The sequence below is a fragment of the Panthera pardus genome, unplaced genomic scaffold (assembly GCF_024362965.1).
Source record: "Panthera pardus isolate Hobbes unplaced genomic scaffold, ASM2436296v1 HiC_scaffold_6, whole genome shotgun sequence".
NCBI classification, from domain to species: domain Eukaryota; kingdom Metazoa; phylum Chordata; class Mammalia; order Carnivora; family Felidae; genus Panthera; species Panthera pardus.
The window spans coordinates 124,599,584-124,733,996 of NW_026526991.1; the positions used below are offsets into that span (position 1 = coordinate 124,599,584).

The following is a 134,413-nucleotide window of genomic DNA, read 5'->3' on the forward strand; positions in this document are numbered from 1 at the left end:
GCTATCAATATATAACAAGACTTCTGGTTAAACATCGTGTATGTTCATCTCTGAGCTGTCCTCCAATGTAACTGTAATAATGTAATGCAATTATATTGACCATTGTAATGACAATAGAGGATTTTTTAATAAAAGAAGCACAACCCTTCAAATAAGGAGAACAGAGAAGGGATGAAAGTGTAAAAAAAAAAAAAAAAGAGAGAGAGAGAAGAAAAACCTTGGAAAGATGAAAATGGATGAATGGATATTCATGTGTGTGTGTGTGTGTGTGTGTGTGTGTGTGTACTACTATTAAAAGTTTCTTGTATATTCTTCCAGAGAAATGCTGTGCATATATGTGTGTGTATGCGTATGTATACACATTTGTGCGTGTATTTATAGCTTATCTCTAGAAGAATATACAAGAAACTTCCAACAGTACTTGCCAGTGGCTGAAGGATGGGGGTTGGAGCATGGGGGGTGTGGGGGTTCCCCATCCTCTTGAATCTTTTAATTTGTGTACCCTATATATGCATTATCTATTCATTCATGATGGTGACGATAAATGTAACAAATACAGTGAAATACCTCATTTGTTGTTCTCAGTGCTGATATTTGCAATTCAGCTTGAAATCCTGAAGATCACACCCCACCCCAATGCCCCAGGGAATAGTCATCCTGGAGAAGGAGGAGTGGGTAGTGCTGGGAAACAAGCTGTTCTTGCGCCCCCGGCACTATGATCCCTTGCCCTGGGTCGCTGTTTCTGGAAATACTTCATGCTTTGCTGCTGGCGACTTGGAGTCATATTGACTCTCCCTTTGGTTTGAACCAGAATGCTACCTCATGGCCAGTTCCATTCCACCCTGATCTAGTCTACTTTTCATGACCTCTGCTCCCTCTTGCCCGGGGAGGGAGTTCAGACAGATAAAAGTCCTTGTTGTCCGTACTTCCTTTCCTTTTTCATTTCTTTCAAAGTCAGCTTACTGACTCAAGAGCCAGACTGCCCAGGCTTCATTTTCACCTCAGCCACTTGCTAGCTGTGTGACCTTCCACGACTTTCTTAAACTTTCTTTCTTTTTTTTGTTTTTAATATAATTTATTGTCAAATTGGCTAACATACAGAGTGTACCCTGTGCTCTTGGTTTGGGGGTAGTTTCGGTGGTTCATTGCTTCCACACAACACCCAGTGCTCATCCCAACAAGTGTCCTCCTCAATGCCCATCACCCATTTTCCCCTCTCACCCACCCCCCCATCAACCCTCAATTTGTTCTCTGTACTTAAGAGTCTCTTACAGTTTGCCTCCCTCCCTCTCTGTTTGTAACTATTTTTTCTCCTTTCCTTCCCTCATCGTCTTCTGTTAAGTTTCTCAAGTTCCGCGTATGAGTGAAAACATATGATATCTGTCTTTTTCCTAAACTTTCTATCAGTTTTCTGTGATGAGAGGATAAAAATAGAAAACTTGCCTTCATAGAGCTGTTGTGAGAATTTACCCGAATTAAATTAAATAACAATACAATCAATGACTTGTCCATGTCATATTGGAAGTCTCAATGAGCGTTAGGCGTTACATGTATATTTACATAGTGTCATACTCAGATATTTATTGAGCATGCCTACATCACTATATGCTGCTTATATAGTGATGAATGGAGCATGATCACTACCCACCATCACAGCTTGTTAGAGAAAAGCAAGCAGTCCAACAGAATGCAGCAGGAACGTCTATGAGAAAGGTATATACACTGTCTTCTATGGGAATCCCTTACCCCATGGTAGGCCATGAAAGGCAAGTTGACTTGAGCACTATAGTAAAATAGAGAAGTCCGTGTGAAATCAAGTGAAGCAGGGAGGTTAGAAATATCCTTGAACAAAATGATTATCACTGAGCACAAATTGCCATCCAGCTTCAGCTCTCAAGGATGCCTCTGGTGACATATAAATAAGACCTTCAAGGTGATGCCATAAGGAGTCACGGCTTATTCTGGCTTGTTAGCAGCAGACAGAAGCCTTCAAGCACTTCCTTGGTCTAAGCGGGTGGAAAGTTGCTTAATAGGTTAGAGTTTTAGTTTTGCAACATGAAAGAGTTTTAGTTATACAACAATGTGAATATACTTACTAGTGAACTATACCCATAAAAATGGTTACAATAGTACATTTTATGGTATGTGTTCTCTACCAAATTCTTAAAAATGAATGGAAGCATGCATTTAAAGCAATTCAACTGGGTAGAGGTGAAGGTACCCACTAATGTCTTCATATCTTCCTGCTGGCATCTATCCACTGCCCTAACTCAATGTTTGCCCAGCAAGGAAACTCCTCCCACCTGCAAAGTGCTCTTTCGATACACAAAAGAGAGGGGAAAACATTGAAGAGACTGCACACTGGAGGAACCTGGATGCTTTATAAATATACTTTATCTAGGCCCCATCCCTAGAGATTTGATTGAATTGGATTAGGGAAGGGGCAGGACATTGATACTTTTAAAAGCACCCCCCCCCCAAGTGATTTTCACAGTGACTCTAGAAAACTCTTTTTCTTTCACTTGGGCTTTGGGTTCCATAAAAGTGGATCCCAGGGAGGCTGTATTTGGTTGAGTATAGGTGACTCCCTGCTGACTCTTACACTTTCGTTCTCTCCTAGGTCCGTTCATGTACTCAACTGTACTGAAATCTTTCCCTCCGGTAACTTGTGCCTGATCTCTCTTCTCCTTCACCAGTCTTCTTGAAACTGCTCTTACCAAGGTCACAAATGACTCTTAAAGCTAAATCCAGCAGACAGCTTTCCACCCTTGTCTCGGTTGACAAATGGCAGCATTTGGTAGAGCCTACCCCTCACCCCCCTTCCTTCTTGAAGTGTGTCCTTTGATTGGCTTTCAGAATATTCTAGCAGAGTCCTCCCTCTCCTACTGCTTCTTTTGAGTTTCCTTATAGGTTTGTATCCTGCTCCCCAATGTTGATATTAACATGCCCCTGGATTCTGCCTGATGCCCTCTTTTATTATTTTAGTATTTAAATTCTTCCATTGATTCAATGGTGTTAACAAAGGTTATTGGGTACCATCATGAGGCAAGGACTACTGAAGGTCCCAGAAATTCATCAATGAATCAAATTAGATATTGGTTCCTGCTTTCATTACACTGGGGTAGAAATAAAAGGGAAATATTAAAGAATTAGGAGTGTTTTGGAAACAAGCAGGAGGCTGGGTTGAAGAACAACAGGATGGGAGCCTAGCTTAATGAAAATGACTTGAAGGATCGAATGGGTCTAACTCTTGAAGCTGGGAAGAAAGCACATTCCAAGTGGAGGGATTAGCAAAGTCCCTGAGGGAAGAGAGTTCTACTTTCTGACATGCTGAGAAAGGATTAGTAGGCTGGTGTGTGGGTGGTGAGCCTGTGGCAAGCCAGAGACAGATCATATGGGTCCTATCGGTCATGGCAAAAAGGTTGAGTAGCCTTCTAACTGTAATTAAAAGCTATTGAAAGGTATTGAGTTGTGGAGTGACATATGACCCACATTTTAATAAAGTCACTTGCTGCACATTGGAGGACAAATGGAGGACAACAGAAGCAGAAATATGGAGATCAGGTAGCAGGCTACTTTTGTATTTCAGGCAAGAGATAATGGTGGTTGGACTGGGGAGCAGCCATAGAAAGAGGGAGACATGGACGAGTCCAAGAGCTTATCTGGGGAGAATTGAATAGACATGGTGACAGATATAGAGCGTGAGTGAAAGAGACGAAGTAAGAATGGCTCCAAGTTGTCTAGACTGAATGACTGGATAGCTCATGTTGCCATTCACAAAATGGAGAACAGAGTAGTAACAGCATGGGGGGAAAGGCTGTGTTCTATTTGGGTAAATCCGAGGTATGTGTGAAATATTCAAGTAGACCAGTCAAGTAGACATGTTAAAAGTCCCAAGCACAAGTTAAGGCCAAAGATACAAATTTGAGATTTATTAGCATGAACATGCTATTTATTCATTCTCATGCTTACTTCTTTTTCCAGGATCTTATTTTTCTTTTCATTAAATGACTATTTATGAAAACAAAATCAATTACTCACCATACATTTCACAGAAGTCCTAACTAGAATGGGTTATAAATATAACACTATATCAAAAGGGAGGATCCACACTATATCACAAGTCAAGATCCACAAGAATTCTCTCTTTAGAGCTGATCAAGTTGAACCATGACCTAATAAATTAAGTCCATGATCAGCTTGGGATCACTTACACCTATGTTGACAGAGTTACTACCTTTTCCTGGCCTATAACATGATCTTTTTTTTATTTCAAAAAGAGGAGGAAGGTTTTTTTTATTATTATTATTAAATTTTTTTAATGTTCATTTATTTTTGAGAGAGAGACAGAGTGTGAGCAGGGCAAGGGCAGAGAGAGGGAGACACAGAATCTGAAGCAGACTCCAGTCTGGGAGCTGTCAGCACAGAGCCTGACACGGGGCTCAAACTCACAGACCGCGAGATCATGACCTGAACCGAAGTCAGACGCTTAACGGACAGAGCCACCCAGGCACCCCAAAGAGGAATAAGTTTTTAGTAATAAATTAATTTCAAAACAAATGTACTAAGCATCTGGCATTTCTCTCAAATTGCATCAAAATAATGCACAAAATAATACCTTATTTGGACTTAACAGAACAATGGAGAAGGAGAAATGTCCCCCAGATTTCCAAGCACACTTAATACAGAAGTAGTTCTTTGTGTAAATGTCCTTCCAATAATTCCTTCTTAATCTGTCTAAAGTCCATTAAGTACTTTGCTGGGTGTAGTGCTACTTGTAGCCTTTAAAGGTAAATATGGTAAAAGAGAAGTTAAAAGGGTCACAAAGGGTAGGATCTGCTTACCATTTGGAAGCTTTGTGACAACGAGCAAATATTGCCCAGTGGATCTGGGCTATCTTGAGTTTGTTGTTGGTATCTTTCGTATTTTTACAATCTGTCAAGACAGTACTGACTGTGGCCTCAACTCTAGATTTTTCTGTTATCAGTCATCAGTATAATATCTCAACCTCCTTCCTTCAAAACTGTAAGTTCATAACGCGCATGCGATTTGGGGTGTGGCCTTCAGCTGCCTGGTCAGCACGGATGGTGCCTTCATTTCTGACTCAGCTCTTCATGCCCTGATGCGATCACTGATGCCAGAGACATGAATCCTTAGGGGTGATGGGGTTGATCATCCCTGTGGCGGTTGTTTTGGCCTCAAAACATAGTTTTGGCTCTTGAGTTCATAGTTTACACAGTCGTCACTTTTCTCTTTGGCTTTTTACAGCATTTTACTACTGGATGCGTTACTATCAGATACAATGGAAACTGAAATACCATTAAGTGAAGAGAACAAAGTGAGAGCTAAAGAAAAACACCCCAAAAAACCCCCAGCACGATCACAGATGTTGATGGCTACCCAGGTATCCTTAGCGGTCCTTGAAGCACTACGTTGCCTTAGTCTTTTTGAGTGCCTTAGGGTCGGTGGTGGCGACTAAAGCAGCTTAGGTTGGCCCATCGCGAGAACTCTTGGAGGAAGAGTGACTGTGTTCTTTCCACCAAGAACATAGTCTCATTCTCCTTAGGCATTTTTTTTTTTTTTTCAACTTTTTTTTTTATTTATTTTTGGGACAGAGAGAGACAGAGCATGAACGGGGGAGGGGCAGAGAGAGAGGGAGACACAGAATCGGAAACAGGCTCCAGGCTCCGAGCCATCAGCCCAGAGCCTGACGCGGGGCTCGAACTCACAGACCGCGAGATCGTGACCTGGCTGAAGTCGGACGCTTAACCGACTGCGCCACCCAGGCGCCCCTCCTTAGGCATTTTTTAAAACATCTGTTCCTTTTTTTGTGTGTGTGTCTAGGTCCATGTGATATGTATTGGCAGAACTATCCTCTTAGCTAAATCATTTCTTACGAGAGAGAGAGAGAGAGAGAGAGAGAGCGAGTATTTTGTAAGCGTTTCTTTGATATCCTGAGGCTTGGCAACTGTGGAATATGTTCGGTTGAAGACAGTCCAAAAGGACGCAGCGGCTTGGATACTCGAAAGGTCAACTTCAGGAGGGGTTACCTGATGCCACCCTGGCCTCCCCAGACCTGTTCTCCTGCCTCCTCTCGGCCCTCATAGAAACCCCTGAGTGCTGAGATGTTGCTGTTGGTCGGGAAGGCGTTCTGACTTTTAAACAAGAACAGGGAGGAAGCGAAACAAGCACGATGACTGCACACATCTTGAGGGGGAGCTCGGAGGAAAGCTGTGGCTTCCGAAGTTCCAGTTGGCTGAGGCTCTCTGGAGATGATGCCAGATTCTCTGTTGCTTGGCAGGGGAGTCTCCGTCAGCTGCTCAGGCAGAGCCCGCAACTGGAGCTGCTTCCTTCTTTATGCCCTGCAAGCTTGGCCCAGGGGGTCCTCCCGGGGTGAGGAGTGGCCCTGTGGATGGTGGAGGCGGGAGTCCCGCCACCTCTGTGGGACACACGCCGCGCGTGCTGGAGCCAGACGGTTGTTTCTGGCAGGGCTGCGGTCCAGCTGGGGAGGCGGCCCACAGCAGAGTCACGGCCCCCGTGGGGTCCACAGGGTATGGAAACTTGACTCTTCTGACGAAAGCGACTCTTGCACAACCCGTGTCTAGTCACAGCCTATTGATACGCGGGAGCAAAGGCCCAGAGAGGAGTCTGGACGCTCCAAGGAAAAAAATCAAGACTTCTTATGGAGACCCAAGATCAACAACACGGAACGCATAGGGACTGTAGAGATTTTGCTCATCTCTTAATCCAGTATTTCCCGAAAGGAGTCAAATCTTGCCTGATGAACAAACTGCCATTTTCAGAGAAGTGGACGCCTGGAGACTATCAACCCCACATCCTTCCTTCTTCTCTGTTAGAAACTCCAAGTCTCCTCCTCTATCCCCATAGCTCAAGAGCCAGGACCTCTGGGTTTTGGAATTAACCCCTAGGGTGGCACATAGCAATCGGCCGAACACACTTCAGGACTATCTGGAATTCATCCGATTACATGCCATTGTGTCCAGCATGACAGGAACTTAACCGGTTTCCCTATCACCTTCATAGCCAAGAGTTTCTCTGATTTCCAGAAAATTGAGGGGAAAGAAGAGACAGAACCGTCTTTGAAATATTTCTTGCAATTTTTATCAAAGAAACTGATGAGGTTTCTTTTCCCTTTTAGTTCTCAAGGAGCTAAAGGTGAATTACAGAGCTATGATGGTCATAGCATCTGAAGATTTTTATTTACTTCCTTTTCTAACGTGAGCAAGCCCTGACCCATGACAACTGATCTTTCCATGAGCTGGGAGTCTCTATAGGGATAATTTTCAGTTATCACCCATAGCAAAGAGAAATGGTTCTTTTCACAAAGATCTAGGGTTCTGTCTAGGACCCCACAGTAGCTTTTCCCTTCCTTGAGCTTAGACTATAAGACTGGATAAGAGAGACAAATCATCAACTCATACATATTCATTAATGGTGATTGTGAAGGGGATGTAGGAATTGTAGAAGGGGATGCACTGGGGGCATGTCTTAGACCATTCGGGCTGCTCTAAGTTCTGGAGGCTGGGAGTCCAAGATCAAGTTGCCAGAAGATTCAGTGTTTGGTGAGAACATGTTTCCTGGTTCACAGACAGTCGTCTGCTTTCTATGTCCTCCCATGATGGAAGGGCCAGGGAGCTCTCTGGGGTCTCTCTTATAAGGGCACTAATTCCATTCACAAGAGTTCCACCTTCATCACCTAATCACCTCCCCGAGGCCCCCCCTCGCAATACCATCATATTGGGAATTTGGTCTCAACATACGAATCTGGGGAGATGGGACGCAGACATTCAGCAGAGGGCAGAGAGTATGAGGGAGTTTATGAAAGGTAGTGCAGAAACGTTTTAGCATCTAGAGTTCCCGGTTAATTAGCAGAGAGAATAGAAAAACTGCAGCTTCGGTGACCTCTCATGCTGTCGGGCTAGCCTGCTTCTACCTCCCGGATTATGTGAGATTTCTAACAGCTTTGAGGAAATGCCATGTCAATGCAAAATGATTCTGAAATAGAATGCTCCTCAAAATTGTAGCACGAGGGCATCAGAGTCCCTTGGGATTCTTGCCGAAATGCAGATGCCAGGACTCGGATCGAGCTCTATTTAATCAGAATCATAAGCATGGGCCCAAAGATATCTCTATTTTGAATCAACCCTCTAGGGGGGTTCTTAGGCCCATCAACGTTGAGAGCCCCCTGCCAAAACCCCACATCGGGAGCCAGCCCAGAGAGTCTTGAACTTTCTTGCCCTTAAAGAAGAAAAAGTTAAGTCTCCAGAAAAGGGAGCATGAGAGCTTTGTGGCATTCTCTAAAACTCCTAGAGAATTGCCTGTATATTGCGCTGTAATCAGACCCATGAGGAGAAAGCTGTGATAGGAAAGGTGTTTTCACTCAACCCACAGAGCGAGTTGAATGAGATCAATAATCGTTGCCAAAATCTAATCGTGCGGAGCCGCCATGAATAACGTTAATGTTTAAAAGCCCCCACAGCACGGCCAGGATCTCCGGCCAACTCAGGGGGCCTTTCCAATGTCAATGCCACCTTTTGATTAAAGCAACTGCCTGTCAGGGGGCCTTTCCAAATCCAAAACGTTATTTATAGAATGCTAAAGAAGTTCCAATACTCAAATATGTGTTGCACCAGTTTGCACAAAATCACCAGTGGAAGGAATCTCCTAAAACATTTTTATGATAATGTCTATTCAGGCTTGACCAAAAACAATGTTTTAAGGAAACTTTCTTATTTGACACTTGGACACAACATAAATCCTCTAAGAAAAACCAGAAGTATGAAAGGGCAAATGACAATATTACTATTTTTGGTGATATCTTCTTTTTGGTTAAAAAAATTATATTAAGGGCAGCCATTCTCCATCAGGAAATTCACCCACTGCCCTCTGCTAATTTTGAGAAATATGTGTTCATGCTCTCAAGAATTTTGACCTACTAGGGAATCCTGAAGAATAATGAACAGCTTCAGGGGCGCCTGGGTGGTTCTGTTAAGCGGCAGACGTCGGCTCAGGTCATGATCTCACAGTTCGTGAGTTCGAGCCCCGCATCGGGCTCTGTGCTGACAGCTTAGAGCCTGGAGCCTGCTTCGGATTCTGGGTCTCCCTCTCTCCCTGCTCCTCCCCCATTCATGCTCTGTGTCTCTCTCCTTCAAAAATAAATAAAAACATTAAAAAAAATTAAAGAATAACGAACAGCTTCAAACCTGAACTATTTAACACGATTGCTTCATTTATCCAGTTCATGAAGTCAGCTGGGGAGTTTTCGTTTGCCAAGGTCTTGTCAAGCTGCCAAAGCCTGAACACCACGCCCAGATGCTCGTCTCGTGGGTCTGAGACGAGGCCCAGCTGATTACAATGTGCAGCCAGGGTCGAGACGTCCATTTACAGCCAGCGCAGTAGGTTTTCCCTAAGACACCAGCGGAAAATAAATGCTCGCTAATATAGGTGACTTACATTCCTCACAATTCAAGCGTTTCTAAACTAAGGCAGGATTTTCCACCTCCAGTCTTGTTATGGAAACAAGCCAACTCTTCCAGGCCTCCCCGAGTTATCTGATCTAAGTCTCCACGAGTCTGTAAGCCTAATTCTTCCCGAGTCTACGACAGTAACTCTGAGTAAGAGGGAGTGTCATTTCTGAGGACCTCCTTAAGTTAGGCCACGTTACCTACGCAGCTTTGATTATGTGTGTTTAGGCAACGAACGAGTAAGACGTGTTGTCCCCTTGGTTAGGTCACCTGGGCCGAGCCTGACACATCAAGGGGCTGTGAATGCACATGAAGTAAGGCGAGGACCAGCCAGAAGACTGCCTGCTGTGAGTATTTGAGGGCGTGATCCCTAAATTCTAGTTCCTTCTCACATTCATCCCGCTTTACTCCGTATCTGCGACCAGTGGTTTCTCATCTCAGTGGTTTTGCTCAAGTTTTCCTCCGTCTGCCATCTGTTCCGACCTTCCCCCCTCCCTGCTGAGATGCTTTTTTCTCATCTTTTTGGGTTTTTTTTGAGAGAGAGAGGAAGAGGGCATCCGCATGTGCTTACCCAGGGGAGGGGCAAAGGGAGAGAGAGAGAATCTTAAGTAGGCTTCACACCCAGTGTGCACCCCAACCCAGGGCTCCATCTGACGACCCCAAGATCGTGACTTGAGCTGAAATCAAGAGCTGGATGCTTAACCAAACTGAGCCACCCATGCGTCCCTGCTCTTTTTTCTCGTCTTACCAGATTGCGTTCAGGTCTCCAGTCCAGTGACACGTCTCTCAGAAACTACTCCTGACATTCAGAATGGGTTCTCTAGTGAGGTTTTCAAATGAAGCCTAAGTTTGGGGGCCCTCACTGGCATGGTTCCCTGCCACGCCAGTGCACCAGGCCCTAGCAGCGTTTTCACACTGAGGTTGTGTTTCTAAAATAAGATGTGTAGAAGTAAGATATTCTAACCCTAATTATTTCAGACTCTCCACTTCAACTACACTTCCAAGGACCTCTTGTCTTGTGTCCAGGAGTGTGGGAGTGACCATGGGCATTTGGGGGAATCAGGGTAAAGGGACCTTGAGTTTGAGACACATTTGGTTGGTTTAATGGAATAATATATTTATGTGGTTGTCAGTATAGAAGTGTATCAGTCAGGGTTCAGCCAAAGAAAGACAGCCAGTGGGAAACGTTAAGATGAGAGATAATGGACGGACGGATGGATGGATGGATAGATAGAAGATAGGGAAACATCTACAGAGACAGAAGAATTGGCTTATGTAACTGCAGCAGACTGGCTAAGCAAGTGTGAAGGCCACAGGGCAGGCCATCAGTAAGGGAAGGACAGGAGCGAGCTGGAACCTCATGGGCCAAAGCTGTTTTCTAAAAGCAGGAGTTTGCGCCCACATCCTACCCCGGGGAAAGCCTAAGTCCAATTTTGAGACCATTTAACTGATTGAGTCAGGCCCGTACAACTGCAAGTCACCCGATTAGGGACTTTAATGACTTCTGCAAAATCCCTTCACAGAGCAGCTAGATCCATGTTTGATTCACTGAGTACTGTAACCAGTGAGGCCGCCGCGTCAAACAGCCGCCTCACAAACGGCTTCTAGGAACGGACCGACCATCCACTGTGCCCAGTCACCTTGCCTTGCCCGGAAGGTTGGAAACCAGAACTCATTCAGCAGCGTGAGCATGGCCCGGTGTACCCAGGACCCAATTCAGTGGATTTCGAGGAGAAACAATGTTTGAAATATTTGAAACCAGAAACCAGTCTGCAGAAATTCCTACAATTACCACAGGGCAAAAAATTGAAGTAGAATTTCATTTCTCATCAAAGCCAGATCAAAACTAAAATAATGCAGCATGTACAATATGAAAGAAAGCACTCTGCGGCTTTCCTTTTTTTCTCTTCTTTTGCCAGGAATGTGGTACACAGCTCTATCCAGTATACTATGTTACCTGTAACTTGGAAACACACTTCTGGAATATTCTCAAAGCAATCGAGAAATTCTTCTGTAGGTACTGGCAGACTGCACATTTGCATGTATAGAAAATATACCTTACCTTGTCGTTTTAAAATTTGTTAAAGGATTAGAATAGAATGAAAGTCAAACGAATGGAAACATGAAACAAAGCAAAGAATCAACCAATAGAGGGGCGCCTGGGTGGCTCAGTCGGTTAAGCGGCCGACTTCGGCTCAGGTCACGATCTCGCAGTCCGTGGGTTCGAGCCCCGCGTCGGGCTCTGTGCTGACAGCTCAGAGCCTGGAGCCTGTTTCAGATTCTGTGTCTCCCTCTCTCTCTGCCCCTCCCCTGTTCATGCTCTGTCTCTCTCTGTCTCAAAAATAAATAAACGTTAAAAAAAAAAAAAAAAGAATCAACCAATAGAAAATTGAAATCGAGAAGTATGAAAATTTCAAAATAAAACCAGTAGAAATTATTCTGACATCAGGATGGAAATATGAGCAAGAACATTTTCTGATTATTCCCAAAGCAATAATTTATTAACAGGAAGAGACTAATGTCAGGTTGAAGTAGTGAAGAGACTCTTAGGTTATATGGTAATTTAGTTAATGAAGAGAATGAAGAGAACTGAATCATATGAGCATATTAGAAAAAGATTTAAATTTTTAGCTGATTTGACACAAAATACCAACCTCCCCAAACCTTCATAATATGCCATTATAAAAAATGTCAACAAACTGATTAGTGATTATCATCAGATTCAAAGGTATTTATGACTACTTGTTGTGCACACGCACACACACACACACACACACAAAATAAATGCCCTGAAGTATTAGTGCTTGAATATAAATGAAATTCCAGAGGTTTTCCCATATTCGACTATAACCCTGAAGTTTATACTATATTATCAACAAGTTATATAAAGAAACCTCTTAAAACTATCAAAGAATTCTTTTAAATTCTGATCTATCATGCTGAAGACTTATCTTCTATTATCTTTCTATTCCTTACATAAAAAATATCACAAAACCATTGCCATATAAAGGGGTGTGATGGTTAATTTCATGTGTCCATTTGGCTGGGCCATGGTGCCCTGCTCAAACATTACTCTGGATGTTCCTATGAAGGAGTTTTGAATGAGATTAACATTGAAATCAGTGGACTTTAAGTAAAGCAGATTACCCTCCCTAGTGTGGGTGAGGCTTGTCTAATCAGTTGAAGGCCTTAATAGAACATAGACTGACCTTCCTTGAATGAGAAGAATTCTGCCAGCAGACTGCCTTTGGACTCAGACTGCAACTCTTCCCTGGGTCTTCAGCCTGCTGGCCTATCCAGTACATTTTGGACTTACCAGGCCTCCACAACTGCATGAGCCATTTTTCCTTAAACTTTCTCCATTTAGATAGATGATAGTTAAGTAGATAGATAGGTGATAGATGGATAGATAGATAGATATATAGATAGACAGGAATATCCTATTGGCTCTGTTTCTCTGGAAAACCCTGAAAAATACAATGGACAATAAAAAAAAAATGTTATAGGCTAAAATAAGTCCCCACTACCCCCACCAAATTCAAATGTTGAAGCCTTAACCCCTAAGACCTCAAAATATGACTGTATTTGGAGATAGGATCTTTAAGGAGGGTATGAAGTTAAAAATAAGGTCTTTATTGGGGCGCCTGGGTGGCCCAGTCAGTTAAGCATCCAACTTCAGCTCAGGTCTGGATCCTGTGGTTGGTCGGTTCCAGCCCGGCTTCAGGCTCTGCTGAACAACTCAGAGTCTGGATTCTGTGTCTCCCTCTCTCTCTGACCCTCCCTTGCTCACACTCTGTCTCTCTCTCTCTCAAATAAACATTAAAAACAATTTTTTTTAAATAAGGTATTTAAGGTGTGACCTAGTCCAATCTAGCTGGTATCTTTGTAAGAAGAGGTAGGACACACATAGAAACAGCAGGGACTCCTGCACGTAGAGGGCCAGCCATCTGCAAGCCAGAGAGAGAGGCATCAGAGAAAACCACCCCACCAGGACTGTGAACTTGGACTTCCTGCATCCAGAACTGTAAGCTGTAGGAACTCTGAAAGAAAACAAACTTCCACTGTTTAAACTACCAGTCTGTAGTACTTTCTCGGGGTAGATCCTAGAAAACAAACACAAAGTAGATCAGCAGTTAATTATTAAAACTAAAGTACAATTATCCTGAATTTATGATGTTCGTTGTACGTGCCGACTTTTAAAAATTTGTAATTTCTCATGACTTCTTTTCTCATTTTGAATGATTTTTCCCTTTTGTACTACTTTTTTGTATTATTTTTCTTCAGAAGTGCCCCTCCCCACCCAAGGTAACTCCTCAGGCCCACGAAACCTGGCTGTCACACTGCTGAAACCACGTCTGCGTCCGTCACTGTTCCATTAATATCTTCGGTGTATTTCAAATTGTCATTATGTGAGGGGTTGGATGTGCTACCTAACCTTGAAGTCATCATTTTGCAATATGTACATATATCAAGTTATTATGGTGTACATCTTAAACTTACACAATGTTATATGTCAACTATACCTCAATAAAGCTGAAAAAGTATCTTAGGCGTATTTCTAATAGCACATTCCCACATCGCTGTAAAATGATCTGTGTCTACACCTCCGTTTGTGAACAGGCACTGGTCCTGACCCAGATCTGAATCTCCAGGAGTTAGCTCAATGCCTAGCACATGTAATAGATGCTCCAGAAATATCTGCCAGATGAACGGGCAGATATTCAGACAGATGCACTAGGGAATACGGAAAAGTGAATTAAAAGTCTCCTGGTGTCTACAAATCTCAGCTTTAGTTTTAGAGTTCAAGTTACAGACTATTCACATGGTATGAGCTCAACTGGGGAAAACAATATCCTTAAGGATCTTCCACCTGCTGGATGCTGATGCAAACCTGAAGCAAGTGCAAAGCCATCGAGGAGAACACTTAACCATTTACCGCCAGATAGAATTTCTGGTTAAGATGCACAGCTCAACTATAATAATCAAAACCAAAACTGCATACAACTACTCTTCTCCCCCCTATATTTCTCTCCCCCACCCCCAAAATACCCTTGATAGTTTAGTATTGTGTTTGGATACATGCGTAGATACAAATGACCTAACAATTTATGTTTGAGGGGATAATGTGAGTGGGACGTATAAGGCTCAGCACTCTGCCAACTATGGAATATTTCTTGCAAAGGTAAGACATTTAAGTCTGAGATACATGTTTGAAGCCCAAATGTTTTCTGTGAAGATGCAGCTCTCAGTTATAATGAAAAGGACTTGTGTCAACAATTTTTAAATCATGCTCACTTAGGTATTCCTCCTTATTCAACATTTCTAATGCTCTCTTGTATCTTGAGAGATACAAATATGTGCATTAGGAAAGGGATATATATAAAGAGAGAATATGTAGTATATATATTAGGAATATATTAGTATATATATTAGAAATATATATAGCATTTCTATGCAGAGCATTATATATAGAGAATATATATTATATATTAGGGGAATATATATAGCATTCCTAATATATATACTAATATATACACACACTAACATATATAGCTTATATATGTACGTATATATATATATGTACTAACATATATAGCTTATATATGTACTATATATATATATATATATATATATTAGGAAAGGCATTTCTGTAGTACAGTTCACTACACACAGCTGTGACACTACAGCCATCATCTCCATTAGAACTTCTTCAAACTGAATATGGTTCATTCTCACAAGAAAGGAAAAGCAATTTGTTTTCTCGTGTTTCAGGGATCAAAGGGAATTGTTTGTGCTCAGCAACCTTTTCCACAATTGCCTCCCTCTCACTTCCTATTTCTTTCCACCTGTTACTCATCTGAGTTGGGGTATTAGAAAGTCCATCCTGTCCCTACCCAGTGTTCTGCTTCTTAATCTTTTTTGAACACAGACTTACCTGAAAATCTATTTTCTTCCCAGAAAAAAAAAAAAAAAAGAAGGCACAAACACAAATTGGTACAATGTTTTGCATGCAATTTTTTGGACGTTCATAGACCCCTTAATGGCATCCAAGGAGTCCCATCCAGAGACCCCAGGTAAGGAGCTCCCGCCCGTTGAGCAGTCCCTTGAGAAAGGCAAGGATGGGCTGATAGTGTAGTCCCTGTGTGAGATGCAAAACCTCCAGGTATTACACCATGTATGTGAAGCTTTATTTAGGAAAAAATTTTTTCTTTTCTTTTCTTTTTTCCTTTTTTAGAAAGAGAGAGAGAGAGAGAGAGAGAGAGAGAGAGTTTGTGTGTGTGTGTGTGTGTGCCAGGAAGGGGCAGATGGGGGGGGGGGAGGGAGAGAGAGAGAGAGATTGAGAATCCCAAGGAGGCTCCATACTCAGCATAGAGCCTGACATGGGGCTCGATCCAATGACCCTGGGATCATGACAGGAGCTGCAATCAAGAGTTGGATGCTCAACCAGCTGAGCCACCCAGGTGACCCTAAGGTAAAATTTTTAAAAGCAAAAAGGAATTATTAAAGTGACAAAAAGATATTTAGAGATCTGATTCTCAGTAACAGTGCCTTTGGTTGTGGAATTCTGAGTGGCATCAATGTTATAGATGAAGATCTGGGGAAATTATGTAAGTCACCATGAGAAAAAATTCATTTTGTACATAATGCTTTAGCAACACATCTTTTCCAAACAGATGGAGGGTCTAGTTTAAAGAATTTATCTAGTAATAAACTGTTTATTTTCAGAGGAAAGTCCAGTATAAAGAAAATAGATAAATAAGTCACGCTTAAAAGAAGATTTACATTTACCAAGATCACCAAAACACAAATATATTATAAATAGACCTTGTCTTTGATGTTTATTTCACATTATCTAAGTACACCCAGTTATGCAAATTTACATTTTTATTTCACATCTTTGCATTCCTGATATACATATAACAGGACAAAGAACACATTTGCAATATTCAGCCTTGAAAACCCTGCTAGGGGAAAACAGGTTCTCAGCTGCCTCATTCTTTCTGCACATGTACAAATGCAATTCTAAATAACTGATGTAAAAGTCAGGATTGGTAAAAGGAAAATGTGACTAAATTTTTATGCTACCTGAAACAACAAAGAACAAGTTACGTGTACTTGATTTTCGAAATGGTTTTCTAATTACCGAATTATAATTCAATAGGTAACATTTCTTTGGGAGCACCTTAAACTATTTTAGGAAGCTTAGATGTTTGGGGTTCTTCTAATCACTCTGTCACAGGCAGTCGACACTACCGACACACAAGTGAGGCTTAAATGTGTTGGCATTATGGTGTTGTGTGTTCACCTAACATATTTTTAGAAGTGGTCATCAATATCATTACCTCTCTTTCACGAAGATACCTTGCCAGACTAGAAAATGAGCGATTATTTCTTCAATTAGGCAAAGGAAAAGGACAGGCCAGTGCAATACAGTACTAATTGTAAAGGAGACAATCACATTGAATTAAAGAACCTTAACATTTTAGTATAATGTTATGAAATTCAAATATATCAAAATCACATTATGAGACTAGATGCCTGCATGTTCGTTCTGTTCGATGTTGCCCACGAGATCTTTTGTATCGCTAGTTCCTGGACTCAACCTACTGTTAAAATAGAGAGTGTTTTCAAAAGTGTTCTCTTGAGGTAAGTGCACACGTCTCTTCTTGTAGAAGAAATACGCAGCGAGGCCAGCACCTGTTACGATCAGGAGGACCACAATGACCACGACTCCTGCCATGTTAGAAGCTGGTTTGGAAGGGTCCATCTTCCTGGGGTCAGCTGGAAATAAACAAACTCATCAGGATAAAGATGGAGGGAGGCCAAAGGTAGAATGCTATGAAGAACAATACAACTTTCTTTTTGGAAAAACTAAACGAAGAATATATATTCTTTCATTTCAAATGTTCTTTGACATCTGTCAAAGAGAAATGCAGGACATGAACACAGGAGTCCAGGTAACATGAAGGATTATTTTAAACGTTAATATTAGTATTCGGTTGCAAGGATATTTCATCTCTTAGTTAATCAATGTTTTAAAATATTTATCAATATTTAAAATATTTAAAATATTTATCAATAATTTAAAATATTTAAAATATTTAAAAATATTTAAAATATTTATCGTTTGAAAATAACTGAAGGCTGATGACAAATACATCATACGAAGATACATAGACTAGCAATAATAATGATGATTTTTAAAAAGCAAGAAAAGGGGCACCTGGGTGGCTCAGTCGGTTGAGCGTCCGACTTCGGCTCAGGTCATGATCTCACGGTTTGTGAGTTCGAGCCCCGCATCAGGCTCTGTGCTGACTGCTCAGAGCCTGGAGCCTGCTTCGGATTCTGTGTCTCCCTCTCTCTCTGCCCCTCCCCTGCTCATGCTCTGTCTGTCTGTCTCTCTCTCTCAAAAATAAATAAACATTAAAAAAAATTAATAAACATTTAAAAAGCAAGAAAAAATAGGGAAAAGAGAAAATCAGAATAGTGGAAATTTGAAATCATGAGTATAATTAAACAAATAGCACCCGTAAGGTTAATAAGGAGGTGGCAGGCAAACCCTAAATCTCACTTTGAGTTTTTTTTAGCTGCTAACACAATAAGCGAAATAAATCAGTTGTCTATAAAATTGTAAAGAACCTTAATGTTCAGGTTGTCTATAAACTTAAAATTTAAAAGGTTGCTTTAAAAAAAAAATGAAAAAAAAAACCCACAAAGATTTGAGAGAAATTTCCCCCATGGGTTCCAAAAGGTAACTCTGCAACACAGCAATGTCTTCAATAATATCTATGGTAAAAACCCCGACCTGACTCCAAGGCCTGCTTTTCTAGAGCATCGTTCAAGGAAGGCTGATGACATAATGACAAAGGTTAATGTAACCCCAAGCAATTCTACTGAGAGTACCGGAGGGGGGGGGGGGTGTGGGAAGGGATTATCATGGTTGTTAAAACAAGCAAACTGTATTGATACATTACTAATACAGATCTTAAAATTTCATAATGAATGGTCTTACCTTTTGTGGTAATTAATGCATGAGTAGGTTCAGCATCAACAACTGTTTGTGAAATAAGAAATCAATTAAATACTTATAAAAACCCATAATAATTGCATGTAGATAATGAGTATTATTTGGCTCACAGATACATGGAGTCCTCCATATTTTGTTCATGGTGATATGATATGATGCGATATGATAGGATACGATATAGATGTATCGTATAGATACATGTATGTATAGATAGGATACAATATATATACGATATACGATATAGGACAGATGATAGAGGCTACAAGACTTATGGGTATGAATGTATGTATATACGTATGTATGTATGTATGTATCTATCTATCTATATATATACATACTATATCAGCATCCTACAGCTGTAGGGAGAGTTTGAATACAATGGAAATCACTGAAAATACGATCCAGTGAGTTGCATTTGAGCCACTGATACTGACCCTCAAAATCTATCCAGTCTATCCAATAATCATGTATTCTTGGCTAGATCTTTTGAAATTGGCCCACTGAAGCCTAAGGTACCACACGGCGTGTTGGAATGAAAAGTAAACTAAGATTTCAACACTGCACCAAAGAGTGTGGTGTCTCAGAACAGAGTTTTAAAAGACTGAGGAACTACCTAATTCCAAAATAACAAGATCTATTGGGGAGAGAGTGTTAATTTACCTAATTCATTTATTTAAATAGATTCCCTAATTAATTTTATCTCTTCGGAAGGATGTTATATAAAGTGGACTGGCGTGAAAATATTAAAGTTTAGGTAGTACCACGTCGTGGGCATATCACACCATTAATTCCCCCAAACTGTGTCTTCACAGGGTCTGCCACTTAATCTCAGAAGGAGATTTCATTGGTCTTCCACGATTTATTCTATAACAAATTCTGAGAACTCTCTGGAACTTTGACCCCATCCCCTTGGTGGGGATGACTTTGTCAACTGGCTCTCCAAACCGCTTACAACTGGACAGTCCCTCTGTGTGGGTATCCCATTAGAAATGCACTGATATACCAACATCATTATGTCAGCTGAGCAAGCTACTCTCTGCTCACTCAGAGCTGCGGATAGCTGAGCACCAGGGCAGAGTGGGTTTTTCACTTACACTGGGGTAGGGCTTGCAAGGGACGTAAAATCACATTATAATCCCACACATGACATCTTGACATTTAAAAGAAATGATGGCCTGTGAATATATGGGCCACAAGGAACATTCTTACTTACTTTTTGGTCTTTTACAAATATACCCCTTGTAGGAAGAACAGTGAATATTATTCCAAAATCCAGAAGCTGCGGATAAAGCTACACAATCATTTCGTTCACCAGAAGGATCTCCTGTGTTCCAGTTGACAAAGGAAACTGGATTGTTGTTTATCCACATCCACATTCCTGGTTGTCAAATTAAGTCAATAAAAACAGAAGTTAAAAATCACCTTTGGGTTTTTTTTGTTGTTTTTTTCGAATAGGCTTCAATGCAGGGAGTGCAACCCGGGGCTTGAACTCACAACCCTGAGATCAAGACCTGAGCTGAGATCAAAAGTCAGACGCTTAACCAACTGGGTCACTTACGCAGCCCCCCAAATCACCCATCTTAAAATAAATTCTACCTATTCGTGCAAAATTTCTACCCATATTATTTTAAACTATAATCAATAGTTGTTTACAACCAGACTTTTAGTTTGCAAGATTATAATGACCAATTATTATAGGGAAAAAAACCTGAAAAGAATATGTCTCTTATACAGCTTTCATTGAACATTTATTCCTAATTAGTACAAATACGTATACTTATCCTCCCCTAATTTTTTTCTGAAGATAGAAAATGCTTTTTAAAGCTTCTTAAATTAACTTAGCTACAGAAAACACTCTTTTAATTGGCAGCTTCCAAGATAGCATACATAATACGTGAGTCATTTAAAATTTCAGTTCTTATCGTAAGTGAAAATATGAGTTTGAATTTTCAAATTCTTCACCAATTAATCATTATTTAAGGCAAGACTTTCTGGAGCTGAAAACTTGTTTTGCAAACACCACCGTGAAATATCTGTAATTATCATGCCGCAAAAATTACCTTCGACATTTCTGAACAATCCTATCCAAAAATTGGTTTTGCTTTGAAGTGGCTCAACTCGATATGACAGAAAACTTGACTCAGCAGCACTTTCAATGGAAACCAAAGAAGAGCCTGCAACGTAGAAACACACACACACACAATGATGGAACTATAGCTAAGCAGATAAAATATTTTTGTAATGACAGTATTGATCTTAGAAGTAATAAAAATCACCCCGACTTCTCCACTTAAGGGACAGAATTTCAAAGAACGGACATTTGACTTCTAAGAATTTCAGTTTCCATTCTGCAAATATGATGGTTTAAGCATCATGTGCGTTACAAACACCGAATGAGTTGCTGAAGGACATGAGAAGATGAGTAAGACAATGCGTCTTTTCTCTTTTTTTGAAAACTCTACTTTAATGTTTCAGGGGCACATCAAGCTCAACGTGTGCAAAACAAAACTCATAAAATCCTTGCCTAGAAATCTTATTCCTCCTTAACTGTTTCCATGTCGGTACGTAGCGTCATCATCTTCCCATTTGCTCGAGCCTGAACCTGAGAATCACTCTTGGCTTCCACCCTTTCTAACACCAATGCCTAATCTTATTGATTTTACTCTTTGTCAGTCATGTCTGTCTGCTGTTAGTCCATAACTGGAGGCCTGTATCTCTCTCTCTCTCTCTCTTTCTCTCTCTCTCCTTCGCCCATTTTGCCCAACCTTCTACCTCCCTCCCCTCTGGCAGCCATCAGTTTGTTCTCTGTATTGATAATTCTGATTCTGCTATTTGTTTACTTCTTCTTTTTTTTTTTTTATCCCATTTCTGCATAGGATAATATGGTATTTATCTTTCTTTAATTATTTTACTTGGCAAAATGCCCTCTAGGTCCATCCATGTTGTCTCAAAAAAAGCACAATCTCATCCTTCTTATGGCTGTGAAATATTCCACTGTGTGTGTGTGTATGTGTGTGTGTGTGTACCACATTCTCCTTATCCACTCATCTACTGGACACTTCCACATCTTGATTATTATAAATAATGCTGCAAACAACATAAGGGTGCATATATCTTTTTGAGGTAGTGTTTTTGTTTTCCCTGGGTAAATACCCAATAGTGGAATTATTGGCTGATATGGCACTTCTATTTTTAATTTTTTAAGTAATTTCCATACTGTTATCCATAGTGGCTGTAGCTATTTGCATTCCCACCAACGGCACGTGCGGGTTCCTTTTCCTCTACATCTTTGCCAACACTTGTTATTTCTTTTCTTTTTGATTTTGGTCATTCTGACAGGTTTTGGCCATTCGCCATGTCATTATGGTTTTGATTTTTATTTCCACAATGATGAGTGACGTTGAGCATCTTTTCATGTGTTGCTGGCCATCTGCATGTCTTCTTTGGAAAAAATGTCTATTCAGGTTTTCATAGAGTGTGTCTCAACAAGGTTATGGTTCAGGAGACATTATAGACAGATAGACGGATGCATTAGAAGAGAAAATAAGTACGATATGTAACTGACATGTCAAACCGAAGACTTGTTTTAGGTGAAACAACCAAAGGGGAACATGGAAAAATAGAATTCAAGCTGTAAGAAGCATAGGATTTCAAGTAGAAAGAATAGAAAATCATTCCAAGAAGAGAAGGAATAAGAGAAAAGACAGGGAGGGAAGCATAGTGCTTACTCAGGAACATGGCGCACAGATACACGGACTCTCCCATGTTTGGTTTGTGGTGAGAGGAGTTAGACAAAGGATGGATGGATGGATAGATTTATCTACTGCGAGGAGCCTAGAGTGCTAATAGATGGCTCCGTTTGGCCAGACTAATCTGACCCACAGGTGAAAAAAGACTTGGGTTGGGCCTCACTGCAGATGGCAAGAGATTGGTATTTAGGGTAGTGATAAAGAACACTTGGGTTTTTTTTCAGGCAGCAGAATGATGCAGTGCCCTAGAGGAGTAGTGATCCTCTAGGTACGGGATTGTAGAAAGTAAAATGAGATAGGAAACTGACAGACTGGTTAGATTACTATGGCACCAACACCTTACACTACATTAGGGTTGATTCAGCGTCAGCATTAGAGTTTATAGTAAAATACTATAGCTTTCTAATAATAACCACTAATATATTTTAAGTACTCCATGCCAGACATTTTGCTTTGTGCTTTACCAGTATGATCTCCCTAAACTTTTACAACAACCGTATCAAATGAGCACTACCCCCTCTTTATAGATAAGGAACCAAAAGTACAGAAGGTAAGTAATTTGTCAAGATCCCGAAGATAGGAGAGGGTAGGGTCATGGCATGATCCAGGCCTTCTGGATCTCAAAAACCTACACTTAGCCGTGTGCCTGCATCCCATGTTACTGGGTCCTGGATTATCCCCTTGATTAGTGTTTTTATTTCACAGTCACATATTCCATGGTTTAATATATTTCAGGGATGATAACCGTTTTGAAATATTTATGACATATTTTGGTAAGTGAAAGTCATTCATTTTATTTACAGGAAAACTCAGTCCTCTAAAATTGGAAACAAACTTTCTCCATCTTCATTGCAATTTTAAAATCTAATTATTTATGTATTTATGTATGTATGTATTTATTTTTAAACACTTAATTTTTGAGAGAGAGAGAGAGAGAGAGAGAGAGAGAGAGAGAGACAGTAAGTATCCACGGCAATCCTCTACAAAAGCAGTAAGAACACTGACAAATTTTGGAACCCTAAAGATTAATAAACAGCATGTAACAATCCAGCAATACTTATCTTAAAAAATTCAGTTTTTGTGTTAAGAGTGAGCTTCATGATGTTTTAACTTGCTCTAATTTCACTGCATTACCCTCAGCTCTCTGTTTACCTTAAAAACGACAGCTCCCAAATCACAGTGAAAACTAACAGCCTAGAAACCACTAGAATAATCAGAATGGCGGTGGAGCTCTTGCGAAGTCCCACTTCAAAGAATTTCCATTATTTTATCTCTCTGACAGTTCCCTGGAAAGTCTGAGTTGCAAAGCTTTGGCTTTATTTGCCCCAATTCAGAGCTCTTCCAAATGTAAACGGTCTTGTCTCTGAAGGTGTTCATGCAATTATCTAACATCACAGGTGCCTGAGGCAGGGATAACAGTTGAATAAAAAAGAATAACAAAACAGCAGCAACAACAACAACAAGAGCTTAAAAGGAAAAATGGGAATAAGATGTCCATAGTGAGCTCCAAAAAGCTTTGATCCATTCTTGAGAATCGACAAGGCCACAGACATGCACTGGGGCGTGTACATGTGCATATTTATAAAAAATCTGAGAGATTTCTAAGCTCTCACTCTGGCTAACCTTGAGGATCTGCAAGAAGGAAGTGAGCACTAAGGCAGAGTTGTTGGGGGTTTTTGTTTGTTTTAGAGACAGAGTGTGCTGAGTTGGGGAGAGGGGCGGAGGGAGAGAAAATCCTTAGCAGGTTTCATGGTGAGTGACACAGGAGTCCATCCCATGACCCTGGGATCATGACTCAAGCCAAAATCAAGAGTCGGATGCTCAACCAAATAAGCCACCCAGGCGCCCCACTAAGGAAGAGTTGTCAACTATTGTATGAGTGTGGAAGCTGTCATTAGCTGACCCCTTGAACTAACTAAGCAGTAACTACCATGATGACACATGAAAAAGAATATAAACTTTACAAAAATAGTTAAGGAAAATCACTGAACAAGAAAAAAAAAAACCAGCAAAAACAACACACTCTGTGGAATGGAAAGAATCTTATTTCCAGAGTTGTACATCATATTATTTAAAATGTCTAATTTTCAACAAAAAACATCACAGGAAATGCAAAAAAAAAAAAAAAAACAAAACAAAAAACAAACAAACAAAACAAGAAAGTATGGCCCATACGCAAGACAAGGAGTAAATACCAACTGTTCCTGAGAAAGTCACACCTTCGACTTACCAAAGACCAAATCATCTATGTTAAAGAACTAAAGGAAAACATGGCTAAAGTATGAAAAAAGAGTATGAGATACGTCTCACTAAGTAGAGGATATCAAGAGAGAGATACAAATTATTTCTTAAAATTCTGGAGTTGAAAATTATAATGATTGAAAGGAAAAATTCACTAGAGTAGCTTAACAGGAGATTTGATTAAGCAAAAGAAGTAACCACAAAAACATGAAAATAGGTAAGTTGAAATTATCGCATCTGAATAATGGAGGAAAAATAAGAAAAATTTACAGAGCCTCAGAGATTTGTGGGACGTCACCAATTAGATCAAAATATACATAATGGATGTCCAAGAAGGAAAATAAAGAGAAATGGGCAAAAAGAATACTTGAAGGAATAATGGCCCCCAAAAATCTGAAATTTGATGAAAAACATTAACGTATGCATCTAGCAAGCTCCACATCTATCTGAGCTCCAAGTAAGATAACCGCAAGGAAATCCACATCCCCGAGAAACTGTCAAAAGATAGAGATTCTTAAAATCAACAAGAGAGAAGTGACTCATCATGTACAAGAGATCCTCCCGAGAATCGACAGTGATTTCTCAACAGAAACCATGGAGGTCAGAAGGCAATGCACGACACTCTAGATAACTCAGAATGACAATCCTAACAATTTAGAATATTAGAGCAGGACGCCTGGGTAGCTCGGTCAGTTAAGCGTCTGATGCTTGATTTCAGCTCAGGTCACCATCTCGTGGTTGTGGGATCAAGCCCCACATTGGCCTCCATGCTAAGCTGTCTGCCCCTCCCCTCTCTTTCTCAAAATAAATAAATAAACATACATTAAAAAAAAAACTACAGAACAAAAGAATACTAGGGCAGAAAGTGAGAAAGACTTATTCAGCAAATGATTGTTTTTCTACTGTAATTCTTTAAAATTTTGAGGCTGTAATGTTATAAATTACATTGGGGACGCGTGATGTGGACCATCCTGTCACAATAGAAATTAACAAGAAGAATAAGCCGGTGTGTTTACATTCCACAGGATTTTAATGTACAGTGTTTTTTAAGTACATGGTAATCCGGACTAGGTGATTATGACATTTTTCTTAACAGTAAACGTGGCACCTACCCATTCGGAGACATTCCAGAGAAGCCTGGCCCCAGTTTCTCGTGTATGAAGATTCGATATAGTAGCAGTGACCATGGAAGGGAATCCATGCTGTGTGCTCAGACTCTGGGCACCTGCCAGGCAGTTGTGGAGGTTCGGTGGCAGGGATTTCTGTTAATAAAAAGACATTTAAAACAAAGCGAAGCATTAGGTTTCTCTACTATGTAGAATAAAAGATTAGCAGCTCAGGAAAATTTCATCACCCATCACCATTTTTTTAAAAAGTTCTAACGGTAATCATTTGGATCCGCCATTTTTGTTATTGGGTGTTCTTTTTAGTGTATCTTTTTCTTTTCTTCATTTTAAATGTATTTCAGTAGACGCTACTCTGGTAGAATAGAAATCAATTGCCATCATAATGAAGAATGCAGATCTATAAATATTTACGAAGGTGTTAAGTTCCTAAAAAAAGTTATCAAAAAATAATTTGCAAAGGGAGTCCCCCTTCACTGTATTCTAGGAAAATTATCACCTTCATATCACTGACTCTCATTAATTGATATGTAGTCTGATAAAATTATATTGATACAGATGTGCTGTCAACATAAAAACCAGTCATAATTGCCTGACAAATCTGACATCACATAATCTCAAAAATAAAAATTCAAAAGTTTATAAAGTGCAAATAAACTCTAGCCATGAAGAAAATTTTCTGTCCCCATTATTTGGATCTATGTATATTTGCTTATTATCAAGTTAGTCTTCTGTTATGTGAAGGAAGATGTTTTATTATCTTGTTCTTTAAAGCTATTTTTTTAAGGTTTATTTCTTTACTTTGAGAGAGACAGACACAGTGAGAGTCAGGGAGGGGCAAAAAGAGAGAGGAGAGAGAGGGAGAGAGAATCCCAAGCAGGCTCCACACGGCCAGCGCAGAGCCCAATGCGGGGCTTGAACCCATGAAGCCTTGGGATCATGACCTGAGCCACATCCAAGAGCCAATGCTTAGCCAACTGAGCCAGCCAGGTGCCCCTTATTATTTTATTAAGTTAACCAGGAGACATTGCTGTTTAATAATGTCAAAAGTCATGTGTATTCACTTATTGAGGAAATTTCAAATCCCTTGATTGTTTTTGTGTATTCAATTACCATCCGATCTTTTGCAGAGAAAATAAAAACTTTCATTGCAATATGCTGTCTTCCAGGAGCCATCGAGATCCATGTAAACACATGCTGATTTCAGTCTGGGCTCATCAGCAGCCCAGTTAGTGTACCTTATCCTCCATTTATCAGTCCAAGCGTACTCATTATTGGTCTGCAAAGACGAAAACAACAATTAACGTGCAGTCTTGCTTCATTTAGAAAAGACCGAAAGAACCAAGTGAGAAGTAAAAGTATATTTTAGACTGTGATTTGACAATCTTCAACATTTGGTAATAAATCGTTTCTACCAACTGCAATTCAGTAGAGAGAGCCCTTTCTTTTAGAGGGACTCTTGGAGTTCCCCATAAATACATCCTTGAAAGCTAATTTGAAAAACACTGACTTAAAAACCTATGTCTTATTCTATGAAACGTTTTATTTGCAGGTTTTCAGGGTGAAATACAAATTTTGTCTTCAGGACCAATAAAATATTTATTACATCAACACTAAAATGACAATAAAACTAAGTAATTTTCATTGAATTTGTAGACCTTGGAAGAAACACTAATCTCTTCTAATCGCCTCAATGTTCAGCTGTTGAAAAAGCACACGTGACAAATGACTTAGGCAAGATCCGACAGATAACACAGGAGCCTAGGTGCCACGCTTTCCAGGAAGATGGTCTTTCAGCTATAACAAATACTTCTGGGTATTTTTTAAAAAGCAGATTGTTCTTTTCAACTTGCACACTTAACTTCTTACTGAATTTAGTGGAACAAAATTTATGATCACATGTAAATTAATTAACCACATCAAAAACAGTCCTTATCAATAATATCCTTTGACCAGTCTAAAAGATCTGACAGGTAATGTCTAACAACAGATGATATATATAATATTAATGAAATAAATGAATTCTGAAACCGAACCATGGGTCCCATTTTAACTGCATTATTTAATTTCCCAAGCCAATTACCAAAGATTTAATGACAAAATCAAAACCATGTATTACCTCAAGTTGGAATTTTGTAGTATTCTACCACATTTAATCAAATAATGCTTACGTTGTCCTTAATTCTATAGATGTAAGGAATATAATAGTACCGTTTTCGTTATAAATGTCGGTATAGTGGAAAAGCTACTTAATCTTTCTAAAAATAATAAAACCTTATGTTAAACTCATGAAAGAATTGTGACCCTGTGCGTAAGAAGGGAATGAGTGAACTAACAAGCAAATTAATTACTAAAAAACAGAGTCAACACAGACATAAAAATGTCTTGCCTAAGTTTACTCACAGAAATCAGCATGGAACTACTTACTTTTAAGTATTCACTTCCCTACTTAGGAAATACTCTTCGCATGAAGTGTGTATTTTGATCTCTGTAGCACAGCATTAGGAAATCTATAAAATCTGATGCCAACCTACTTTCCAGTTTTATCTCTTTCCGTCCATTTCTCTCTTCCTGGTACTCCCTTCCTTATGTTCCACCGTCCCAGGCCACGTCAAAAAAAGTCCGCTTTCTCAGAGAAAACTGCTTGGCCCTCTCCCCTGACTCGACTGATCCCTTTTCTCTCTTGCAGCACTGTTAGATACCTCTCTTTAACATTCTGGTTTTGTCTCCTAGTAACGTGTTGACATTTCTATTTCTTCTACTAGGAAGTTTGCTGGTTGACTAGCTAAATGGATGAAGATAGACGGATCACAGGGGCACCTGGGTGGCTCAGTCGGGTGAGCATCTGACTTCGGCTCAGGTCATGATCTCATAGTTCGTGGGTTCGAGCTCCGCATCGGGCTCTGTGCTGATGGCTCAGAGCCTGGAGCCTGCTTCAGATTCTATGTCTCCCTCTCTCTCTGCCCCTCCCCCACTTGTGCTCTGTATCTCTCTCTCTTTCTCTCTCTCTCTCTCTCTCTCTCAAAAATAAACATTAAAAAAAAAAAGACAGATGCATCAGAGGGCATCAGGGAAGACTCATTTTAGGAATATTTTAGCAACTCCATCACCACTCTTAGTTCTGTGTCCCCCACCCCAATTCTCTGCCACTGGCAACCTGCGTTTTTCTATTATGGAATAAAAGAAACGACTGCAGTGACGTTCTTCGCACAGGGACAGAAGCTTCACAACTTCAGGACTCACAACTCTAGAATGACTGGCCACAAAAAAAAAAAAAAAAAAAACGTATCCTCATTACCCAGGAACCATGCCCCTGATCGGCTTTCTTGATTCCCATGGTAGAGCTGTAATTGTGACACTCTAGAGAGAAATAAGTTAATACCTGAGAGTGTTGAGCTGCAGAATCTAATTTTAATATTCAAAAGCAGTGTGAAAGTTAATCTAAGTTATGTAAATTTAATTTGATCTCTGACATATATCACTAGCTTGCTAGATCCCTGAAGGCACTGGATCCTTAAAAGATGAGGTCTAGTTTATGTTAGTATCATTCACATTGCCCAGCACAGTGTCTTACATTTAATGAGTGCTCAGCAGAATGAACAGAAAGAGAATCCTGTTTCATCACAATTTATAAATCGTGTCGAGTTGCGCATGTTTCCAGCATCTTACCAAGTTACTGTTCAGGGCGATCCACACGGGCTCGTTAACTTTTTGTATTTGCATAAATGCAAATGCATTACTATAGGGGTCCAGAATGCTAGCAATAAGGGAAGTGTGGAGCTTGCAATAATTTTCCGCCTCTTGCCACTGTAACTTTAATTTCATGAGTGAATAGTTACTTTCACCATATTTAATAAAGCCATCTGTTGGAATTGTTGTTGGAGAACTAGGCAAGGAAGAGTCTGGAAGAAAAAGATTATCTTTCATTAGCATTACCAATAAGCATCATTTAGAGTGTCAATGATATACTGTATCTACTACCATATCTCATTCCATTATAAAAACAATCAGAATAGCACCAATCCAAACCATCAGGTGTTAAAAATATTTCCTAAGCCATTTCACACCAAAAACCAAAGCTCTGATTTTTAATCAGTATGCCTGGTTAACTTAAATAATTTCCAAACTGCATCCAGATCATTAATATAGATATGTAATCAAGTTTCTAAATTAAAAAAAAAAAAGGCTCGTAAATTCAACGATATGTAGAATCTGAGCAGAAGAAATGACACAGTTTAATCCCATAAATTAAAGAGCCTATCTATTGTCCTGTCATTACTAATTTTTACTTTACCATCTTGGTCAAATTTCAAGGTCACCAACAGTCTTCCTTCCCCTCCTCCATCTGTCCCACCCTATCCATGAATTTGCATCTATTTGTGTCTATTTGGCTCCACCTGTTAGTAAGGCACCTTCAAGAGACTGATTTAAGTTCTGGCACGAAGCCAGATACTAGTCCCGGGTTCATTTAACCCCTATCACACCATCATGCTTCATCCCCACTGATGATTGCCTACGCCCTTCACCCAGGCACCCCCACGCCTTGACCAAACTGTCTCAGTGGCTGGAGTTCTTCTAAGCCACAGTCACTCTGGCTTTCTGAAGCTTTTTCCTCAGTCTTCCAGCATGGATTTCTAAATGTTGTTGTTGTTTTTAATGTTTATTTATTTTTGAGACAGAAGGAGAGAGCAGGAGAGAGGCAGAGAGAGAGGGAGACGGAGAATCCCAAGCAGGCTCTGAGCTGTAGGCACAGAGCCGGACAGAGGGCTCAACCCTATGAACCATGAGATAACGACCTGAGCCAAAATCGAGAGTCAGATGCTTAACTGACTGAGCCACCCAGGGGCCCTTCCAGCATGGATTTCTAATTGCTGTTGTAGGCCAACCTACCTTTGTGCCACTTACTGTATAGACCCCCCCCAAAGAGCTTCTTTCTGTGTCCCTTAACAGATGCCCTAGAGTTAGAGGTTAGCAAATGTCAGCCTGTTGTCTGTTTCTGTGGCCCAGGAGCTAAGAATGGCTTTTAAATGGCTGACAAATTAAAAAAAAAAAAAAAAAATCCAAGAATAATATTTTGTGACATGTAAACATTATACGAAATTCAGATTTGGATCCACAAATAAAGTTTTATTGGAACGCAGTTATGTTCATTTGTTTACATGTTGTTTATGATCGCCCAATATCATGGCGGAATGCTAGCAACAGAGAATGTATATTTACAGCCTAAAATATTTACAACCTGTCTCTTTCCAGAAAGCAAAAATTTGTCAACCCCTGGCCTAGGGTTCTAGATGTCCTTGCCTGCCAATTTTGTCTTGGCTAAATCTCAGATGTGTTCCGCTGTGTACCAACCTAATCCACCATCTGTCTTGTCCCGTCGCTATACAAATGCCGAACGTTCTTTTGATTACGCCTGGTATGGTGACAACTTTGTATCAGCAAGGGCCGTTTCCCCTTTCTTCTGCTGTTGCTGCCACCTTGTGTTGGTAAAAGAATATCCTTAAACCAAGCGACCCAGGCCAGCACCCTCCAATGGTACAGCCAGTAGAGACTGAACAATCTTACGGTTTCCCAACCTGGGGAGGTTTGGGTTTGTCTTCACAGCACCAGAAAATTGTAGGACCACTAAAAGTGGCAAATGAGGCTCGAGGGCAGGCTGAAAAAAACCGTTTCGTGGCAGACTGTATGCAGCTAGGAAACAGCTCATCTGTCCAACTTGCTTATGAAAACAGTCATAAAACAATTATAAGGGAAAACTAAAATATTGAGAGGTTATTTTTAGGTGGTTGGGCTGTGGGGAATTTTTTTCCCTTCTTTTTGCCTTTCTGCATTTTCTAAATGTCAACAAAGAACAGGTGCTATGTGTTTTTTAAAACAGTGGGTTTTGGCTCATATATATGAATATACATATGCATAAAAACATGACTCTATATGTGAATAGGATTATAAATATTATCTATTTTTTAATAGGTTTTTATTGGGGGCAAATAGTCTATCACTTATGCTTGTAAGAAGAAGAAAAAGATTGTTAAAAAGCTTGTAAACCGTCATTCACTCCTGGAAGGACAGTCCCTCCTTTCCTCGACACACAGATGCTTATAAGAAGAAAAAGATTGTTAAAAAGCTTGTAAACCGTCATTCACTCCTGGAAGGACAGTCCCTCCTTTCCTCGACACACAGATGCTTATAAGAAGAAAAAGATTGTTAAAAAGCTTGTAAACCGTCATTCACTCCTGGAAGGACAGTCCCTCCTTTCCTCGACACACAGACACAGATCGCATGTTTGGCTTTTCTCGTGGCCCAAGATTCTGGTGCCATAAGACACAGCGGAGAGAGAAAAGCTCCTGAATTAATGAACGCTTAGGATTCCCGTGGTACTTGCCAGTCATCTGAAAATATCTTAAGTGATTTTCACTCATTGCCATGAGCTGGTCTGAGTTCCCTGATCCCCCAGAAAGTGTGGAAAAATCCATTTGATGTAGGAGAACGAACACCTTCTAATTCAAACTCTAAGAATTGTTCTTAGGAGGATAGCAGCCCACGCTATCCCCTCCCTCATCTCTCAACCACCTTGCATTGTTGGTCCTCTTTCTGTGGAGCTAGATAATTGTATTCTTGTTTCACTGGAAACAGCCATAAAGTGCATACAACCATCATCCTGATTCTCAGTACATATGTACATTTTCCGTTTTATTTTCATTAAATGATAGTAGGGCTTCCTAGGATAAACAATGACATGCAAAGCAGATATCTACATTTTTAGGGGCTCCTGGGTGGCTCAGTTCGTAATGAATTAACTCTTGATCTTGGGGGTGTGAGTTTGAGCCCCACGTTCGGTGTAGAGATTCCTTAAAAATTACAGCTTTAAAAAGAGAGAGATCTATGTTTCTTTTAAAGTTTCTTTTATTTATTTTGAGAATGAGAGAGAGAGCGCACGTGAGAGTAAGCAAGCATGAGCAGCGGTGGGACGGAGAGAAAAAGGGAGAGAGAATCCCAAGCAGACTGTGTGCTTTCAGTGCAGAGCCTGACATGGGGCTCAATCTCATGAACCATGAAATCATGACCTGAGAGCCAAGAGTCAGCCACTTAACCAAGTAAGCCACCCAGGCACCTTGAGATATACATTTTTTTAAATTTTTTTTTAACGTTTATTTATTTTTGAGATAGAGAGAGACAGAGCATGAACGGGGGAGGGGCAGAGAGAGAGGGAGACACAGAATCTGAAACAGGCTCCAGGCTCTGAGCTGTCAGCACAGAGCCCGACGCGGGGCTTGAACTCACAGACCGCAAGATCATGACCTGAGCCGAAGTCGTATGCTTAACCGACTGAGCCACCCAGGCACCCCGAGATCTACATTTTTAAAGGCAGAGAATATAGAACCAAGGAGGCATATATGATATTCTGTGTCAATGGTTCTCAAATTATGCAAGCACGACTGAGGTATGCTTACCGTGACATTTTTAAAAAGGTACAGGGAGGCAAATACCCTAAAGTTCTAACGAAGTTTGAGAAAGTTCCAACTCCAAGTGTAATCTGCATAAAACTTTTCAGATGGATGAAGGGGCACACTCATGAATAGTTTATAGAAAACGCCACCCTTTTCATCTGTCACGGGCATCCATGGATTGAGGTGAGAAACAAACCTGTCAAGGTGCCATTCTTTAAATAAATTTTAAATAAATTTATTTATTTATTTATTATAAATTTATTTATTCTTTAAATAAAATTTTATGTTTTTAGAGCAGTCTAGTGTTCACAGTAAAATTGAGAAGAAGGTTCTCAATTTTAATATTTTCAAGGTTTAATATTTTATAAGAAATATTAAATAACCCCAGCTCTCATGGGCAGGCGAGGTTTGGTAGAACTTACCAGGAAGTGTTTGGCATATGTAGCCCCGCCTACTGTCACACGTGTCATCCATCCATTTTCCTGCATCCCTTGATTTCCCACCAATAATAACAACACAGTCAGCCTGTACATTTATGGAGAAAGGGGGAAAAAAAGGAGTGTGAAGCAGTAATTGTTAAATCAATTCATTAATGAGCCAAAAAAATCCATTATTCCTAACCTCCAAATTTAATCATCCTATTTTTTAATATATTTTTTGATGTTTCATTATTTATTTTGGGGGGGGGGGGGAAGGACAGAGACAGGGGAGACACAGAATCCAAAGCAGCTCCAGGCTCTGAGCCATCAGCACAGAGCCCGATGCGGGGCTCGAACCCACAAGCCGTGAGATCATGACCTGAGCTGAAGTCAGATGCTTAACCGACTGAGCCACCCAGGCACCCCTTCATCACCCTATTTCATTTACAGTATGTTCAATTGCTCCTTACTTTCCATGCACCTGCTTGCACTTTCTACCTGGATCTCTCACAGTGAACTCTTGCTATTTTTAATTAACAACCCGGTAGATTAGGGTAAGTTTAGAGACAGGTCTGAGAAATTTTGCTATCAGAAATTCTATTAATCTCTATCAAAATTTAGCAACCAAATGTTAGGAGAATACAATATCTTCTCCACATAAATTCCCCTGATTCAACCCCCAGAATAGGTGTCCTGCTGTTAAAGGGAAATAAGTATAATCTATATTTTTCATTTGCTAATTTAATTTATAAAAGCATCATTATGGATTCAGAACAAATTGCCGGGGTAGAGCTAGAAAGTTTCACATCTTATTTGCGATCTTACAGGGAAGTACGCCAGGCTGGAAAGAGTTCTCTATTCTGTGTTGTGGATATGTTTGCACTATCTAGCTTCCCATAGGATGGTCTATGAGCCAAAGCAAGTCATAAAGTCATGAAATCTGCACCTGCCAAAGTTTTCATCCCATGTCAGATGAAGATTTTGACTTATCACATGTTGGGCTTCTTGAATCTGTCAGTTCGAATAATGAGCTTCAACTCCCAGGAACTCCCTGTCCGACACATAGATGGGCCATCATTATCATCCCCATCTTCCTCCTTAGCTCTTCTTATCTTTGTTACCCTGGCTTACAGCCTGTGCTCTGCTCCAGAAAGCCTGGACACAGCAAGCATGTTTCCGCCACAAAATGCACACGAAGAGTTCTCTCCCACCCTCTCGATCACACTGTATTTAATCCTCTCAAGTTCCTGAAATTGTAACAACACAGTCTGTGTGTTTTGATTCCATTTTCGTGCAATCGACTTTATATTTTGCGCTCAGAAAACGTCTAGAAACAAATTCGACGAAAGATGAACAGTGTTTTTTCCTGGGTGGTGAGATTACAAATTTTGTTTTTGTTGTTTCTGCTTGTCTTTAGGTTCCCAAGACAAAAAAAGAAACTTGGGCCGTAATGATTTTTGTGTGTGTGTGTGCTTTACACAAAATTCACCTCTCATCCAGAAACTGTTCCCAGCAAATCCCCTATCACTCTATTCTGCTTCATCTTCTTCAGTAAGTTTTTAGCCCTCATGTATGTAAATGAAGATTCAAGGAATTTCTGCACAGAAAATCACTAGGTACCGTACACAGAGCTACCAAATTAATAATCACAAACATACCATTTTGATCAGATCATGTTTCTCCTCTAACCTTTTCTTGCTGCCTGTCTGACAAAGCCAAACTCATTCCTGGGGCATTTAAATTTCTCTAAATTCTGCTTTCAACATTTTAAAGTTTTCTCCTACTTTTTTTCTGTATAAAAGCCCTGCTCTACTGGAGCTATTTACTCCTGCCCAAACCCACGTGGTGCCTTTTTCTTGAAGAGTTAACTTGCTTCACTCACTTAGCATGGCCTTCCCCAACCCTCACCTAACTTCTGGATCATTGTCTCAAACCTCTTAAGGAAAAGAGCCCTCACTGATTCTTTCTCATGCTCTTTCTCTGCATCAAATGAAAGTCTCCCTATGTAAGTGTTTACTGATTAGATCACTCCGTCCCATAGTAAGTTCTTTCCTGCTAACTACACAGGGCTTTATAAGGGATCCTGACATTATACACTTGCATTCCTTACTATCTTCTTTCCCATATAAGACTTGTGGTCTAAGGGGCACCTGGGTGGCTCAGTCAGTTAAGCATCTGACTTCGGCTCAGGTCATGATCTCACGGTTCGTGGTTGGAGCCCCGCGTCGGGCTCTGTGCTGACAGCTCAGAGCCTGGAGCCTGCTTCGGATTCTGGGTCTCCCGTGCTTTCTGCCCCTCCCCCACTCGTGATCTGTCTCTGTCCCTCAAAAATGAAATGTTAAAAAAAATTTAAAAAAAAAAGACTTGAGGTCTAACATAAGTGTAAGCTTCTTTAAGGTAAGAAAAAAGTCTTTTGTTCATGTTTTTCTCAATGCCTAGTGTGCTGTTTAATACTGACCAGTTGACTATTCAGTGATACAAGATTAAAAGCACTAAAATAAAGAAACAATCATCTGTCTCTTAGGTTAACGTACAAGAGCACCCAGGGCACTGTTTGGCACATAGCAAGCACTCTACAAATGGCAGCTCAGTCATGATAATGATGAGGATGGGATCTTTAGTAGTAGTAGGTCCTGGGCATAAACCCTCAACACTACAAGCATCAAGAATTTACAAGCAGCTGGTACAAATAAAGTTGACAACTCTGGGCTCAAGTGCACATCATGACTACAACAGAGACCCAGAGTGGGGCCGGCTTGGCCATCCCTTGGGATCCCCACCAGCTGCCCCACGAGCTGAAGAGTTCTGAATTGAATTTATACTCCTTCTCTCAAGGCTGGCTCAGTCTGAAACACTTAAAAACTGCAAGAATGAACCAGATCAGGGAGAACTCTGGTAGACTGTCAAAGAAGACTCATCACTAATATGATGAAGCAGGCTGACGGTATACGGAGAGGTGACCTGAAACGGATATTTACATCTTCGTAGGACAGACTGCTCCTTCTCCCACCAGGGTAACCTTTCCCCCAGTTTGTATAATGAACTCCTCGACCATCCGTCCACAGGAACGTGTGCTCTGAATTCACATCATTCAGCCCAGTCCAGGCATTAAACTTGGAGTCCTTCATGTGATAGGTGAGAAATGCTGAAAGAAAAGTTGCACAAGATACTTTAAAACCTGGGGGAAAATACTCAACATATGGAAAGTATTCAAAATACAGAATTTTAAAATACTGAATCCATGATTAACATCTTTATTATTTAAAAGTACTTACCATGAAAACAAACACAGTCTAACCTTAAAATCACTTTATCATTTCAGTTTTGTACTTTGGCAAGTTTTGCGTCATACGGGTCTAGGTTCTTCTCCGGGCCAGGGCAGATAGCTGTCCGGTCTGTGCCCCGCCCAATGGCAGTGAGGAAAGGGTGGCTCAAGCCCATCCCATGCACTGCTTTCCATTTCATACACCCCGATCTGGGGGTGACTGCCTGCCTTCTGCAGGAAGAGGTATTGTTTCTAATTCATACACAGTCATCTTATGAGTTATCGGGTGTCGTGATTTTTTTAAATAAGATGATCTAATTATAATAACTAGGGGGCAAAGAGAGCTCTTAATCCAGAAAATTTCTGAAAATGAAAACTACTTGTCAAAACGAGAAGCGTTAGGCTGTCAAATTCTTGCTACTTTGGGTTTCCGAGCCCAAAGAGCTACCCAATTGAAACTCCTTCTGGGCAGCAACTGCTAGGGGTCAGGGGCCATCCAGTAAGTGTGCTTGGACCCAGGTGGGTAACTGAATGCTAAGCACTCACGTCATTAGGAGAGAAGATCTAGAACAATTCAGAGAACGAAGAACAAATGTGGCCTTTTGCTTCTTTGCCAATTCTGTGGCAGTGAGAGAGGATGGGGGCAAATATTCAGAAGCTGGAAAAGGCTGAAAGGCACAGGTGCCCCAACCCCTGTCCACTTGCCCTTCCTCACGCCTCCCACACCGCGCGGCCACCTTCCACAGCTAGCAACCTCCCCAGCCAGGAGTCGTGGTTGCCCAGGTGGATGAACACCGACTCTCCAGAACAATTTCCACACCCTTACGCTCGAACACGACTCCTGAATGCAAAGAGGATACTGACTGACTGTGCACTGGGGTTTTACTAAAAAATGCAAAATAGAGAGAAGCCCAAAGAGACACAATGATCTGTTTATTCATGAACAAGTAATTCCATGGAAGGGCTACTACTCCATGGTTATTCTGCCGAGTAGCAGAGGCAGTGAGTACTCAGCTCAGAGATTTTTGCTTATTTCTCAACTAAAGGTAAAAAAAAAAATAAATTTTTTTTTCTTCCAACATTTTTCAGAGAGAGAAGAGAGCATGGCAAGGTATTTACTTTGGTTTTATTTTATTTCCTAAACAAGATCATAACCTTTCCCAACCCCAACTTGAAATAATGTGGAAAAGAACTAACTACCTGCCAGTGTTTTAGCCCTGACTTCTTTTTCTGCCAACAACCACAAATAAGAATTCAACAACGTGTGCTTGCTTTGCCAGGAATAATGTTATTTTATCTGAAAATTGTTTCCTTCTGCACGTCTCTATTACCCAGGTTCTAATTCTGTTATGCCAGGAATCAGCACTTTGTGGTTAAGAGAAGAAGTCAATTATTGTGTTTCTCCGCCGGGTAGCTAAGCCCAAAATGTGGTAGGCCGGTTAGAGAAATATGAATATTATATTCTTAAAATGTTTTTATTGTGTGCTATGGTTTGACCCTTTTCTTTCCGTGTCTGGAAAGTTGCTGCACTTGACAAAGGTTCTCAGCGAAACCCTGGTTGATTTATCGTATAATATGATAATATGTTCCAAGAGAGCACACGGCAGCCTTTATGGAATAAGGTAAACATTTGAGAGAGTGCCATTTGGGTTCCTGTGTCTTTCTTCTTTCTTATATTTTCTGAGATGTACCATGATTTTGGAAGTCAAAGGATTTCAGAACCAAGAGGGAACTTAGAAATTATCTAGTGCCTCATCTCCCCCTTAACAACCCACATAAATTCATTCATACAAACATTTATTAAACATCTTTCATGCTATGTACCAGTCAATATGTACACTATATGCTAGAGTCTATAGGATCCAAATAAGAACTTTCCAATGTAAGCATTTTCACAGTCCTTTAGAGAATTCACAAAGCAGCCCATTTAATTAGTTCCTTTTTTTTTTTAATGTTCATTTATTTTTGAGAGACAGAGCGAGCAGGGGAGGGACAGAGGATCCGAAGCAGTGTGCCCAATGTGGGGCTCGAACCCACGAACCTTGAGATCATGACCCAAGCCAAAGTCTGACACTCAACCGACGAAGCCACCCAGATGCCCCTAATCCGTTCTAATTCTTAGAATGGCCTCCCAATTTTGAGCCTAGGCCTATTTCTTTATAGTTGCCATTCATTGGTGTTAAATCTTCCTTCCAGAAGCACACGCGTCCATATCCTGTCTTTTTCAGGCTGTGAAAGATGAAGGTCTTTCAAACATGGCTCACTTGCTGCCTGCGGTGGCTTCCAAATTCTCCAGCCATTTGGTTTCTTCATCTGGCTGGCCTGTCAGTGGCCAGCATCCTCCTTAAAGTGGTGGCTCACTTATTTAACTTAGCATCTATTTCAGGTAAGGTGGCCATGAAGAGACCATGCGAAAGTAGTCAACTGTCTTTCTCTTGTCAACAGTATAGTAAGTTTTAACAATCCGCTCTATGGATATGATGCGTTTTTCCCTTCATTGTTCTTCAAAGCAGTTGTTCATCCTTATGTTTTATTAAAAATTTTTTCTCAATTTGTTCAAAGTTCATATCTAAAAATTAGTTTTAGGGCATTTTAAAATGTTTTCTATTGATGTTTATTTACTTATTTAAAAAAATTTTTTAAGGTTTATTCATTTTTCAGAGACAGAGAGACAGAGCGTGAGCAGGGGAGGAGCAGAGAGAGAGGGAGACAGAATCTGAATTCAGACAGGCCTGGAGCCTGCTTCAGACTCTGTGTCTCCCTCTCTCTGCCCCTCCCCTGCCCGCACTCTGTCTCTCTCTGTCTCAAAAATAAATAAACGTTGGGGCGCCTGGGTGGCTCAGTCGGTTAGGCATGCTACTTCAGCTCAGGTCATGATCTCACTGTCTGTGGGTTCAGGCCCCACATCGGGCTCTGTGCTGACAGCTCGGAGCCTGGAGCCTGTTTTGGATTCTGTCTCCCTCTCTCTCTGTCTCTGAAAAATGAATAAATCTTAAAAAATTTTTTTAAAATAAATAAATAAGTAAATAAACATCAATAAAAAAACATTATAATTTTCCATTTACTGCTCTAGGGGTAGTTCTAAGAGTGAAAGTAGAGACTAGTTCTAGGAGTGAACTCTCTAGGAGTTAATTTTAACAATTTTCCATTTCACTCCTAGAACTACTCTCTACTTTGGCTCTTTGGGGAACAAACTGGCTTGGTGGAAAAAGAATAGCGTCTAAGTGGGAATAGCCAGTTTGATTCCCAACCCTCCTGCTTACCAGCAGACTGCCTGAACACCAATCACAAACGGGCTGATGATAACCTACTTCACAGAGTTGTCATTAACAATGAAAAGGGACTTTTTTTGTTTTTAATTTGAGAGAGAGAGAGAGAGCATGCATGAGAGCAGGGGAGAGGGGCAGAGGAAGAAAGAAAGAAAGGGAATCTTAAGCAGGCTCCATGGTTAGTGTGCAGCCTGATCCGGGTCTCAACCCCACAACCCTGGGATCACGACCTGAGCTAAAATCAAGAGTCAGAGGCTCAACCGACTGAGCCACCCAGGTGCCCCAAAAGGGACTTTCTATGTTAAATGCCCAGCAGGCTCCCTACAACTGAAAAATAGTTCTCCATATGTGTTTGGGTTTTCTCCCCTGCCTCGTCAAAAACCAAAATATCATTTACTATCATCAGCGGGAAAAGGTTACATACTGAAGCGCATCACTGATTGTACAATGGTCTGCATACCTTGTTCTTTGTCATTGCGGATCGATACCAGATTTCCCCCAAATCCTATGCAAGCTTTTCGTGCCTCTTGCCAATTTTTTCTTTCTTCTTCAACAAATCCAAAGATTTTGAAACACTTGGAGGGAAGACAAAAATAGGGCCTAAGTCAAGATAATAGTGTTTGCCCTAAAGAAATTTAAATTATTCATGCAGATCGACGCTAAATATAAATTTTCTCATCACCCAACAGAGATCCAGAAGGTTAAGTTAGTTTCGTCACCCACGGACTTCCTTTGCAAAGTGTTTTTTCTTCCTTGTAACAAAGGGCACATCTATCTGGATCCTTCAAGCATACTCTCAATTTCCACAGGGAATTTGACACAGGAACCTTCATCTATTCTTGCCTAAAATTTTCTCAAGGGACTAGGTAAGCGGAAGTTAACTTTCAGCTGAAAAGTTTGCACTGACACTCTCCACATCGATCGATGCCAAGACTACCGCTAATTGTTTTAGTACCTTGTTATTGTAAAAATTCCAGCCTTCCTTACAACCTCCCGGGACTGCAGGCACGGTAGGAATGACCGTGGCATTGATGCTGCTGTTGTGCCGCTGGCAAATGAAGGCATTTGGATAACCACAATTAATGTCATTCCAAAACCCTGGCAGAGGACAAAATAGCTAAATTAGATTTACATATTTGCATTTAAAAACACTCTTTTTTTTTTTTTTTTTATATACACATTGTACCTTGCTTTTATTACTTAACAATATATCTTGGAGATTTGTTCCATATTTGTACATACAGAAATTTCTCATTCCTTTTTTGGTTGTATATTATTTCATCACTATTAGCTGTCTGTGATTTACTTAAATTCTCTACTGATGGAAATTTAGATTGCTGTGAAACTTTTGCCGCTACAAATAATTCTGCAGTATACATAAAAACACTCTTTTTTAAATAAAATGCCTTATGTTTTGTAAGGATTCTCAGAAATGGCTTAGATTACAACACCATTTTTACACAAGTAACTAGAAAGATCTATGCCGTACCCTTTTGTTCTTTCACTTAAACTAACAATAGTTCGGCTTTATTTTATTTTATTTTGTTGTTTTATTTTAGAGAGAGAGAGCACAAGCAGGAGAGAGGGGCAGAGGGAGAAAGAGAGACAAAGAATCTTAAGCAGGCTACCCGCTCAGCATGGAGCCTGATGTGGGGCTTGATCCCACAACCCTGGGATCGTGACCTGTGCCAAAATCAAGAGTCACACACTTAAATGACTGAGCCACTCAGGCGTCCCGATAATAGTTCAACTTTATGGAGAGCTTCCTACGAGCCCAGAATAAACTTGATGTTGCAGATACATTATCTAAACAGCCATTAACAGCTAAAGATAATAATCTAATCGTATCTAAACTTATAGATACCAAGCATTTGTTTAGTGGTTTAGAAATATCATATCTTTAATTCTCTCAACAACACACAAGTTCTGGTCACTATTCTCATTTTACAGACAAAGATGTGGAGAGAGATAATGGAGACAGATAAACCCTCTGGATATTCTGCTCAAATCAAAACATAAAAAAAAAAAAAACGTTTCCTAAAATAAGTGACAAGATAGTGTCCTTTATTAGAGCACATGGGAAGCACACATTCTCCTCGCCAACTAAGCCAACATTCTCCTCGCCAACTAAGCCAACTAACAGTTACGCCGCTGAGACTTAAAGTATTTCTTCTGCTTTTCTTGCCTGACGTAAGGGCACAACTTGCTACTTTTAGGCTAGGGATGTAGCAAAAGGCACATCGCACCATGGGGCAGATTCAAGACGGTGTTTATGTTGTCTACCTGAATTTGAATACATGGTCACACAATTTTCATCGTCGTTTGCAAAATTCGGTTCACCTGTGGCCCAAGACACATAATCCACTTTGCTTCCGTCCATCCAACTGAAAGAGAAAATTCAGGCCCTTAGCAATAATAATCCAAACATCGGGATAACTGGTTACAGCCTAGCGTGAGGGAACACCTGAGTCAGTGAAGATGCACAGAGCACAGGATTGGAAGCAAACAGAAGAGAGGATTCTAGAAAGACTAGCAGAAAAACTCTGAGGAGCCGGTGATTCCCGGGCCATTGTGCTCCTCTGCAGCAACCCAGGGCTTTCGACAGTCTGTCTTCTTTTCCCTTGCTGGAAGAAGCTACCTTTAGTCTTGAAGCGAGAGAGGAAATGGAGATCCCAGTTGCTCTGGAAGCAGCCAGAAGCAAACATCTCTCGCAGTGCTGATTAGACAGGATTCCCACAAAAGAAAACCACCCATAGAGAGAGACGGAGCATTGAGACTTTCTCGGTAAGGCCCATTCTGTGATTTTTGTGTTTATTCTAGGTTTCTCCCAGGGTATGCAGGCCAATGCTTATTTTATATAAATTACAGAAATTCAGAGACTGTTAGCTGGGAAGAGAGCAAGAGATCATCGAATCCGACCCTCTCATTTTAGAGATGATTAAAACGGATGCTTGTCCAGGGGCACCTGGGTGGCTCAGTCGGTTAAGCGTCCGACTTCGGCTCAGGTCATGATCTCATAGTTTGTGAGTTCGAGCCCTGCATCGGGCTCTGTGCTGACAGCTTGGAGCCTGGAGCCTGCTTCTGATTCTGTGTCTCCTTTTCTCTCTGCCCCTCTCCCACTTGTGCTCTATCTATGTCTCTCAAAATATAAATAAATGTAAAAAAATAAATAAATAAAACAAAAACGGGGGCTTGTCCAAAGAAGCATCAAACATTTCTGATCTTTAAAATTAAGGAGTGTGAGTTTGGGTCTCTATTTACTCAAAAATGGCAATAAGGGTCAAGCGGAACATATGTGGCTAACACGTCTGCACACGAGCCAGGAAGACATATCTGTTCTTCAGACTTAGGAGAACATGTGTATTCATGAACAAGGAAAGAAACCCCAAAAATGTGCTAATTTCCTCCCTCTCGGAGCTTTTCCTGGCCCCTGTATCTAATGGAAAACAGTACAGTCATTCCTTTGAAACGAAAGCATTTCATGCAGTTGAAAGGGTATTTCAAAGTAGGGCTGTTAAAGCAGTGAGTGGGGCGACATAGAAGGGCGGTTTAATTCTGTGCACCACGGATGGTCCAAGTGGGAATCATAATTTTAACGGTAAAGTCGGTATTCATATACGCAGCATGTATCTCCTTAGCAGGTGACTTACTAACATGGGATGACATCCTAAAACAAAAATAGGTGGAGTTTTGCAAGATTAAATCAGACTTTGAATTGTTTACTTGAGAATTATGATGCTCAAAATATTTAACTGGATTTTAAGAAATTCTTTTGCTTTCTTTTTAAGACGCTTTTTAGATTGAGAGCTCAGCAGGATATTTTTTATAGATATATATACATCTTTATTTTTTATTTTTTTTAATGTACGAAATTTATTGTCAAATTGGTTTCCATACAACACCCGGTGCTCACCCAAAATATGCCCTCTTCAGCCCATCACCTACTCAGCAGGATTTTTAAAAATGCGTTCAGCAAAGCCGAAGTCTCAAAATAACTGTGAGATGTTTATCAGATCCTCCTCTGAAGCAAAGTTGTCTTTATTTTGATGTACTTACATAAACTTTTTATCCAAGCTGATCAATAAGCCAATAAAATATGCTGGTTGTGCATCATTCCTGTTTACCTAAAAGATGGAAGTTGACATATAGTTCAATCCATACTTACGTAATAAGAAAATTCTTAAACAAAACCTACTTAGTAATGAGGCAGCCCATTTGGGTTGCTTTCTAAGGAGGGATTCATGCAGAAATTTTGTGGTATATTCAAAGTTACGTTTTTCATAGAAACAGAAAGAAAAATATTGGGGCACTTGGCTGCCTCAGCCAGAAGAGCATGTGACTGACTCTTGATCTTGGGGTCCTGAGTTTGCACCCCAAATTGGGGGTAGAGATTACTTCAATAAACTTTTCTAGTTTTTTTTTCACTTAAAAAAATTTTTTTAATGTTTATTTCTTTTTAAGAGACAGAGAGAGCATGAGCAGGGGAGGGAGGGGCAGAGAAAGAGGGAGACACAGAATCCAAAGCAGGCTCCAGGCTCTGAGCTGTCAGCACAGGGCCCAGCATGGGGCTTGAACCCATGAACTGTGAGATCATGACACTAGCCAAAGTTGGACACCGAATGAGCCACCCAGGCATCCTTTAAATTAACTTTTTAAAAAAAAAAAGAAAAAAGAAAGGGGTGCCTGCGTGGCTCAGTCAGTTGAGCGTCCAACTTTGGCTTAGGTCATGATCTCGCAGTTCATGGGTTTGAGCCCCACATCGGGCTCTGTGCTGACAGCTCAGAGCCTAGAGCCTGCTTCAGATTCTGTGTCCCCCTCCCTCTCTCTCTGCCCCACCCCTCCTTGTGCTCTGTGTCTCTCTGTCATTCAAACATGAATAAACATTAAAAATTTTTTTAAAAAAGAAAAAGAAAAATATGCATACTATATATGAACCTGAATTTATAAAGCAAATACCTTCAGTCATTTTCTGCAATAGCAAATGCCTATAGTAATTAGGTTGTTGGAGATACTCTTTAAAACAAAGTAACCATGTGGTACTTTGCATCTAAGGAAAGACTTTGTCCACATATATATTTATTTGTGCAATATTAGGAAATGTCCTAAAAAGTTCAAACCAAAATATATCCACAAAGATAAAGATAGGTCAGACTACACTGGAATAGCTTTGTAAGCAAAGGATTTTTTATTCTTTCATTATATTCAACTTATTTTTATGAGGTCATTCATTTCTGTTATGGCCACCACCCACCTCTCCTCTGGCATTCATGTCTTCCCCTGACCTGAGAAACTTGACATTTAGCCCCTCATTTGAAATTGCACCACAGGGTACCAGTAGTGGATATTATCTTTGCTTATCACACGTCACTGTTTCATTCTGAAATTAATCGTATTCTTACATATTTCCATAGAAACTTCTTTTTACTTTCACTCTGAATAGAAACAAGATCACCGAAGTTCCTCCTGCAAAATGCTCGGGCGTTGTCCATGGTCTCCTTTTCTTTGCTAAAGTAATACTGGTAGTCTTTGTAGATAACCCACCCATCTTCGGTGACTGGCGGATCTGAAAAAGGAACAGAAAAGGGTGATGAATTTTCCCTCGACAAATTCAAGAATCTCGTACGTGTGCTGCACCAAAGTAAAAAGGGCAGAGTAGCTTTGTCAGAGGTATCAGCAAGTCTGAGAGCCCAGAATAAGCAGGATATTTATGCCCAACACAGACTGAATTACCTAAGGGCAGAGATCCACTCTGCACCAGATCTGGAACTCTATCTTCTCCATTAAGTCCTATGTATCATCATTGGGTAAAAGAACTCCCAGGGCTACTTTCATCAAAGGGATCACATAGCAAACAACTTACATACCTGGACCTATGATGTTCTGAGTTCAATAAGTGAAAGCTGTGAGAAATCAGTTGCATTCTTATACACCAATAATGAAGCAACAGAAAGAGAAATCAAGGAATCGATCCCATTTACAGTTGCACCAAAACACATAAAATACCTAGGAACAAATCTACCCAAAGAAGTGAAAAATCTTGATTAAAATCATGGTTGATCATGATTAAATTCAGGGTCTTGAGATGGAGCCATTATCCTAGATTATCTGGGTGGGCCCTAATGTGATCGCAAGTATCCTTAAAGAGGGAGATCTGACTACAGAAGAAGAAAGCCATGTGACAAAAGAAGCAAGATTGCTACATTGCTGGTTTTTCAGGGTGCAGGAGGGGGGACACAATCTAACTTCGAGGGATGCCGTTCTAGAAGTTGGTAAAGACAAGGAATCAGATTCTCCCCTAGAACCATGGGAGGAAGCATGGCCTTGCCAATTTTGGCCCAGTGAAACTGAGCTCCTATTTCTGACCTCCAGACCTGTAAGGGGGAATAAATGTACTTTGCTTGAAGCCACCAACTTTGTGGTAATTTGTTACAGCAGCCCTGAGGACCTAATAGAGTACCAAAGAGAAAACCTGGGCCCTTGGGTTGGATTCAAGAGCCCTTGAGCCAGCATATTAAAATACTTTGCTTTTGTGCCTATGAGCATTTGTCTGGAGGAAAGGATCCATACTCCCACAAGGTTCTCAGAGCTATTAAGAACTCTGTTCTTCCTGGGTGAAGGAAAGGAAAGGAAAGACCAAAAAAGGCTATCAGTGTGGAGATCACGAAATGAGGAAACACCTACTGTCTTGAGGAGCTGGTGTTGGCTCAGGTTTTGGGGTTTGTCCTGGAAAACAAAAGAAAACCAGATTATAAAGTGTGCGTGAACTTCCTCAATCATATCTCCTTCTAATTTTCCTATTTTTGTGGGTCAAAACAGTTTAAAATGTAGCTCTTCCTTCTCTCCCTCTCTTCTACTCCTCAATTGCCCTAGCATGTTGTAGAGGAGGAGAATGAAGGCTAAGAGAATTAGTACAGTAATAGCTACTAGAAATTGGAAGACACTTTTCAGACCCAACAAATAGTGTCATCAAAAGGGAAGAAAGGAACACGAGTTTTAGAATCAGAAAACCTAGTTTCAAACCAAACTGGGGTTTAAATTGCCTACCTTCAACTCTGTCAACTGCTAAAAGGAGTTAGTAGTATGTGTAAAGAGGTAGAATAAATTATGTGCATTATTGGTATGTAGAAGATATTTAATAAATGTTAGGGTGACAGTTACACATCTTATAATGAGCTGTGGACTTACTTAAAATTTCATTATTTGAAACCATTAAAGATACACTATTTACTTATAAAATGTTTTTTTCCCAAAGAATATTATGTTTATTAAATGTATCTTATCCTAAAAGTTAAATGAAATATTTTTCTTTCCAAGGAGTTAATGATATATCTGGACTTTGTTGGAATCTGATAAAAGGAATCAGGTTACCCAGCTTTTGGCTTAATGTCGTTAACATCTGGAAGAACAGAGTTACTAATAACACGTAAGGAAACTTACGTAGTCATTGGTAGCTAGGAGACTTCTAAAGAAAAACTGGCCACTCTTTATTCCTCTACTCGGAAAACTTTGAAAGCACTCATCTATGCAGGAGTGAGGAAAACAAGCAGACAGCACGAGAGCAACCCAGGGTCTCTAGCAGTGGAGTTGGGACAGTAGCCGAGGTTCTCCAACAGCAGAGGGCAATGTGGTTCCACAAACTGTTTTAAAATGAGGAAGATTATGTATATTGTGGTTCAAGGGAAGGTCTGTTTGTTCCTTTATCTTAACAGAAGAACCTGGATCCTCTGACCTCAATGCCTGACTTGGATATGTGGAACTTTCTGAGTCCCAGATCGTGACTTAAAGTATGAACTGATACTTTTTGACAATCATAAACATAGTGGCTATAATAGCATCAGGGCCTCAAAATGGTGTTTGTTCTCTGTGTTGAATATTTATTTAAGAAATCAACATTTAGAATATTCAGACATTGGGAAACTTTTACCTACCGGATGGCTAACATAGGTCAGAGGGTGAATATACCAAAGAAGAAACAGCATGTGCATTACTCTACTTACAGAGTAGAACGCCCACCCACTCCCACCCCTGTAGAACCTGAGCCAGAATCACAGCTCGTGGGAACTATTTTAGAGGACGTGACTGTCATCCAGGATTCCCGGGTGGCCTTTTGATCTTCTGTTCCTTTGGAACATTTATCTGTGCTCAGTGACTTCATTCTTATCCTGTGAAATGATGGCCCCTGCCAGTTCCCTTATTTGGTTATTTTGTCTGTTTGGTTCTGCTAATAAAAGGAAAACACTGGGATATCAGGAGGTTAGTTCTCCAGTGTGAGACAGAATAGAGGACAGGTTACCATACCTTTTTGTATCTGGCAAATCCAGTTGTTAAGATGTTCACAGTTAATATCATTCCAGGACATACCAGAGTCACCTTTCAACTCACCACAGTATTCAACATTTTGATAATTATTAGGTTCTCCATAAGCCCAATTTTCATATGAAACCTATGTCAGAAACATTACATCGCAATCATTAATTACGTAAGTCATTTAAATCAGGCCATTGACAATCATTTATCTAAACGAAAGAAAGGGAAGGTATATTAACATTTTTTAATCCATCCACTTTTTTTGCAATAGCTTTGTTTTGAAAGCAAGGTTTATGAAAATGGATTGGAAAGAAATAGCTTTCACTACATGGAAACTTTCAAAGCTGAATAGAATATGCTATTATTATAACATTTTCTTTGGTCTTATAGATAGAATGGATCCAGGGCCTTGAAAGTGGGATTTCTATATAGAAAAAAAACAGCAAAAAAGCTCCACTTGTCAGTATTGGGTGTTCCTAAATCTCTAACCCATTCTTAAGTGGTAATATTTCAGTGTGACGTTGGAAACTTTCTCTTTACAGGTAGGATAGAGAAATATAATTAGTTTTTATAATAAAAGAAAAAGACTTACGAAATGCCGTTAACAAAGCTACATAACTCCGCCTAAAAGAACAGTGGAAATAAATGGAGGGCTGGGTGTAGAACCCCTTGCAGGTTTCAGTGTAGAATCATACCCAACAGTTTTAGGCTAAGCATTTTCCAGAAATATCAATATGAAATCCAAGTGTCAGTGGAGCTGTCAAAGAAATCACCTTACTCAAGTGCCTTGAAAAGTTGCTGATGGGTTATAAGAGGAGGTAGAACTGAAATTACACAAAATCACTTCCTTGGATGACCAGACCACTAAATACTGCCAACACGTGTCACAGCCTCACACTTCCCCATTCTTAGGAATGGGGAAGGCTGACAAGGCCCAATGGTTATTAATGGATTCTCAAAAATTGTTTCCAGATCTCTTGCTCTATAAGAAGCTATAAAACACTCAACTTTTTATATGAAGTTTTAAATTTTAATTCCAGTATAGTTAACATACAGTGTTATATTTGTTTCGGGTATACAATATAGTGACTCAACAATTCTATACATTATTCAGTGCTCATCATGGTAAGTGCACTCTTAATCCCCTTCACCTATTTCACCCACCTCCCTCCCCTCTAGAAACCATCAGTTTGTTCTCTATAGTTAAGAGTCCATTTCTTGATTTGCCTCTCTCTTTTTTCCTTTGCTCATTTGTTTTGTTTCTTGAATTCCACATATGAATGAAATCATATGATATTTGTCTTTCTCTGACTGACTTATTTCAGCCAGAATTATATTCTCTAGCTCCATTCATGTTGTTACAGAGGGCAAGATTTCATTCGTTTTTATGGCTGAATAATATTCTGGAATTTTATGGCTGAATAAACATAAATGTTGATGGGCACTTGGGCTGCTTCCATAGTTTAGCTACTGTAAATAATGCTGCAATAAACAGGGGTACAGGCACACCTATGAATTAGTGTTTTTGTGTTTTGGGGTTAAATACCCAGTAGTGCAATTACTGAATTATATGGTAGTTCTATTTTTAAGTTTCTTAAAAAATATTTATTTTTTGGGAGAGCACAAGCCATGGGGGGGCAGAGAGAGGGGGACAGAGAATCCAAAGCAGGCTCTGTGCTGACGGGAGGGAGCCTGATGTGGGGCTCAAACTAAAAAAATGCAAGATCATGACCTGAGCCAAAGTCTGACACTCAACTGACTGAGCCACCCAGGTACCCCTATTTTTAGCTTTTTGAGGATCGTCCATACTGTTTTCCACAGTGGCTGTATCAGTTTGCATTCCTACCAACAGTGCACAAGGGTTCCTTTTTCTCTGCATCCTCACCAACACTTGTTTAAAACTCGATTTCTGGGGCACTTGGGTGGCTCAGTTGGTTGAGTGTCTGACTTTTGACTCTGGCTCAGGTCATAATCCCAGGGTCATGAGATCAGACCCCATATCAGGCTCCATGCTCAGCTTGCTTAAGATTCTCTGTCTTTCTCCCCCTGCCCCTCTCCCCCACCCATGCTCTCACTAAAAAATACAAATAAAATAAAAATTTAAAAACACCAAACTTTTAAGAAGTTTAACTACTTGCACACCAATTTTGCATGATAGAATGAAAGCATTATTTTATTCAAGCTACCTAAATGAGTTTTCTAAAAATTTTTTTTAATCCAGCCAGTTATGCTTATACCTTGGGTGAACAGAACTAAATTAGGGCAGGGGCAGAATAATGATCCTAGAATTGGATTTATTTTTGCATAGAAAAATGTTACTAGCTATCATAAAAGCACGTTTCACCAAAAACTTGGATTAAGCCAAAGGGTAACATCAAAATAAATACATGATAAAGTGAGAAAACAATGTATCAAATCAAATTACTCACAGGAGAACCGTCACTCCAAACAAAGCCCTCTGAAGGACTTCCATACGTAAGTCCCAACCAAAACAGTTCATGGTACGTCCCGGTAGCCCTGCAATTTACAAGACATAAAGAGAGCTCATACTATTGGATGAAACAAGTCTGGTTACTTAACGAGATTTCTATGGTTACCTAATGAGACAAATATGAGAGCTAATCAAATTTGAAAGTTGTCTTTGAAACCTAAATTAGTACACAGGTAAAAAGATTCAAGGACTATAAGCAGTATGCAACTGTGTGTTTTGGTACAGCCCATGAATATCCTCAAAAGGAGCCACCACTTGAGAACATATCATTATAAAGCACTGCAAGAAAGTCATTCATTTATTCACTTAATAACATGTATGGAATGTCTTGTACTTTTCTAGAGTAATTCATCACAGGATTTATATGGATAAAATTAAAGCATTCGTAAGTGAAACTAGATAAAAAAAAAGGTCCTATGGATTTGGGATATAATACAGCCACTCAAGGTAGCATTATGAGTCAACAATTTCAGAAATGTAAGACTTTTCTCAACATCAGAGCATCAAATAGGTAAAAGGAATATTATATACAAAAGACACTTACGCTATCAATCGCCATATTGCTTGCTGTTCCTCTTTATTATTGATACTAGCTAGATCACCACCCAGAGCTTTACAAAAATCTCGAGATTCAAACCATGTTTTCTTCTCGTGTTTTCCTTTTGCAAACAGCTAAAGATGATACAGTTTCAGAAGTTATTTTATACTTCATAGCTTATCAAATCAAGAGAAATAATTATTTACTTTTGATGAGATTTCATTTTATAGAAAGACACTGCTATGGTGTAAAACAATGTAATTCTCTTGGTTGAAAATCAGTGTAGGAGTAAGTATTTGGGTAACAAAACATGTGGGGTGGTTTTGTTGAGAAAACCTTAGAAAATAAAAATACTTCATAGCACAGAAGAAATTAGATTAAAGTCTTAGAAGTTTGATGCGTTTGGCAGAATTAATTTGGTTAGATGGGAAAAGTAGCATTGAAATGAGAAAGAAAAAAAAAACACTTTTGATACAGGAAAAGTAAGGAAGGAAAACTTCAGAAAACAAAAATTGTGGCATAGTTTGCTATCCTGCCTAGCTTGAACAAACACCTGACAGTCTCAATATTTCATTGCCGGTGTCTTTTACAATGGCCTTGTCTTTTTTTCCTTACAGCTGCATTAAATTTTAATAGATTATATGAGTTAGGGAATATCTTGTATTATCCAGAGGGCTACAGTGAAATGGAATTCCAGACTAAGAAATACCTGTCAGTATGCAAATAGTATAGGAGTCCGTTGTATCCATCAACTTTTATAATTTTCATTCACTATTTCTCATGAGTCATGCTCCCCACCATTACAGGCTTGTGGGAAATGGGGTTGGCTTCCAATGGACTAGGGCTGCCCAGCCATCACCAAGCAACCCAAGGCAATCTTCACCTTGACCCTAACTTGAGCTCTCTGGACAAAAGTGCCTTGAGCAAGCTTCCACATCATTAACTCCCAAGACTCTGTGGGCACTGCAACCTGCTAGACTATGATATAAGACTTCGTTTTCTTAAATAAATTTACTATCACCTGAATTTTATTAATAGGTCCCACATCTTAATATGTACAAAGACGGTCTATATATTTCCAAACAAACCTACGTAAGCACCTCTAAAACTATATAATTTTCTAACGAAGCACATATTTCAATGTGTTGAATATCCACCAGGATAGCATCTCTACCAGAACCCTCATTCACTTCCCAGCTCTGGAGAATTCTGCCACTTCTCGCAAAATCCTGCTACAAATCTCCATAGCCTACCACCCCCAGGTGAATGGCTGCGTATAGGATGAGCCTGGCCTGTGTGCAGTAAACCAAAAGTTTCCAGATGCAACAATGAACACCCGATTTGCTTTGTATTAGTCCTCAATTAACCCATTTCCAAAATCCTCTCTTGTCTTGGCCCAATGCATCCCCTTCTATGTAAATTATGCATTTAGCCCTGACCTGCTAATCAGGATTGAACAAGTATTTAGCAATCTCCACTGCCAGTAGTGGGAATGACTAACCCAACTACCCACACCCCTTGAGTTACAGAAGACTAAACAGCCTCATTCTGATACACATTAGTAATTCAAGTTTTCCCTCAGCCTTACCTAACTGTCTTACAAGGCACACCATGGCCACATGCGACCAAAGGGTCTGAATAAAAGAGGTCCTGGGAGTGGGACGCTAAAGAACAATATCATTAAGGGGTAGAAAGGCACATTTCTGTATGTGACCAAATCTAACTTTCTCAAGAAAGGATATGACTTACAAGAGTGAAAAAAAAAAAAAAAAAAAAAAGACCCAAATGCATAATTCACTGAGGTTTTTGTCTGTTTGTTTTGGTCAACTTGACTGCATAAGGAGAAAATGGACCGTGTGAACTTGGAAGGAATAAAATGAAAGCAGGATATCAACTCCTCATTTAAAGGACACTGAACAGCCACGTGCCCCTACTTAGTAATGCTCTCATCGCCCATCGGGCATAACAACCGGGGGAGGGGGGGCTAAGTCACAACGATGGAGCATCACCTCCTAGATGACCATTTGGCATTAATGTAGACTCATTTATCAGTGCAATTACCTAAGAGCTTGGGCTCTGAGACCAGGGCAAAATGGGACGTGATGGGATAGCATGAGGGGAAACAGACATTTTCATGAAAAGTGCAAGCTCAGAGAAGGGCAAGGCAGCCTGGGGGGGACAGTGGGAGGGTGACGAAGCAGAGCACGTGAAGAAAGCTGCTGTGAGTCGTGTTTGCAGCTCTAAATGCAACCAGTCATTAGCATGTACCCGAGGAGAGCTTTTGAAAACACAGAAGCCCAGCTCCCCTTCCAGATTCAGAGAATTAGACTTTCTACAGGTAGAGCCTGAGCACTGCGGTTTGGGGTTCCGTTTTAATTCCTCGCGTGACTTTTGAGGCTGAAACACAGTCCACGTTCTTTCTTAGCTTAGCGGATGACAGTCACCTTGAAACACAAGCTCGTTTTACTGCTGGCGCCCCATTCCTCCGGACATTTGGGTTCGGGAGTTGTCGTGGGCTCTGGAGGGCGAGTCACTCCCTCAGCCCAGTGTTTGCACACAAATTTTGCTTTCTCTTCGCATCTCAAAACATCCCACAAGCCCCCTGCAACTCCAGTTCTCATGGCGACACATCCTGCTTTTCGCCCTGTATTCAATACATAAAGGAAAATTCACTTAGCAGGAGCTACGGACGGCCGGCGCCGCGCGCAGGTCAAACCCGAGGGTCACCCAGGGCCATACACTCCTCAGGTGAAGAGAAAATATAGAGGAGAAATTACGGCCGCATTTGGCAACTCCTTTCTACTATTTTGAACTGTTGGTGACCTTTTATTTGTGTGGTCAAAATCCCTAACAGAATTACGAGCTCAGACGTCAGGGTTTTGATAGCATTTCGTGTTTCTAACATCGGGCAGGGTGCCCCCCACATAGGTACTTAATGATACAATAATTTTAGTAGAACAAAATGTACCATAATGGCAAAAACAGGGGGTTCATGGGGTTTTTTTTTCTTTTTTTAAGAAAACATTTGTAAGAGTCCCCTCCTCCGCCCCACAGGCCTTGGAGGTCTCTCAGGACAGAAATTCATCACACACTTCAAAGGGAGACACAAGTGAGCTAGAGATTTTTGTTATTCGTTGAATACTCAACTACCCTTGAACTTGCTTCCTTATCTTACTAGGCAAATATCACCACCTACTTTACAGAGTAGTGATGAGTGCCAGCTTTCAAGGATAAAAAAAGCATAGACAATGGGGACTATAATCAGCTTAATGCTTTATAAATCTGTTTTACAGGTGTGATTATTTCCAAATAGTAATTCATTTTTAAAGAACTTTGAAAATAGTAGGAGTCTTTGCTGGAGTGAGATGTTCTCTTATTGTTCTTTTAACGGACATTAAGCGTCTAGAGAGAAATCTCAAAGTTCTGGGGAGGCGCATCTTTTTCAAAACATTTTCTCTAAGATCTCTGATTCCCTATGGCTCTGATTTCATTTATTTTTATTCCCTAGGGACATTCCAGGATTAAGCTTTCAGGGTCCCACTGCTGAAGGAGCAACACGAGGAAAATTAAAGAGTAGGGCCTAGAAGTAAAAATTACCATTACCACTCCGACCGATACTTAACAACAACAACAACAACAACAAAAGTGTATGGTCAGCTCTTATTCTCCTGCCCAGTTAATTTAAAAATAAACTGGAATCGTTGGGGCTCCTGGGTAGCTCAGTCAGTTAAGCATCTGACTTCAGCTCAGGTCATGATCTCCCATTCATGAGCTTGAGCCCCGCATCAGGCTTTGTGCTGACAGCTCGGAGCCTGGAGCCTGCTTCGGATTCTGTGTCTCCCTCTCTCTGCTCCTTCCCCCACCTGCACTCTCTCTCTCAAAAATAAATGAAGATTACAAAAAAAAAAAGTTTTTTTTTAATAAAAATAAACTGAAACGTATTGTTTTCAGAACATTCAAGAACTCACCAAGAATCACACTATCCAAATTACTGTCCTATTTTCCTTATTTGTCAATAATTTGAGAATACAAATTAAAAGAACTTCTGAAGATCAGGATTTATTAAGCCACGTAGTAAATCCAGGTGCTTGAGCGAACAGTCTTGCTTTAGCGTTTAGCCCAGATACAACAAAACATTGGGCATGAGGCATTTCTGCGCGGTGTCATGCCCCTGAAACATACTAATATTTCCACTCATCTCTGCAAGGCCAAATTTTAAATCTCTTTAATATAGTTTTAAGTTTACAAACATAAGTTAACTGTCTGGAACGTTTGTGGTTATTTAGGATTTCATAAATATTTTTCAAACAGAGCAATACCAGACAACTACTGGTTTTACCTTCCCTGTCTTCTTAGACGACTGTGAACTAATTAGAAATTTTAGGGGCGCCTGGGTGGCTCAGTCAGTTAAGCGTCTGACTTCAGCTCAGGTCATGATCTCACGGTCAGTGAGTTCGAGCCCTGTGTCGGGCTCTGCGCCGACAACTCAGAGCCTGGAGCCTGTTTCAGATTCTGTGTCTCCCTCTCTCTCTGATCCTCCCCCGTTCATGCTCTGTCTCTCTTGGTCTCAAAAATAAATAAACGTTAAAAAAAATTTTTTTTAAGAAAATTTTAAGAAAGAAAGAAAAAGCAAAAGAGAATGAAATACAAAATGTCGCAAACACAACTAATCTACGTAGTATATTTGGAAAGGTACGTGGAGGGCTAATAGGCTTTGCCCCATGGACTTGTAGGGTGAATGAAATCCTCACCTCCAAGCAATGCTCATACCTGGCATATCTGAATTCCAGTGGGTGAACTGAACCTTTTCCTCAATGGTCCATTGAAAGGTGCCTTTGTTTTGTACATCTGAAAGTCCTGTCCAAAAATATCTTTCAGGCCTCAATCCAACCAAACTAGTTAGAAACGCTTGTTCATATCTTAAAAGAAAAAAAATAACTAAAATTTAGAAATGTGAATTTTTCCAAACAGCAACACGAAAAGCATGTCAATTACATGTGTGAGCTATGATTTAGTTGGTACTTCAAACATACTGTGTTTTAAGTTATATGCCATTTAAATTATGCAAATTTCTACTAAGGAAATGAGGGGGGACTATCATGGAGCTGAGTGAATAAAATCAAATATACTCAAATCATTTCTGTCCACTCCTCACCAGCCCCTCGGCCCCTCCTCAAAATCTAAGAGAATTCTGCAAAGGCAAAGGAGAAAACTATAGCATTCTCAGATACACTGTTTAAAAAAGTAGTCCACTTTCCAACTATTTCAAATGCCCGACACAGTTCTTGGGTAAGTAAATCCCGAGGTCGTAACGTTATCAAAGATGACACAGACAGAAAAATCTGTGTGGATTACCCCTCAAATTTTATTCTCTTCCCTCAGGTCTGAAACAGAAGAGAAAACTATTGAGGAATACGGAGAAGCAGAGATTCGATCTGTAGAAAGAAGTAGGAGAAGAATCACAATTTCCAAAGGTTTTCTTTGGATCTCATCTCTTTGGCATCATCCAATGACCCAATTTGGTTCGTAAAGCAACCAAAGTTGATCTTAACAGATAAAACATTAAATAATGAGGCAGCAATGTAGGCAAAAATTTTTCTTTGGAGCAAAAGAGAAGTGAAAAAAGTGGTGTTCACAGTTTCCAGGATAACGGAATGTTTACTTCTCACAATTGAATAATTTCATTCTCACAACTGTACAAAGAAAAAATGTTTAAAGTCCTAAACCCAATTTCTCCCAAAAGTCTAGAAACAAAATTTAAGCACAGAGTTACTGAGCTCCCGAATAGAAATGTAGACAATACAAAGGAAAACAAACCTAAAATATAGGGAAATTTCTGCTCCAATAAACCAAAAGATCAATAAACCAACTCATCAATTGATTAGTCAGGATCAATGTGCACTCAGTGAATATCAGAACAGTAGCATTCTTTACCTTTTATCAGGTGTGCCTTAAGAAGCAATGAATAAAACTTATTGTATTAAAACCATGTCTTGACCTTTTTATAACAAATCAAATGCACATTTTTAAATTTCGTGGGGCGCCTGAGTGGCTCAGTAGGTTGAGCGTCCCACTTCGGCTCAGGTCATGACCTTACGGTTTGTGAGTTCGAGCCCTGCATCAGGCACTGTGCTGACAGCTCGGAGCCTGTAGCCTGCTTCGGATTCTGTGTCTCCCCCTCTCTCTACCCCTCCTCCTCTCATGCTCTGTTTCTCTCTCTTTCCCTCTCAAAAATAAGTAAACATTAAAAGAAAATTCTTTAAGTTTCTTCTGTGTCTAATCCAGTGCTTTGTGAAGATTAAGGGAAAAATAAATAAGAACTAAAACCTCAAAGATGTTTGGTACTCTAGAGGTCAAAAGTTATATAAAATCCTCTACATTCATGTGATTTTTCTGGACCTATCGGTCTAGCAAAACTAGCAAAGAAAAGAAAAGAAAATGAACAGAAAAATGTAAATGAATAATAAAATATTCAGTGAATCTCTCTACCCTTTTTTTGGTGGAGACAGTGGTAAAGATAGAAAGTGGCATTTTTGAACCAATAAATTTTACTTTTTCTGCTTTAAAAAATTTGGTATATACTAGATCAGAAAAAAAGTTAGGCCCATAAATTATGTTTGCTAGAACATTACTTTTCTGAAATGAAATTATATGATTCATATAATAACATAATGAACGTTTGTTACTGAATATTGCTTTCAAGTTCTAAAAGGAGCAAAATATTTTATAGCACTTACAATGAAGAATCCAAATTAGGATATGATTTTCAATGCTACTCCTTCTGCAAATCATACCTCAAGATCAAATGTAATTGACAGAAATTTAGAGCATGGGGATTCTTAGGCTTCTGTGAAACCATTTCATTATTTGACATGCATTAAAATAGAATTAAAATAGTTGCATACCTGTCTTCAACAGTTGTTAAGTAAGCCTTCTCATTTATGCAGGTTTGGTTTGCTTCTGCAAATGTTGAAAGTGTGTGTCCAATCAAATAGCAGTAGAAGCCGTGTCTTTTCCAGCCCTATTAATGTTATCAAGCAGATTATCATGGATATTTATTCAATAATATTATTTTAATAATTCCTCTATCATGAAATGTAAATTGCTAAATAACAGAGGTATCTGAAGAACACAAATCTGAAAAGTTTGAAATGCAATGACGATTACTCATGTGAATAAGAAAACAGTAGAATGTTGTTTGTCATATGACAAATTAGGACGCAAAACTGGGGACAGGGCATTCATTCTCTCCGTTTCTGACACCTCTTCTAACAAAAGCGATGTGTGAAGTGCTCACTGGGGAAACGGAACAGAATGCCTAAGATTTCAGTATTAGAATGAGTAACCACAGGAAATAATTGGCAGAGTAGCAAGCTCATTTGCCCACTGACGTCAAAAGTAGATGATGACTATGAAACTGTATCATCTGGTCCTGGGAGAATACTTATCAAACTTCTGGCAGCACCATTTGGCATGGTTCCTCTCCCATCCTTAAAACACACAGAAATGCTACATAAAAGCATTATAATAGGGGCACCTGGGTGGCTCAGTGGGTTAAGCGGCCCAACTCTTGATTTGGGCTCAGGTCGCAATCTCACGGTTTGTGAGACTGAGCCCCGCTTCCAGCTCTGTGCTGACAGCATGGAGCCTGCATGGGATTCTCTCTCTCTCTCTCTCTCTCTCTCTCTCTCTCTCTCTTGCTCTCGCTCTCTCTCCCCCACCCTGTGCCTCTCTCAAAAATAAATAAATAAACTTAAAAGATAACAATAAAGAAAAAATTCCATACTTGAGCTCAAGAGAAAGAAGAGGTTGTCTCCAGTTACTGAAAATACATCGAAAACTAAAACCTAGAATGGGAAATACTCAAGCTGAGACTGTAGTTGCCCCATTGTGCACGAACCTCAGATTATGGTACTAGGGGAGGGGTACTAATCTCCATACAAATGAGCACATCAGCTCACTTGAGGCAGGGGAATGGAACTGAAGTCCTTACATGAATATGGTACCCACTAATGGGAGCCCCTCCGAAAAAGGAGAGCGAAAAACTCTACTCACAGAACCGAGAAATGACAGTTTCTTATCATCTGCCTGGGGTTCTAGGTGCAGGGAGAAAAGTTCTTCTGTTAAAAATAAATACCAATTCTGTGCCAGGGATGGCTGCTGGTCCCAACTTGATGCTGTTCACATCGTATTAGCACCCGCAGCCACAAACATAAAATAAATATCAGTCTACGAAAGGAGAGACTCCTAGACACTCAGAGAAGTCAAATGCAGAAACACACACTAGAACTATTTCTACAACACAGGTAATGTGAGGCTAAGACATTTGAGGCTTAGGTTGGGGATGGGACGGGGACTGGTTGAATCAAAAATTACAAACCACGTGAGGCTCACGTTCAAGGAAAGTCAGTAATTGCCTTTCTGGGAAAAAAAAAAACATAAAAATAAGCATGCTTCAGATGATTTAACAAAAGAAGACAAAGGAAGAAGCAGAATCAATAATTAAAGAACAACATGTTATGAACAAAGAACAAGAGGATGTGAACACACAACAGAATTTGTAGAAAAGAAAACCATGAAGTTAAAAACTCAATGGCCAAATAAAATATAGAAATGCAGTTTTGGAAAGATTAGTCAACTGAATGAATGTAGCAGAGTAAGGAGCACATGAAAAGACATTTAAAGAACACGGACAGAAAACACAAAATAGAATGAGAAGGTTGAAAATCAAAGTAAGAAATGTTTCAGAATCACAAAATAAAATTAATGACTGAGAATCTTCAAGATTTTAATTTTTTTAAATGTTTTTACTTATTTGTGAAGGAGAGACAGAGACAGAGCATGAGCGGGGGAGGAGCAGAGAGAGAGGAAGACACAGAATCTCAAACAGGCTCCAGGCTCTAAGCTTTCAGCACAGAGCCCAATGCAGGGCTCCAACCCACAAACCGTGAGATCATGACCTGAGCCAAAGCTGGATGCTCAACGGACTGAGCCACCAGGCGCCCCATATAATTAAAATTTTTTTTTAACATTTATTCACTTTTGAGAGACAGAGAGAGACAGAACGTGAGCGGTGGAGGGGCTGAGAGGGAGGGAGACACCGAATCCAAAGGAGACTCCAGGCTCTGAGCTGTCAGCACAGAGGCTGACGCAGGGCTCGAGCCCACGAACCGCGAGATCATGACCGGAGCCAAAGTCGGACGGTCAACCGACTGAGCCACCCAGGTGCCCCAATAATTTTCAAGATTTAAAAAGAAAGATACATTCTGAAAATGAAGAAGCACACTGAGTACCAAAGAGAAGAAAATTAACCCAAAGCTCAACATATTGTACTAAAAGCCTGCAGAATGGCAAAGACAATGAGTAGATCTTAAAATCAATCAGAGAGAAAATACAAGTAGCCACTTTTTAAAAAGAAGAGTTAGGGACGTGTAGGTGGCTGAGTCGGTTAAGCATCCCAGCTCTTGGGGCGCATGGATAGCTCAGTTGGTTAAGTGTCTGACTTTCAGTTTCCGCTCAGGTCATAATCTCACTGTTCTGTGAGTTCAATCCCCACATCAGGCTCCTCACTGACAGTGCAGAGCCTGCTTGAGATTCTCTCTCTCTCTCCTGCTCACACTTCTCTGTCTTTCTCAAAAATAAGTAAATAAACATTAGAAAAAAATTTTTTTAAAAAGCATCCCAACTCTTGATTTTTGCTCAGGTCATTATCTCACTGTTCATGAGTTCCAGCCCCATGTTGGGCTCTGTGCTGACAGTGTGGAGCATGCTTGGAGTTCTCTCTCTCTCCCTCTCTCTCTGCCCCACCTCCTTCACTCTGTCTCTCTCTAAAATAAATAAGTAAACTTTTTTTTTAAAGTACGGGTGCCTGGGTGGCTCAGTCGGTTAAGGGTCCGACTTCAGTTCAGGTCATGATCTTGTAGTTCGTGGGTTCGAACCCCTCACTGGGCTTTGTGCTGACAGATGGGATCCTGGAGCAGCTTCAAATTCTATGTCTCCCTCTCTCTCTGCTCCTCCCCCACTTGTGTTCTGTCTGTCTGTCTCTCTCAAAACTGAATAAACATTAACAATTTTTTTTAAAAGAAGGATAAAAAGAAGAATTAGTCTAATAACAGGGGAATTCCAGTGGCAAAAATAAAGGCCAGGAGAAAACGAAACAATATGTACACAGCACTGAGGCGCCTGAGCGGTTCAGTCAGTTAAGCATTTGACTCTTGATCTCAGCTCAGGTCACGAGTTCCAACCCTATGTTGGGCTCCATGCTGGGTGTGAAGCCTACTTTAAAATATATCATATCATATCACACACACACACACACACACACACACACACACACACGCACATACATACAGATAGCATTTTAAAACAACCTACCTAAATTATTACGCAAGGTAAGGGTGGATCAAGACATTTTCAGATAAAGACAGAGAGTTTTCCACTCCGAAATCACCAGTGAAGGAATCACTAAAAGTTTTACTTTGTCAAGGAAGAATTTTAAATCAGGAGGAATAAGAGAGCTGAAAGTCTACACTGAGCAAAGGAACCAATAAATGTGTGTGTGAATCCAGGTCTAAATGCCTGTGCAAACAGCAAAGATAACTAATTGCAGGTGGGAAGTTAAAGAATGGGAAATTAACGAGATGTGTGGTTTAAGCAAAATAAGTCAGTGGGAGAAAGATCAGTATCCTATGACTTCACTCATATGTGGAACTTAAGAAACAAAACAGATGAACATAGGGCAAAGGAAGGGAAAATAAGATCAAAACAGAGAGGGAGGCAAACCATAAGAGACTCTTAAATCCAGAGAACAAACTGAGGCTTGCTGGAGGGGAGGTGGGGGGAGAGGCTACATGGATGATGGGCATTAAGGGAGGCACTTGTTGGGATGAGCACTGGGTATTATATGTAGGGGATGAATCACTAAATTCTACTCCTGAAACCATTATTGCACTGTATGTTAACTGACTTGGATTGAAATAAAATTTTAAAAAAATACTCTAAAAAAATAATCATAAAATAAAATTAGAGATAGACTTTAAAAATAGAGGTTTATCAGTATTACATATTTAATTCTTACAAGAATCCTGTGAGATAAATAAACCTTAATGTCCCTATTTGAAACAAAACAAAACAAAAAAACAGAAGATGTGCAGTTTAGTTAATATATTGTATCCATGTAATTACCTAGCTGTGATACTATAGGCCTCACACGAGAAGTTCTCACCAAAGGTGGGGGAGTGGATGGCACAGGGGAATCCTCTGTACTCTCTTTCTCAATTTTTTGACAGTCTAACATGATTTCCAAGTTAAAAAAAAATGTTTTAATGTTTAGGTGGAATAATAAACTTCATTTTGTTCAGGAAGCAGAGAGATGTTGATTAACTTCAAGTTAGACATGCATGTTAAAAACATAAGGTTAACCACTGAAAAAAAAAAAAAAAAGAAATAGAATAATTCCCAAACCTGTAGAGGAGGAAAATGGGATAAAAATATTCCAGAGAACTAGTGGAATGCAGGAAAAGACAAACAAGATAGAAAGAAAACAGAACAGTAAATGAAATAAAGCTCAAAATGGTAAAACAAATACAAATATATAAATGTGCAAAAAAAATCCACACTCACATTTGCCGGTAAAAAGCCAAGAGTTCCTCAAATGAGATAAAAAATAAAAATGCAGATATATTTTTACAAGAGACATTCGATGACATACAACTATTAAAAGCTAACAGGCATTTCTAGGGAAATGCCAAGCAAAAGATAGCTTCTGTGGCAATTAATTTAAAATTGACTTTCTGGTCAAAAAAAGGATTAGTATGAATAAGGAAAATAATTACACTATCAAGGACTGACGCATCAGGAAGATATAATGCAGTTCAAAGCATATAAAACAAACATTGACAGAACTGTAAAGAGAATATTTTGTCAAGGAGACAAAATACTAGGAATGCAGAACATCTGAATTATACAAATCGTTAAAGTTTATCTAGTCACCATATAAAGATCCCTGAACCGAACAATCAAAGATCATTCTGTTCAAGCACACGCTGAATATTTACAAAATCTGACTATTAACTAGACCATAAAGAAAGTCTTGGCAAGTAAAAACAACCAAAACTGTATATAATCACAATGCAGTGAAATTAAAATCAATAGTTTCTAATTATTGAGAAACTAAAAATCAAACAAAATCCCCATCACAACCACCAAAACCACACACACACACACACACACACACACACACACACTCTCTCTCTCTCTCTCTCTCTCTCTCTCTCTCTCCCTCTCTCTCTCTCTTCTAAATAATTCGAGGATAAAATAAATCTTAATGGAAATAAAAAATATTTGGAAGTGAATCACAATGAAAGCACTAGATAACAAAACTTCATTTGGTTGGTCCACAGTTTTAAATTCACCTTTTATTTCTGCAAATATTTAAACACACATTCATAGTCGGTTAAGCGCCTGACTCTTGATTTTGGCTCAGGTTATGATCTCATGGTTCATGGGAGGAAGTCCCGTGTCAGCACAGAGCCTGCTTGGGATTCTCTCTCCTTCTCTCTGCCCCTGCCCCCACCCCTGTCTGTCTGTCTCTCTCTCTCTCTCTCGCTCTCAAAATAAATAAATACACATTAAAAGAAAAACACATTCGCTGGAATGTCATGTCCATTAATTCCACCATCTAAAGCACCCAGTAGTAGATTTTATAATTTTGGGTTTCAAACTCATCTGAGAGATTCCTGGAAAAGGGAACTTCTGTGTACAGAGTCTTTACATTTGCCTCTGTCCGACATCCAGGAATATCAGCGACTCAGGACCACTTTGCACTAGATTTCCCACAAAGGTAGCAACAAAGTGAAAAATGAACCTGAAATCAGGCCTGTGGTTTTGAATTCTCCAAAAGATCACGTCATCGCGTGCCCAGGCCCAGACCAAAAAAGAAATAAAAAAAATTTTTAAGTCTTGTTATCTTTCTTTACCGGTGAGTGGATTTTTTTTCCTAGTCTTCCTAGCTCTCTGAAGAAGTCATGCCTACAGAAGGTATTTTTAAACTGGCCAAATTATTTAACGTCTCTGGGCTTTAGTTTTCCCTTCTAATTAGGAGCATAGCATTTATCCTTTAAGGTCATTGGTGGCATAATAACCACACTCAACAAACAAACACTTGTGGATATTTTTTTTAATATTTCATATTACTACCCTAATGATTAAATTGGATTTTATCACATGTTGTAGATATGACAATGACTGGGCTATGTATATGTATACATATATACATACATAAACTATATATATATGTTACATATATATACATACATATACATACATATATATACACATATATATACATATATATACATACATATATGTATACATATATAAACTTTAATTGTATAGAAGTCATGAAATTTAAGGACTATTTATTATTTCTAGAAAATTACAATAATACACACATAAACACATATGCCTATGATTAGGCAAAGGATACATAAGTGCATTGGTAGAAAAACCAGTGGTCTAAGTGTAGAGACCTGGGGTCAGGATGCTGGGGTTCTAGCCTTGCTTCGGTACCCTAAGAAAGTCCAAGCTTCTCTGGGCTGAATTTCCAGAATGTAAAAATTAAAGGGAGGATTTTGATCACAAAAATCCTTGATGTCTCTAACAGTCTCTGATTTTCTGTATCTGCTCAATGTTTCTTTTTTCTTAAATTTGTTAATGTTTATTTACTTTTGAGACCAGAGAGGAAAGACACAGAATCTGATGTCGGTTCCAGGCTCTGAGCTGTCAGCACAGAGCCCAACACGGGGCTCGAACTCACCAATGATGAGATCGTGACCCGAGCCCAAATCAGACGATTTACTGACTGAGCCACCCAGGTGCCCCTGCTCAATGTTTCCTTCTAGTTTATTTGGACAGTACTGAATTGTGTTTCATGAACTCTCAGCTTTCTGGTGTTTGTTATAAGACGATCTGATCACAACATGACATGCTTGGAAAGAAAATTGGTTTCTACTTTATTTTTATCCAAGAGAAGTGAGAAAGGAAGAAAAGAGGAAGATGAGCAATTCAGCAGTTAAACAGGAAAATGAGAACCCAACAAACACCCTGTCTTCTGTAGTTTCTTTATGTGTTTAGAAACTGTTTCACAGAGGCCATTTGCTTCAACCTCAAAGAACTAGAAGAGTTACAGGGAGGTAGAATGCCAAGTGCGATACAGGTGAGGGGGATGGGCAGTAAGATGGCGAAGCTTTATCCACTTTAACTGATGGCTGACGGCTACTACCAACTCATCGGATCTCTCCCCTCCCAATGCAGCCATCTACTGCGAAGTATCCCCGTCAGACGTAGCCTTCTCAAAAATATTATAAATGGAGAAAAATGACAGGAGAGTTGGCTATCTGAAATTCATGGTTATCTTCTGGAAATGTTCCTACCACCTATGGGATCATCGACCACCAATAATACCTCAGTGACCCTTCTTTCCAGGACCTTAACCCATCTGACTCTCATTACCCTCACGAGGTTCCACGGGTGTGTGGTTTTATTCTCTGTTCTAGCTCCCCCATTTGGGGGTGGGAGAATTCCCCTGACGTTCTGAATCACATGCACCCATATTAACTGTAGAGGGCACCTGAAGAAGACTTCAGGGAGAACAAATACCAAATACTACTAACAAACAGTTGAACATTTAAAAAGTTAGAACATCTGACTACCTATGACAATGATACAACACATTCCCAGGCAAAAGTAAAGCCAAGATATCACAGAATATTTGCTGGTCTGAAATGATTGCATATGTTTTATACTCACTTTCCGGCAGCCTCTTTCTCCTTCTACTGTTCCTGAAGGTTGGGTTTGAGATTTCATCTTACAGATGTAGTCAAGAGGCCGCTCACAAGCCCTATCCACCCAGTACCCGTCCTACGGAAAGCAAAGGGAAAAAAAAATGAATGATTATCAGCTGTTTCACTCTGAGGCCATTTTCTTGTAATGGTGTCTCAGGAAAGGAAAACGAAGATTCGAGGTTCTTAAGAGAAAAATGGCATCTGTGAAAAGGAAAGGTGAATTGACATTTTATAAGTAAACAGCAAATTTGACTCCGGCTGCAAAGACGTGAAAAGCTATTGGGGCCCCAATATGTTTTGATACTATGGCTATCCATGCCACTGTGTAGAAGGATCTAGAGAGAAACTAAAAATGCTTGTAAGCCCCTAAGTGATTATGCCAACAGAAGGTCTACATGCAGCCTCTCCCATCAGCTGTTTTCAAGTTAACCAAGTACAGAGAAAGCCTTCCAGAAAAACTCCCTCACCCAACACACCAAACTTGAAAACACACCTTGAAACCAGTCATCTCTCCTCCCTTTTCCAATTTGTACTGAGGAGTGTCCTCCCGGGTCTATGACTCTGCCCTCCAGCCTGCTTCAGATTCCACCTTCTCCCCCTTCCTCAACGACTGCACATCAAAATGACCTCTCCTCTCCTTCAGTCTCCTACAGACTCCTTCTGTATTGTCTGCCTCTGGTTCCTCATTTCTCACTCAGTTGCAACCTACTGCCATCTGGTCCTCAATCTTCAGCCAGAGTGAGAGCTATACATTGAAAAGTTGGTTTAGCCACTCCTCAGCTAAGGCATGTTTTCTCAGTCTCAACACTCGCCAGCTTTCCTACCTGTCCGTCCACCTCTAACTCCGTGCTTTCAGCCATATTGTCCTTCAGTTCTTTATAAGAAGGATGTTTTCTGGTTTCCTCTTCCCAGGACACACTTCTGCCTACCCTTTCAATAGTTTATACCTGCTCTTTTCTTAAGCTTTCAATTAATCACAATGAGGGGCACCTGGGTGGTTCAGTTGGTTGAGCATCTGACTGCGGCTCAGGTCACGATCTCATAGTTCGTGAATTTGAGCCCTGCATGGGGCTGTATGTGACAGGTCACAGCCTGAAGCCTGCTTTGGATTCTCTGTCTCCCTCTCTGTCTGCCCCTCCCCTGCTCGGACTCTGTCTCTCTCTCTCTCTCAAAAGTAAATAAACATTAAAAAAAAAACAATCACAACAAAAACAACCACAATGATGAAACAGCAGCTAATACTTATTGAACAACTGGTTTGGGGCAGTCACGGTACTTGTTATACACATTAACCCATTCAATCCTTACACTCACTGTTAAGCTGGGTACAATTAGTATGCCCTTTTCATGAATGAGAAAATAAGCCAGGCATCCAGACCCAGCCTCTTAACCACCGTGTTCGTCATCCATTAATAAAAGATAACCTGATGATATTCTTCTGTCACTAAACTCCTATTTAGGCCGTGGAAGCAATCTTTTCGTATTTGACATCTCCACGTAACCTAAAAGAGCAAACGTAGCTCTCCAGGTACAGAGGGCAGACGGTGAAACCCAGAAGAGATCTAAGTGCATCTGCTCAGAGCAACCAGTCAAAAGTTGAACCAAAGCTCTAATGTGATCAGTCAAGTTGTAAGAATTGCCATTTAGAACCCAGCACAGGAACAAGACGAATATGTTGGTTACTGGTTAATTTCACCCCTGCACCAAATGTTTCTATCTGCTGCTTTTCTCTTCCCCTTGAAAATTTGACTTCGCCAAACAATAGAAACACAGATAGATCACCTAGACTAGAAGCAACCTAAACAATAATAATATGTAATAAGCGAGGCAGAATGGAACATACCCTGTGGCTTTTGCTAGGCATCAGCAAATAAAGTTGCCTTACCTTGCCTTTCATTACAACGCAATCTTCCTGCCTGTTGTTTTCATGGCTTGGTTCCCCCCGCAGCCATTTAGTAAATGTTACCGGGGTGCCATCGCTCCACTCAAAATACATTTGGATCTTGATGTCATTTAAGCCAATCCATAACTCATCATCTGGCTCTAAAGAGGAAGAAAAACATGAAATCAATGTACACATGTTTTCTTTCCTAAAATCAGGAGGTTATCGGGAAAGGAAGGCTCCCTGCTTTATTAACAAAAGTTCGACTCCCTTAAGATTATAACAGATAAAAGACCATTCTCTTGAGTGTTAATCTGACGTGTCAACTACACTTTATGTTGTCAATATTAGTTTCATTGAGCAACGTATTCTTTACATTGTGAAGGCAACTGTATTCTTTTATTGTACAAGTGTAACTTGTATCTCCTGGGAGTTGCTAAAATGAGGCTGAGGTTGGTCCATCATTACCCCCTGTTTTGTGAAGCTACTCTTTTGTTATAAATAACTTTCCATACAAACTGTACTCATTGTGTTGGAAATATGACAGCTTACTTATACATTGCTCTATTTGACTATCATTAAATCTCATGAATGTTTTAAAGTACTATTAAAAACCACTTCTAGTTTACTTACTATGTTATTATTAAGAACATTCCAGATATTAAAGCTTAATAACTGTACTAGGAGTGAGAAAATATATAAATGAAGGAGTTGAGCTGTCTCTCCCGACATTTAGGACTTATTTATTGGTCTATAAATATAAATGAATCTGTAATCATGTTCACCATAAAATACCAGACAAACTCAACTAAGTAACAAATAAACGTTAAAACAAAAATAACCAGGTACAGATACAAAATATCATCATTTTGTTTTAAAGTTCTATGAAGAACATTATTGACCTTATCTGTAGTTATAATTCCAAAAATATTATAACTAAAATTGAACAAAATGTAAGGCCTAAGTCTTCATGCCTAGAAACATATGTTTGCAAATTTAAAAAAATTAATGAATATTTAATTTGTTCTACTGGAAATTTCATCATGAATGCTTGACTTTCGGCCTTTAAATGGCAAAAATAAAATTACTTGCCAAAGGACTATAAAGATGATGTTGTAGTAGAAAATGAGAAAAATGCCACACTAAATAGGAATCTCCCTAAATGGTTTAATCTCTTCCTCCTAAACGTTGTCTCCCAACTTGCTTTTGGAGAAGTCACTGATTGGCCCATTGCCAGCCCCAGCAGATGTTTCCAGCACCTTGAGGCATGAATGACGGTGCCAGGATGAAACCCTTTTCCTTTCACTTAATTTGGCAGCTCATGATCTTTTGGGCAGCAAATGTAGGCTTCAAAATGACCTCATATGCCCTTTCAGGATTTAGGTTCAAAGCTAATAAAAACCTAAACTCTCCCCTCGCCCCCGCAATAAGTAAATAAAATAAAAATAAAACCCGAAACTCCCAAGGCCCACAGTTAAAATAAAGTGTTAAGAGTTCCCTATAACATTTTTTCTTACTACATTGTGCACCCCCATCTAGCTTTTGTAATTCCTAAACACAGCCTACACTCTATAAAAATATATAATACACAAGCGGAAAAAGTCGTTAAACCAATTGTTATGAGTCTGTTAGGGAAGCTGTCTTAGTTGATGTAGTCATAACCTAGGTGCGCAAGTCCCAATTTCTCCACTCTATTTCCACAATCAGTATAAAAAATATCCAAAAAAAAAGATAATTATCTCAACTAGCTAGAAAAATTTTTCTAGGCTTTTGATCCAGAAATAATAATTTTACAACTTTTCTTTACCTTTATCCATATTATTTTCACTGTTTTAAATAAAGAAGTCTTATCCATGACAAAAAAGGGAAGGTTTCCCTAGTAAAAATTTATTAATTCCTCTTCTGAATTGAAAATCAACCTCTGGGGCGCCTGGGTGGCTCAGTCAGTTGAGCTTCTGACTTCGGCTTAGGTCATGATCTCACAGTTTGTGAGTTTGAGCCCCGCGTCAGGCTCTGTGCTGACAGCTCAGAACATGGAGCCTGCTTCAGAGTCTGTGTCTCCCTCTCTGTCTCTGACCCTCCCCCGTTCATGCTCTGTCTCTCTCTGTCTCAAAAATAAATAAACATTAAAAAAAATAAATTTTAAGAAAAGCAACCTTTGCCAGAGGCAGTTCAAGATGGCAGCACGGAAGGATCCTGAACTAACGTCCTCCCATGCAGACAACAAATCTATAGCTACATATGGAACAATTCCCTCTGAAAGGAGCCTGAGAACCAGCTGAACAACTACAGTACAACAAAAACTGAAATACGGGTAGGAGAAACAGAGACCTCGTCTTGCCAAAAACTCCACCAGGGTGTAGCCACCCACCATCAGGAGGGTCTCACAAATATGGAACTTCTCCTCAGGGAGTAATGGGTTTGTGTCTCACACCAGGCACCCCCCACTCTCAGGATGTGTGCTGGAGAGATAATCCCCCCAAATGTCTGGCTTTGAAAACCAATGGGGCTTAAATCCAAGAGAACCATAGGGCTGTAGGGAACAGAGAATCCACTCATGAAGATGTCACATGTGGACTTACTCACCCCAGGGCCCGGGGAAAAAGTAGAGCCTAGACCACTTGCAAAGGAGATTCACTTGATAATCTTAAAACTTCTGCCAGAGGGGCAAAAGCCTGTTGGAACTCTCTCCAGAGAAAGATGTTGATAGGCACCGTTTTACCTTCCTCCTCTACCTTGCTTGAGCCGCACTGGTTGCCACCATTTTTGCCCTATCAATCTGATCCACTATTGCCCACCCCACCACACTGATGCTGCAGCCCTTCCAGAGGCAGGGGCAAGGGCCCCATGCCCCATGCCACTACTGCAGCCCCAGAAACAGCAGGTACCATTCTGCTTCCTCACAGCATTTCCATGCACAGCCAGCACAAAGGATGCCCGTTGAATCTTGGGCTCCGGTAGCCAGGAGGGACTGTACGTCTGGGCCCCATAAGTCTGAAACAATTGCAAGAACAGTTCAAGAAATGAGTAATGAGCAGAGCAAAGTTAAATGGTAAGGATGATGCCCACACAGGGCCACCACTTTAAGACTGAGAGAGATTACTGTCTCAGAGAGGGACAAACAAAATGAAGAAACAGAGGGGGCGCCTGGGTGGCTCAGTCGGTTGAGCATCCGCCTTGGGGCTCAGGTCATGATCTCGCAGTCCGTGAGTTCAAGTCCTGCATCAGGCTCTGTGCTGACGGCTTGGAGCCTGGAACATGCTTCAGATTCTGTGTCCCCCTTCTTTCTCTCCCCGTCCCCCACTTATGCTCCGTCTCACTTTGTCTCTCAAAAATAAATAAATTAAAAAAAGTTTTTTTAAACCAGAGGAATATATTCCAAATAATTAAACAAAGAAAAAAGAAACAAGATAAAACCCAAGAAAAAAACTTAAAGAAATGGAGATAAGTAATTTACACATACACAACATTCCATCCAAAAACAGCAGAATATGCATTCTCTTTAAGTACACAAGGAACACTCTTCAAGAAAGACCACATGCTAGACCACAAAATAAGTGTCAATAAATATACGAAGATAGTATGAAACCAGAGATCAACTACAAAAAGAAAACTAAACATCTAACTTTATACCTAACGGAACTAGAAAAAGAAAAAATAAAACCCAAAGTTAGTAGAAAGAATGAAATTAAAAAGATCAAAACAAAAATAAATGAAAGAGAGACTAAAAAGATAACAAAAAAGATCAATGAAATTAATAGCTGGTTCTTTGAAAAGATAAACAAAACTGACAAACCTTTAGCTAGACTCAATCATATAAAAGGAGAGAAGGTGCAAATAAATAAAAATGGAAATGAAAGAGAAGAAATTACAACTGATAGCAAAGAAATACAAAGTATCATAAGATACTACTATGTGCAATTATATTCCCACAAATTGGACAAACTAGAAGAACTTGATAAACTCCTAGATATATACAATCTTCCAAGACTTGATCATAAAGAAATACAAAATCTGAACAGACCAATTAATAGTAAGGAGAAGTAATCAGTAATCAACTCCCCCCCCCTCAAAAAAAAAGTTTAGGGTCAGATGACTTCACCAATGAATTCTACCAAACATTCAAAGAAAACTTAAAGCCTATTTTTCTCAACTTTTCCAAAAAATTGAACAGGAAGGAAAGCTCCAAAACTCATTTTATGAGTGTAATATTGCCTCAATACCAAAAGCAGACAAAGATAACACACACACACACACACACACACACACACACACACACACAAAATTATAGGCCAATATCCCTCATGAACATAGATGAAAAAATCCTCAATAAAATGTAGCAAACAGAATTCAACAATGCATTAAAAGGATCATGACCTTTGAGATTTATTCCAGGGATGCAGGGATGGTTCAATATCTGAGAATCAATTAATGTGATGCACTACACTAACAAAATGAAAATACAAATCATGTCATCATCTCAAGGGAGGCAGAAAAAGCAGTTGACAAAATTCAACATCCATTTATGATAAAATCTCTCAGCCAATTGGGTATAGACAGAATGTACAGTAACATAATAAAGGCATATATTGTGAGCCCACAGCTAACATACTGAATGTGAAAAGCTAAAAGTTTTTCCCTTAAGAACAGGAAAAAGACAAGGATGGCACTTTTGCCACTTTTATTCAACATACTATTGGAAGTCCTAGCCAAAGCAATTAGGTAAGAATAAAAAATAAAAGGCATCTAAATTAGAAAGGAATAAGTAAAACTATCAGGATTTGTGATGACATGATTTTACAGACAACCCCAAAGACTCCACCAAAAGAAAAAAATGTTAAAACGAATAAATTGAATAAAGTTGCAGGATACAAATAAATTTAATAAAAAATCTGTTGCCTTTTTATACACTAACAATGAACTATAAGAAAGAGAAATTAAGAAGACAACCTCATTTTCAATTTCATCAGAAAGAATAAAATACCGGGGAATAATTTAACCAAGAAGGTAAAAGAAAATTCTAAGACACAAATGAGAGAAATTGAAGAAGACACAAATAAAAAGATAGTCCATGCTCATGGATTGGAGAAAGGACAGTCTCTTCAGTAAATGTTGTTAGGAAAACTGGAAGCCACTTACAAAAGAATGAAACAGGGCCACTATCTTATACCATACACAAAAATTAATTCAAAATAAAGACTTACATATAAGTCTGGAAACCATAAAACTCCTAGAAGAAAATGTTAGCAGTAAGCTCTTTGACAATGCTCTTGGTAATACTCTTTTGGCTCTGACTCCAAAGGCAATGGCAACAAAAGCAAAAATAAACAAATGGGACATCAAACTAAAAAGTTTCTGCACAGCACAGGAAATTATCAACAAAATGAAAAAGCAACCATACTGAATGGAAAAAGACATTTGAAAATCACATATTCATTAATGGTTTATATATAAACTATATAAAGAATTCATACAGTTCAATAACAGAAAAACAATCTGATTTTAAAATAGGCAGAGGATCTGAATAGAAATTTTTCCAAAAAATACATATAGATGGCCAACAGACACGTAATAAAAGATGCTCAAAATCACCAACCATCAGGGAAATGCAAATTAAAGCCATATGAGATATTACCTGACACCTACCACAATGACTATTCTCACAAGGACAAGAATAACGAGTGTCTGCGAGGATGTGGGGAGAAGGGAACCCTCATGCACTCTTAGTGGGAAAGTAAATTGTTGCAGCCACTGTGGAAAACAGTATGGAGGTTCTTCAACAAATTAAAAGTAGGACTACCAGATGATACAGCAGTTTCACTTCTGGGTATTTAAAAAAAAAAAATCACAAACACTAACTCAAAAAGATATATGCACCCCCATGTTCATTGCAGCACTATCTACAATAGCCACGATATAGAAATGCCTAGGTGTCTATCAATGGATGAATAAAGAAGATATGGTATATATATATATATATATATATATATATATATATATATATATATGTTCCATTGCATGTACACACACACACACACACACACACGCACACACTCAAATACTATTAAAGCCATAAAAAAAGAATAAAAACTTTCTAGGGGCACCTGGGTGGCTCAGTCGGTTAAACATCTGACTCTTGATTTCGGCTCAGGTCATGATCTCACAGTTCATGACATCGAGCGCTCCTTCGGGCTCTGCGTTGACAGGGCAGAGCCTACTTGAAATTCTTATTCTCTATCTCTCTCTGCACCCTCTTCCTCTCTCTCAAAAGTAAATAAAATAAATATTCAAAAATTTGTTTCAAAAAAAGAATAAAATCTTCCCATTTACGACAACAGACAACATGGATGGACCTTGAGGGCATTATGCTAAGTGAAATAAATCAGACACAGACAAATACCATTTGCTCTCACGTATATGTAAATTTAAGAAGCAAAACAAATGAGGGGCACCAGGGCGGCTCAGTTGGTTGAGCTTCGGACTTTGGCTCGGGTCATGATCTCATGGCTAGTGAGTTCGAGCCCCACATTGTGCTCTGTGCTGACAGCTCAGGGCCTGGAACCTGCTTCCGATTCTGTGTCTCCTTCTCTCTGCCCCTCCCCCTCTTGCGCTCTGTCACTCTTTCTCTCCAAAGTAAATAAGCATTTTAAAAAGACTTGTTTTTTAAAATAAAAAACAAAACAAACGTACGGACAAAACAAAGCTCAGATACAGAGAATAGATTTGTGGTTGCCAGAAGTAAAGGCAGGGGGTTGGGGGGAGATGGGTGAGGGCACCAAGAGGTTCAAACTTCCAGTTATGAATTCAAAAATCACGGAAGTGTAATGCACAGCACGGTGACCAGAGTCAATGCAGGTAACCAGGTTTAGTGCAGTGATCATGATGCAATGAACACACATGTGCAATCAAGGTTGTACACCTGAAACTGATAAAAAGTATGTCAATTATGCTTCAATAAGAAACGAATAAATAAGTAAATAAATAGAAGCAACCTTTGCCACCAGCTTCGCTACATAACTATAGCAATAAACATATCAGCTTCTGCTATTACTGCATCATGTTATAGAAAGTAGAGCACAATTTGCTCTTTGGGCCTATGGCCTCTTAACGAAGCTGTTTTTCACGGATTCATTTGTAACACTTTATCACCTGCTATACGTATCATGACTTGTAGGTCGTGATATTATTCAGACCTATCAGTCTTGATCCCATTATTACCGTCTAGTCTGATTTCTCCAGAAGGAGTAAATATAAAATCGAGAAATGGCGTCCAGGCGGCAGCAGGCTACCATCAGGGCCTAGGAACATATGCGCAGGGGAAAGAATCCCATCTGGCACCGGTGTAGGAGTCCTAGTGCTTTGGGGTCTTTGCAGTCTCTCTCTGGGACGACTTTACCAATTCCTGTCTATTTGTCAACTGTTTGGTCTTTTCCCCTCGCCACGGACTCCTATCAACGTTCAGGCTCTACGTGTCAGGAAGCAGCCCTCACCATCGTCACCAGCCATTTCCTCTTGTTTTGCTGGCTGGAAATGGACAGCTGCAGCTATTTAGAAGTCCCACGGGTGGAAGCAGAAAATGATAAACATTTAATCAGCAGGTATCGCCGAACGCCCGTTATCGTTAGGTTCCTCCCCGCCCGCCGCCCCTTCACGGTGAGTGTTCCCAGCTCCTTCTCCCCAGTGTTTTGTTTGTTGGTTTGTTTGTTGACAGAACCAGTTTTTGAAAGCTTTGCAATATTTTGTTTAGTACATGTTCTATATAATCTTTAAATTACATCCCTAACAAGGGAGGCATAAATTTCTTTAAAAGATTTAGGCCAACACCCAACCACCCCAATAAAATATCCTGGTTGTTTTGTTTTGTTTTTTTGCTGCTCAACACTGTGACAGCACTAGCTAGGTTAACAAAGAAAATAAAGGCACCTGGGTGGCTCAGTGGGTTGAGAGTTCGACTCTTGATTTCAACTCAGATCATGATCTCACAGTTGGTGGGTTCCAGCCCTGCATCGGGCTCCGCACTGGTGGTGCGGAGCCTGCTTGGAGTTCTTTCTCTCTCCCCTCTCTCGCTCTGCCTCTCCCCTGCTTGCTCTCTCTTTTCCTCAAAATAAATACATAGACTTAAAAAAAAAAGGAAAATCCAGAGTATGAGATTTAGAGATGTTTCTGCTGAGAGAAAACATGGGCACTAAGAAAGAAAATACAGGGGCTCCTGGGTGGCTCAGTCGGTTAAAGCATCCAATTTCAGCTCAGGTCACGATCTCACCGTTCCTGAGTTCAAGCCCCATGTCACGCTCTGTGCCAACAGCTCAGAGCTTGGAGCCTGCTTCTGATTCTGTGTCTCCTCTCTCTCTGCCCCCCTACCACTCATGCTCTGTCTCTCTCTCTCTCTCTCTCTCCAAAATAAAATAAACATTTAAAAAAGAGAGAGAAAGATCTTTTAAAAAAGGAAGAAAATACATATACACAAATACTTCCAATAAATATTATTGACAAATTTAAGGTAGGCTGCTCTGAATCCGGATTATACAGGGAAAAACAATATTTTTTAAACTACCTATTAACTGATTACATATCAAAAGAAAAATAAGTCAAATTCTCTTTTTGTGATACAAACTCTTTAAATTTCTAAACAATGTTTTACTTTCATGCAGGATTAATATTTGTTGTATTAAATAATCTAACTATTAATTTTAAATCACTAAGTTTAACATTTATGATTAAATTTTCTAGTGATGGGAGGAGAGCGGGAGGAGCCAAACATATTACAGATTTAAAGGTTCTCACCATATCCCAGCTGGGAGAAGATAAAGTCAAATTCCTCGATGCTGTGGATACTGGCTAGATCACCACCTTCCTTCCTACATGCAGTCAAGGCATCTCTTTGGATTTTCTTCTCCTCTCTGTAAATCTTGTAGCAGTGGCCTGCATATGGCCACCACTGGCTTGGACAGTTAGTGGGCACATCACTTTCTAGAGAAAAAAGAGTTTGGAAAACATTTAAGAGGGAAGGTTGTTCTCGTTATAACAAAATTTTCCATCATTCTATATAAAAAAACAGTTCATAGTTATAAGCAACTAAAGGTAATATTTGTTTTTCATCTTTGGCATACATATTCACAAAAGATAAACCAGGTTGGGTTTGCTTTTCAACTAAAAACTATACGAATCCATCTTTCATTTTAAAATAAAACTACAGGTACCTGAGTGGCTCAGTCGGTTAATTGTATGACCTCGGGGCAAGGATCTCATGATTCGTGGGATCGAGCCCCACACCAGGCTTTGCACTGACAGCTCAGAGCCTGCTTCAGATTCTCTGTCTCCTCCTCTCTCTGACTCTCCCCTACTCACACTGTCTCACTCTCTCTCAAAAATAAACATTTAAAAAATAATAATAAAATAAAATAAAGCTACATGTGAAAACTCTTTTTTTAAAAAAATTATACCTACAAAGCCACACTAAGATGCAACAGATCGTCGCATTTTATCGTCAGCAAACCTGTACTAAGCACGTTATGTAAATGTTGGAGGCACAAAAGATTTGACATACAATACATTCCTTAAAAGATTTCAATTTACTTTGATTTTGTGGACACTAGGGAGCCAATCATTCCTCAGAAGAAGGGCAATACTCAGAAAACAAGCACAAAAACTGGGTTAAAATGGGGAATAGAACGGGTGGGGGCAGAAGGGCCAACAACGAGCCACAGAGACCAACCACAGCAGCATGAGCTGGCCACCTGTGCCTCTGCCCCAGCCCATTGCCTCTGGCTTGCTCCCACAAGGTGGCATGTGATCCTGTGGTGATCACAGGGAATTCGATTCAGAAGTCTTTCAGGCAACACCTGAGTTTGCCACAAGTTGTGTGACCTTGGGCAAGTCACATCACATGAACCAAAGTAACCATATATAACATAACCATATTAACCATACTAATATTAAACTACCCATCCTCACTGTGTTCTTCTGAACTACAAAGCATCTGAGATAACGTTCCTATAAACTGCAAATACCACACAATTATTATTTAAGTCAATAGGTCATAGTGGCCAACATCCTAATTATTACTACTAATAGTTACGGCCAAATTTCATAAATCTTGATTTCGCATTGCAAAAAAATGTACTGTAATAGTCATGAGCTGGGGAAAGTGAAGGGAAAGATGCGTGGGGCAGAGACTCATATTATTCATCCTTGTATGCCCTAGAACCGGCATGGGCCTGCCATATGGCAGCGGTGATGAATGCGGGTCAAGAAAAAGAGCGGAAGATATATGTGCTACACGGCAGCTTCGCGTTACCGTTTACAGAAACGATTTCAAACTGCAGTTTAGCAATGCACCTTGCTTACAGAGGGACCGTATTACCAAATGAACGTTAATTAGTATATGTGTTTGGTAGTACATGTTCTCAGATGTGCTGCCTTAGTAAATGTTCAATACAGTGAATGTTTGTTATTCATTTCATGAATCCCTTAAAGCCATTTTTCCTTAAAGACTGGGACTGTCTGCCACATCTTTGTTTGAGTCCAGGATTCGGTTTACAGTAGTCATTTAAGTAAACGGTCACCCACGATGACTGCATCACTGTAACAGTAAAAAATGCACATACTTAAAAATTCTAGCCCCTCAGTACAATTGAGATATTGCACACTGTCACGTTGCAAAAAAAAAAAAAAAAACCAGAAAGAAAAGAAAAGGAAAGGAAAGGAAGGAAGGAAGGAAGGAAGGGAAAGAGAAAGAAAGAAAGAAAGAGAAAGAAAGAAAGAAAGAAAGAGAAAGAAATAAAGAAAGAAGGAAAGAAAGAAAGAAAGAAAGAAAGAGAAGAAAAAAAAGAAAGAAAGAAAGAAAGAAAAAGAAAGAAAGAAAGAAAGAAAGAAAGAAAGAAAGAAAGAAAGAAAGAACAAACTTAGTATAACTCTGGAGCCCTCTGGTGGGATATTTTGATTTTGCTACCTAGGAAGCTGAAAATGCAGCAAATGCTGAGGACCTCAAAAACTGAACGGATAACCTTAAAAAATATCTTAAAACATGAGGATAACCAATGAAAAGGAGTTCCATGGGACAGCCACAAAAGATCACCCGTTCCTGTAGAGCAACACCGTCCAACAGAGATATAATGTAAGCCACAAATGAGAGCCACATACATAGTTTTAGATTTGCTAGTAGCCACGTTAAATAAAAGCAAATAGAAATGGGTAAATTTAATGTTAATAATATATTTTATTTAACGCAAAATATTTTCATGTCAACATGTGATCAATAAAAAATAAATAATGAGATATTTTATGTTTTCACATGCTAAGTCTTGGAAATGCAGTATGTATTTTACACTTAGGGCACATCTCAATTCAAACTAGCCAGGCTTCATGCTCTCAATGGCCACTTGTGGTTAAGTGGCTACCGAATGGGGCAGTTCAGGTTTAGAGACCCAGGATTTGTGAATAAACAGGGTAGCATTGGAAGGACCAACAAGGTACAAGGTAGAACTCTTGCCCAAGAGGGTCACCAATCATGGGTACTGTGTCATTTTCTTTTTTTTTAATGTTTATTTATTTTTGAGACAGAGAGAGACAGAGCATGAATGGGGGAGGGGCAGAGAGAGAGGGAGACACAGAATCGGAAGCAGGCTCCAGGCTCTGAGCCATCAGCCCAGAGCCCAACACGGGGCTCGAACTCACGGACCACGAGATCGTGACCTGAGCTGAAGTCAGACGCTCAACCGACTGAGCCACCCAGGCGCCCCTGTACTGTGTCATTTTCACTCTCATATGCTTTTCCAAGCTCTGGTTTATTTGAATTTATAGATAAGACAGAACGATTAACCCAGGAAATACAGAGAAATTCAAAAACCAATGTCAAGGGGCGCCTGGGTGGCTCAGTCGGTTAAGCGCCCGACTTCGGCTCAGGTCATGATCTCACGGTCCGTGAGTTTGAGCCCCACATAGGGCTCTGTGCTGACAGCTCAGAGCCTGGAGCCCGTTTCAGATTCTGTGTCTCCCTCTCTCTCTGCCCCTCCCCTGTTCATGCTCTGTCTCTCTCTGTCTCAAAAATAAATAAACGTTAAAAAAAAACACAAAAAACCAATGTCAAAGTGAACGTTAGCAGGTGAAACAAGGCAGGTATTGTAGAGAGATAAGAATAACTTACTGAAGTCTTGACAGTATGAATGAATTTTCACAGAAAGAACAGGTATTAATATTTCCCCTTACAGATGAGGAACCTACAACGGGGGAGTTAAGAACAAGGCTAAATTCCAGAATTCTGCTTCCTGTACCAGGGAAGCTATAAAACAACTATTCTCCTCTTCCCCAAAGTGGCAATTCCAAATCTTCTGAAGAACTGTATGAGCTTTTCCAAGAAGAAAGAATCATACTATTTCTCCTATGGGAGGAAGAGAGGATATGAAGTACAAAGGCGACTGAGGTCTCCTGGACAATGCCTGCAGTCAAAATGGTGCCTCTGTAAATATCAAACCCAAGAACCATGACCCTTATCTGGAGATCTTGACCATATCTGTATCTATTAAAATTGCAAACACACCCACTCTCTGATCCAGCAACACCACTGTGAGGAATGATCACATGCACGAAATGGCACGTGTAAAAAGTCAGTCAGTCTAAGATTGTTTGTAATAATAAAAAGTTGGAAGTAAATTGAAGGTCCATTAATAGGTGACTGGTGAAAAAGTCTACATGGTCTCTCTCTGCAATGGCTATGGTGCAGCCATAGAAACAAAGAGGCTATTTATGTATCATATGGAAAGATGTCCAAAATTTTTAAGTGAAAAAAAGTCGAGAATATATGTACAGTATGCTTCCATTTGCATAAAACAGAAAAAAATAATTATCAGCATATTTTTTATATATTTATTGAGTAACCAGGTGAGGATAAACACCCAGAAACAGCTCTTTACCAGGGAGGAGAAATGGGTGTTAGAGGTAAGAGGTGGAAGGAAAATACTATTATTTTCTATCATTTTGTGCCTTTTGACTTTACAGCCAGGCAATGAAATTGATTTTACAAGTCCAGGAGAAAAGTCAAGAATGCCACACTGTCCAGTTTCTCCAGAAGAATCCATCCAGCCATACATCCAGCCATACAGCCCTTTAGAGCATTAAGTGTCCCTGCAAAAACAGCTTATAGTGAAAAAAGTGTAGATTGTTTGCTTTTCGTCAAGGCAAAAATGCCTTAGTAATTTAATTCTTCTATAAAAGTATAAGAGAGAGCATAATTGGATTCTTTTCCCAGAGTCTATCCTAAATGTAAAAGTAAGTTAGTACTTTTGGGATGTTTTATCCCATTTCTGTGAAGACTTCCATTTGAGATGCTAAACTTACAGCATTAGAGCCTATATGGAGCCTTAAACAGTGAGAATATAATAAAAACATCCCTTTCAGATATTTATGTCCTCTCTTGGATTCCAGTTTTGTCACATGTGCAAGTTTTATATATCCTCTTAATATCCTTTTCCTCATCTAGAATGTGTGAATAATCATGCCTACCTCACAGGGCTGCTGTGAGGACAGAATTCTGATTGCTGTTCTTTCAAAGGCTTTGTGCATGCCTGAACACCACAGCACACTCCGGAAATGTTACTGCCCATCACCAGTAACCAACAAAAAGAAATTCTGTAGGAACATCATTATATTTACTCCATAAATTATCAACAAACCCTCTCATTTCACGCAGTTATGTAAGCTATGATTTTCTTCTTTCAGTGATAATATTTTATACACTTCAGATCAAATGGATCACTCACCAGAGGGAATCACAAAAGAATTCAAAGTTGTGTTGCCTTTTTTGCAAATATAGCCTAGCTTCTGAACACATTCCAGATTTTCCCATTTAGCATTTTTCCCAGGATTTAATGACACACAGCTTTTTCCAGGTTCTGTTGATGGACTTCCTTTGGGGAAAAGGAAAAAATCACAGTGGGATTATCATAGGTAATACAAGTAAATAGCCCCCCAAAACCTCACGTCTTCATCCTTGGGATTTAATGGATCTCCATTCTGTTATCTGCCGCAAATTCACCAAGAAAGCTTTTACTGACTGACTGCAGAGCAAAAGACATGTTGCGTGTCTATTTCTTTACTTGTTGTTGGACCATTTCGATGTCTAAAATGTTGATTATACACGCTTGCTTCTCTGAAATAACTTCCCCCTCCCCCCCCCCCCCCGCCACCAGAATTTCAACAAGAAAAGCTAGGGCTTATAATCCTGAACAGCCTTCACACTGGGTTTGGTTATGTATAACAGAGAGGTACTGAACAAAATACAAGAGACGTGATGCTCTAAAGCAGCCATATTTAAAAAAGGTGGACACCTACCAAACAGCTAAGTAAGGCTAACTGTGAAGAGCAAACTAGAGAATTTCTGAACACGGGAAAAATTTCCCCAACTAGGGAGAGGAGACAGAGAGGACGACAGTGAAGAGGAGAAAGACAAGAGGAGGAAAGCTTGGGAAGCAACATGACACAGGAAATGCCAATCAAGTAAACGCGAAACTAAGATTGTTCCTCAAGATTTTCAACCCAGTCTACCGAAGAGTTTTAACTGCTAACCCCTCATCCCCTATCTTACTGAAAACTGATAAAAGAACCAGATAAAGTCAACGTCGGGAAGGCAACGGATACAGGCAATGATACCCACATCTCTCATGCGTTTTTGCTCGTTCATGTAGGATTTTAAAACCAGTACTCTGAAAACTAGTTCTGTCTCACACCTGAAGCCAAGGTGATGAGCCACAATTTATTAATGACTCTGCTTTGTGACCTGCCACATGTATATAACCCAGACCTGGACCTCACTTTCCCTTCCTGCAAAATGAGAATCACATCACCTGCTCCGTAAAGCTTTTGTCAGAAATTTTTAGAAGTAGTGAAATAGCACACAAAGCAAACCACTGTTAGTGATAAGGACTTTAACACAGCAATTAATTGTCTGTAAATGGCTACCATGGTTATGTGTTGCTTGATCAAAATTTTATGCAATGACCATTGCTGATATTCCACAAGGTTTCTAATTTTAGTTGGAAGAAACTCTCCTATTATTTCAGAAGGTGATTTGATCTTGTGCCTACTACTTCCCAGGAATTTGGTTTAATTTCTTTCCCTTTATCATTAATATTCCAGTTTCATCGCTCACTTTCACTGAAGTTATACCCCCTCTTTTCTCACTGAACTCTGGGAATGCAAGTGCAATGCAAATTAAATATTACAGTCATCACTCCAAAACTGTAAGGTAAATAAAGAGACTTGCCCGACATACAATAACTAAGCAACAAAGAGTAAACTCTATTTCCTGAAAAAAAAAAAAGATCATTATTGATTGATCTGATTGAGCCCAACTGCCATTCTCCCATTTAATTGGACTTTAATCCTCACCCACAAAACTGACATCTGATATTGCCTTACAATGTTGATTTCCCATGTTGTAGAGGCAAATAGAGATGACTCTAGCGACAGTCCCGTAACTATGCATGGAAGGAACGCACTGGAAATGGAATTTCAGAGTTAAAAGCAAATCAATTTAAACCAATGATTAGTTGGTTAGTTCTGAGCATTTTCTGTCCTCCAAAAAATTAGAACGCTGTTAAAGTCTTGATCATCACCCAAGTGTGTTTGTGTGTGTGTGTGTGTGTGTGCGCACGTGTGTGTGTGTTTAACAATTAAACTACAAATTGCCAACAAAAGTGCTAATAATTATTGTGCTAGTGTAGAATATCATCATCTGTGGCTGAAATATTGTTTTAATCCAACTCTATTAGATTAACAACAGGAGAAAATGATGTTAATGTAGACCTTAAGATCATTATGACAATGACAGATATATTGCAAATATCTCAAGGCTCACAGTGAGAAATTGTCCAGCCCCAAATAATTTATATTTGCTTAATTTCATACTTTTTGTGTGTATAAATATAAATACATATAAAATCTTTCAATACACTATATAGCATGACATAGTATATATATCTCATAAGTATACATTTTATACATATGCACTTTCAATTGGAACGCTGTAAAATTCAAAAATTTGATTTTGAATATAATACCTAGCAAATCAAGTATACTCAGAAAATATATACTTTCACAGAATCCTGTATTGATTTGTGTGATTATCCTCTCAGACAAATCCCTATCCTGGGAAGCAGGTATAACCTTAAGGTTTTAGTATCCACAAATCACGTTGGCAGATTTCAAAGCAACATGAGAAATGGTCTAAATTTGGTAAAGTCTCGCAATTCCTTTCTTTGAGCTCTATATGTGAGATGAAGAAGATCTCCATGGTATCCAGATAAATTGAATTTAGATGAGTTTATCCACAGGCAAGCTGAACTCTACCTGGTAACCAGTTCAAATACCGGAATGGACTCCCACCACTCCACTGCCAGCCACTGTTGAAACTCAGGCTGTTAAGTCCAATCCAGAGTCCGGAAGTCAAGGAACTGGTTAATCCTATAGAATAAAAGCAAAAACAAAAACCAGACTGACATTTGGAAAAGACAATGAAATCAAATGCACAATTAAGCAGCTGACTCAAAATGTATTTGAAGGAAGTAATAAAAAACCATGCCTAACATTTCTCCTTTGATTCTCCTAACAACCTGAGGTAAGCACAACTACTGTCTCCATTGGCAGATACAGAAATGGAGGTGAGAGTGTAAGATTCTTAGTAAGATCTATTAAGATACCTGCCGAACTTCTAGCCCAGATCTGACCAGGCTTCAACCCACCGTCTTGAATACGCCTATACGCCAGTATGAACGTGCTTTTCATTTCTCTAGCATCAAACATTAACATTTTTACTTCATTTTAGAGCACAAAGTTTATTTTGGATAAAATTCAGAGTTTTCTACCATAGAAATGTTTTTTTAATGTTTATTTAGTTTTTAGAGAAAGAGAGAGACAGTGTGAGCAGGGGAGGGGCAGAGAGAGAAGGAGACATGGAATCCAATTCAGGCTCCAGGCTCTGAACTGTCAGCACAGAGCCAGGCGCAAGGCTTGAACTCACGGACCATGAGATCTCGACCTGAGCTGGAAGTCGAATGCTCAACCAACTGAGCCAACCAGGCTCCCCTCTACCATAAAAATGTTTAATAAACATTTCAATTTACCAGTCTCATAAATTATTACCCAGTCTTACATTCCAGGACATATTCTAAGAATTTTATTTCATGACATTTTTAAAACTCACTTTTTCTTTTCATTCAGATTTTGCTTAAATTCTAAGCACAAAATCTTTGGCTAACAGGAACAACGCTTTGTTTAGGCACTTCATAAATCATAATTACATTGCTTCGAACTCTGTGCCAGGCCTGATCTGGGATTAAAAAAACAAGCCACAAGGACCTCAGCCCTCCAGGGTCAAATACTCTCATCTGTTACTACCCGAACGTTTTTAAAAACCACAGTTCTCTGTTCTGTCTATATTCCTTTTAGTTCATTGAAGAGTTCATCAAACACAAAACTGTCCTTTGTCTTTAATAAAATACCAAACTCAGGTGGGTATTTTTGTCAATGGTGAGAATTACCACTTACTCTATTTAGAGCGCTGTACTTGTTCATTTAATCCTCACAAACCATGATAGTGTCTCATGACACCAAAGCCCAGACTCTCTAGTTCTGATGTAACCAGCTGAGCTCTCTGACAGTTGCTACCATTTTCCCCAATTTTTCATTAGCTTAATATAGGCACACATTCGTGTGACCAATTCAAGTGAATGGAAGTTACAACGACTCAGTGGCAAATAATCATATCTCACATTTATTACACCTACTTCCATGAGAGTGCAAATGGCTGTCTTAGAGGTCATGTGACCTGAACATTGCACTCAGTTGACTTAGCATCTGGCAGAGAGGTACTTGCAAAGGGAGGTGAAAATACCCACTTGAGGACATCGATTCGGTTGTGATTAGGTGGACTGGGGCTTAACAAACCGAACTGAATTCAATACTGGAGTTACTTATTGAAAAGTAAACCCTATTGGGTGATTTCTTTAAATAAATAAGAAAATAACAGTGGGATGAAATTAAACTCTGGAATGTAAAAATCAGTGAAGATTAATGCAGATTCACTCATTTATATCAAGCGTTCTGAAAACAAAGTTTGAGTTAGCACAGCTCTTGTATGCTGGTACTTTATGTACCTTGGGAGGTATCTAGCCCAATTCCTTCATTTTACAGAGGAAGAATGTAGAGACGGAGAGATTAAGACACGCGGGGAGGATTAGTGGATCAGGATTGGAACCTAGGGTTCAGTGTGGTTTCTCCAGTGGATTCAATTCCTGTTTAAATTAAACTTACCTGTGAGTTACTACCCCTTCTAGATATATTACCCTTTCTAGATAACTCTAAATGTTAGGACACCTTTAAATACACAATAATGACCTAGACAGATATTTCTGATACGTGTCCTTCCCTCCCAAACAACAGCCCGTGCCACAACTCACTCTCGTCACCTGCGAAGACTCAACTTTTGGTTCCCCAAAGTTGAGATCTTACCAAAAACTAGAAATGTTTACTGTAAACTATACCAAGAAGATGACATTATCAAAAGGGGAAGTCTTTATATTTCTTTAGTCTTAAATCTCTGGGATGAGTGGCACCAAATATGACTGCTTTCACTTAAAACATAATAATAAAGCAATAAAAATTTACTCATATTAAATCAATTTTATAATTAGTCATCTTATCAATGGCCTCCTTTTAGTTTAGTAATTATGTTTTGTGTATAGTAAAAATACAGTTATTAAAACTATTTTGAGTACCATATGATTGCTTAGAGCACTTTAGGGTAAGTTAAAGAAACCAACTAAAAAATAGTGTCCTACCTCATTTACACAACAGGTAACTTATAATGTGTCAAGAGGAAATACTCGTCCACCAGACTGTGCCTTAGAAATGTCCTTCTAGGGTTGGATACTACATTATATGTTAATGATCACTCCATGAAACACTATTGAACCCTGAATGGCTTTTTTCATACATCACTTAAAATTGCAGTGACTTGAATAATAAATCTGTCTGTACCTACAGAGGCGAATGCTAGAGGAAATGATGCCAAAAGTAGCATTTCACAAATGTTAAAGACAGCTATTTCCCGAAGTCAAATCCCCTGGCATTGTAAACAATTTATTAGTTAAGAATATAAGCATATGTAACTTTTCAAAACTGTAAAGAATTCACTGCCTATAGGAAAAATTAAAGTAGATTTTCATCTGACATTGCTGTGTTTGGCATACTGAGAAAAGGTGATAGCTTCTTCAGGGAATTATCTATCCTCTGACGTCCCGCACATGCTCTAGGTACTGGTAGGCTTATTTTCAAGAGCGAAATTAATAAATACCTCTCAAACCAGGGCCTAACATGTAACAAGTGCCCAATAACTGTAAGCTGTCTGACTATTGTTATTGCTCCTTATTGAATCAGGATCGGCAAGAAGTGTGTTCAGAAACAAAATTCAAATTTTGTGTTAAGTAGGTCACTTAAAGAAGATGGTCGTCATCCACAGATTTCTTTCTCGAATGTGCTTTTGTAATTTCATAGAGAGACCAAGGCTTTGCTAGCGATACTACACAGAGGATCACTTCCGCACGCTGAACGTTTCAATTCTTGATTTTTCTGCACACTAGTCTGAAACGGTTATACGCCTGCTTCTGCGCTTAGGTATAATAGATGATGTGTTCGTGTCCGGTGTTACACTTTGTTTTCATCTTTTCTGTATCATGGTCCAGTACTTTTTCCAGCCAGCCCCCAAAACAATCAGGGTAATGAGCCAGCTTTCAGTTCCTACATCTTATTTCGGTTCTGTAAATCTTAACCCTGCACATATGTGGTTAGAACTCTGGTTCGGGCACTGAGGATTACATAGCGTCCCAGCATTTTGGGGGTAGAGACGGAAGTGAGGATATAATGCAACATGTGTGGGTGATGTAAGAAGGTGCCACCGGGCAGAGCGGTAAACCCTGCAGGCAAAGGGAAATCAGACTGTTAGTTTAGGTTAAGTTCACTGAAACAGGGAGCTGTTCACACCTAAATTAGGGTTCTCTGTAGTGCTTCGGGGATGACCAGATCCTTGCTCACTTTGTGAGAAGGACCCGGGCAGAGTGAAATGGAAAGACAGTACCTGGTTCCAATGCAACTATTTTCTGAACAGGAGGCACTGGGCAAGTTTCAACCTTCTCCCCCCTAGTCTGTTATTTCATCTATAAAGCGGAGACAATAATATTCATTTAGGAGGTAGGCGTGAGGTTTAGAAACAAAGCCCAGCGTCTGGCACACAGGAGCCGATCCATAAATGACAGCTAATTGGATCTGAGCGTCATAAAAATGACTTGGATGGTTTTGTTTTGTTTTGAATGTTTATTTACTTTTGAGAGAGACAGAGACAGAATGCAAGTGGGTTAGAGGCAGAGAGAGCGAGCGAGACACAGACTTGGAGGCAGGTTCCAGGCTCTGAGCCGCCAGCAGAGAGCCCGAAGCGGGGCTCGAACCCACAAACCGTGAGATCATGACCTGAGCTGAAGTTGGCCGCTCAACCGACTGAGCCACCCAGGCGCCCCTACTTAGACTGTTTTTTAAAAAAAAAAAAATTATATTTACTGCTCACAATCCTCACATAGAATAAGCCTTAAGAGTGTAACTATTTGTGGGTATTTTTGTTTTGTTTTGTTTAGTTTTTAGTGACCTGTTGCCCCAAATAGATCACAGTCCTTCACTCACACCATTGTTTTCCAGATTCTTCCCCCAATACATCCCAGTAAATCCTGAATGTCATGAATATCTTCCCTCCAGAAAACAAAATGCTGTTTATTTCATGAACTCCCCTTCAGACTCTTTCCCCCCAATCCATGATATTTTTGACTTAAAGAAAAGCAGGAAATACTCCAAATTTCATTGGAGAAGTCATTCTTATCCAGGTTTCAGTTAAAATTTGCTGACTAAAATTCCGGAGGCTTGGATAAGATTCAAACAAGTATCTGAGGTGAACTGAGCCTCTGAATCTCTTCAGGCTTGTTGGCTCTCCTGAGGGACACAATAATAGCTCTGGCTGATTAGGAAAGCATTTCCTGCCGCAGCTGCTGTCCCTCCCGCCAGCATTACCCCTTTCCTCTAGGCAGCTGGGGAAGGCAGTGAAACAGTAACCTGTGTTCAGTCCCTTGGCTTCCAGAAAGCCAAAAATCCAGTAAAACTCGGATGAGTCAAGATAATACAACCCACAGATTCCCCTAAAAAAAAAAAAAAAAAGCCAATTGAAACCATTTCAACCTCTTTGTAAAGTTTTTATTTTAATTCCAGAATACCTCACCCAATTTTCCTCACAAGTGCCTTCCTTAATCCCATCACCCGTTTCACCCATCCCCCACCCGCCTCCCCTCGGGTAACCATCATCATTGTGTTCTCCATGGTTAAGAGTCTCTTTCTTTGGTTTCTCTCTCTCTCTTTTCCCCTTTGCTCTTTTGTTTTGTTTCTTAAGTTCCACATACAAGTTCAATCACACGGTATTTGTCTTTCTCTCACTGACTCAGAAACCATTTCAACTCTGAGAGAGTTCTTCTCTCACCCACGCCAGTGTGCACAGATAACACCAGCGTTGTCTTCAATCATCCCTTCTCTCCCTGGATCATCTACGTGAAATTAGTTGTGTCTCTTTCTGGGCTTTCTGTCCTTAATTTTATGCATGGTTGTAAGTATTAATCACTCTGATACTATGTCCCAACACTGGGAAGGCCCCCCAAACCAACACAAGACCGAATAACTGAGCAGACTGAGGCACGATTCCTTCTCTGAGCTTATGAATACGCAGCGAGGTCAGATTGCTTTTCTGTTGTCAGTCTCGTGAACATGCCCCAGAATCAGCTGGACGGTTGATAATATGCCGATTCCTGGGCCCCACCTACTGATCCAGCATCTCTGGAGTTTGTGCCCACACGTCTTTGTTGTACCAAAGTTCCCCGGTGATTTAAGCAAGTTCACATTTAGGAACCACCGAACTTACTGTTTCCTTGCCGTAAGCTGACCGCCCATCCAAGCACGAGGCTGGATTTCTAGATAATTATTTTTTGTGTGTGCTGCACCATCATTTGTCAGTCACCAGACATTCATTGAGACTCTCTTCCTTGGAAGGTTCTGTGTGAATCTCTTGGGGGTTTGGGGGTCATAAATAATCATGAGACATTCCTCATATCAGCCATTTGCTCATATAATCCATTCTCCACATAGCATTCAGTTTGCTTTCTTCGTGGCACTTCTGTGGCACGTGTATTTATCTGTTGTTTATGTCTGTTTTCCCCACTGGACTTTAAGCTCCACGTAGAGAGGACATGACTGGCTTCGATCACCATTGTGTCCCTATGACCTAGCATAATACCTCACACACAGATACCAGCCCCCTTGTTGAATAAATGAATGAAAAATAACAAATAAATGTATTTCTAATCTTGTAGGGGAAGTGGGACATATAGGTAAGTAGCTATTATAAAAGCAGTAAACAGGGGCACCGGGGTGGCTCAGTTGGTTAAGCGTCCAACTCTTGGTATGGGCTCAGGTCATGATCTCACAGTTTGTGGGTATGAGCCCCGAGTTGGGCTCTGAGGTGACAACACGGAGCCTGCTGGGATTCTCTCTCTCCCTCTCTCTCTTTCTCTGCACCTCCCCGATGCGTGTGCACATGCTCGCTCTCTCACTCTCTCAAAATAAGTGAACAAGGGAAATGCAGATGGAAATGGATAAGATTGCATTTCAGCTGTATGAAATTTTGGCAATTCCAGGTATGAGAAATGGCATGAGATTTAAAGATGTGGTGGTGAGAAAGTACGAGATAAAGATGAGAAACCCAGGGGTTCCTGGGTGGCTAAGTCGGTTAAAGCATCCCACTTCGGCTCAGGTCAGGATCTCACAGTTCATGAGTTCGAGCCCCGTGTCAGGCTCTGTGCTGTCAGCTCAGAGCCTGGAGCCTGCTTCAGATTCTGTGTTTCCCTCTCTGTCTGCCCCTCCCTGCTCCCACCCTGTCTCTCTCTCAAAAATAAATAAACAATAAAAAAAAAAAAAACTTAAAAAAAAAAAAAAGATGAGAAACCCAAACCCTTCTGTCGAGACTGCAAAACGCATCTGTCAGGGGGCAGATGACAGCCTTTGAATGCCAGGCAAAGGTGTTTTGTTAATTACTTGGTAGAAAATAAGAAGTCACTAAGGGCTTTTCGAACACAGGAGTCATAGGCTCAGGGATATATTAATCTGGTAGCAGAGAAAGGGGGACCTGGAGGGAGGGGATTCTGGAACAGGGGATTGAGGATGCTTATCCTCCCCACTCCTTTCTGCTCCTAATCTCTCTCTGTTCCCCAAGTGTGGGTCTCAGAAGCTAGAACAAATACTTTCATCTCAAGCAAACATTGGCTCTTTTCATCTTCATAATCCTACAAGAACAAATGCTTCAAAAGCAAACACCTTGAGGAAAGAATGCCAATAAAGCCTGAAAACCAGTACGGTCAGGGAGTTTGAGAGACAGGAAGCAAAAAGGACGCAGGGTTTCAGAGCGGCTCTTGACTGGTCCCTGCTTGTGGCGGGAGCGTGTACTTCATTTTATCCTTTTGAATGCCATGATGCTGACAGAAAACCTTGGGCTTCAGGTTGGACCTGGAACACTTGACCAGCATAGCAGCCCTACTGTGTCCAAGAACATCCCCTAGCGACGGAGACGTCTTCTACTCTGAACCCAGATTAACTCTCGGAATCCTCAACGCAGGTTCTAGAGAGACTGTCGCAACGGATGGAAGCGGGTTGGCTGAGGAGACAAAAGCCATTTGCCATCCCAGGGGCCAGTGGGTCATACCCTGGGATGGCACCTGTTCAGGACTGACTCCCTCATGATGTCCGTCTGTAATCCCCTATGCTGGCTGCTCTTAGGCTCCAGCGGATAGAAGTGGAACCATCATGATCTTACTTACAACTTCCTTTTCTTCTCCTGCCATTACCTGTCAGGTACGTCTGCTCGTGGATTTCCGTGATACTCAAGAGCTCGGCACTTTGTTGTTGGCAGCTCCTCCTTGCCTGATGCCAAGTTAAAGCCGATTTGGAGTTTATCTGGTAGGAAATGCCAGTCAACGGGTCTTTGTTCCATAAGCTTTCACTGCCCTCAACTGTAAAAGAAGTCAAATGGAATTGGCTGTATTAGGCGGAGAAAAGACTTTCAGGGAACAATGTTTTGTACACAATTCTAATAGTAGCATTATTTCCTGCAGCTTATTTCTTTTCCTTTCTTTCCTTTTCCTCAAAGTGTCTATGAGATTTTCTTCACTCCCTTAATGAAAAGGGGAGTTTTCAAAAGATGAGCCACATCCAATTGTTGTCATATGCCTAAGCAAGGAAAGAGAGGCATCATCTCCCTACTTGTCCGTCAGGAGGTTTGGGATCAGGTGAGTTGGGGAGTGGGGCAATTGCAAATACTAAGCAAGAATAGAGATGCCGGCCCGCGCTCCTTAATCTAGAAAAAAACATATAAGGAAAAGAGAAAATATATGTCTCCTCTCAGCAAGTGGATATTCTGCCTGCACGTCCTAGTTGGGTCTTTTTAGACCAAAGTCACAGGCATTAGAAGGCAAAGTCATGGATGCCACCGCCAGGCTGACCTGGACGTGCATTCAGGCAATGTCACCTCACTAGTGGTTTGTCCTTAAATTGCAAACCCCTCAAGTCTCATTTTCCTATTTCTAGGATATATTAAATAGAGGCAGCTCCAGGCAATAACAGATGCAGATTGTTAATTTTTCTTCCTTCAGGGCAAAAAATAATACTTGTAGCTTATTTTTTCCTTTGTTATTTTATGATCCCCAATATACTCTATAAACTTAGTTATACCTTATGAAAGGTCAATAGTAGAGATAAATATTGTTTACAAGTGTGTTACATATAAGATGTTGGGGAAATTAGTCAACAAATGAAATATTTCTGTGTGCTTCATGTTATGAAACTTTCCCTCTTGTCTTTTTAATAATACAAATTTCTACCTACAAATCATAGGAAGTAATAATTTCTTCACTTGTTTGTAAGAAAGAGAAGGAATTATGTAACTTCTCAAATTTTCTAAGAGGTGTTCAACCTGCCACAACGTCGGCCAGTCTCCAATAAGCGTGTAGCCCTATGCTGCCATGTGACAAGGAAGTGACCTTTTTCATACGCATACCACAGAATGTGACATGAAGCTTGGGGTTCCTTTGCACACCAAAGAGGAAGAAAAATATATCAAAATTCCATTCAGGCAACAACACAGAAATTTCTAAGAAGCTTTCATTATGAAATTATTATATATTTAGATAAAAATAAATTGGAGGGGCGCCTGATTGGCTCAGTCGGTTGAGTGTCCGACTCTTGATTTTGACTCAGGTCATGATCTTGGAGTTTATAGGCTCGAGCCCCGCACTGGGCTCTGCGTTGACAATGTAGAGCCTGCTTGGGATTCTCTCTCTCTCTCTCTCTCTCTCTCTCTTTCTCTCTCTCAAAAATAAGTAAGGAAGGAAGTAAATAAATACACTTTAAAAAGATACATAAAATAAAATAAATTTGAATTGGTGACGTTAAATTTAAATGATCACGTAGTTCCATATCCAAATGGAGTCTTGTCCACGTAAGTGAGACCATTCGAATCAGACTGGTTTGGAGTTCATCTGAAGATGGAGATGTTTTATACCCCTATTTTTAGAAATTTGGAGGCCTCATACGGTAGAAAATGTGAGACATCCAAAGAAAGTGGGGGGGGGGTTATTTTCATGTCTGGGGATATACATAACCAAAAAAGGGAATGCAGTATGACTCTTCATTTAAAAGAAAGTATGTTTGGCTCTTGAGGTCAAGGAATTGAAATCTATTTCTCACTGCTTGCATAGGTTTCCTGACACTACATCCCCCCTCACGTTCAAATTCCCGCAGTGAACCAGCACAAGTGATGCAGCAAGCTCAAGTTGCAAGCTACGGAGGACTGAGAGAAAGGGTCTTTTCCTTTTCCGGTTCTCACGATGTTTTAAAATAGATGTCTAAACAGAAGGGAAACACTGTAATAAACAATGCGATGGACAAGGAAGAAGAGCACATATGAAAGTGTCACGAGGTCAAAAGCCAGTACCTCATCTTCCTGTATTAAACCTTAACCTTAAGGTTTAAATTAAGGCTAACCTAAAATCAAATGTTCTTTTGAAAGGAACGCAAAGCAATGAAAATGAAGTAGACTGGGAAATTGCAAAGCCCTTTAAGAAAGGCATGGGATGCCTAAAATGTGCTTTACGGGTTGAATGCGTGTTGAAATCAGACACTTTCATTTCCTAGAGTTATCTTATTTTTACATTGAACAAGAAAAAAGATGTATGCATAGGTTTTGAAGGCATAAATTACAAGGACGCGAGAGAATACTCAGGACTCCCATCCAACACACACCTATCCCAAGGTTGTGAGGGTTTTGTGGGGTTTTTTTCACGTGTGTGTGATTAGTGATTAACCATCTGTCTTCCATTTAACGATTGATTAAATCATACATACAGCTAACAACTCCTCCATCAATACCACTTAAGTCCAAGATGCTGTAGTCAGACCTGGGAAATCCACATCCCCAAGAGACTCCATGATAACAGATTTAGAAAATACCATTCCTACTAAGTAAAGGTGAGAGACGCTCCTTACCTTTGGAAAACAAGTCTTGCTTTATCTTAGGGGAAAAAATAGCTCGATTCAGATGAAAACACTTCTAATACAGAGATCAGACATCTATAAACCTTTCATGGGAATCAAACCTCTAAAGTGGTTCTAAGAGACGTGAATGCAGTTACTTCCCCCCCAAGAAAAGGAGAGCAGTGTCACTCTGAATGGGAAGCCTGTGAGTTTTTGTCGATATTCACCCAGGACATAGGGACTGCACCCAGTAGAGGATTATGATAATATCCGAGGCTGAGAAATCACATTCATTTTAAGTGGGATTGTGTATCGAGAGAGATAAGCAAGTATTTTTCTTAGAATTCTGGCTTTAACTTGAGAAACTACAATATTTTTTTGTGAATTACTTCCCCATATTGCTCAGAATAATGCTATCGTTGGGTGGGTGCATGGTCCCCAAACTTCAGCTGTAAGCAATGCTCTTGCAGCTGACGTGGGCTTACGGCCATGCCAGGCTGCTAGTGTACCCAGATTCTACCCCGGATCCCACCCCTTTGCAGGCCAGCAGGAGGAAGAGTTCTGGGTAACAGCATAGAATGGGAGCTACTGCGACCCAGAAAGCCTGAAGGAGCAAGGGGGGCAGGGAGTAAGACATTTAGGGAGTAAAAAGGAAGGGGGTAGCTAGCAGAAGAGACAGGAGGTGGGATGAAAGGGAAAGTGGAGGGGCGCTTGGGTGGCTCAGTCGGTTAAGCGTCCGACTTCAGCTCAGGTCACGATCTTGCGGTCTGCGAGTTTGAGCCCCGCGACCGGCTCTGGGCTGATGGCTCAGAGCCTGGAGCCTGCTTCCGATTCTGTGTCTCCCTCTCTCTCCGCCCCTCCCCCGTTCATGCTGTGTCTCTCTCTGTCTCAAAAATAAATAAACGTTAAAAAAAAAAAAAAGGAAAAGTGGAGCAAAGAACCCCTCCCTCACTGGCTCCATCAGCCCCAGCCCCGCCTCCCCATTTGAGGCCCCTCCCCCATCCCACCTAAACCTGTTCCCCTGTTTCTTTACAGATTCTTGAGTATGGAAAGACTACCCAGGACTCATGTTCTGGCTGCTTCCCATCAATATCATGCAAAGCCACTTGTTTTTGTATTCTTGCGATAATACTTAGGTTTTCATTTTAAAAAATCCTTCGAGCATGAAAATAATCCTCTTCCATTTGATTCATAGCTATGTTGAATTAAATGATACTCTTTTTAAATGAAATTAAAGTTACTGTCATTACTATTCATTACTATCATTTTCACAGAACGGAGACACAAAAGTGAGGAGCCCCTCACATGTCTCCGTCTCCACCAGACGACATGCTCATGGCATTAAGTTTTATTTTGGGGCTATCATTTAATAAAGGCAAATCCCTGGGAGGGCAGTTTTAAGTAGACATTGCAACGTGTACAGTATAATTTGCCCTAAAGTCTTAGCAAATAACCTACAGGAACAGGAGAAGGTGAAGGAAAGAAGCAGTTGGTGGAAATAAAGCGATCATGTGATGCAGCCCAGGGCTGAGAGTCAGAAGATCTGTGTTCTGGTCTTCAGCCAATATGGATCACTTTCTCCATTATAAAACGGGGACAATGACACCCGTACAGGGGTGTGGTGGAGGGTGACGAGATAATAAGTGGGAAAGAACTTTGGAAGGGAAAACGTTCTCAACAAACGCAACATGTGCTCGTTACGCTGACGTGGGAAATGTGTCAAATTTTCTTGGTGGGAACGTTACTTACATTTCAATGGACAATATCCAAATAGCTTGTCTGTGTCATAATCTGGGGTGGTTCCACACCAGAGCCATCCATCTGATCGCCCAGCGCTCGTGCAATCTGCATACCACTTGTTTTCAAACTTGAATGGAAATGCACAGGTTGCCCCATTGGCATTGCCCAGCAGCGTGTACATGTCTAGAAGAGACATATCGACGTGCACTTAGAATGTCAGTCAATCTTCTCAAGGTTGACTTTCCGATAAGAAGGATGCCGAAAGAGGATCACACCTGAGGTCCCCACCCAGGGAATCCCTTTTTCTTTCCCTTCTGTCTCTACCCCAGTCTTTTTCTGAGTACACACAGCAGTCTCTATCAGGAACAATTCTAGGACCGCTTCATTTCCACTGTCTTTTAGGACAGATTTGCCTCCTGCCTCACATGAGGCAAAAGTAGTCAGCTATACTGACACCTGCTTGGATTTCTGCATTTCCTCCAAAACAGGGAAGAGCCCATCCTTCCTCTTGCTTGGAATCACAGAATTATTGAGTCTCTAGATTAAAAAATAAACTTACAGCTGTATAACTCAAACGCACAGTCAAAACTTAAACCCCGCCTACTTAAATCCTGTCAAGCCAGCCTCCACTGGAGTCCCTCAACAACGACTCTGAGAAAGAGTCGGAAGTTGGGCATAACTCTCTAATCCACATCATGGAAAGAAAGCACCGAAAACCATTTACGATTAATATCTGCTTTCTTAAAACTGAATTCAAACACAAGAGACAGAGGAAATAACAACTTGGGGAAATAACAACCTTCTATAGCAACATACTTAGCCTCTTGCCACCAGCTGATATTCAGAATTTGTCCTAGATTAAAATACTCTTTTCCTAATTAAGTTTTGCAGATCCTATGCCTTTAAACAGTTCTTAAAAGACATCTCAGGGCACCTGGGTGGCTCAGTCGGTTAAGCATCTGACTCTTGATCAGGTCATGATCTCACAGTTTGTGGGTTCAAGCCCAACTTCAGTCTCCACACTGACGGCACGGAACCTGCTTGGGATTCTCTCTCTCTCTGCCTCTCCCCTGCTTGTTCTCTCTCTCTCTCTCTCTCTCTCTCTCAATAAATAAACTTTAAAAAAAGACATCTCAAAATTCATTTAGACAATATAAAGTTTGTAAAACATGTAGCACAATACCCAACATATCTTAAAATCAAAACGCATGTTAAGCTCCTTACCCTCTTTCCTTCCCCCTTACTGCACTTATCCCGTCCTCCTGACAAAGCCAGGTTTATTTTCATTTACCTCAAAATTACTTTTTTGCCAATTAGCTAGTAGTTAGTCACTTCAAAACGCAACTCTGGCTTTTGTGCCACTAAGTTACAGGACTAGTTTTCCAAATCATATCTCATATAGGGGACAGGCTAGATTTAGATATGATTATGCCATTCGTAACCACTGGGGTTCCTGTTCCTTCGTATGAGGAAAATCTGTTAAGACCACCTCAGGGCTAGTTGTACTGTTCATTCAATTAGCCAAGAAATTGTCGACACTGGATTTATAGATATCAATCAGAAATGGGCTTTTCAGGACTAACCTGATGTGTTTTTTTTTAATTTTTTTTAACGTTTATTTATTATTGAGAGAGAGACACAGAGGGTGAGCAGGGGAGGGGTAGAGAGAGGGGGAGACATAGAATCTGAGGTAGGCTCCAGGCTCTGAGCTGTCAGCACAGAGCCTGACGGGGGTTTCGAACTCACAAACTGTGAGATCATGACCTGAGCCGAAGTCGGTCGCTTAAACAACTGAGCCACCCAGGCGCCCCAAACCTGAGGTATTTAACAACGCCCTGACGAAGCCAAAAGAACCACATTCTAGTCCAGCCACTTTCACTGGCAAGCCATGTAATTGCAGTTTCTCTTCCACTGTGGTCCAAACTCCCAGACAACACTTAGATTCTTCTAAGTCTGTAATTCCGATTCTGTTATTCTAAAATAGTCCCTGACCTCGGCCAGTTGTCTCCCCCAGGTTTTCTTTAGAGAGACAGGCTCTACATATACCCTCTCTGTACTGTTTTCAGATAAACGTGTACTCTACAGTGAGCAGATACCAAGATCACTCTGAAAGCCTAGATCTTCCAGCAGGAATATCTTAAGTATTGAGAAAGACTTGGAGAGCACCAAGTGTGGTCAATGGACCATCTTCATCCAAGCACCCAGGTGTTCATAAAAATAATTCAATAGATTCTTGGACTTTCCCCCTCATGTGCTGATTTAGAGTCCGGGTAGGGGGGGACCTTGGTATCTTCACTTGTAACAAGCTTTCCTGGTGATTCTTAAGCATATTTAAAGTTTGAGAACCACTATGCTAAACCCTCTGCATACTTGTCTCACAGAATCCAAAGCAGGCTCCAGGCTCTGAGCTATCAGCACAGAGCCTGATGCGGAGCTCGAGCCCAGGAACCATGAGATCATGACCTGAGCCAAAGTCCGGTGTCCAACCAACTAAGCCACCCAGGCACCCCTCCAGTGATGTATTTTTAAATGAAATAAGAAGTCCCATGTCTTAGCACCAATCTTCGTGTTTTGAATCCCTCAGGACTATTTTACGATCTGTGAAATTTAACTCATTCAACTTTGGTTCACTCTTGTCCGGCTATAGTTTTCAACCAAGTTTCTCTTGAAATGTTATCTCTCCTATGACTTCTAAACTTTCATTATGTTCAATAAATGCTCCCGAATAGTCTCTTTCTGAACACTTTCTCTCTCTCTCTCTCTCTTTCTGCTCTCCCTCTTCTTTATAAAGAAGGAAAATGGATGGGGCACCGGGGTGGTTCAGTTAAGCGTCTGACTTCAGCTCAGGTCATGATCTCACAGTTCCTGAGTTTGAGCCCCACATCGAGCTCTGTGTTGACAGCTCAGAGCCTGGAGTCTGCTTCAGATTCTGTGTCTCCCTCTCTCTCTGTCCCTCGCCCCCCACCTCTCTCTCTTAAAAATAAATAAACATTTTAAAATTTCAAAAAAGAAGAAGGAAAATGGAAAGTTGACATGTTACAGCCTCACAAAGACTGAACTCTGGTGCTCTGATTAGCTATGATAACCAGGTTCAAGCAATCTTTGCAGCCCCAGTAACATAGTAATTTTGGAAACAGGTAATCTCTTATCCCAAAAGGCAGGCTCTTCCTCTGACCTTGAGGTTGTTGTAGATAACACTCCCAAATAATCAAGTGTCCAAACCTGGAATGTGTTGATAACATCATCTGACTCAAGAAAGCTTTGTAAAAGGCTTCGAGTTCTGCTTTATCTTTGTTTTGTTGTTTCTGTGCACAGCCACCAGAGGAATGAAATTTGGCCAAGATCAGAGAAAACGAAATACTCTGATTTTATTTAACCTTCAAGAGCTTAAGGAACCAACCTCACATGAAAGCCTTTTCTCAAAAAAAAAAAACAGTCTTTCCATTAATTATAAATTGCTAAAGCATCATTCAGGACTTTTTACCATGTATTCACTGTCATGTTTTCATAGAAGATAGTTCAAAATGCAAACATCATCAGTTACTAATTCTACGACAGATTAAATAAGAATATGCCTATTTTCTCCAATTAGGTTCCAACTAAGAAGATGAGAAAAATGTGACAGAAGGAAGGCAAGACGGTCCATGCTTCCTACCTTCATAACCCCTGGCGCATAAATCATCTGTGGTTCCATAGATTTTCCACCTGCTCCATAAGCCGGAGCCCTTGTAAAGCATAACATTCTTTTCTTGTTTATTGCCATAGTTAAAAAATAAATCTTCTCCCTTGATCCCCAAAAGCGTGTCATTTTTGCACTCCCATTTCTGAAATTCGCTCTTCGGATCACAGGCATACAGAGTGACAGCAACCCAATCCGTCTTTGATGGTACCCCCAGACATAATTTAAACGCCACACTCATAATCCGCGAGTCAGACACCCATCGGAACTTCTGTGCTTCCTTGTCTTGATTACAAACGGCTGTTTGGACCGCGCTGGGACTTAATGCTTCCACGCAGCGCTTGTGATCTTCATTATATATTAAAAATTGCCTCGTGTCTGTTTAAAAAAAAAAAAGAAAGAAAGAAAAGATGTTTAAGGGGATACATGTGACAAAGAATAGTTTAGGTCAAAATTCCTAATGTCTCCTCCGTAAAACTGATCCTGGGAGAAGGGGTGATATGAATTCTGCCTGAGACAACTCAGCTCCCTTGAAGGGGGTAGGGGGTCCATGAAGCTAGAGAGAGAGAGAGAGAGAGAGAGAGAGAGAGAGAGAGAGAGAGAGACAGGGGGAAGGGCCAGTCGCATGGCCCCCAGCAATCAGCTGGAAATCCTCAAGACCTGCGAGTTCACTCCTATAGCTTTAGGAAAAGGCCTGCCTTAAATGCACACAAAGGGTAGTGGAGTAAACATAAAAATTAGATAACCGAGAAAGAAATAATATCCATCTGAGAAAAGAAAAGTTAGATATGAATATAATAAGCTATAAAATTAGGTGCATGTGTTCCCTGGAATAGAATTTTGAAGTCTGATTCACCGCTACTCTCTTTGAGATAGAGGAAACTCTATTCGAATTCTAACATTAGGGAGGTTTTTGAAAATAACTGATTTTATTTTAGGAAATGTTTGCCTTTATATCCAGCAAATTTTTGAACGAAGTGCTTTCTGGATAGCCTACTAGAGAAGACTTTTGTTTTGTTTTGTTTTGTTTTCCCTTACAACAATAGGTAACTTAGAGATCTAGCATCTAGAGGTAAGTTAGTATCTATTATATAGTTTTAACTTTCATTTTATTGGCATACTCAAGATAGCCTTTGCATAACAAAAAGATGCAAAAATGTACCTGCAAGTGTAACAATGTGTCAAGTTTGCAGTAAAGGTTAAATAAATGCAAGTTCTTATACCATTTGAGGGAATATTTATGAGAATAACTACATATAACGGTGTTGTTTTAGTCTCGTAATTTGGGGCTGATGATTTAAATTAGTGTGTGGAGATGGCTTATACTTATAGTACAGAGCTGCTAGCTGGCAAAAGTGAACTTCCTCTTGCCAAAAAGAAGAAGAAGGAGGAGAAGGAGGAGGAGGAGGAGGAGGAGGAGGAGGAGGAGGAGGAGGAGAAAGAGAAGGAGGAGAAAGAGAAGGAGGAGGAGGAGAAGGAGGAGGAGGAGAAGGAGAAGGAGAAGAAGAAGAAGAAGGAGGAGGAGGAAGAGGAGGAGGAGGAGGAGGAGGAGGAGGAGGAGGAGGAGGAGGAGGAGAAAGAGGAGGAGAAAAAAAGGATCTGGTAAGCATATTTTTTCCCCTTACATCAAAACTGAATTCATGTAAAGGGTTTTCTTTTTTGTTTGTCTTTTTAAGAATAGACTAATGAAAAGAACTGACTTTTCATTTTATGACCTAAATATCAAACACTACTTCTGGAGTGTTACTAAATTCCTCCTACTTAACTGGTCTTTCAAAATGAGCCCGTAGTATTGCAGATGTTTGAGGGTCTGACTAAATTAGCTCATTATTTTTAATCAAACCATCAGTGAAATACAGCAAAGGAATAAAAGTGCCACTAGCAGAGTCCTTTCACAGTTTACAAAACATTTTCACAAGCCATATTCTATTTACTGTCCTCAACACCCCTGTGGGGTTAGCACCACTTACATTCTGAGGTCAGTTCTTGGACCATCAATTTAGGGCTTACAATGGACGTTTGCCTTGAAAGATTATTTTCCCCTGCCTCGCTCCCATCTCCGTTCTCGTCCCACACTCGCGAGAGACCTCCTGCCTCTAATCCGTCTGGGCTCCTAATTTGGTGCCACTTTGAACTTTAGCCGGGTTCCTCAGCTGGGTTTCTCGTTTCTGCTGGTTTGATTTCTTGGAATTGGGACTCAATAGAGTCTCAATTCAGAACACCTGCTCCTTTTGGCTTCTCCGGAGTTGACATCTGTCAACGGAACATGCGATGCCCAAGCCGCAGCTCCTCCCAAGTAGCTGAACTCCTTCCCAGACTTGATCTCATCTTATTACTGCCTATGTCCTCATGTGACAAGATGAGGAATTTTCTGCGTTGGCAATAAAATGAAAATACTCATGATATGGTGTTTTGTTCATGATAAAACACAGGAGATAGGAAAACAAAAAGTTTAGAAGTCAATTACTATGATAATTTGCCACACACAAATGTAAATCTAGGCTCCTCTAATAGAATATGATAATGAAGTCTGGGGGCGCCCGGGTGGCCCAGTCAGTTGAGCGTCCAACTTTGGCTCAGGTCATGATCTCGCGGTTGATGAGTTCGAGCCCTGCATCAGGCTCTGTGCTGATGGCTCACAGCCTGGAGCCTGTCTCAGATTCTGTGTCTCCCTCTTTCTCTGCCCCTCCCCTGCTTGCACTCTGTCTCTCTCTTTCTCTCTCTCTCTTTCTCTCAAAAATAAATAAACATTAAAAATTTTTCAATAAAAAAATTAAACGGTAATGAAGTCTACAAATTTTGTCATATAGATCTTTGAACTTATCTCTACAGCCCTTTACCTTTGTGTTTTCCATCCCAACTGTTGTTTTCCTATCTTCACATACTTTCCACTTTTCAGATAGTTTTGCTGAGTAACATCTATCTCATCAACAATAATATCTTCCATCTCATACTTTGGCATCACTGCATGGCCAGCATTTATGAACCACTCAGATTCAGTCACGCAACCAGCTCATAGCCAGCTGTTTAAGGTAAGGTGCTTGAACGTCTTTGGGCACAGTTAGTGTTCTTCCTTCAGAGGTTTTTATACTTATTTGACTTGTAATTTATGTAACTAATTTTAATCTGTGGCTCCATCTTAATTTTTCTCTGCATATGATGGCACTTAATGACCAAATATCCAATCTTCTGTTTTTCATTAATGGCACCATCATCCATTCATATCCATAAGCCAAAAACCTAGGACTCATCATGGATTCTCAGCTTTCCTTCACTTTCTAGAACAAAAGCAGAATCTATTGGCTCTACCCAAAAATACACCGTGATAGGTAATTTTATGTATCAGCTTGGCTAGGTCACAGTACCTAGAAATTTGGTCAAACCCCAGTCTGGATGTTGCTTGGAAGGTTTGTTTGTTTGATTGATAAGATTAACATTTGAATCGGTAGACTTTGGGTAAAGCAGATTACCCTCCAGACTGTGGGTGGGCCTCATCCAGTCAGCTGAAAAGCTTTAGAGATAACAGACTGAGGTCCCTGAAAAAGAAAAAATTCTCCAGACTGCCTTTGGATTTGACCTGCAATGTCAACTCTTTCTTGAGTTTCCCGTCTGCCAGGCTACCCTTGTAGATTTTGGACTTGTCAGCCTTCACAACTGCATGAGCTAATTCCTTAAATATTTCTCAAAAGATAGGTAGAAGATGATGATGATAGATAGATAGATAGATGATAGATAGATAGATAGATAGATAGATAGATAGACAGACAGATAGTAGATAGATAGATAGTAGATGATAGGTAGGTAGGTAGATAGATATATGATAGGTAGATAGATAGATAGATAGATAGATAGATACATAGAGAGAGAGAGAGAGAGAGAGAGAGAGAGAGAGATACACACACATCCTATTGGTTCTGTTTCTCCAGAGAACCCTAATACATACACTCTAATCCATTCTTTTCTGTCTGTCTCCATGGCCACTGCCTTAGACCATGCCACCATAGTCTTAACTCTGGTCGTCCTCTCTTTGAAATGCAATTATCAAAGACGATAACACCTGCACCCAGAACCATGATAAAAGCAGAACTCCGTGTTGACCAGTTGGTGAGAAGAATAACGTATGACTGTGAAATCATGAAGTGATAATTTTAAGTTTCCTTATATTGCCTAGCAATATAAGGAGTTTCCTGGGTGAGATGGGCCTAATTTGCCACCTGACTCCGAATTTCAAATCCTACCTAATGTAATGGGTTGTTCCCACTTAACGGTATAATAGAGTCAGATTTCTGTCTGTCTTTGCAGTCTCTCTAGCAGATTGCCCATGATGTGCATTGCATTCTGGTTGAATGCTCATTCAGTAATCAGATTGTTTCCTTTTTCTTCTACCTTTGTGGAGAGGTTTTCTAGGTTGAGAGGAGATTTTGTTTTTAACGGTATTTTCCCAACAGTGTCAACCCTTCGAGAGTGCATGGCTGCACAGAGGAGAAAAATATCCAGCCTCCACATCGTAGCTCACTAGGAGAGGCATGGTCCAGCCGGCCATCCCTGCTCTCACCCACCACCTTCCAGCCACAGACCTTTCTGTTCCTCAAACACTTCGCTTCCACTTTGGAAACTTCGTATTTTGAGTTCCCTATTCTTGGGATGCTCGTGAAGGTCCCAGGTCAAGTGTCAACTCCTTAGTGAGTAGACTATCCTAATTGTGCTGTTTTATTTTCTACATAATATTCATAACCATCTTAAAATATGTTCTTTTTTAAAAATCCCTTCAGTTATCAGGGTGCCTCGGTGGCTCAGCCGGTTAAGCATCTAGCTCTTGTTTTGGGCTCAAGTCATGATCTCACAGTTCACGAGTTCAAGCCCCACATCAGCAGGCTCTGTGCTGAAGCCTGCTTGGGCTTCTCTCTCTCCTCCCCTCTCTCTGCCCTGCCCACACATGCTCTCTTTCTCAAAATAAATAAATAAACTTTAAAAAATCCATTTAATTATATTTTTGTCTGTGTCCTTCTACTGAAATGCAAATTCTACAAGTAGAAAGAGCTAGCCTTTCTGGCTCAGTACTCTATCCTCTCTTTTTGGAGCATACTAGCCTCTCAACAAATATTAGTTGAATGCATGAAAGAATATTAATTAAGTCTGAAGCATTTTGACTAGTAACCCAGATACATTATTTTATTTAGTAATTGACTGAGGATGATGAGTATATTTAATGTTACTTTTCCCCCTGAACATTTATTTTTACTGAGGAGCAATTTATAAACTTTTATAAAAGGTGTATTTGGAGGGGTGTCTGGGTAGCTCAGTTGGTTAAGTGTCTGACTTTGGCTCAGGTCATGATTTCACAGTTCGTGGGTTTGAGCCCCGCGTCAGGCTCTGTGCTGACAGCTCAGAGTCTGGAGCCTGCTTCGGATTCGGTGTCTCCCTCTCTCTCTGCCCCTCCCCTGCTCTCTCTCTCTCTTTCAAAAATAAATAAGCATTAAAAAAATATTTTTAAGGAGTACTTGCAAATGAAAAGCTTCTATTTCGATTCAAGCGTATCTATTCTGATTTCCTTTATTTATCTTTGACAGTAAGGAGCAGTGTAAGTTTGATATTGTCATTGTTAAACAATATAAGGAAATGTAAAATTATCACTTTATGATTTCACAGTCATACATTATTCCTCTCCCCAACTATCAACACGGAGTTCTGCTTTTATCATGGTTCTATGTGCAGTGTCTCTGATTTAAAAGGTCACATTTCTTCCGCTGAAAGTGATTCAAGGCCTTGACCAAAAGGCATTTTGTGCCATTCTTGCCACTATCAACACCACCAATGTTTTATATGTACAAACATTCTTTTTTTTTTTTTTTTTTTGTCTAGAGTAATCCTGATATCGTAAGCACTGCAAAGCTAACACATGAAGACAGCTGAATCAATGGATTCATTTCTTTGCCATCTCAATTATGGGATCGAATGAGTATTTTTCTTTCTTTTTGCTTTTTATTTTTTTAATGTTTATTCATTTTTGAGAGAGAGAGAGAGAGAGAGAGAGAGAGAGGGAGAGAAACGAGCCAGGAAGGGGCAGACAGAGAGACACGGAATCCGAAGCAGGCTCCAGGCTCTGAGCTGTCAGCCCAGAGCCTGACGCAGGGCTCAAATCCACGGACTGCGAGATCATGACCTGAGCCGAAGTTGGATGCTCAACCGACTGAGCCACCCAGGCGCCCCTCTTTTTGCTTTTTAAATACTTACACATCAGAAATTTCTTTGCAGAATTGAAGAGACCCTCGATCTTAACTCGATCTGCCTAATCTCATATTAATTCTTCAACACATATGTGCCAGGCACTGTGCTGGTGACATTGTAAAGGACAAACCAGAGACAAGTTCCCTGCCACTAAACTCACACCGCCTGATGTTAATTCAAAGCCAGAAACCTCAAAGGTCAAAATACACTTGGGAAAGAAGCAGTAAGTTTCAATTCAATATCTCAAGTCAACATAACCGAAGGGGAGATATCCAGTAACATGAGTATGAGTATTCTTTCAAACATATTTTAACAGTTTTAAAATTTTCCATAACATTGAGCAAATAAATTAGATTTCTGAATTTACAAGCAAAGAAAGTTAGGTTATTAAATGGGACTATCTAGAGATATGACTATTATATGCTATGTTTCCTTAGACATTTGCAGACTTTCCCCAGTATCAAGAAATAAGACGCTGACACGCAAACACGAAACGCAATCTTTCGCAAGATAGAGAAGCTGGCAAAGAAGAAAATAAGTGGAATCCACTTATTTCTTCTTGCCTTTTGCCATTTCGGTGCATGGCAGCCCCACTCCCCAACGTCAGCGCAACATCTGTGAGCCTGGGGGACGTTTTCTGGTCATCACAGCCCCCCGCCCCACTGTGCCTACACACTGCAAAGACAAAGGTCAGAGAACTAAGGCCCCCCAAGAGGAGCCCTTCACCAGTGACTGATAGCAATCAATGAATAAACGCCCCAAATCCCCGGCATGGTGGGCGGGATGATGCTAAGGCACATACTCTACACTGTCCCCCAGAGCGCCCCAGCAGGGCTGAACCCCAGTTGTCCACAGTGGTCACTGGCTCCTTCCCTTCTGGTCTCAGCTCCCCACTCCTCTGCTGGTGTTTCCTGGGACTGTCTCCCAAGTAAACTAGTTCACTCAAATCACCGTCAGAGACAGCGTCTTGAGCAACCCAAAGAAATCTGTTCATAAGCCTCAGTAAATGAATGTAAAACCTACATATGCGTCCTCCCAGAACTGAAGTTAGGCGAAAAGCAAATATTTATCATGCACGTAGAATATGCAAAAAAACACTATGCCAAGTGCTGAGGGCAGGGAGAAGACTAAGGATTACAGTGTTAGGTTTAGGAAGATTGAACAAAAGAATAAAGGAGGGATGCCTGGGTGGCTCTGTCTGTCAGAAGTCTGACTCTTGATCTCGGCTCAGGTCATGGTCCCCCCGTGTTGGGCTGTGGTGACAGCACGGGGCCTACTTGGGATTTTCTCTCTCCCTCGCTCTCTGCCCCTCCCCCTCTCATGTGCATGCATGTGTGCACTCTCTCTCGCTAAATAAATGAATAAACATTAAAAATTTGTTTAATTTTTTTTAATGTTTATTTTTGAGAGGGAGACAGAGACAGAGACAGAGCACAAGTCAGGGAGAGGCAGAGAGAGAGGGAACACAGAATCTGAAGCAGGCTCCAGGCTCCGAGCTGTCAGCACAGAGCCCAACGCGGGGCTCGAACTCAGGAACCACGAGATCATGACCTGAGCCAAAGTCAGACGCTCAACCGACTGAGCCACCCAGGCGCCCCCAAAATTTGTTTTAAATAAATAAATAATAAATAAAAAAAAGATAGAGGAAAAATTGAGAATTATTTTATTTTTCATTTTGCTCCTTCATTTATTCACCAAATATTCAGAGAACCCAGTAATTTAAGTCACTGCGTTCGGCTATTTGGGGAGGTACAGCTATGAATCCAATATGGGTTATGACCTTGAGGAGAAAGGAGAGGTCAGGAGCTAGACATTCCTCCAACTTCCTGTCTCCTTTCCTAAAGATATGAATATCTCTACCCTTCCTGGGCTAGTTCATTCTTGTCTCAGCAGGTCTCCCTCGGTCTGCTGATCTCTCTACCCGTATCCTAGATTCTATCCCCTTCTGTCTCTCCACACGTTCTCCTTTCCTTTCTCTCCTGGATCTTCAACCCCAGAATGCCAGCCTCTCCCCCAATTCTCAGACAGACAAGCAAAATCTGTAGGTAAGGTGTTGACACTATGCCACTCTATCTTCTTCCCCTCGCAGCCGTGCTAATTAATCCTTAGGTATCGCGTCGCTCTGATCATGACACGATCAGAGCTCTGACGCTCACTGGCTGTGTGACTTTGGTCATGTTCCTAAGCCACTCTGTGCTTCCTTTTCCCCATCTGAAAAATGAGGGGAGAATAACAAGATCTGCTGGTTGTTGCGAGAATTCAGTGAGATCATCTAAGTGAAGCACCGAGAACAGTTCCTGACACAGAAATTGTTAGAAACGCGGCAACTGTTCTCATTGACTTGGGGGAAATCAGTCTTGAAGACAGCGTGAAGTGGTTCAGAACAGGAAGCGACTAGAGCAGATAGAGATGTTGCAGCAGCCCAGAGAAAGGGACAGAAGAACAGAAATGGTGGAGACTACAGAGTTTCCAAACTCAAGAGACACGTGATGTGGTGGAGAAAGGTATATTCTTTGGGGTCAGTAAACGTGTTATCAAATTCTGGCTCCACCATTCCCTCGTTGTGTTGCCTCAGTTAAATTAATCATTCCAGCCTCGATTTCCTCATCTGTAAAATAGGGATAACAATGTTCCCTGAGAGAGTTGCTATGAACTTCTAAATGAGATAATTGAGGTAAGACACGCAGCATGTCCTTTTGCATATAGTAAACGCTCCAGTGTTAATGCCCTCCTTCCCCTCCCCAGGTGAGAAGTCTAAACAATTGGTACAAACAGAAGGACTAAGCCCTTCTTTGACATACTGTTGTTTTGAGCACATGTACGTCTTTCCTGGTCGACACACTCCGGCTGGTAACTCCTGTCTACTTCTTAGCCTCAGAGTCAGAAGACACTGGCAGAGAGGCTCTGGTCCCTCCTGGCTAGCTGACTTCTGAGCCTGTTTTCTCCTGTAGTAAAAGCCGGCTACTACCCCTTACCCATCTTACCCCACGGGCTGTTGTAAGGATCTGATTAAAGACCTGAAAGTGATTAATTAATGTGATAAAGGATCTGAAAGTGCTCTTAGCTTGAATGACCTTAACTTGGTTTGTAACTGGGCAAATTTGTCTTAGAATGCATTATTTTTTCCATGTCAGTTTCAATTCTTTTTGAAAGGGCACTTGCTTTCTTACCTTCTTTACTCTCGTTTTTGGTCAGTCTGATTTCCACTACACTCTTCTAGATCAAACTACCCACACGACTTTTCCATCCAACAATGCTTGATGGTGGCCAAGAGGCAAGAGGACACAACTGTTCTCATTTCCACATCAGTTTGACTCCCTCTTTGCTATGTAGAGACACATAGGAAGTAGAAACTACTTTCCTTTCGTTCAACTCCTTTTGTGGCCTCTGTGACTTCCTAGTTCTCCCTTAGCTGCTTGGGATTCAGTCTCAGAGACCAGATGTGAGTGTCAAAGGATGCCTGTGATCTCTAGTTCCTTTTTTTTTTTTTTTTTATGTTTATTTATTTCTGAGAGAGTGCAGGCAGTGGAGGGGCAGAGAGAGGCAGACAGAGGATCTAAAGCAGGCTCTGAGCTGACGGGCTGACAGCAGCGAGCCCGATGTGGGGCTTGAACTCATGAACCACGAGATCATGATCTGAGCCAAAGTCAGATGCTCAACTGACTGAGCCACCCAGGTGCCCCTGTAGTTCCTTTCTGAAGACAGGTGTCTTTGTCTTTAACTGAGGTTGAACACATTTGACTCTGTGAAGTTCACATCTAGCCAATGATGACTCTTCCTACCTAGAAATTTGGTTCAACACCCTCCTCAGGCGCTGAATTGTCATGTAACAAGGCAATTGCCATCTTACCTATATCTGCAATATCTTACACAGCCAGGTCTCCATCTCTCAATTTCAGAAAAATCAGAGGAAGTTTGGAACACTAACAGGAAAAATAGACAAATATAACAAGAACTGAAAAATGAAAGATGATAAGGACTTGGTTTTGCTCAATAACTTTAGAAAGTATGTCTTAAATCTGGCATCTAAAAGAAGTCACAAGTAAAGGAAGAAACAACGGGGCTAGAAATCAAGAAAAGTAGAAATATTATAAAGAAAATTTTATGAAAATTAAAATGACCAAGGGAACAGCAGTGGGGAATAGTTTCTTGAAGAAATCCTAGATTGGTATTAAACCAATCATTCATTCAGAAAAAAAAAAAAATGCTTCTGTTTAATAGAAAGAATGTTCCATTAAGAGTCAGGAGTCTTAAGCACTAAACAGGTTGTGCCAGTAACTAGTTGTGAGACTCTGGAAAGATCACCTAACATGTCAGGACTTCAGTTTTCTTACCTATAAAACAAGGAGGTTGGACGCAGCACAAGACCACCAAAGGTCAAATTCACTCTAATTTTACACTCATTGGCTAGTGAGATCCTATTATTGGCATCTTTTCCAGCTCTGCCTCCAGGGCCATCACATCGGTAGTTTGAAATCAACCATGGCAGGAATGTTCCACCATGGCAATTGGTTAAGTGCCCCACATCAGTGCTTTTCTTCTGAGAACCAATTGTTAAGTTTACCAACACACCATTGCTTGTGAGTCAGACCATCCCATTTTGAGCTAAGCCTCTCTGCTGAGGTCCATCGTGTCTGAGCATCTCTCACTGTGTCTGACTGGGACGACATCCCCACTGAGATCTAAACATTGGTGCCGAATGCGATTCCTCCTGCTGAATGGGTAGCAGGGCAAGAAGGGTAAGAACTTGCCCCCCCTCAAGCTTCGCCTCCTGGCCCCTCAAGGTATGGTGTGGATGTTCATGGTGCTGATGATGTGGGATGCTCTCAGGAAGGTGGGACAAAGTGTTCTGGGTTGAAAAAAAGAATACACGACAGACAGTAGGGAGACCTTTCCATGGATTTTCTTAATGGGTAGGGAGCCAGGGAAGAGGCTGCAGGGGGTGCAGGGAATTGATACAACCTTTGGTCTATTGCTAATGCAGCAGCAACTAACCTCTGTTCATGTGCTGCCTGAGCCAAAAAAAGGTAAAATCAGAATTATAGGTTCTCAAGTTGAAAAAAAAAAATTGGGGAAAGAGCTCCCTTACCCATGTTTTCGTTTGCTTTTTATTCTCTGAGTAATCACCTTCAGCACCTCCCTGCTTCCCCTGTATTTGTGCCTCTGAAGAGGAAGACATTCATCAGAGTAAGGCATCCTGCTGTCTCAAGGAGGGGAAAATTCCTAAGCAAGTTGAGAAACATTTCTTGCCCCAAAGCACTAAGAGTCAATATAAAGAAAATTAGTAGCCAGGCTGCCCAATATGGTAGCCCTTGGCCCCAAGGGTCTATTGTACAGTTGAATGAGGCCAGTCTGAACTGATGCATGGTTGTAAGTATAAAATACTGTGTTTTGAAAATGTAACTTTTAAAAAATGAGTGTGAAACTATTCCAATGTTTTATTGTCATTCATGTTCACTGACAATATTTTGGATATATTGGGTTAAATTAAATACCTTCGTATCTTCGTAAAATCAAGGTCAACTGTTTCTCTTTTACTTTTTTTTTTTTTTGAGTGTGGCTCCATATGTGGCCAATGATGTTTCTGTTGGACTGCCCTGGGTTAGAAATTCAGGTCACACACAGAACCCTCGAATTGTTCGTCCAGGTTCCAACTGAAGACCTTCAGAGACAGGGAACTTACTCCTAACCAGACTATTCTATTTGAGACATGGCAACTCTTAAAAGCTTTTCACTGGCTTTAGTTTTAACCTTTGGGGCCCATGAAGAATATATTAACTCCCTTCCATGAGACAGATTTGCAACACGAATACTGTGATGATGTCTAAACCTCTAGACCCACCCCATGGTGTTCTTTTGCTTACGTTAAGCATCTCCTCTCCAGCCCCCCTTACACATTGAGAGATAAGCTTTGTAGCCAGGAATAAGGCCAAATATCTTCTTAAGCTCCAAGAATCTTTCTCAGCATTGGTTTCTTGGGAAATCTCTCGCTTAAATGCTTAATATACTGCTTTTATTGGCTAGTTAATCATTACTGTGGGAACCAGAAGTCCCTGTTTTAATAGCTAGCACTTGCCAAGCAATTCCTATGGGCCATCCTATGTTCTACACATTTTAGGGGTGCCTGGGTGTCTCAGTTGGTTGAGCATCCAACTTTTGATTTTGGCTCAGGTCATGATCCCAGGGTTGTGGGACTGAGCCCTGCATTGGCTCCATGCGTAGAGCTTGCTTGAGATTCTCTCTCTCTCTCTCTCTCTCTCTCTCTCTCTCTCTCTCCCCCCTGCTTCCCCCCACTTTCTCTCTCAAAAATAAATGAATAAATAAATAAATAAATAAACAAACAAACAAATTACATTTTGCAACTCACTGAATCCTTGCAAAAACAAGGGGTATATAGGGGCTCCTGGCTAGCTCAGTCAAAAAAGCATAGGACTCTTGATCTTGGGGTCATGGTTTTGAGCCCCACATTGGGTGTAAAGATTACTTAAACAAATAAATAAATTTAAAAACAACAACAACAGGCACTTGGGTGGCTCAGTCATTCGAACGTCAACTCTTGATTTCAGCCCAGGGCATGATCTCAGAGTCATGGGACTGATCCCTACATCAGGCTCCGTGCTGAGCATGAAGACCATTTAAGATTCTCTCCCTCTGTCTTTCTGTCTCTCCCTCTCCCTTTGCCCCTTTCCCCCACTTGTGTATGCATTCTCTCTAAAATAAAAAATTAATTAATATTAAAAAAATGTTTAATGAATTAAAAAAGAAAACAAAACACAGGGCCAAATAACACCATGCTCCCCATTTTATAAACAAGGAAATGAAAACACAGAATAATTAAGTAGTTTCCCGGCAGGGGCAGGGTGCCTTGGCTTGTGTTTTTATAATCACTGCAACCTAATGCTCGTCATGATTTCACATTTTCTGTGGTCAGCACTCTCCCCGGGCAGTCTCCTGGTGGTTGGGGTTTCTGTGTTATCTGTGTGGTCCCAGTTGTGCCCCCACAGTTACATGGAGAACACAAAGTGCCGTTGGCACAGAAGGGGCACAGATGGCATGTGCTGATTTGGGAGAAAACGGGGGGATCAGGAACCAGAATTTCAAAGCTGAAGCCCTTTCCATCTCATTTCCAAAGGGAACTGAGAATGCAAATTCTAACTGGCACCCTCTTTCTGAAGTTTAAGCAGGTTGAGTCTAGAGAGACAGAAAAGAGAGACTTGATAATGTCTTTGAGGATTTGAAAAGCTGTGAATCTGTTCCTCCTAAGTAATCGCCAGTCTCCAGAAAAAAAAAAAAGGGGGGGGGGGGGAGGAAGAAAACAAGTATAAATCAGTTTGAACAACTTAGAAAACTGATAAGGGTGAAATTTGTAGCTATAAAAACTATGGACGATTAAAAGGTTTGCTCACAGGCAAAAAGCAGCATTGTGAAAATCTCATGGAATCCCTCCTTGGAGGATGATCTACGATCCTGTCCTTAAACCCACCACGAGGAAAGACACCAAGGACCCGCCCTCCTTGTGGCCCAAAACACGCACAAGATTATTTCTTGCAGGTTAGACAGAAATACTGTGAACTGAAAGCAAGAATGCACAAACCACAGAGGAAATCCCTCGGAGAACAGACCAGGGAAGGAACAATGGGAACTGGGGGATATCAGGAGGAGACAGGGGTTCTGCGGGACCAGGTGGCACATCTGGCCTGAGAAGCAGCCTCTGGGCTCAAGGTCCCCAGCTTCCAGGCCCGGCAGCCAGGAGGAGGCGACCAGGTTCCCCCAGAGCTGGTGGCGCAGAGGACTTTTGCTTTCCTCCTCACCGAAAGCGTTGAAAGGACCCCACTAACCTTGACCCAAAGAGGAAGGTGCTCCTCCAGGCCCCAAGTCAGAAAGCCGTCACCTCGGTCAACTTACCCAACAGCTGCACAGTCACTGGAATGAGACAGACGAAAACCAGGAGCAGGGACAGCCTCATGGCCCAGAGTTTATCCTTTCCTTCCACTGATGGAGAGGAGGGGGTAAGCAGGAAGCCAGACAACGCAGGCACCCAATCACCCCTTCCCCTACTGTGTTCTCAGAGCTGCCCTGCTGAAAAGAAGTGTGGAGGAAGCTCTCACTTTTAAAGGGCTTCTGAAATTAGGGAAAACCTCCAATAAGGAGATATCCTGTCACATGAGGGTAGTTGGAAAAACAGGAATTCAAAGTTACAACTTTGCTTTGTAAGCTAACTTCTGAGAAGAGCAGACACAGAGGAAGGGAAGAAAGAGACACATGGGGGAGAGGGGTGAGGAAGGGGGGGGGGTGGTGAAAGGGTGATGGTGAGAAACGCGGAGCCAGGCTGGGCGAGATGGGAAGGGGAGAAGTGAAACAGCTCTGTGCCTCAGGGCCGGCTCAGATGGGGCTGGTGAAGAGCCAGCCGGAGGCCATTACCTGGGCCGGAGAGCCGGGGTTCCCTCTGAGAAGCAGCTGAACCAGCGGTGCCTCAGCAGCCAACCCCACCCTGAAGGGACAGAAATGACAGGCACTGAAAAGGACAGTTTGACGCTGGAGACATTTTCTTAAGGGCTGAAACAGATACCCCTCATTCTCTATATTCACTGCTTAGAGTCCCCTTTTTTCTTAGCTTCAAAAGACACAGTTCTCACAGAGCTTTGGTGCTTTGGCCAGAGGAAAAGTGAGAGGTTAAACCTAAGAGGGAATCTCAGCAGGGTTAGGAGGGGGAAAGTTCTAGAAGGCTTGCTCTAGAAAAACAGAGAAAACAGTGACACAAGATTTGTGATAAAGCCTTGATGCCCTGTCTCAATCATGCTGGTTCTTCAACTTTGGAAGGGACCTCTTGGCACGAGAAACTCTGCTCATTTGGTCAAAAGAATGTATATTCATTACATGATGGGTGGAATTCTTTCTTGAAGAACAAAAATGTTCATTAGACACAATATTAATCCCTAAGCATCTATCTTTGTTACTTTTCATAAGTAAAACATGAATTAAGAATATCTTGATGCAGGGGTGCCTGGGTGGCTCAGTTGGTTAAGCTTCCGACTTCAGCTCAGGTCATGATCTCGCAGTTCATGAGTTCGAGCCCCGTGTCGGGCTCTGTGCTGACAGCTCAGAGCCTGGGGCCTGTTTCAGATTCTGTGTCTCTCCCTCTCTCTCTGCCCCTCCCCTGCTCATGTTCTGTCTGTCTCTCAAAAATAAATAAATGTTAAAAAAATTAAAAATAAATAAAAAAGAATATCTTGATGCAGATATCAGTAATTAGAGAGCCAACCCACACCTGGAGTGTGTTAAAGATTAGCAATTCAAAAACGAAGGCTGCTGGAAACATTGCAATTTTTCTTTAATTTTAAACGAATAGTTTATCTTCAAGCGGAAAGCCCCAAGATTGATCATCTTTGTGATAAAGTTATAAACTGCTTCCTAATAAGAAATGATATAGTCCTGTTACTATTTTAAAAACATTCTAAATTTAAGATTATTCTAACAGAGTGCAAAAGGTGCTAAGAATGTAGGACACAGGACAAGATTTTTTTCCCCCCCTTTAGGCTAAGACCTGACTGACAAAAAAAGTTTGTTATGAAACAGTACAGATGAAACAAAAATGTTTCTTTCTAAAACATTGTTTCATTAACTTATCATGAAAAAAAAAGATACTTTAAATGAGCCCTTCATGGCTTTTAAATGTAAACAATTTCTATAAATTTAAAAAATTTGGCCTAATTTGGATCTAAATCAATTTGAGAAGCAAAGAAAACGTAATTGAACGCTCTCTACACTCACCCTTCAGGTTTTTTGATTTATATAAAAGTGCCACATAGTCAACCAAGATCCGTGATAAGGCTGTGACTTTGAAACAAAAGGAAACCAACTGTCCCACAAAGAATTTACCCCAAGACCTTGACCTTATTGAAACAAAGATTTATCAGGCTAGAAGCAGTGAACAGGCAAGAAAAAGAAATCCAACTTTTGGGAGAGGGGCATCACCGAGGATAGCAAAACAGGAAGCTCTCGGACTCCATCATTTCACTTCAACGACTGTTGAACTGGCAGGAACGGTCTGCGGTAACTATTTTGGAACCCCAGACTCTAGTAGGAACCTTCCCTGGAGGCACTGGCTACCACGTTCATCCCCACTCTTCACGGCTGGCAGCATGAGGGCGCAGACTGAGTTTCTGGGGCAACGTGCTAGAGCCTGGGCCGTGTCCTCCAGAATATCCGAATTGTGGGTTCTGAAGGCTGACTGCTGCTTTTATTTGCTTTCACCACTTTTACTCAACATAGTAGTAGACATTCTAGCTGGAGCAATTAGGCGAGAAAAAAAAAAGAAACAAAAACAATTAAAAATACCAAACCGGAAAAGAAGTAGTACTGTCTCTCAAGAAGAGGTAAAACTATCTCTTTTCACAGATGGCATGATTTTGTATGTAGAAAACCATAAAAATTATACACACACACACACACACACACACACACACACACACACACATCCTGTTAGAGCTAATAAACAAATGCAACAAAGTTGAAAGATACAAAATCAGAACACAAAAACCAGTTGCAACTCTATATACTATTAACGAAAACTTTGAAAAAAAATTCAGAAAACATTTCCATTTCCGGTAGCCTCAAAAAGAATAAAATACTTAGGAATCAACTTAATTAAGGAGACAAAAGACTTGTACAATGAAAGCCACATAATATTGCTAAAAGAAGTTAAAGAAGAGCTAAATAAATGGGAAGCTATCCCATGTTCACAGAATGGAAGACTTAATATCATTAAGATGACAATACAATCCAAAGAGTTCTATAGATTCAATGCAATTTCTATAAAAATCCCAATGATATTTTTGTATAAATTAAAAAAAAGAAACTTCATAAAATCACGTGAAATCCAAAGAGATCCTATATAGGCAAAACAATCTTGAAAAAGAATAAAGTTGGAGAACTCAATTCATACTTCCTGATTTCAGAATTTACCATAAAGCTGTAGTAATCAAAATAATGTGGTGCTGGCAGAGGGGAGACATAAAGACCAATAGAATGGAATAGAAAGCCCAGAAATAAACTCTTACACATGCGATCAACTGACTTTTTACAAGGGTGCCAAGACTATTCAATGGAGAAAGAACAGTCTTTTCAAGAAATGGTGCTGGGAAAACTGGGTATCCGCATTACAAAAGAATGAAATTGGACTTTTACCTTAAACCATATACAAAAAGTAACTCAAAATGAATCAAAAACCTAAACTTAAGAGCTAAAACTATAAAACTTTTAGAAGAAAACATCAGGAAACATCTTCACGCCATTGGATTTGGCAATGGTTTGTGGGGGGTAGGGTGGGGTGGATAAGACACTAAAAGCACAGACAATGAAAGAAAATATACACAAATTGGGCTTCCCCCAAATTTAAAAATTTTGCATATCAAAGGACACAGTCAAAAGAGTGAAAAGACAATCCACAAAATGGGAGAAAATATTTGTAAATAATATATCCAATAAGGGATTAATATCCATAAAATATAAAGTACGACTCAACAGCAACAAAAGAAAATCAATTTAAAAAATGGGCAATGAACATGAGCAGACAGTTCTCCAAAAAAGATACACAAATAGCCAATAAGCACATGAGAAGATGTTCAGCATCACTAGTCATTAGGGAAGTGCAAACAAAACCACAATGCTATATCACTTCACACCCATTAGGAAGGCTACTATCAGGAAACAAAAACAGAAGGTAACAAATATTGGCGAGGTTGTGGAGAAACTGGAACCCTTGTGCACCGTTGGAGGGAATGTCAAATGATATAGCCACTGTGGAAAATAGTTTGGCTGTTCCTCAAAAAGTTAAACATATAATTGCCATATGATCCAGCAATTCTACTTCTAGGTATATACCCAAAAGAACTGAAAGCAGACACTCAAACAAATATTTGTACTCCAATGTTCATAGCAACATTATTCATAGTAGTCAAAAGGTAAAGGCAAGCCCAGTGTCTATCAGCAGATGAATGGATAAGCAAAATATAGTGAGTGTCACACACGCGCGCACACACACACACACACACACACACACACACACACACACAGGAATATTATTCAATCATAAAAAGAAATCTGATTCCTACTACATATATAAACTTGCAAACATGCTAAGTGAAATACTCCAGACATATATTGTATGAGGGCATATATTGTATGATTCCACTTACATGATGTACATATTCATAGAGACTGAAAGAATAGAAGTTACAAGGGGCTGGTGAGGTGGGGACGGCGATGTCATTATTTAGTGGGTACAGAGTTTCTGTTTGAGATGATGAAAATTTCTAAAAATAGATAGTGGTGATAGTTCCACAACATCGTGAACATACTTGAAGCTAGTGAATTGTACACATAAGAATGGTTAAAGTGGGAAATTTTTATGTTATGTATATAGTACCACATTAAAATGAAATCCAACTGTTAACCATATACTAGTAAGTTTTGGTTCTGGTTTTTGCTTAGCTGTTGATGATGGTGTAACTTAACTAGCAGTTGCTTCAGGCTAAAACTAAGGAAACCTTTACTTTTTAATTGGAAAGATAATCACTGAACTATTTCATTTCCTCCCAGACATTGTCTTTCTCAAGCATCACACACTTCACACCCACTCAATTCCATGAAACATGAACTTGGTGCCTCTTCTGCTCTGAAGCAATTCCAAGAAAATCAGCTCAACACATTTTTTTTGTAGCCTGTTCTATCATTTCTCATGGTTAAAACCGGCGACCAATTCAGAAGCCTGTTCTGCTTAAGCAAGCGTATCCCTTGATGGGCAAGTTTGTTCAAGGGAATCACAATAGTTTCGGCCCAGAAGAAAAAAGACAAGGATGCCATTGAATACAAACTTAAAAACCTAAAAGGATGAAACACTGTTTCTTCACGTTCTTATTCCTCACATTTTCCAATCTTTACCAAAATATGTCAAAACACCAGTAATGCATTTGCAGTTTAATAGAAAACAATTGACTTATGGAAATAAAACAATCTTTGTATTGGGTTATTTACCAAAAAAGTCTGCTTGGGATTCTCTTTCTCTCTGCCCGTCCTCTGCTCACGCTGTCTCTATCTCTCTCAAAATAAATAAATAAACCTAAAACAAACTTTTTTAAAATTTGACTTTAATGGTAATTCTCTTCAGATAGAATATTTAGATTGACTGTAATTTATAGTATATACATGCAGACTACGTGGGGGGCCTACGAAGTTTCCAGTTCTCCAATCAGTGTTATGTTTTGTTTTGTTTGGCACTGCTCATGTCTTTATGATATCCTTGTTTAGCTTTGCTGAATAATTTAATTAGAAGGTTATATGACCCATTTAATAATTGAAAAAAATTTTAAGATGAAAAACATCCTTTATGGTCTGAAGATGACCGAGACTATAGATGGAAGTCAAGACACAAAAACCTTAGATTTCTTCTCTGTAACTACAAACTATGTAATGTTACCTATAAATTTTAGCAACAGAATGTAAATGTTGTATCTATTCACTGAAATACTCTGGAAACCCTATTCTCTGAGGTAACTAAATCTTAAAAGAAAAAAAAAAGAAAAGAAATGCATTGGAGAGAAAGAAGGCATTTCTGAAAAATCCATTAATATTTTAATTTCAATGCATGAGAAATTAAGATTTGTGTATGTATAAATGCAAACTTTCACATAAAATATTACTATAGTAAATATTATTCCCAAAACATATCATTTTTGATATATTTAAGACTACAGTAACTTTTTTAAAAGATTATTTTTTAGAACACTTCTAACTTTACAATAAACTTGAGAGGAAGGTACAGAAATTTCGCGTATACTCCCCTGCCCCCACATGCGCATGGCCTTCTCCATTATAATCATCCTCTGTGCTCCGACTGTTCATCTTTTTTATTGTCTCTGTAGTTTTGCATTTTCTAGAATGTCATATAGCTTGAATCATACAATAGGTAGTCTTCTCAAAATGGCTTTTTACACTTAGTAATATTCAGATAAGCTTCCTCCGTGTTTTTGATGGCTTGCTAGCTCATTTCTTTTTAGTGCTGAATAATATTCCATTGCCAGAATTACCACTGTTTATTTATCTGTTTACCCACAGAAGGACATCTTTCTTGGTTCTAAGTTTTGACAAGTATGGATAAAGTTGCTAAAAGCAACCATTTTCAAGCTTTTGTGTTGATGTAAGTTTCCAACTCCTTTGGATAAATGCCAAGGATCATGATTGCTGAATGGGATGGTATGAGTATGTTTAGTTTTGTAAGAAACCATCTTTCTGTCTTCCAAAGTGTCTATACAGGGCGCCTGGGTGGCTCAGATGGTTAAACGTTTGACTTCAGCCCAGGTCATAATCTCACGCTTCATGAATTCGAGCTCCACGTGGGGCTAGCGGCTGTCAGCACAGAGCCCACTTCAGATCCTCTGTCCCCCTCTCTCATTGTCCCACCCCAACTTGTGTGCACGTGTTTTCTCTCTCTCCCCAGAAGTAAATAAACAATACCCAAAAAAATATGTCTATACCATTTTGCATTCCCACCAGTAATGAATGAGAATTTCTTCTGCTCACCAGTATTTGGTGTTGCCAGTGTTTTGATTTGTTTCATTCTAACTGATATGTAGTGGTATCTCACTGTTGTTTTAATCTGCATTTCCCTGATGACATATGATCTGGACATTTCTTTGTATGCTAACTTGTCATGTGTGAGGTGTCTGTTATTGGTGAGGTTGTTTGTCCATTTTTAAATTGGGTTGCTTGTTTTCTTAGTGTTGAGTTTTACGTTCTTTGTATATTTTGGATAACAGTCTTTATCAGATATGTCTTTTGCAAATATTTTCTCCTAGTCTGTGGCTTGTCTTCTAATTTTGATATTGTCTTTCACAAAGAAGTCTTTTTAATTTAATTGAATCAAGTTTGTCAATTATTTCTGTATGGATCATGTCTTTGGTGTTATACCTAAAAAGGCATCACTATACCCAGATGACTCAAGGTCATCTAGGTTTTCTCCTATTTTATCTTCTAGGAGTTTTATAGTTTTGTATTTTCCATTTAGATCTATGATCCATCTTATATGACTTCACTCATATGAGGAATTTAAGATACAAAACAGATGAGCATAAGGGGAGGGAAGCACAAATAATATAAAAACAAGGAGGGGGACAAAACATAAGAGATTCTTAAATACAGAGAATGAACTGAGGGTTGCTGGAGTATTGGGGGTTGGCGGGGTGGGCTGAAGGGTAAGGGGCATTAAGGAAGACACTTATTGGGATGAGCCTTGAGTATTATACCTAGGGGATGAATCACTGGAATCTACCTCTGAAATCATTATTCCACTATATTCTAACTTGGATGTAAATAAAAATAAACAAACAGATCGATCTGTGATCCATCTTGACTTAATTTATGAAGGGTGTAAGTTCTAGGAACAGATTTATGTTTTTTGCATGTGGATGTCTAGTAGTTCCTACACCATTTGTTGAAAAGATCATCTTTTCTCCATTTTATTAATTTTATTCCTTTCTCGAAGATCAGTTGACTTTTTTTTATGTGGGTTTATGCCTGGTCTCTCTATTCTGTTTTTTTTTTTCTTCAATATATGAAGTTTATTGTCCAATTGGTTTCCATACAAAACCCAGTGCTCATCCCAAAAGGTGCCCTCCTCAATACCCATCACCCACCCTCCCCTCCCTCCCACCCCCCATCAACCCTCAGTTTGTTCTCAGTTTTTTTTGTTTTTTTTTTTGTTTTTTTTTTAGAAAATTTTTTTTAATGTTTTTATTTATTTTTGAGACAGAGAGAGACAGAGCATGAGCAGGGAAGGGGCAGAGAGAGAGGGAGACACAGAATCGGAAGCAGGCTCCAGGCTCTGAGCCATCAGCACAGAGCCCGATGTGGGGCTTGAACTCACAGACTGTGAGATCATGACCTGAGCCGAAGTCGGACACTCAACCGACTGAGCCACCCAGGTGCCCCTGTTCTCAGTTTTTAAGAGTCTCTTATGCTTTTGCTCTCTCCCACTCTAACCTTTTTTTTTTTTCCCTCTCTATTCTGTTCTATTGATATGTTTGTCTGTTGTTTTGTCAATACTATACTGTAGCTTTATAGTAAGTCTTGAAGTCAGGTAACATCCTTTCTCCAACTTTGCTCCTTCTTCTTCAAAATGTGTTGTCTATTCCGGACCTTTTATCTCTCCATGTAAACTATAGAATAAGTTTGTCAATATCCACAAAACAACTTGTTAAAACTCTGACTGGATTGCATTGAATCTCTAGATCTAGTTGTGAAGAAGTGACATCTTGACAATACTGAGTCTTCCTATTCATGAACATGAAATATCTCTCCATTTATTGAGTTCTCCTTTGGCATCTTTTATCTGACTCTGAAGTTTTCCTCAGATCTTGTACATATTTTGTTAAATTCATATCTAAGTATTTCATTTTAGAGGGTGCCAATGTAAATATTAATGTGTTTTTAATTTTAAATTTCACTTGTTTGTTCCTGATACATAAGAAAGCAATTGAATTTTTGTATATTAACTTTGTATCCTGCAAGCTTGCTATAATCAATTATCTCCAGGGTTGTTTTGTTTTTGTTTTTTATTAATTCTTATGGGTTTTCTACATAGATGATCGTATTATCTGTGAACAAAGACATTTTTATGTCTTTCTTCCTAATCTGTATACCTTTTATTTCCTTTACTTGCCTTATTGAATTGACAAGGGATTCCAATATGATGTTGAAAAGTAGTGAAAACATCACTCCCTTGTACCTGATGTTCAAAAGTAGAGGGGCCATCCTTGCCTTATACTTGATCTTAGTAGGAAAGCTCTTGAATTTATCATCACTAAGTATGATGTTAGTTGTAAATTCTTGTAGATAATATTTATCTGGTTGAGAAAGTTCCCATCCATTCCTAATTTTCTGAGATTTTTTTTTAATTTTCATTATTCCTGAGAGAGAGAGAGAGAGAGCATGAGCAGGGGAGGGGCGGGGCAAGAGAGGGACACAGAATCCGAAGCAGGCTCCAGGCTCTGAGCTGTCAGCACAGAGCCCCACGCAGGAGTCAAACTCACAAGCCGCGAGATCATGACCTGAGCCGAAGTCAGACATTTCACCGACTGAGCCACCTGGGAACCCCCTGAGATGTTTTTTTAAATCATGAATGGGTGTTTGATTTTTTTCAAATGCCTTTCTGTCTCAATTGATATGATCATGTGATTTTTCTTTCTTAGTTTATCAATGTCATGGATTATATTAATTCATTTTTGAATGTTGGACAAGGTTTGCATACCTGGAATGAGTTCAAGTTAATTATGGGGTATGATTCTTTTTATACTTTCTTAGATTTGTTATGCTAATACTTTCTTGAGGAACTTTACATCAATGTTACGCTACATACTGATCTGTAGTTTTCTTCCTTTTTCCTTTTTTTTTTTTATAATGTGTTTGGTTTTATATTAAGGTAATGCATCATGGAATTACTTTAAAAGTATTCTGTTTTCTTCTACTCTCTCTCTTCTTAAAATTTATTTATTTGATTTGAGAGACACAGAGAGTGCAAGCAGGGGAAGGACAGACAGAGAGAAGGAGAGAGGGAGAATCCCAAGCAGGCCCCACACAGTCAGTGCACAGAGCCTGATGCAGGGCTTGAACCCATGAAACTGTAAGACCATGATCCGAGCAGAAATCAAGGGTTGGATGCTCAATTGACTGAACCACCCAGGGACCCCTCTTTTTTTCTATTCTCTTAAAGAGAAATTATACCAATTATCTGCAATCTCTTTAATTTCTTCCTTAAATGTTTGGTAGAATTCACCAATGAACCTATCAGTGCCTCATGCTTTCAGTTTTGGAAAATTATTATTTTTTTTTTAGTAAAAAATTTTTAACATTTATTCATTTTTGAGAGACAGAGCACAAGCAGGGAAGGGACAGAGAGAGAGGGAGATACAGAATCCAAAGCAGGCTCCAGGCTCTGAGCTGTCAGCCCAAAACCCAGGCCCACTCAGGGCTCGAACCCGTGAACTGTGAGATCATGACCTGAGTGGAAGTCGGACACTCAACAAACTGAGTCACCCAGGCACCCCTCAGTTTTAGAAGATTATTAGTTATAGATTTGATTTCTTTGATATGGGCCTATTGAGATCATTTATTTCTTCTTGTGTGAGTTTTGACAGATTGTTTTTTTCAAGGAATTGGACCGTTTCATCTAGGTTATCAACTGTGTGGGTATAGAGTTGTTCATAGTACTCTTTTAGTTTCATTGGGATCTGTAATGTCCTTTTACTTCTGAAATTACTAATTTGCGCCTTCGCTCTTTTTTTTTAAATTAGCCTGGCTACAGGCTTATCAAATTTATTGATTTTTTCAAAAATAGCATTTTATTTTTTCCATTTATTTCCTGTTTACAATTTCATTGATTTCTGCTCTAATTCTTATTATTTCTTCTCTTCTGCTCACTTGGGACTTAACATGCCCTTCTTCTTCTAGTTTCCTAAGGTGAAAACTGAGGTTATCAATTTTAGATTTTTCTTCTCTTCTAATAGATGCATTCAATGCTATAAATTTTCCTCTAAACGCTGCCTTTGCTGCATCCTACAAATTTTGATAAGTTGTTTTCATTTTTATTTACTCCAAAATATTTTAATTTATCTTGAGATTTCTTTTTTGACCTATGTGTTATTTAGAAGTGTGTTTAATGTCCATGTGCTGTGGGATTTTCCTATTATTCTTCTGTTACTGATTTCTAGTTTAATTCCATTTGTGTTATGAGAACAGACATTTTATGATTTTTATGCCTTTGAATTTGTTAAAGTGTGTTTTATGACCCAGAATGTGGTTTATCTTGGTGAATGTTTCATGTGAGCTTGAGAAGAATGTGCATTATACTGTTGTTGGATGAAATAGTCTATAGATGTCAATCATATCCAGTTCACTGATAGTGTTGTTGAGTTCAACTACATCCTTACTGATCTTCTGCCTGCTGGGATTGTCTATTTCTGAGAGGGGGTGTTGAAGTCTTTGCCTATAATAGGGGATCCATTTATTTCTCTTTGCAGTTCTATCATATGTATTACTGTTTTCTTTGTTCCTATTTTTGTGTTTCACTCTTCTTCTGTCTTCTATGGTATTGAGCATTTTATATGAGTCCATTTTGTCTCCTTTCTCAGCATATGTTATACTTCCTTTTTTAATCTTTTAGAGGTTGTCCTAGAGTTTGCAACATACATTTACAGCTAATCCAAGTACAGTTTCAAATAATGCTATACCACTTTACAGGAATGTGAGTATCTTATAATAAAAAAAATCCTAATTCCTTCCTCCCATCATTTATACTCTTGCTTTCATTCATTTCACCTATGTATAATTGTATAATATGTATGTATATGCTATACACATAAGCATACATAATAATTATTTTGTTATCTATTAGATCAGTTAAGAATTTTTTTACAGTTTTTATTTACCTTTATCTAGTCATTTGCTTTCTATATGTATCATAGTTTCTGGCCTATATGTTTTGTTTTGTTTTTTGTTTTTCCTTCTCCCTAAGGAACTTCTTTAAACGTTTCTTTCAAGACAGGTCTACAGGCAAAAAACTTCTTCCAATTTTTATAAGTCTGAGAAAGTCTTTATTTCTCCTCACCTTGGAAGAATGATTTCACAGAGTACAGAATTCTGGGTTGATAGTTTTTGTCTTAACCCTTTAAACATTTTACTGCTCTCTTTTCTTGCTTGCATGGTTTATGAGAAGTTGGGCGTTACAGGTGAGCTGCTTTTCTCCTCTGGCTTCTTTTGGGATATTTTGTCTGTAATTTGAAAATGATATGCGGAGGTATAATTCTTTTGCCACTTATCCTGCTTGGTGTTTTCTGAGCTTCCTGAATCTGTGGGTTTGGTGTCTGACATTAATTTGGGGGAAATTCTTAGTCATCATTGTGGCAAATATTTCTTCTGTTCCTTTCTCTCTTTCTTCTTCTTCTAGCATTCCTAATACTCAGGACTTATGCCTTCTGCAGTAGTCCCAAAGTTCTTGGGTATTCTGTTCCATTTTTTTCAGCCTTTGCTTTCAAATATTCTATTACTATATCCTTTAATGCAGACATTCTTTCCTCAGCTTTATCTGGTCTACTAATAAGCCCAATGAATACAGTCTTCATTTCTGCTACATGGTTCTTTCTAGAACCTCTTTTTGGTTCCTTCTTGGGATTTCCATTTCTCTGTTTATATTACCCACCTGTTCATGCATGCTGTATACTGTATGCATTTGATCCATCATCATATTAACCCTAGTTGTCTTAAATTCCTGGCATGATGATTCCAACATCCCTGACATAACTGGTTTTGATTGTTCTATCTCTTAACATTTTTTTTTTTTTGCCTTTTGATATGCCTTGTAATTTTTTCTTAATAGCTGGGCATGATATACCAGGTAAAAGGAACTTCTGTAAGTAAGCCTTTAGTAATATGGTAGTGAAGTGTGGGGGAGGAGGAAGGGAAAGCATTTTATAATTTATGACCAAGTATCGGTCTTTAGTGAGCCTATGTCTCCGGACTGTGAACTTCACAAGAGTTTCTGTATTATATTCTTCCCTTATTGTTGACAAGGCTGACAAGACAGAGTAGGCTGGAATTGGGTACTTCCCTTCCCCCAGGTCAGCTAGGCTCTGATAATACCCCAGCATATTGGGCTCTGGTTAACTAGTTCCTCCTGAAGACAGGCTTTATTTAGATGCATAGAGTGCTCCGCTAATTTCAACATAGTTCCTTTTCCCCTCCCCCTGGTGGAAACGTAAGGGGATTTTTCTCCAATATTTACTATAGAAACTTGGTCAAGCTCCTGGAGGTACTCTTAAAATATTATGGGAAACCCCCCATAACTGGGTCCTTCAGGAGTTTTAACTAAGTTATCTACATAGAGCCTTCAATGAGTCATCATTTACAGTTGAGGTTTTCCTACCTGGGTGCTGGTGAGCCTCTCCTCTGGGAAGCTGTGACTCCCTGTCTGTCTTTCCAGTTTGGAGGCAGTGGTTGGCCAGGTATCTTGTCTTCCCTTATGAATCCCAGAAGAGCTGCTTTTTCCAGTCTGTTTATCTTTTTACTTGTTGTTAGGACAGAGAGGGCAACTTCCAAGCTCCTTGCATGCAGAACTGGAAATGGGAAGTAGCCTAAACTACTCTTAAATTTTGTCAGTTTCACCAAGGCTTTTGGTGTGTGTGTGTGTGTGTGTGTGTGTGTGTGTGTGTATCACTTAATCATAAAAAACATACTATATATAATATAATAGGTACTCCAATTTGTTAAATGAGTCAATTAAGTAAATGTTAAAAAGATAACCTTCAGAATAAATATGGGCTTATATGTGAAGTCTCTTGTAAACTGTCGATTGTTTATAAATATTTAGTGTTACCAAAACTATTAGCCACAGATACTTTGGCTTTGCAAGCAGAAACTTAGTAGTTCCCTCAAAAAGAAAGACAAGGCATGACTTTCTTGACATACTACTAGTCAATTTAGGTCCCCATCCATCTTGTGAACTATGCCTGACTGACACTACTTGCTCAAAGCACATTTCTTGTAGAAGTTCTGGAATATGTTGAAATTGCAGAGGAATAGGCCTCAATAGTGAATGATTTTCAGGGAACAAAAGAATGTAAGAAATAACATCCACCATCAGGCCAGGGGATAGCTTAATTATATCAGTGACAATAAATCAGTGGTAAAACCAGTGTTGATTCAAAAGTGAAGACTGACCTGATGCACTCGAGTTATCTTTGCAGGATCTAAACCTCTTTGAGCAATCAGATGCGGGACCACCTGGAATTGATAATTGTGACCCTTGCTGGCCCTCATAACTTCACCCTGGATTCTGTCACCCTCAGATGACTTTTGTCCAATTCCATGCTATCTTCCTCATTTCACAAGCCCTTTCATAAATATGTAGCCACCCTGAACTTAAAAATTCTCCAGTCTTGTTGCTTGAGGAGATACTATTTGGGGAAATATCCCTGGTGTTGTCCTTACTTGTAGCAGGTGAAACCCTTCCTTTCCCTACTCTTTGGCTTGGTTGTCTTTTGGCTCAACACTCACCAAGAGGGGAACTCACTTTGGAATAACAGTTTCTTTTCTCAGAGCCATTGCATAATGATGTGCATGTTGTACACTGCTCAATCAGAAGGGGTGCCATTTCCACGGACTACCACAATCATACATGGCAGTCCTAAAAAATACATGGAGCAGCATGATTTAGAGTTCATGAATTAATGTTTCTTTGTGAAACACTGAAATACCTTCCTAACGCACGTGGGGCAGGGGGACCCACCCATCAGTGTGCCCACAATAGTTGCATCTAGATTTTGCAGCCAGCCACACTAGGGGCTAGCTTCAAACACAAGCGTACCCACAGTAGCCACAGTTGGCTTCTTGGTCAGTCACACTGGGGCCAGCCTTGTCATCAGTCATAGCACAGCTATAACAGGAGGGGACACACAAACCATACAGGAGAGACCTTTGGAGCACTTAGTTCTGGTAACTGGGAGGATTCTACTTCTGAGCCTCATGGGACAACTCCTTCATAAGGCCACTTCTACAAAGCCAAGAGATGTAGCTGACCTAACTAATACATATAAACAGAGAGAGTCTGTACAGGCAAAATCAGGAAACAGAGGATTATGTTCCAAACAAAACAACAAAACTACAGAAAAAGTACTAAACAAAATAAAGATGAGCAATCAACCTGATAAAGAGTTCCAGTTAATGGTCATAAACATGATCATTGAACTAGGGAGAGAATCAACGAACACAGTGAAATTTCAATAAAGAGACAAAAAGTGTAAAAAAACAACTAACCAGAGTTGAAGAATACAATAACTGAAATGAAAAATACACTAGAGGGAGTCAACATCAGATTGGAGGATGCAGAAGAACAGATCAGTAATCTGGAAGACAGGGTAGTTGAAATCATCCAAACTGAACAGCAAAAAGAAAAAAAGAAAATTAAAAATGAGGATAGTTTAAGTAACCTCTGGGATAATATCAACCACACTAACATTCTTATTATAGGGGTTTCAGAAGAAGATGAGAGAAAGGGCAGAAAACTCATTTGAAGAAATAATAGCTGCAAACTTCCCAAATCTGGGAAAGGAAACAGACATCAGTAACATAAAGCAGAGAGCCCAAACAAGATGAACCCAAAAAGGTTTACACCAAGACATGTAATAATTAAAATGTCAAAAGTTAAGGAAGAAGGAAGAATCTTAAAAGCCCCAAGAGAAACATCTTATCATGTACAAGGGAACACTATCAACTGATATTTCAGCCAAAACTTTACAGTCCAAAATGGACTGGCATGTTATAGTCAAAGTGCTGAATGGGAAAAAAACCTACAACCAAAAATATCCTACTCAACCATTCAGAATTGAAAGAGAGATAAAGAGTTTTCCAAAGAAACAAAAGTTAAAGTTTATTACCACTATACTGGCCTTTCAAGAAATGTTGAAGGAAATTCTTTAGGTGGAAAAGAATAGGTCATAACCAGAAGTAAGAAAATTATGAAAGGAAAACATCTTACTGATAAAAGCAAACATATAGTTAAGGTAGTAGATAAACCACTTATAAAGCTGGTATAAATGTTAAAATACAAAAGTAGTAAAATCAACTACATTTACAATAATTAGTTAAGGGATATACAAAGTAAAAAAGATGTAAAATATGGCATCAAATACATAAAACATTAGGGAGGGTGTAAAAATGTAGCTGTTTTAGAATGTGTTCAAACATAAGTGTCCATCAACTTAAATAGACTTGTATATACAAAGAGTGCTAAATATAAATCTCATGGTAAAAATAAGCCAAAACCCTATAATAGACACCCAAAAGAGAAAGAGAATTTCAAACATAACATGACAGAAAAGCATCAAAACAAAGAGAAAAGATCAAGAAGAAAAGAACAGAGAATAACTACGAAAACAACCAGAAAACAATTTTTTAAATGGCAATAAGTACCTACATACAAATAATTACTTTAAAGGTAAATGGACTAAATGTTCCAATCAAAAGACACAGGTGACTGAATGAAGAAAAAAAAAAGAGCTATCAATATATTATCTATAAGAGACTCATTTCAGATCTAAACACACATACAGACTGAAAGTGAAGTGATGGGAAAAGATATTCCTTGCAAATGAAAACAAAAAGAAAGCTGGGGTAGCAAAAAAACAAAGACTGTATCAAGAGACAAAGATGAACATTTACATAACGATAAAGGGATCATTTATGTGAATACATAAATATGTATTCACCCAGGAAGGAGCACCAAAAAAAAAAATAAATAAAAGCAAATAGTAAGAGACCAAAGGGGGATGATAACACAATAACAGTAAGAAAATTTAACACCCCACTTGCATCATCCAGGCAGAAAATCATTAAGAAAACAGTGGCCTTACATGACACATTAGATCAGATGTACTTACCAGATATGTACGGAACATTCCATGCAAAAACATCAGAGTACACATTCTCTCTAGGTACGCATGGAACATTCTCCAGGATAGATCACATGTTAGGCCACAAAACAAGGCTCAAAACATTTAAGAAAATTGAAACCATATCAGCATCTTTTGTGACCACAATGGTATGACTAGATATCATTTACAAGAAAAAAAAAAACTAGCAAAAAACAAACACATGGAAGCTAAACAACATGCTATTAAGCAACCAGTAGATCAGTTAATAAATCAAGGAAGAAATAGAAAAAAATACCTTGAGACAAATGAAAATGAAAATAAAACATACCAAAATCTGTGGAATATGGCAAAAGCAGCTCTAGGAGGGAAGTTTACAATAATATGGGCCTACCTCAAAAAACAAGAAAAATCTCAAATAAACAATCTAACCTTACACCTAAAGGAACTGAGAAAAAAAGAACAGAGCCAAAGTAGCAGAAAGAAGAAAATAATAAAGATAAAAGCCAACAATAAATGAAACAGAAACTAAATAACACTGGAAAAGATCATTGAACCTAAGAACTGGTTCCTTGAAAAGATAAACAAAATTGATAAACGTTTAGCAAGACTCATAAAGAAAAAAAAGAAAAGGACTCAACTAAAATCAGAAAGAGAAGTTACAGCAGACCTCACAGAAATACAAAAGATTATAAGGGGAAAATATGAACAATTAATGTACAACCAACTGGACAATACAGAGAAAATGGATAAATTCCTAGAAATATATAACCTTCCAAGACTGAAACAGAAAGAAATAGTAAATCTGAAACAGACTGAGTACTAATAAGGAAATTAAATTGGTATCAAAAACTCCCAACAAACCAAAATCCAAGCTTCTATAGGTGAATGCTACTGAACGTTAAATGAGGAATTAACATCTTCTTCCTGAAACTGCTCCAAAAAATTGAAAACAAAGAAATGCTTCCAAATTTATTCTAGGAGTCCAGCATTACCCTGATATCAAAACCAGACAAAGATACACCAAAAAAAAAAAAAAAAAAACAACAAAAAACAAAACTACAGGCCAATATCCTTAATGAATGTAGATGCAAAAATCCTCAACAAATGTTAGCACACTGAATTCAACAATAAATTAGAAAGATCTTATGCCATGATCAGGTGGAATTTTTCCCAAGATGCAAAGATGGCTCAATATCTGCAAGTCAATCAACATGATACCTTATTGACAAAATGACGATAAAAATCATATCATCTCAATAGATGCAGAGAAAGCATCTATTGCCCAAATTCAATGTCCGTTTATGAGTAAAAACTCTCAACAAAGTGGGTATAGAGAGACCATATCTCAATATAATAAAGGACATATATGACAAATCCACAGCTAACATCATACTGTATGGTGAAAACTTGCAACCTTTTCCTCTAAGATTGGAACAAGACAAGGATGTCCACTCTGGCAACTTTTATTCAACATATCACTAGAAGTCCTAGCCACAGCAATTAGATGGGAAAAAGAAATGAAAGGCATACCAGTTGGTAAAGGACTGTAACTGTCACTATTTGCAGGTGACATAATAGTATATAGAGAAAACTCTAAAAACTTATGCAAAAAATAACTAGATCTAATACTTGAATTCAGTAAAGTTGCAGGATATGAAAGTAATATACACAGGTCTGTTGCATTTCTGTACACTAATAACAAATGATCAGAGAGAGAAATTAAGGAAAACAATCCTATTTACAATTACACCAAAAAGGATAAACTACCTAGGAACAGGTTTTTTTAAATACCTATTTAACCAAGGAAGTGAAAGACCTGTATTCTGAAAAGTATAAGGTGTTGATGAAAGTAATTGAAGATGAAACAAATAGAAAGATATGCTATAGAAAACTTATGAAGGAAATCGAAGAAGACACAAAGAAATGGAAAAACATTCCATGCTCATGGATCAGAAGAATAAATATTGTTAAAATGTCAATACTAACCAAAGCAATCTACACACTCAAGGCAATCTCAATCAAAATTGCACCGCCATTCTTTTTTTGTTGTCTTATTGTTATTTTTAAATTTTTTAATCTTTATTTTTGAGAGAGAGGGAGACAGTAAGAACAGGAGAGGAACAGACAGAGAGGGAGACAGAGAATCTGAAGCAGGCTCTAGGCTCTGAGCCGTCAGCACAGAGCCTGATGTGGGCCTGAACTCAAACTGCAAGATCATGATCTGACCCAAAGTCATACACTTAACCGACCGAGCCACCCAGGCGCCCCTACACTGGCATTCTTCTCAAAGCTAGAAAAACAATCCTAAAATTTGTATGGAACCACAAAAGACCCTGAATACCCAAAGGAATATTGAAAATGAAAACCAAAGTGGAGGCATCACAATCCCAGACTTTAGCCTCTACTACAAACTGTAGTAGACATCAAGACAGTAGGGTATTGGCACAAAAACATAGACCAATGGAATAGAATAGAGAACCCAGAATTGGACCCACAAATGTATGGACAGCTAGTCTTCGACAAAGCAGGAAAAAAAATCCAGTGGAAAAAAGACACTCTCTTTAGAAAATGGTGTTGGGAGAACTGGACAGCCATACGCAGAAGAATGCAACGAGACCACTTTCTTATACCATAAACAAAAATGAACTCAAAATGGATGAAAGACCTAAATGTGAGACAGGAAACCATCAAAACCCTAGAGAAGAAAGCAGGATAAAAACCTCTTTGATCTCAGCTGCAGCAATTTCTTGCTTCACACATCTCCAAAGACAAGGGAATTAAAAGCAAAAATGCACCATTAGGACCTCATCAAGATAAAAATCTTCTGCACTACAAAGGAAACAACCAACAAAACTAAAAGGCAACCAATGGAATGGGAAAACATGTTTGCAAATGATGTATCAGATAAAGGGTTAGTATCCAAAATCTATAAAGAACTTACCAAACTCAACACCCAAAAAACAAATAATCCAGTGAAGAAATGGGCAGAAGACATGAATAGACACTTTTCCAAAGAAGACATCCAGATGGCCAACAGACACATGAAAAGATGCTCAAGTTCACTCATCATCAGATAAATCAAAACCACACTGAGATACCACCTCACACCAGTCAGAGTGGCTAAAATTAACAACTCAGGAAACAACAGATGCTGGCGAGGATGTGGAGAAATGGGAACCCTCCTGCACTGTTGGTGGGAATGTAAACTGGTGCAGCCATTCTGGAAAACAGTGTGGAGGTTCATCAAAAAATTAAAAATAGAACTATCCTACGACCTAGCAATAGCACTACTAGGAATTTATCCAAAGGATACAGGAGTGCTGATTCATAGGGGCACATGTACCCCAATGTTTATAGCAGCTCATTCGACAATAGCCTAATTATGGAAAGAGCCTAAATGTCCATTAACTGATGAATGGATAAAAAAGATGTGATTTATATATCCAATGGAGTACTATTTGGCAATAAGAAAGAATGAAATTATGCCATTTGCAGCAACATGGATGGAACTGGAAGGTATTATGCTAAGTGAAATAAGTC

General features: G+C 39.8%; 1 protein-coding gene across 1 annotated transcript; it reads right to left on the reverse strand.

The window, feature by feature from the left end:
• Nucleotides 1–16,296: 16,296 nt before the first annotated feature.
• Nucleotides 16,297–114,584, reverse strand: MRC1 (mannose receptor C-type 1). Its single transcript, XM_019460649.2, has 30 exons — nt 114,300–114,584; nt 100,143–100,544; nt 96,497–96,670; nt 92,065–92,229; nt 84,434–84,547; nt 81,847–81,993; nt 76,874–77,059; nt 68,093–68,250; nt 66,173–66,283; nt 58,270–58,385; nt 56,135–56,283; nt 53,809–54,008; nt 51,371–51,498; nt 50,765–50,852; nt 48,327–48,471; nt 46,710–46,751; nt 45,428–45,591; nt 44,085–44,152; nt 42,312–42,412; nt 40,984–41,126; nt 40,489–40,603; nt 36,473–36,639; nt 33,498–33,600; nt 29,297–29,529; nt 26,741–26,906; nt 25,616–25,765; nt 20,574–20,687; nt 19,727–19,891; nt 18,499–18,540; nt 16,297–17,267 (listed from the first exon to the last, which is right to left on the reverse strand). Exons 1-30 carry the CDS (start codon nt 114,358–114,360, stop codon nt 17,017–17,019), a joined length of 4,368 nt encoding a protein of 1,455 aa, XP_019316194.2. The 5' UTR covers nt 114,361–114,584; the 3' UTR covers nt 16,297–17,016.
• Between the last annotated feature and the right edge of the window lie 19,829 nt (nt 114,585–134,413).

Excerpts from the sequence above, each read along its gene's own strand:
- MRC1 (XM_019460649.2), bottom strand. The coding sequence starts at position 114,360 with ATGAGGCTGTCCCTGCTCCTGGTTTTCGTCTGTCTCATTCCAGTGACT. Across the intron at positions 42,413-44,084 it reads AGCTTGGATAAAAAGTTTAT|TTGGATGGACGGAAGCAAAG; the intron begins GTAAGTACATCA and ends TTTCTCTTTCAG. Across the intron at positions 36,640-40,488 it reads CCGCAATGACAAAGAACAAG|CATTTCTCACCTATCACATG; the intron begins GTATGCAGACCA and ends CTTTTCTTTCAG.